Raw genomic sequence first — 144,179 nt, forward strand, 5'->3', positions numbered from 1 at the left:
ATTCCTCAAGGAATTCCAGCGAAAGACCCTTGAGAAGTTTCTTCGGAAATTCCTTCAAAAATGTATTGCGGAACTCCTACGAAAACTTGAGAAACTTCTTCAAACATTCCTTCAGAAACACGTTTGGGGATTATGTGAGAAAATCCTAAGGAAATTTTTTGAGGACAACCGTTAAAAATTTTTGGAGGAATTCATTCCGAAATTTTTGGAGGTATTTCAAGGCAATCCATATGAAATTTCTTTGGAAATTCCGGGAGGGATTTCTTTGGAAATTCGTAGAGGAATTTCTTCGGAAATACAGGAGAAAATCCTTTGAAAATTCCAGGAGAAATTCTTTTGAAAATTCCTGGAGGAGTTCCTACGGAAATTCCTGGACAAACTCCTCCGGAAACTCATGCAGGAATTCTTCGGGAAAATCCTGGAAAATTCCCTCGGAAATTCTTGGAGGAATTTCTTCGAGAATTCGTGAAGGATTTCCTTTGGGAATTCCTGGAGTAATTCCTTCGGAAATACCTGGAGCAATTCCTTCCTGAAATTTCTAGAGGAATTCCTTCGGAAATTCATGGAGGAATTCCTTCAGAAAATCCTTGAGCGATTCCTTCGCAAAAGTCCTGGAGGAATTCCATCTGAAATTTATGGAGGTACTCCTTCGGAAATTCGTGAAGGAATTCCTGGAGAAATTCTTTCGAAAATTCCTGGTGGAATTCCTTCGGACATTCATGAAAGAATTCCTTCGGAAATTCCGGCAGGAAATCCTTTGAAATTACTGCAGGAATTCCCTCGGAAATTCCAGGAGGAATTCCTTCGGAAATTGCTGGAAGATTTCCTTCGGAAATTCCTGAAGGAATTTCTTCGGAAATTTATGAAGGAATTCTTTCGGAAATTCCAGGAGGAATTCCTTCGGAAATCGCAGAAGGAATTTCTTTGAAAATTCCTGGAGGATCTCCTTCGGAAATTCCTGGAGGATTTCCTCCGGAAATTTCTGAAGAAATTCATCCGCAAATTCATGGAGGAATTTCTCAGGAAATTCCCGGAGGAATTCCTTTGAAAATTCGTGGAGGAATTTCTTCAGAAACTCTGGAATGAATTCTTTCGGAAAATTTCTGGAGCAATTCCTTCGGAAATTCATGGAGGAACTCCTTCGGAAAATGCTTTAGGATTTCCTTCGCAATATTCCTGGAGGAATTCCTTCGGAAATTCATGGAGAACTTCCTTCGGTATTTCCGGAAGGAATTCCTCCGGAAATTCCTCGAGGAATTCCTTCGGAAATTCGTGGAGGGATTCCGTCGGAAAATTTCTGGAGGAATTCCTTTGGAAATTCATGTAGGGCTTCCTTCGGAAAATTCTTTAGAAATTCCTTCGCAAAACTCCTGGAGGAATTCATTCGGAAATTCATGGAGGAGATCCTTCGGACATTCATGGTGGACATCCTTTAAAAATTCCAAGAGGAATTCCTTTGAAAATTCCAAGAAGAATTTCTTCGGAAATTCTTGGAGGAATTCCTCCGGAAATTCCTCGAGGAATTTCTTCGGAAATTCGTAGAGGAATTCCGTCGGAAAATTTCTGGAGGAATTTCTTCGGAAATTCATGGAGGCATTCCTTCGGAAAATCCTTTAGAAATTCCTTGGCAATATTCCTGGAGGAATTTGTTCGGCAATTCATGGAGGGATTTCTTCGGACATTCATGAAGGAATTCCTTCGGAAATTACAGGAGGAAATCCTTTGAAAATTCCAAGAGGAATTCCCCAGAATATTCCTGGATGAATTCCTTCGGAAATTCCTGGAGGAATTCCTCCGGAAATTCCTAGAGTAATTCCTCCAGAAATTTGTGGAGGAGTTTTTGCGAAATTTCCTGGAGGAATTTCTCCGGAGGATTTCCCTCGGAAATTCCTGGAGGAATTGCCACGGAAATTCTTGGAGGAGATCTCTCGGAAATACATGAAGGAATTCATTCGGAAAATCCTGAAGGAATTCCTTCGCAAAATTCCTGGTGGAATTACATCGGAAATTCATGGAGAAATTCCTTTGGAAATTTCCAAAGGAATTTCTCCAGGAATTTCCGACAGAATTTCTCCTGGAATTTCTGAAGGAATACTTCCTGGAATTTCCAAAAAAATCCTTCAGGAATTTCCAAAGAGTTTCTCCAGGAATTTCCGAAGGAATTTCCAAAGGAATTCCTCCAGGAATTTCCAATGGAATTCCTCCGGGAATTTTTAAAGAAATTCCTCCAAGAATTTCCGAAGGAATTCCTCCAGGAATTTCCGAAATAATTGCTCCACGAATTTCAGAAGGAATGCATCCAAGAGATTCCGGAGGGATTTCTCCAGGAATTTCCGAAGAAATTCCCCCAAGAATTTCCGAAAGAATTCCTGCAGGAATTTCCAAAGGAATTTCCAAAGGAATTCCTTCAGGAATTTCCGAAGGAATTCTTCCAGGAATTTGTGAAGGATTCCTCCAAGAATTTTGGAAGGAACTCCTTCTGGAATTTTTATGGAATTCCTCCAGGATTTTTTGAAGGAATTGCTTCAGGAATTTCCGAAGCAACTCCTCCCGGAATTTCCGAAAGAATTCCTCCAGAAATCCCTAAAGAAATTCCTTCTGGAATTTCCGAATGAATTCCTCCAGGAATCTCCAAAGGAATTCGTCCAGCAATTTCCGAAGGAATTCCTCCCGGAATTTCTGAAAGAATTCCTCCAGAAATTTCCGAAAGTATTCATCCAAGAGTTTTCGAAGGACCTCGCCAAGGAATTCCTCCGCCGATGGAATTCCTCCAGTAATTTCCGAACGAAGTCCTTCAGGAATTTCCGATGGAATTTCTCCAGAAATTTCTGAAGGAATTCTTCCAGGGTTTTGTGAAGGGATTCCTCCAAGAATTTTGGAAGGAATTCCTCCAGGAATTTCCAAAAGAATTCGTCCAACAATTTCCAAAGGAATTCCTCCAGTAATTGCCGAAGAAATTTTTGCAGGAATTTCCGAAGGAATTCCTCCTGGAATTTCCAAAGGAATTCGTCCAGCAATTTCCAAAAGAATTCCTCCCGAAATTTCTGAAAGAATTCCTCCAAGAATTTCCGAAGGAATTCCTCCTGGAATTTCCGAAGAAATTCCTCCAGAAACTTCCGAAGGAATTCCTGCAAGAATTTCAAAAAAAAAATCCAAAAAGTATTTCCGAAAAAAAATCCTCCACGACTTTCCGAAGGAATTCCTCCAGGAATTTTCAATGACAATTGCCCAGCAATTTCCGAAGGAATGCCTCCAGGAATTTCCAAAAGCATTCCTCCAAGAAGTTTGGAATTATTTTGTCCAGAAATTTCGTAAGGAATTCACCTAAGGATTTCCTCACGAATTTCTTTATGGATTTCTGAAAGAATTCCTCCAGGAATCTCCGGAGGTATTCATCCATGATTTTTCCAAGGAACTGCCCAAGGAATTTCCGAAGGAATTCCTCCAGGAATTTCCGAAGGAATTGCTCCAGGAATTTCCTCCAGGAATCCTTTAGGAATTTCCGAAGGAATTTCTTCAGGAATTTCCAAAGGAATTCCTTCAGGAATTTCCGATAGAATTCTTCCAGGAATTTGCGAAGGGATTCCTCCAGGTATTTCCGAAGAAATACCCTCAGGATTTTTGAAGATATTCCTCTAAGAATTTCCGAAGGAATTCCTGCATACATTAAAAAAATACGAGGATGCAGGAGAATTTTATTTTTACTAGTCAAAAACAGCTCTGATCATCTAAGTTTTTCGGTAAAGTGAGAAAATAGTTGCTCGGTCAGGGGGGGGCCACGCCCCCCCCCCCCTGCCCCCCTCTGGCTACGCCCTTGGTATAGAGAATAATTAATCAGCAGATTTTTGGATAAGCCACACTTGATTGACCGTAATCATTTCACAATAATGAAAAAAAGAAATGACAGAACTCGGCAGAAACATTTTTGTCTTCGTAAATACGACTCTAGACCCATTGTGCACTGAAAAACCCGCATCCAGCAGGTTGCTGTTTGCAAGTGGAAAATTCCATGTAGACAATAGGTCGCGAAGCTCAGCAGCGAAGCGAAAGTTATTTTTAGACGCAATCCGGTTCAACTTCTCGGGTTTGAATGGAGGTGTTTGTGTGTAGTGGTATGCAAGCTATGGAACCGTGTAGCGCATCTTAATACAACGAATGGATTATGATTTATCACATTTTCTGTACGTTTTTAATACATAAATTGGTAGAAAAAGCATATCTCAATTTTTGGTAGCTTTTCTTGTTTTGCGTGCAAAATATATTCGGCGCACAGGTCTAGCGCCACATCGACCATATTGCTGGAGTTGGCGCGAACATGCGTGAAGGTTTGGTGAACCTCCCTAGGGAGGAGGTGTACACTGAACGAGTACCATCTACGATTCCATTTCCTGCTTCGGTAGCAACGGCTACTGAACCGACTGAAGAGGTCACTACTGGTGAACGACCGGTGGTGCACGCTCAACCTACTGCGTCAACTGAGGCTGTTCTTAAACCAGAACCGGGACCATCGGTAACAAGGACGCCGCAATCTGGTAACATGGTATCCGTACAGCCCCTCAGGCGTTCAAATCGAGTGATTAAACCTCCTCAAAAGTTAAATTTGTAATTCTTACCAATATACATCAATCCTGACCCGCGCGTTTGACAGATATAGTAGTTGCTGTTGCTTTCCCACGCGCACTTGTAGATTACTTTGTGAAATAAGGAGAAATAAATAACTAAGTGATAAACCAATAAGCTGTTGTTGGAATTGTTCGGCCAGTTACAACATTTCTGGTGACGAGGATGGCGAACGCGGAAAATCTTGATCGAAGTGCTGCTGTTGGAGGAGGATTTGCCGGTGCAATCGGGCCGGCGGCTGTCGCTGCTGCTGGAGCTCCGACACCGTTATCCGCTGTTGCGCACTTGAGAAATCTGTCAAAACAGAAAGCCTTTTCGATATTCCTAGAAAACTGAACGAACTGAATGAACTGAACAAGTGAACGAATGGTGTAAATTTCAAGCCAAAAATGAAGTAAATTGAATAGCAAGGCAGATTGAATCATCTCAACAACGCGTCTTGTGTATGTTTTTACATCATCCAGCTTCCAGCAGCTCATTGCTCAGCCTCGAGGAACAGGACCTTTCAAGTGTCTTCTCGTCACGGTTCATCCATTGTGCGTATGTTTGTGCCATCAGAAAGCCTGACCGGGATTTCAATTTGCATAAGCCAAGTACTAATCAGAATATTACCGAACAAAGTCAGAATTTGGGCCCCCTCGGCGACTGAAAGTGCGAAGAAGAGCTTTTGTCAAGTAGATGCGCCTTTTGTTCGCTTTACGGAGGAGTGATGCTTGTTAGGCGCCATTACTGTAAACTGAAGTTTTCTCTGGAATGATCTAATAGAGGCAGAAGCGGAATTGATTCTTGAAAAAACATCTCCAAACGGTTCCCTCATTTAGGTGAAATGGTGAAATACAAACAACACTTGAAGTGAAATAAGGACAACGTCAAAGTTAAAGCAGCGATGGTGCTCCAATGTGTTGAATTTATTCAAATTTTCTCGTTGGGAAGCTGCATCACATCGGAGTGACAGCTTCCAACTAAACAATTTCTAAATAAATTACACTGATTGCCACGTGCTAATTGCTGAATAGTGTTGGACGTCAAACGGGTGGCACTATCTGGTCAGATATGTGCTCTGTCAGAGGGAGCATCGTCATGCAGTTTAGACACTCTCACACACAACGCTATTGGTAAATGATGTTTGTCACTCTCTACAATGGATGTGACCACACAGCTGTCGGTTGTATGGACGGTTGTTTGCTGCTAAGCTGCCAAATCGCATTAGATGGGAAAATATTTACATTCCAGTAGGGATAAACTGCTATGTACGTTGCATCTTTAGCAGCGGGTTGGCAAATGGAAGGAAACATTAAAGTGATAAATATGCTTTGTCACTTTAACTTATTATTCAGGGCTACGGGAGTGTTACTGCTATTTCAAAACTTATGTTTAAAATTTGATCGGAGGAATCGTACTAATACACTTCTCTTTATTTTGTTGATTAGTTAAGCGAAGACTGGCTGACCTATACGGACCCCCTTTTACCCACATCCCCACATGCAACATTCAAATTGGAGATAACTACTCAATTTGCATTCTACGAATCCATCATGAACGGCAAGTAGCTACAACATAAAACGAACGGGAAAGGTACTGCCGTTCGTTACGTAATGAACCGAAAATGTTCCGAGAATGAGAGGCAAGGGTAGTTTCCTGTAAGCATAAACTTTTCTTCATACAATCGGAAAACAAACTAATTAGTAGAAATTAAAAAAAGGACAAGTCAGGATTGTCAGGCTAATGCGTGTAAAAGTTTTATTCATCGCTGTAGCGTTGACAAAGGCTATTTGAATTGTAAATTTTATCCCAAATACACTCATCCCGACTCTAGATGGGAGTGCTTTTAATTTGGTGTGTAATTTTCGACGCGCTTAGGTCTGCACCAACAACTTGTTTATATTTCTTCTACGTTACGGGACTATTTTAAAATAAGAAAGATCTCTCCGCCACATTCACAGTTTCAAATAAAAACTTGGCAATGAGCGAAGCATCGTGCAAATTTTCTTGTGTATCGTGAAAACTTTTCCAAACGATGCATTTTGGATAATACAGTAAACAGAGTTTAGGTACTCTAGATTCTTCGATTCCATCTAATGAGGCAAAGATAACCCGGGTGGAGCGAAATGGAAAATTAAGGGCAAATTTTACCACTAAAATAGAATGTTTGAATGGCAAAATTTGCTTATAGTTTGTTAGGAAAAAGAGTTAAAATAACAAAAATATTAACTAAATTACTATGGCATAACAACTAAAGAAAACTGATTTTGCCATTGAAATAACAAAATATGTAATAGCAAAAAAGAATGTCAAAATAATAACATATTTTGATATGGGAAAATTATATTATTGTTCTGTTATTATGGCTGATATTTATATTTGTTATTATTATGTTATTATACTTTCCAATAATAACTCGCCAATTACAAGTTTTACAATGACAGCATGTTTTGTTATCGATGTGTCGTCCTGAGCTATTCTTGAAAAACTAAAGAATTTCACATGAGGATATGTTAAAAAATATGTTATTCTTTAGTTATTGGTTTGTTATTCACCTCTACTCGGGAAGTCAGAATATTTGTAGGGTATCGCGCCACTTGGGCGGTGACTTCTATATTCGTCTGTTTTCCACTATAACTCAGTCAATTTTGAACCAATTGACTTGAAATGTTGTACACGGGTAGATACTATACCTATCTCACCACATTCCAAAAGTTGTGTCAATTGGTTCAAATTTGACTGCGTTATAGTGGAAAACAGACGAATATAGAAGCCGCCGCCCAAGTGGCACGATTCCCTATTTATTTTTCTTCTAATAAGACAAGAATTGGCACACACGAAAAAGTAAATTTTACCCTACAAATTCAAGATTTTTCTAATGATCGGGGTGCATAGTTTTCGTTTTCGTTTAATAAAAACGTGTCTGAATTATATTGTAATTGGGGCAATAAAAAACTTTTTTGAAATTACGCTGCGAATGTTATTGTTTTTCCATCGGCTAAAAGGTAGCGAAATGGTCTACTTTTCCATACTTGAACAAGTGTGCCGAAAAGTACTAATGCAACTCTTTGATTTAGTGAAACAAAGTAGGCCATTACAATACCAAAAAGGCAAATAAAATTAAATATTATAGTGCGGAGTTATGAAAAACATTTTTTGATTTCAATGATATTCACTAGCGTGCACAGGGGGGGGGGGGGGGCACTTGCCACCCCTTCTATAAAAAAATACATCTAAGAAATATGGTGCGAACGTTGAAAGATGCGACTCCTCCAGGGTTGATAGCATCTTATGCACCATGTTGCCATCAAATGCAGTATACTGACACCATGCAGCTTCTTCAAGTTCCATGCACCATCTAAACATCTCATATATCATCTAAGCATTTAATTAACATTTAAATTTTGCAGGCTCCATTTTGGCATATCGTACAGAAAATTGTATTCCATATACCTGATCCATGTTGACTTCCGCATTGCATTAAACTCTGCACATTTTTTTGCAATTCTTGCACCAGGGATCTAATCACGCAATGTTGAGAATCCCTGAATCATGGTGGCTACTAATGCTGTCAGTGGTGCATACAATTTCTTAGGAACTCATGCGCCACCATAATGTTGTCGGAATCATCTAGGCTAATCTCACGCACCATAGTTTCAACTAATTAGTGATGTCAGCACCACATTTGAAAAACATGCACCATTTTGGAATTTCGTATTCCAAAGCTGTACGTGAACCTTGGTGACTTCGGCACCTTGCACCTTCTTCAAAGCGCCCGCAGAATCATTTAGGTATCCACGTATTATGCTGATCACATGAACTATCTTTTAATCAACTAGTAATCTAATTCACCATCATTCAATTTCATGCACCATCAAAGCTTCCAAGCACCATTTCAGAGTTTATTATATCATCTAGGCATCTGATGCACCATTATGTTGTGAGCATCACATAAAATACTTTCATTTTGTATTATATGCATCATTTTTGCAATTTGCGCACCTAACCATGCACCATGTTGATAATGTTTGAATAACGGTGCCAACTAATGCAGCACACTAGCATCATACGCCTTCTTCAAGGCTTTCCATGCACCATTTTGGTTTCACTATATCATCTAGGCATCTTATGCACCATTATGATGTGGTTTGCATGTGAATTTGATGCACCATTTTGGCATTTCGCATACAAAATAGCATTCCACGTATCTGGACCATGTTGATTTCTGTGCCACATTGAATTTCGTGCACCATTGCACGGATTGCAAGTGTATCTTAATATGAAGCATGATGAGTATAACAGGATCATGGTGAAGCTTCTTTGCATTCCATGCACCACGATGATGTTCACAGAATCATCTAGGCACCATCTCACGCGCCATCTTTCAATCAAATATGTGTCTTATTGCGAAAACATGCACCATCGGTAAATTTCATACACTACTAAAGCTTTTCAAGCGTAATCGTGGCGTTCACTTTATCATCTAGGCATCTATTCCACCATTACTATTGTATGAAGTTTCGTACATCAAAATAGCATTTCATGTACCATGTCAACTCTAATGCATCATACTGACATCATGCACCTTCTTTGAATGCCATGCTCCACATCAGCACTCCATGTACCATGATCTCAGTGTTATATAGGGATCCTATACACCACGGTGACATCATGCACCTTTATTGTCGCACGCAATTTGATTTTTATGCATCAACTAATGCTTACACTACTCCAAATTTCATGCATTTTATATATCAAATTGCAATTACTTGCCAGGCATGCACTATATTGACGTTCCCTTGATCATTAAGGTATATAATAATGTACCATGCTCACGTCACACACCTTTTTAATATTCTATGCACCTTCTTGGTGTTCATTGTATCGTCCACACATCTTATACGCCACAATTGAATTAAATATACCATTTTGTAATTCGCGCATCAAAATAGCATTCCGTGAATCATTTTGAGAATGACTTTACCAGTTCGAGAAATTCCTAGAGGAACCCATGGAGGCATTACAGGAGAAATCTCTAAAGGAATTTTAGGAGGCAACCTTGAAGGACCTTCTGGAGGAATCCCTGGAGGCATAGCTAAAGAAGTGCTTAAAAGAATTCTTGATATAAGCTCGCAAAAACTGCTGCAGGAGTCTAGAGAAATTCCTGTAGAATTTCCAGGAGGAACTACTAAAGCGATTGCTAGAAAAAATATAGAAGGAATTTCCTGAAGGAATTTCAGGAGGAATCCCTGGAGACATTCCTAAAGGAATCCTTGAAGAATTTCTTGGAGGAATCCATAGAGACATTCCTGGAAGAATCCGTAGAGGAATTCGTGAATAATTTATGGAGGAATTTCTGGAGAAATATGTTGAGAAATAGATAGGGCCCATATAGCCGAGGCGGTAAACGCACGGGTATTCAGCATGACCATGCTGAGGGTGACGGGTTCGATTCCCGGTCGGTCCAGGATCTTTTCGTAAAGGAAATTTACTTGACTTCCTTGGGCATAGAGTATCTTCGTGCCTGCCACACGATATACACATGCAAAATGGTCATTGGCAGAGGAAGCTCTCAGTTAATAACTGTGGAAGTGCTCATAGAACACTAAGCTGAGAACACATAACATAAGTGGAACTTCATAGTCAGAGCGAAGGAAAAAGTTTTATCCTTTTCCAGCACGCGAAACTGTTATATCTTTCATAAAAGGCGTCGAACTGTCACTTATTTTGGTAAACAAAAAACATCTGATCCAACCAGTATTCCAGTTTTGGCAAAGAATACAGGAACGAAGATTGGCATCTGAGATATGCGCAAAACTAGCTTTTCATTAAAATCTTCAAAATAACACATCCACGTTCCACGTATCGATCCCCTTTTTTATTTAAAGCCATAAAACGTAATTTCGACTTGAGTTTACCAAGTTTTATTACAATTTATGTCCTATTTTATATTTCCACGTGCTGCCAGTCTAGATCTATGAGGTCTTTGTTTTACTTCACAGCAATGAAAAATGGTATACATGCTGGAAAATGGTATGGCAATAATGTTATAATGCATTTGACATTTCGATGCCCTGTATACCAGCGTACGAACTCGGAAAGGCATCAACTTTTTGAGCCAGAGTTCCACTTATGTTATGTGCTGAGAAGCAGGCTTTGTCCCAGTGAGGACGTTACGCCAAGAAGATAGAGAGACTGATGTTGAGAAATTCCTTGACAAATTTCTGGAGGAATTCCAGCAGGGGTTCATTGACGAACTCCTGGAGGATTTCCTGTAGTAAACTCTGGTAGCATTACTGGAAGAAACCCTGGAGAAGTTCCTAGAAGAATCCCTGGCGGAATCCCTGGAAGAATTTCTGGAGGAACTCCTGGAGGCATTCCAGAAGGAATTACTTGGAAGAATGCCTGGAGATTTTCTTGTAGGAATTCCTGGAGGAACTTCTGGAAGATTGTCTGGAGGAATTTCTGCAGGAATCCCTGAGGAAATTTCTGGAGGGACATTTGAAGGAGTTTCTAGAAAAATTCCTGGTGGAAAATTCTTAGAGAAATCCCTGATGTAATGCCTGGAAGAAATTCCTGAAAGAAATCCGTGAAGGAATTACAGGATGAATCCCTGGAGGGATAATAGAAGGAATATGTGGAGGAATCCATGAAATAATTCCCGGAGGAATTCCTGCATGAATTTCTGGAAGAATTACTCGAGGAATTCATTGACGAATTCTTGCAGAAATTCCTGGAAAAATCTCTGGAGGAATCCTTGGAGCAATTTCTGGTGGAATCAGTGGAGGCATTCCTGAAGGAATCTTTGGAAGAATTCAAGGAAAAATTCCTTGAGGAATTTCTGGAGGAATCCCTGGAGGCATTCTTGGAAGAATCATTGGAAGACATTTTGGAGGATTTTCAGGAGGAATACTTGGAGGAATCCCTGGAGACATTCCTAAAGGAAACCTTGGAGGAACTCTTGGAGAAATTGCTGGAAAAAATCCTGAAGATATTCTTGGAGGAATCCGTGGGGGATTTCCTGGACAAATTCCTCGCGAAATTCCTCAAAAAATTCTTGGAAGAATTACGGGAGACATTCCCGGGGAATTCTGGCAGAAATTCCTAGGAGATTTTCTGGAGTAATCCCTGAAGGTTTTTCTGGAGTTTTACCTCGACAAATTTTTGGTGGAGTTTCTGGAGGAGTTTTTGAGGAATTTCTGAAGAAATTCATGGATAAATCCCTGGAAGAATTTCCGAAGAAATTTCGTGAGAATTTCCCGGAGGAATCTTTTGAGGAATTTCTCGAGGAGTTCCTGGAAGAGTTGCGTGAGAAATTCCTTTAGAATTTTATGGAGGAATCGCTGGAGGAATTGGTCGGTGTACAGTGCATTTTCATGCAGAACTTCCAGATTTGCCAGTTCTGATTATTCAACCTGGCAAACGAAAACTTGTTTTTTTTCATTCTTCAACCACTTAACCTAATTTACAGCTCTTTTGTCCACTAGGGCACTGCGTGAGCGATTCCAACTGGCGGCTGCACTTACACTTTGTACATCGCCCTCTATTCTAATTCCATTAATTCTAATTCGAACTGGTAACCTTTTGCGCTGCTGTCACTTTTCTACCTTGTCCATGGTAGAATGATGAGCACGATGCTGCTGTGTGGTTCTTGTTCCATTTCCAGTCCGATTGGGGGTCCATTATGAGTTGCCGTTAGTCGATATCCAAGTTTCCGGGTCCGTTAGACCATATGCTCAGAAGAGGGTCAGGTGTCAGCCGCTCTTGGGGGGAAGAGAAACTGACGAAAAATTGCTAGTGCCGGGGCTGGGATCGAACCCATGACCATCCACTTATAAAGTGAACGTGAAGCCACTACGCTACGGACCCTGGCACGAAAACTTGTTCACATCCGCCATTTTGTTCGCAAACACACACACCCCGCTGCAGCAATCACGCAAAATTCCACACGCGGCGCGAACGAACAAATCACTTTTTCTTCGCGAACCGGAACCCTTCCGTCGGCACTCCTGGGTCCATAACCTATTGGGCAGAGGTGGACACAACCTACGCAGCACAACGAGTCTCTGAAGCGGAACGCGGAACTTCAATTGAAAATTATGTATATATAAAACATCGAATGAAATTCTGAGAGAATCCCAGAATAAATTTCAGGAGGTGTTCCATTGGATTTTACAGAAATTGGAAAAGAAACTTCTGGAGGAATACCGTGAAGGAGTTCCTGGAGGAATTACTTGAGAAATCTCCGTAACAACTTCTCGAGGAATTCCAGAAAGATCTCGTAGAGGAATTCTCAAAATGGGAAATTCTTAAAGAAACTTCCAGAGAAATTCCAGAAGGATTTGTTTCTTGAGGAATCCCAGACTTTCTCCAGAATTTTATTCCGAGATTTTTTCCGGCATTTTCATAGGAATTCGGTCCAAAACACCTCAAGGAAATTCTTGTGGGATTTCTCCAGTTGGAAACTGAGGTCAGAAAAAAAGAAGTATAGGTGTACTATGGCTGTCTTCTACTTAACGTAGACATGCGTCCAAGTTTATTTCACTAATAAAGTAAATCCTTTTAGTCATTGTTAATGGATGCCTACCTTGCAGAAAATAATATCACGTCTTATCATCCCCTCGCACAACATTAGAACTGCTGATGTTGACCTTTTTCGCATTACTACGACCGAACGTTTATCATACTATGACAGCACCTGGTTAATTCCACTATGATGGACATACCATCCATTAAAGCAAGGCTGCAAAAATACACGATTCTCTGTGCCAACGAACAGTAGGAATCATCATCTTGACGAATCCATGTATCCACCAGCAGCAATGGTCAACTACGGACGTAGCACTTTGACCCATTTCAAGTATCATGTCCACCACGAGCGACTTTTCCTGGGAGATTTTGTCCGGTCCAATTATTCACAAAAAAAACTTATTCTCAAAGAAAATTGTAAGCCAAAAGGTACCTTTCCAGTCAAAGTCCCTTCTTCTTAGCGCGTACACGCTGCTGCTGATATCAGCTGGAATGGTCCCATAATGAAGGGCCAATCAGTTTCGAAGATGACAGCAGTGGCTCGACCGCCTTCAATCGGCCAGTCTTGTGTGCTCTTTTTCTGGAGTGTGGGCGGCGATTAACGACTGGCTGGTGGACCGTCGGCCCGGGTTCCTATTTTTTCCTCTCTTCCGCTGCTAGTAGGTATATTCGATGTCGCTAACAAAGAAGTGATTGTAAGAAAATCTGTCACAAAGTATGAAGTGAAAGGAAAAGTTCTTAATTATTTTCATTTGTGTTTTTTACGCTCTTTCTGGTTAGTGTTCTGAGCCGTCAATTATTAAACTATTACGGAAATACTGTTAAGTACTGTAACGGAAAAATATAAAGTGATCAAAGGTGACGATGCGAAAATGAAATACAAAGTGCTATCCTAGATCATCTTCCGTCGTCTGTCATCTAAAACGAATAAGTTCGTGAGAAGTAATCGAGCTATCTTCATCGACAACGAACCAGATCAAATCCACCAGAAATGCCGTGAATACCAGATTTACCCATGCACTAAATACACCATGTACAAAACGCTAATAAGATGGTTCTCTACAGAAACGAGACATGCATCATGTTCGAGGAGGACCTACAAGCACTCGGAGTTTTCGAGCGACGCGTGCTAAGAACGATCCTCGGCGGTGTGCAGGTGAACGGGGTGTGGCGGAGAAGGATGAACCACGAGCTCACTGCACTATACGGCGAACCCAGCACCTAGAAGGTGACCAAAACCGGAAAGATACGGTGGGCAGGACATGTTACGAGAATGTTAGACACTTACTTGATACTTAATAGGCTACAACTCGTAGCGATAAGTCAACGTCGAATGAAGCATTCACCTCCAGTGGTCTCGGTCCTGGGCCAATCGCTTCCAGTCACCCTGAACGTTTAGAGCACTTAGGTCCTCGTCAACTGCAAAAAGCCACCGTGTGCGCGGCCTACCACGAAGCCGACGACCCCTTCCTGGTTCTCTGATCAGCAATCATGTACGTGGTCTTGGTGGTGTTAATCGTTAGTCCAATCCTCACAGTCTCCCTTTTAAAAGGTATGAACGGCTCTGCCATGGCCCGACGGTTGATCCCGATGATGTCGATATCATCCGCGAAGCCCAAGAGCATATGCGACCTCGCGACCGCTCCTTTGCACACCAGCTCACTTTATCGCTCCTTCCAGCGCTATGTTGAACAGTAAGTTCGAAAAAGCATCGTCCTGCTTCAGCCCGTCTAAGGTTACGAATGATGACGAAATTTCAACCGCAACCCGTACACATGATCTCGAACCGTCAAGCGTTGCGCGAATCAGTCTAATCAGCTTCGCCGGAAAACCATGTTCGATCATAATCTGCCATAACTCATTTCTCTTCACAGAATCGTACGCCGCCTTGAAATCAATAAACAGATGATGGGTCTGCAAGTTGTACTCCCGAAATTTATCGAGAATCTGCCGCAGGGTGAACATCTGATCCGTCGTTGATCGGTCCTCACGAATACCCGCCTGGGATTCGCCGACGAAGGACTCCCCAAGCGGCCTCAGTCTGTTAAACAGAACTCCGGACAAAATTGTGTACGCTGAATTGAGAAGTGTTATTCCTCTGTAATTCGCGCAGTCGATGCTCTTTTTTGTATAGATTGCAAATGAGACTATCCAACCAACTAGCAGGCAGTTCTTCCTCTTCCCATATATTCAATATAATACGGTGTAAGAGTTAATACAGCTGCTCACTACCGTGCTCGAGAAGCTCGACCAGGAGTTCGTCCTTCCCAGCAGCCTTATTGTTCTTCAGCCCTCTAATGGCTGTCTTGACCTCGTCTGGCGTTGGAGGTTCCACAGCTTGTCCGTCGTCGTCGATTTGAATTCCCACCGTTCAACAACTCCTCGTAGTGCTCTCTCCACCTGGCAGCCACCATTGTTTTGTCTGTCAGCAAGTTTCCTTCACGGTCGTTGCACATGACGGGAGAATGCGCTGTTTTTCTCCACTCACCATTGAGAGTTTCGTAACACCTCCACATATCATTCTGCTCCATACTTAGTTGCGCCTGAGCAATCACATTTTCCTCATGGCATGTTTTTCTTTCTGCGGTGGATGCGTTTTTCGGCTGCTCTTGCTTCCCTATATCGCTCCCTGCTCTGCCGGATCCCAGACACCAGCATCCGGCTTCTGCCGACATTCTTCTCATCCGTTACCCTCTGACACTCCTCGTCGAACCACCCGTTCCTATATAGTCTTTGAGATGTGCCCATCACCTCCCGCCCTGCCGTACTAATCGCTCCGTGGAAGACTCCTACAGAGTGTTGAGATTATCGCTCTCGTTGATTTCACTTATCCGCTCGTCCAGCTTCTGGTGATAGTCAGCTACCGTACCGTCTGCTGAAATACGCTGGATGTTGAAACGCATCGATCGCCGGTTCTTAGAGTCCGACACGGTTGATAACCGAGCTCGAATCTACGAGGTAGTGATCTGAGTCGATGTTGGGACCCCTAGAAGTTCTAACATCAATGACGTCCGAGAAATGTCGGCTATCTACCAGCACATGGTCGATTTGGTTGCAAACTTCGCCATTTGGGTGTCTCCAGGAGTGCTTGTGGATATTCTCGCGTCGCGTGCAAAGTAGGTGCTGCTAATGGTCATCCCCCTGACAGCAGGAAAGTTCAATAATCTTAGACCGTGTTGGTGACGGGATGCACCGCTCTGAATTTACGTTCACCAAATTTAGGCCACCGCACTTCCTGAATAGCAGCAACACACACACCAGCTTTCTGCAATTTGCGAGCCAAAAGGTTCACTCGTCCAGGTTCATTTAAGGTCCTGACCTTCCAGGTACCAAGATTCCAATCATAGTCCTTATTTCGTTGCCGGATCGTTTTCCGAGAGTATCGTTCGCATTTTCTTCTTTTATCTTCATTTTTCGTGGTGGTGTAAGGCTTCGACAGGCTACCATACCGGGGTCGCGCTGTCTACATCGCGTTAGTGGATCTGTTACCTTAGGTATAGCTGACGTGATATAGCGTTTCATATTCAGCCGCTGGATGCCAGAACAGACGCTGTTTGAGCCGCACCTCCTTGGTAAACAGACGCTCGGGGCGTATCTCCTCAATCTAGCTGAAGTCAGAAGGACAACAGTGCCCAGGCTGCACTACCAGCTAAGCACACAACTCTTAGCTGGCGGTCTTTGTCATCGATTGCCCCGTGGAAGCGTGAGGTAGGAACTCGTGAGGATCAGACCTATGTTGGACGCTCTCCTTATCGACTCACCGTTTTGCAGCCTATAGACAACAACCCTGATTAATGTTTGACAACAACCCTGAAAAGATGGGGTTCACCACTGATCAGGTTGATACAAGAAGGCGTGGAGCGCAGCGAGCACGATGGGCGGACCAGGTGGAGCGTGACCCGGCGAACATTGGGCGTGACCGATGATGGCGCACTGTTGTTGATAATAAATGTATTTATGCATGTATGCTACAAAATTCGTTCTCAACTTGATTTATTCTTTTCTTGTTCATAGAAGTGACTGTCTGTTCAGGTGTCTACCCAGAGTGACAACATGTGAAATCCACCACTTTGCGATTCCCGCCGCATCGCCTTCGACAAAGCGCACTATGTAGGTACATGCTACACCACATCATCGTGGAAAGTAAAACTTTCGACCCCAGCTTTGTCCTTATTTTCTTTTGGGTGAGGACGGATACCGTCGTCGTCGTCGTCGCCATCATCATCATCATCATCATCATCTTCGGTGAGTCCATCCGCATGCTGTTGCGTGTCTGCCATCGAGAGATAAGAAGAGACAAGTTTGTTGGAATTAATTACCGTCACTTATTTTGCTATTTTCCCCTGCTGGGTCAGTCTATACCGAGGGTGAACATTGTGTCGCTGGCAAAAGGATGCTTTTTGCTGCCCTTCGCGTTTTTCTTCGCATGTTCAAGAAAATGATGGTCTCTTGGAGTGGCCCAACGTTCCGCCACTACCTGCTGCGCTCCTCCTCTGGCGATTAAGGTCGAGCATCTGTCGACAGTTCCTAGTAGCTGGAATGCCGCTGCTGTAACTGTTTCACGCTTCGATGGCGGCAATAAGTGGAAAAACCTGGAATGGACACAGCTCGACTGGTCCTTAATTGGGATTCTACGAGCTGTGCCGGGAGAAAGTCGATTTCGGAATGAGTGGATTTTCATTTTCTGCCAAAGTTCAACTGCAATCCTCGAACCAGGTATCTTTATAGGTTATTTACTTCGTCGTTTTCCGGAAGGTGCTGCAATGGAAGATTACGTTGCGAACCTGGACTTAATCGTTCTGCTTCATTAGCCACGAGTTGAACTTGACAGCTGAACGTATTGAGGAGTGTTCAATTATACCTGAAAGAACATTCAAAGTTTGGTTTTATTGTACTGGAGAGCCCATTTATTACATAAGACTATTTTCACGATTTTTTGACACCCCCTCCCTCGTTGTATCTAAGCTGTTTTTTAATAGTACCTAGGTACACATATTTTTATATGGCACGTAAGTTTTCTTATACCTCAACCTCAAACCTAAAACTTATTAATTGCGATTTTTTGGATATCAGAGGGATTTCCAGACGTAACCAAAAAAACGTTATAGTCAGTCAGCAGATATATGGGGGAAAATTGATCAGCATACAATTGAACATGAATTATTAAAATTCAAAATTGCCTTATCCACTTGATTGTGACCTTCTGAACACCAATAACTTATCAAAATCCTTGTGAATTTGGCTGGTGAAAGGCTAAATTAACTTTTGAAATTGACTCTTAAACGACTATAAAGGTAGACAATTAATTTCCTGTGAAATAAGCGAGTTCAGCCACATTAAAATACTTTCTAAACAAAATACCATGACTAAGAGCGTTTATGATTAAAAAAAAAATAATCATGATTATTCATTGATGATTAAAATTCCAATTATTATTTAAATTAGGTGATTATTGATTTTGATTAATGATTAATTTGATTTTTAGGATGATTAATGATTATGATTAATGAATAAAATTGATTTTATCTGTGATTATTGATTATGATTAATGATTAAAAAGGGCTAACTGATTAAAAATCATGATTAATCATGATTAATCAATCACAAAAACTGGAAACGATTAAAATATATTTATTGTTTAAGATGTTTTTGAAGTTTCAAAAATAAAAAGTAACTTTGTCCGGAAGATTTTTGAAAAAAGAATCATAAATTGTATTATTTAGAACAGCATTTGAACCAATTTAAATTGGATCATATATTTTATATGGTGAATCATTTTTGGTGATGAATGATTAATGATTGATTAATATTTTTTCTTATGATTATGATTACTGATTAATGATTAGATTGCAAAAACAGTGTGATTAAGATTAATGATTAATGAATAAATAAGACTTTTTTGTGATTATGATTAGTGATTTTGATTAATCTTAATCATTAATCATTAATCATTATTAAATTTATGATTAATCATTAACGCTAGAAGTTCTATAGCCGAGGCCCATATAGCCGAGGCGGTAAACGCACGGGTATTCAGCATGACCATGCTGAGGGTGACGGGTTCGATTCCCGGTCGGTCCAGGATCTTTTCGTAAAGGAAATTTCCTTGACTTCCTTGGGCATAGAGTATCTTCGTGCCTGCCACACGATATACACATGCAAAATGGTCATTGGCAGAGGAAGCTCTCAGTTAAAAACTGTGGAAGTGCTCATTGAACACTAAGCTGAGAAGCAGGCTTTGTCCCAGTGAGGACGTTACGCCAACAAGAGGAGGAGAGGAGCTAGAAGTTCTAGTGAAATTGATCACTCGGGTGAAGTTGATCGTAGGAGATCCAATTTTATTTGTTACATACAGGGTGTTAGGTTCGCGAGTGCAAACTTTTCAAAGGGTGATAGAGGACCATAAATGGTGAAAAAAAATTGTGCTACGCATATGGTCAAATCTCAACCGTTACGTAGTTATTGAACTTCCCATGTTATTGTTCCCATGACTCTTATTGCCTTAACTGGCTATAACTTCAAAATGGTCGAACTTATCGCAGTTTTTTGCCCTTATTCGAAAGATTATTGATTTTTCTATCAAATGACTTCTTTGAATCAAATGGTTTAGTTAAATCACTAAGTTTTATTAAGGCAAATGGCTCAAAAGTAGTGTGTTTTAATTTGTTTTTGTCAATTATCTTTAAAACTTTTGTAATAAATTAAAATTCTTTCTTCGGCAAAGTTGTGGTCCCTGTCTCACTCTACAATTCGTTCTTTGACACCAAATTTCTAGCTTTTATCGTTTTCTTGCAATTTCGATTTAAATATGAAAAATTCCACGGAGTCATGTCAGTCGATCCTGAGCGACCATTTCAAAAATATCTGAAACTTTGCACAGTTTTTCAATTTCATATAAATCGCCATTTTTTGATATTAAACCTTCATATTCACTCACGACTAACTTTTCAAAAGGGTGTATGCGAAAATAGTTCTAAAATATTCTAAAAGCTGTACAGCAAAAACGGATTGTTCGATTGTTATAAATTTTTCAGCAAAGTTAGATAACTAAATGATGATTCCTTAGAAAATATACACTGTAAAAAATTTCTTTTTCTACTTTGAAAAAATATGATATTTGTCACAAAAACTCAAATATCTCAAAACCCTATCTTTTTACCAACTTCAATTTTTTAGGGGAAATGGCCCATTATATCAGCTATCTACCATAAAATTTTGGTGATGGTAAACTGATAAACAAAAAAGTTATGACATTTCAAACATTTCACAATTTTTACATTTAGTAACAAAAAATTTTTTTTTCTGTGTAAATTATTTCGAGAATTATATTTTGATGCTGATTTTATTGTAAAGGCTACCGCCTGAATTAAACAAGTTGTTTTCATGATACTTTAGTTTGATTATTCGTAATTACTATAGTATCTATTTGAAACTTAGACGCGATCCAGTGTTGTGATCAAAAATATTGAGATTGTCATACTTTTTATTGTACGTGACTGGTGAAAAAATCCCTTGATAGTGTTGAAAAGCTGTTGATTATAAGAAAAATGGAATTGAATTTATTTTCAAGACAAAAGCTGTATAATAAAAGTTTTTTATACGCGTATACGTCTAGTTTATCCGCAAAAAAAATCCCTCTTACACACTTATTTCTGAATTGCCTGTTCGGTACTTTTTTGGCGAGATTATAACAGCAGTACGATCTCGGTAGTTTCGGTAATCGATTTTACTGAGGCTCAGTAAAACAACTGTCAAAATCGTATGGAAAAAGTAAACAATGCATTTTTGCTGAACGAGTTCGGTGCTCAGCAGTTTTAATCTCGTCAAAAAATTACCGAACTCGGTAATCAAAATTAAGTGTGTAGAGAACAGACTTTATGATCGGAAGAATGCGAGTAACTTCAACAACAACAAATGCATAAGAGGTACATACCACAGACAAACAGATGAAACGCCTAGAACAATTTTAGTGAAAATTCATCGCCCAGTTCACACTATCACCACCTGGTGGAAATGTTTCACGAAACACTGCGTTGTGCAATATCGTCATCAGAAGGCGCTAGTGTGAAACGTCAAACGCAAAGAAAAACGATGGGCGCTCTTCTTGTTATGAAAGCCACAACCAAGATTCAAAATGATCGTTGAAGGCGTGGTCAATGAAAATTTCGCCAGTGTTACGTTTGTTTGTCTGTATACATACCTGACAATGCTCACGAAAAAAACAAAAAAATACTACCGCTATGAATATTAAAAATTGTATAGTATTTTTTTTTCTTCAGCCACCAACACCAAACAAGTAAGTTAAAATTAATAAGTGATTTTGTTTATTATAATCTAACGAACAAGATGAACAGTCGCTTTCTCAAAGGTCTTCAACTAAACGCTCTCTTGTAGACCGTTTGATGAAAAAAAATGTTCAAAAGAGTTACGAAATCTCACCGAAAGCACCATAGATAAACTGAAAGAGACTGGTTATGCCCAAATGTCCACATTGTGTACAAAATTACGCATTTGCACGTCCTGCCGTCTAAAATTTGACAAACGAGCCATCTGTATATCATCGGTAAAGCAGGGCGCAGGAAGTTCGAAAACGACAACAACTGAGAAATTGCCATCAGCGACATCTGTTTAAACAATTTAATTACGCCCCTTTTCAAAAATGCCCTGTAATATTCTTCAACATCTATACCCATTTCAATATTTTTAACGTTGCAAAACACGCTTTCAACATTCATCTTGAAGAAGAGGGAAAACACTTGTCCTCAAATGTAACAGCAAATTAATGAATAAACGACTAATGCGCGGAGGGCGTGATAAAATCGGAACATTACGGTACATAGTATATTATATGTATATATAATATATAATAAAAACAACTTGTTTTACTCACGCAAGGCCATTAACAATAAAATCAGCATCAAACTTCAATTTCCGGCCGAAATAATTTACACCAAAAAAAATTATTACTAAATGTGAAAATTGTGAAATGTTTGAATTGTCATAATTTTTTTGTTTATTTTCATGGTAGATTGCTAATACAATGGACCGTTTTCTCTAAAAAATGACGTTGGTAAAAAGATAGGGTTTTGAGATATTTGAGTTTTTGTGACAAAAATGATATTTTTTAATGTTAAAAAAGATTTTTTTCACAGTGTATATTTTCTTAGGAATCGCCATTTAGTAATCTAACTTTGCTGAACAATAAAATCAGCATCAAATCGCGATTCCCGGCCGAAATAATTTACACAGATAATTTTTTTTTACTAAATGTAAAAATTGTGAAATTTTTGAAATGTTATAACTTTTTTGTTTATCAGTTTACCATCACCAAATTTTTATGGTAGATTGCTAATACAATGGACCGTTTTCCCTAAAAAATTCAAGTTGGTAAAAAGATAGGGTTTTGAGATATTTGAGTTTTTGTGACAAAAATGATGTTTTTCAATGATAAAATAGATTTTTTTTCACAGTGTATATTTTCTTAGAAATCACCATTTAGCTATCTTTGCTGAAAAATTCATAACAATCGAACAATCCGTTTTTGCTGTGCATATTTTTGAATATTTTTGAACCATTTTCACATACACCCTTTTGAAAAGTTAGTCGTGGCTCTAAATAAAAATTTGATATCGAAAAATGGCGATTTAGATGGAACTGAAAAACTGTGCAAAGTTTCAGTTCAATAGAAAATCATGAATTAAAAATTTTCCTTAATTTTGATGCTGTTGCTTGGAATCGCTCATATGCGGCACAGTGGGCAAAAAAGTGCTTTACCTTGACAGTTGCAAATTAATGATCTGAAATGTGATGTTTAGAACGAAATTGCAAAAACACGATGAGAGATAGAAGTTTGATGTCAAAGAACGAATTGTAGAGTGAGAAAGGAGCCACAACTTTGCCTTAGAAAAAAAAATATTAGGCATTTTTCAAAGATAATTGACAAAAGCAAATAAAACACACTACTTTTGAGCTATTTGCTCTAGAAAACTTAGTTATCCCTCTAATACCCAACCCCGCCTTTAGACGGGGTATAGTTTGAACATTTTTGTAATTTTTGTTTCGTGGAAAATAAAAATTTTTGTATTTTGGGCTGATATTTAGAACTGTTCTGTATATCTCAAAATGGTTTTTGGTGTATTTAAAAACGTATTAACATTTTTTTTTAATCATTGAAAAATAGATGTTTTATTCACCTTTCAGAAGTCATTGTTTATTCTGTATTGATTCGCTGCAATTAACATATTTTAAATTTTTTTCAAATCAGTCTATCCTAGTTTAATAGTTTAAGGGAGTCGAATACACTCTAAAATTATTTTCCTTAAAATTACACGGAAAACAAAATTTTCCATGAAAAAAAATTAAAATAAAAATAATTCAACAATAATCATAAAATCTCAAAATGTTTCCGTCTCAAAAAATCTGTACCCCAAATGAGCTTCCAGGAAAAATATAAAAGTGTGGGGATGATCAAAAATAAAAATTAGAAAAATCAAAAACCGAAGTTCACGAAATCGAGAATTGAAAAGAATCATCTTCCAAAACATGTTTAAATCGATTTCAGATGACGAAAAATGATATTTAGATCAAAATCAAATTAGAGGGTAATTAGGGTAAGTAGAGGGTATTAGAGGGTTATTTAACTTAACCAATCGATTCAAAGATGCCATTTATTCTATTTATTTCTATTCTATTCTAGTGCTTGCACAGCCAGTATTGAAAAGCATCCTGGAAATATCAAAATTTCTTCTGATATTTTATTGTCATTATTAGTATTTGCAGCATATCAGAGATGTAATGTGATACAAACACTAAAACGGCCAGGCCCACTGTGCAGACTAATGGGTTGGGAGATAATTCAAAAAGATGAGGCAATCAGGTTATCCACTTATGAATAACATAATCAACAAACCTTTTTGAATTTATTGAAGGAAGAAACGGGGACAACCGTACCAACCGTTTCGTTTTAGGGGAATGGGGTTTGAACATAAAATCGTTGGGAGTGGCGCAGCTAAGAAGGTTAATGCACACTCCGTTATAGTTGGCGTCTGTTATTCTGGGATGGGGCACAGGCATTTGTCCATGTGTCCTGGCCTTAAAGCCTAGGCTTAAGCGCCATTACTAGCACTCTGAAACGAAATAGACAAAATGCAGGTTCCTAGACCCTTTGAAATTGCGCGTTACTGATAACATTAAAATAAATCAATATGTGTGAAACTAAAAAGTATTACCAAGAAATTTAAATTACATTTCTCGCACAGGATTATTAGGTACAATAAATATATGATAAAAGGAACATTTTCACCCAGTATCATTGATGAACAGCCACAGCATCCAGAAACAACTGCTCAGTTCTGCATAAGGAATGTCGAGTCGTTCCGAAATAAGATCCCGAGTATCAAGTTTGGGTTTAGTAATTGCAAACCCCACAATTTTACTTCGTTTTAGTGTTGAAAAAGCTAGGTTTGCACAAACATCGTTTCACTGACGAAAGGAGTTGAGGCTTTTCATTTTTCACACGTTATACGTAAAAACACCAAACCCAATTCTCTTGGTGACACAGCGCACACAGAATCACATCTTAATTTGCACCACTTCAGATCTCTTTTCCGTTTGCATCACTCGAAGGAATTACGGCGATGACATAGTGCCGCTTCAAAGTGAGAGTGAAAGTGCGCGTCCATAGGATTTTCGTGAATTTGCTATTGTTGATATTCTTCTTTGCGGCTTCGCACACGCGCACTCCCACTCTCACGCGTAACTATAACGGCACCCTTAGAACACCAGGAATTGATTTGATAAGTCGGGAACATTCGATACAAAAACACTAATACAGCCATCACTTGTGAATTATTGCCTGGAAGGTGTACCGCAACTAAATTAAAATTACGATCGCCGAAATAAAAGATCCGCGAATACACGACAGGAAAAACCTAATTTTCATTTCCTAAACACTTCGGTAAAACTAACTGAATGGCATAATACCAAGCCATTTTACTCCAGCCGAAAATCACACGGAAACGAGAAAACGCGTGACAGAAACTTCGAATGAACCGTTCGCACGCACGGATTGCTGCGATCTCTGAGCCAGCTATTCCACTCATCGATTCAAAGATGCCATTTGATAGAAAACTCAATAATCTTTCGAATAAGGGTCAAAAAGCTGTGATAAGTTTGACCATTTTTAGCCAGTTAAGACAATGAGAGTCAAAAACATGGGAAGTTCAATAACTACGTAACGGTTGAGATTTGACCGTAGAACTTTTTTTTTCACCATTTATGGTCCTCTATCACCCTTTGAAAAGTTTGCACTCAGGAACCTAACACCCTGTATAACGCATTAAACTTAAAACAAGAAGTGAAAAATGACCGTTATCTGACTCAAAAATTATGGAATGATAAGTTAACAAGTTTTATGGCTAATTAGTTACGTATTTCTGTATTAAAGTTGATATTTTCTCAAACTGCGAGATAAGCGATATAGAAAGACACGTTAAAACATTCCTTGCCGTAGCAGTATCGCACATGCAATGAACATTTCAATGAATGTTTCTAGCTGGCAAATATTCGTTAAACCCGATTTCGTCATTAAGGATTCTACAAATATTCAAAGTTATACATGAAAGTGTAATTTTCGTAAGTTATTACCGTAAAATGGGGTATGGCAGATATTACCAAACCATAATAATTAGCGGATACCACAACCACCCATAAATTATTATAGATCTTGAAGCACATTTGAATTCGATTCCCGATCATAGTAGCAATACGGTTATGTGGTATCCCGCAGCAACCAGAATTTTCACTTTGTGACTGAGTTTGTAATTAGCTTTCAAATAAAACATACACTTTGCAAAAGCACGTGTACAAGTGAATTCCAACAAGTATGTGGATGCATTTGATGCATTGGACTATGCCTTGCTTCTGCTTTTCGGATATTTGAAATTTATTTTCATTTTCTTCTCATTTTATACCAGTTTATTTCATTTTTGCGATTGCTGTAATCGCTGTGATCCGGCCCACCATCGCCATTGCGGGAATTGACGATGTAATCCGGCTATGATACGCCACAAACGGCCCTTATGACGGAAGATATCTGTAAGAAAAACAAAATAATTATTTTCATTGAAATCATCAGCAAGGTATAGAGACGTTTCGAAACAGCTGTTTTTCGAATGTTTCCGGTTTTTAAGTTCGGCCCACTGGTTCATTTATTTACATTTTTGTTAGTATCAATATCCGTAGACCATGGGAATGTTTTTCATCTGCAGCTCGAGCGATCGTTACATGCCACATTAGAAACCGAAAATTTCTGCCAGCAAACATCTGATTGGCACTCATCACGGATTAGAATGCAAAGCATGTATAATTAAAGTAATTGGTGATCATGCAAATGTATTCACTAAGTTTCATTCCCTATGCACATTAACCTAACTAACATTTTTAGTACTTTAAGCTTCAGTATTTTGCTTGCTGCTGTGTAACAACCGAATTGAAGCAGTCAACGCTGAATAAAAGGGAAGCTGAAATATGAACAATAATATAATATGTTTTATACAGGGTGTTAGGTTCATGAGTGCAAACTTTTTAAAGGGTGATAGAGGACCATAAATGGTGAAAAAAAATGTTCTACGCATATGGTCAAATCTCAACCGTTACGTAGTTATTGAACTCCCCATGTTTTTGACTCTTATTGCCTTAACTGGCTATAACTTTAAAATGCTCAAACTTAACGCAGTTTTTTTTTACCCTTATTCGAAAGATTATTGAATTTTATATCAAATGGCATCTTTGAATCGATTGGTTTAGTTAAATAACTTAGCTTTCTAAGGCCATATGCGTAGAACAATTTTTTTCACCATTCATGGTCCTCTATCACCCTTTAAAAAGTTTGCACTCAGGAACCTAAAACCCTGTATTTTTCAAACTACCCTATTAGTTCGCAAATGTGTGGCCCGATACGGAAAAATGTGCATTTGTAGGGTTCTGCTAACAGTTGTCCCTATTATGTCACCCAACGTAAGACACGATGCATTTGTAGTTTTCCGCATAATTTCATCTGTTACAAATTTCATCATCCAAAGTTACTCAAATATTAGTTTGAGAGGCTTCAGTTTGAATACTTAGGTGGTACAGTTCATGGATAAATTAGCCTAGAATTGTGCGTGTGCAGAATTGGTCATGACTGGAATGATTGGCATGTGTTAAATGAGAAGTCTCCATTTGACATCCTTTGTACATTTGAGTGTTCCTTCGCAAACTTTGCGTACCTATTTAGGCATCCCTGCTCAATAGACTTGGGAGCCTGTACCGTATTCCGGGGTAACATTGACCACAATTTTCGATCTTTCATGAATAATTCTCTCGTTGAAGCAAACTATACATGTTTTACATTTTTGAAACAAGTACTGGCCCTCAAAGTATGTGTTAAGCTACTCGAAAAAGTATTGAGAAACTTTAACACATGTTTAAATAGGCTTTTTAATCTAATTTTTGATATTGTTGATTTGGGGTAACATTGATCATGTCATTGATCAATGTTCGTTAATGTTGAAAATACCCTTACTTACTAAATTTGGGGTTTCAAATATGTTGTCCAAATTCTTACAAGTTATGAAGGTACCATCAAATTCAAGATAAAACTGAATCAATAATACTTCTCCATAATGCACGGTTCGTGGCTGCCGTTCTCCATCCTCGGTCGCGCCCGATGCTCGCCAAGTCGCGCTAAGCCAGATCCGCCCATCGTGCTTTCTACGCTCCACGCCTTCATTTACCAACCGGATCTGTCGCGAACACCAAGTTTACAGGGCTGTTTTCCGGTATTCTTGCAACATGCCCTGCCTATCGCATCCTTCCGGCTTTGGCCACCTTCTGGATGCTGGGTTCGCCGTAAAGTTCAGCGAGCTCGTGATTTATCCTTCTCTGCCACACACCATTCTCCTGCACACCGCCGAAGATCGTCATTAGCACGCGTCGCTCGAAAACTTCGAGTGCTTGCAGGTCCTCCTCGTGCATGGTCCATGTCTCGTGTCCGTAGAGGACCACCGGTCTTATTTTCGTTTTATACATGGTGCATTTGATGCGTGGGTATATCTATTTAGACCTCAGGTAATTCTGGAGCCCGTAGTAGGCCCGACTTCCGCTGATGATGCGCCTTCGTATTTTACGACTCACGTTGTTGTCAGTCGTCAGTTAGGACCCGAGACGAATTCTTCCACCACCTCGAAGGTACCCCCGTCTATCGTAACGTTACTACCCCGACGGATCCACTCAAATTCGGTTCCACCTACCAGCATGTAGGTACTTTGTTTTTAAGGCATTCACAATCAGTCCGACATTTGCTGCTTTGGGTTTCAAGCGGGTGTACAGCTCTGCCACCATGTCACACAAATTGTCCGGATTTTGTGAAAATCGTTCCCCGGCTGTTGAGCCTGGCTCGTCGCATCACTCCTCCCAGAGCGATGTTGAAGAGAAGTCATGAGAGTCCATCATCTTGTCACAGTCCCATGCGAGATTCGAATGAATTGGATAGTTCACCCGAAATCATTACGCAGTTTTGCGTATCGTCCATCGTTGGTTTAATCAGTCTAGTCAGCTTCCCAGGAAATCCGTTTTCGTCCATAATTCTCCAATCTCCATAGCTCTGCGCGGTCGATACTGTCGTATGCCGCTTTGAAGTCGATGAACAGGTGATGCGTTGGGACACAGTATTCACGGCATTTCTGGAGGATTTGCCGTACGGTGAAAATCTGGTCCGTTGTCGACCGGCCGTCGATCAAGCCGGCTTGATAACTTCCCACGAACTCATTCGTTTTAAGTGACAGACGACGGAAGATGATCTGGGATAGCACTTTGTAGGCAGCATTTAAAATAGTGATCGTTCTAAAGTTCTCACATTCCAAATGATCGCCTTTCTTGAGAATGGGACAGATAACCCCTTCCTTACACTCCTCTGGTAGCTGTTCGGTTTCCCAGATACTGACTATCAGCCGGTGCTAACAGGTGGCCAACTTTTCAGGGCCAGCTGAGATACCATCCTTACCAGCTGCTTTGTTGGTTTTGAGGTGGTGAATGGCATCCTTAACTTCCCTCAGCGTGAGAGTTGGTTCATTTCCGTCCTTCGCTGCACCGGCATTGTCGTTACCTTCGTTACCGTGGTCTCCCGTGCCTACGTTCTCCACGCCATTCAGGTGCTGATCGAAGTGCTGCATCCACTTTTCGATCACCTCGCGTCCATCCGTCAAGAGGTCTCCGTCCTTATCCCTGCATATTTCGGCTCGCGGCACGAAGCCGTTGCGGGATGCGTTGAGCTCCTGGTAGAACTTCTGTGTTTCTTGGGAACGGCACAGCAGTTCCATTTCTTTGCACTACGCTTCGTCCAGGCGGCGTTTTTTCTCCACAAAGAGGCGGGCCTGCTGATTCCGCTTCTGTTTGTAACGTTCCGCGTTCTGTCGGGTCCCTTGCTGCAGCACTATCGCTCACGCTGCGTTCTTCTCCTCCAAAACCGTTCTGCAATCTTCGTCGAACCATTCGTTCTGTCGATCTCGTTCCACGTACACTAAATTCTGTTTTTACGCGATTTTTTGTTCCGCGTAAAAAAATCGTGTAAAAAAAGTTTTCAAAACTTTTTTTATCGGATCATCCTATAATTTTGACAGGGTATCAAGGATGATAAGAGAGATCTTTGGTAGAAATTTGAGCCCCATCGGAAGTAAATTGCGACCAGGAGAGAAGAATCTTTCCAAAAACACATCGCGTAATTTCGAGAAAATCGTGTAAAAAAAAATCGTGTAAAATAAAACCGCATAAAAAAAGATCGTGTAAAAAAAGAATTTAGTGTACCCGATGATGCTCTCGGATACGTCGTTGATAGCTGCTTTCACTGTACGATAGGTCCTAACGTCGATAATGCCGGAGAAGTGCCGTCCGTCAATCAGAACGTGGTCGATTTGATATTCCGTCTGCTGTGGTGATCTCCTTACCTTACCCCTTACCGGTCAGGCTAAGGCCGGGGTGGCCTCTGCTGTACATAGTAGCCGCCTCCATTCCACTCGGTCCATGGCTGTTTGTCTCCAGTTCCGCACTCTGCGTAGGGTCCGCAGATCGTCCTCCACTTGGTCGACCCACCTAGCTCGCTGCGCTCCACGTCGTCTTGTACCGGTCGGATGACTCTCGAGAACCATTTTAGTCGGGTTGCTATCCGACATCCTGATGACGTGACCCGCCCACCGTAGCCTCCCGATTTTCGCGGTATGGACGATGGTTGGTTCTCCCAGCAGCTGATGCAGCTCGTGGTTCATTCGCCTTCTCCAGGTCCCGTCTTCCATCTGCACTCCGCCGTAGATGGTACGCAACACCTTCCGTTCGAAAACTCCAAGGGCGCGTTGGTCCTCTGCACGTATGGTCCATGTTTCGTGCCCATAGAGGTGTGGTGATCTCCAGGTGTAACGATACGGGAGGCTGTGCTGGAAAAAGGTGCTACGAATGGGCATGTTCTTGGAGGCGGCGAAATCGATGAGGCGTAGGCCATTTTCGTTCGTCAGCTGGTGGACGCTGAACTCTCCGTCGGTCTGAATTCCTCCTCCTGGCCTACCTGAGCGTTTTAATCTCCTGATCTTGACGTCGTAGCTTGGGCAGCGGTCGTACGGTACCAAGTTGGCAATCGCAAGTCCTTTTTGTTCGCTGCAGTCGTTGCCGTTTGGTCTCGGTTCGTATTATTCCGTTGCAGATTTTCCGTTACAATGGATTTTTATGGCTGGTTCGTAGGGCCTGACACTAACCCCCTACTTTTCGAAGGACCATAGTGCACAGTTGAGCTTAGAGTGCTTTCCTGGCACTCGAACTTTGATCAGCCGCCCCTAACATGGGAATCAGACGCTGTTGTGAGCCGCTCCTCCAGGAGAACAGACGCTCAGGTTTGCAGAAGCAAACCCCCTCCCCCTTCCCTGTCAGCATACGACCTAAGTTCCCACCGTGGTTGGTTACCCGATCTTCCCTAAGGTTGCTCGTAGTTTCCAGTCGGTACCACGCGGAGGTAGGGATAGGAGTTACTGAACAGAGGCTAGTGGATCACTTTGGGATCTTAACTGCGCAGCATACCCAGCCTTTACCGTGCCTCCTCATCTCACACAGTATGCAAAATGCATTTTGAAAGAAAATCCAGTATCGAAAGGCTGTGAACATGAACCTAGTGTAAATAATTCATTAAATCAAAAACATATCTCAACATTTAAAAACAGCCGTTTACTAAACTGTGAATAAAATTATCGATTATTATTTCCTAAAATTCTATAAAAAAGCAATGACCCGAATAGATTGACAAAGATGCAAATTATAACAATGACAAGTTCAATCAGGCCCGGATTAAGGATTGTGGAGGCCCCATGGAGGTACAAAATGTAATGAGCAATACAGTATTTCTTTGTTTTTTTAGCAGTACTTGAACCAAAACAAGATTTTTGTAGGGGTCCCTAAAATGTGGGGGCCCGGGGGTCCCTAAAATGATCCGGCCCTGAGTTTAATAGACAATTTTTCACATGCAAATGACCAAAATCCATGACCGAAACATTGTGTAGAATAAAATAAATCGTCAATCCATTAAGACTGAGATAGTCGTTTCAACGCAATAACATATCTTCACATTTTATAAATATTTGGTCAGAAAACTGCAAAATATTATCATGGCACAAAGAACCAGTGCCATTCCATGGTAAGACGATCTATTCGTATTAAACTACCATGTTTGCGCACTTCATTGCATCAATCAGTTGGGTTTCCTTCACTCGACGCCTACCACTGACTGCATAGCCAAAGTAAAGCAAAATTAGACAAGTATATCTAACAAAGCGCAAATATCCTTCCCTTCGTGGTTGCACATCTACATGGTTGCGGCGAAGTGAAGACGGTGTTAGGATCTCTAAGCTGCAGCCATCGTTCTTATATCCACGTAGAGTGGAAACCAACGCTGCTGTCTGTAATTGCAAATCAGTCCTATTTGAAATTCCGGTAACGGTCGACACAGGAACTTTTCTTAACGGAAAACGTCTTTCACAAAATGGTCCAATAACAAAAAACGATCTTAGTCTAAATGCGAAAGTGCTTACAGAACACTCAGTTGAGAAACTTGTTCTATCTCAGTGCGGACGTTACGCCGAGAAAAAAGCAGCAACAAAAATGAGACTGCATCATGACTGCACCCTCGGTGGTGCAAATGGACGACATGAAAGATCTTCATCCTGGGAGATTGTCCCTTCACGCTTTAACCTGTTTCTCGCCTTGGCGCGGCCTCTTTCCCGGGCTGCTTAACATGCTAGTGTTCAATGAGCACTTCCACAGTTATTAACTGAGACATTACCTCTCAATACTCTTTGCCCAAGGAAGTCAACGATTTTTTTTATGAAAAGTTTTTGGACCGACCGGGAATCGAACGTGTCACCTTCAGCATGATCATGCTGAGTCCCACGCCTTTACAGCTGTGGTTATATGGTAAAATCAAAATAACTTTGTCTTCTTATAGTTCTTTATAGAGGTTGCGTTGCCATGCGCCTTTGAGCATATCTCCGCTACGATGCCCTGCAAGTTCCTCTCATTTTATTTTCATTTTTATAGCTCAACATTGAATTCATGAAACACTGAATCAAATATTTGCAGCTACAGCTGTCGGATAGACCCGACGCTCGCCAAATCACACTGCACCTGGGCTGTGCTCCACTCATTCTTGTACCAACCGAATCAGTATCGAACACCAACTTTGCAAGGTCGTTTTTCTGCATACTCTGGCACTAAATCTGGCACAGTACTTATGACAGACATGCGATTAACCGGCGGCAAAGATTTCTGCAGAAGCACTGCATGTTGCTTCATTCCTGGCTGCGGCAGCTCCTTAGGCGTGTGTTTGCAAGGGAAACCAAATGCTTGAGCCAACAGCGAGTTAACCATGCGTTACTAACTCTGAGTGTATTTACAATTGAATAAATTACAACGTCTGAGCAAACAAACACGCTGGCATTACAGTTGGAGGTGGGTACTCTCGATGACTGCCTAGCCTACCTACCTACCTATGCAGCTACCAACACTTGCACTTGGAGAATGTCTTGATATTCGCGCAGCTGGAGCTCTGTGCTTCAAAGGGATGCACCAGAAGCGCTTGTTGGCTTGCAGTTCTGTAAACTATGAGGAAATGCTGCAGTAGTGTTGCTCGTTAGGACTAGGTTACTAGCGGTCTATTTGAATTAATATCCAATATGATGAAAATGGGGTTACTCCGCAAAGCTGCGATAACCACGATTATAATTATTTGGTTTAACTATTAATTGTTACATAATGGATTCATTCCATTTAAATTGGATTGATCTTTACCTTAAGGTGATATCATGCACCCCGAACAATAAAAAACATATCTTTCTCTTTTTTCATTTCATTTTAATCAGTGAACGGAACAGAGCCTGCTCATTAATGTAAGGCCCCCTTTAGATTCCCATTATTTTTTTTACGCTAATTTGGAATAAAAATACTAAATAGTGTTCGACATGCTGTAACATTTTATTTATTGTTTTAATTTGTAGAATACTTTACACTTCATTTTTCTTCCGGTCCATCGAACTAGAAATGTTCATTGGCGATCACTTTCACTAATCTAACTACATGACGGCTGACTTCTAGCTGGTTTCCATGATTCCGTTGTAGAAATATCGTCTCCGGAAGGGATAATCCGTACGTTATCCTGATGGTAACCAAGCACCGAACCAGACGGTGTTCTGCAGAGGCAGAGTAAGTTTCTTTGGTTTCACTGTTGTTGCCGAAAGAGCTAGCACGATCCTGAGCTTGCGCTTCGATCTTCTTTCCCAAAAATTGCGTACCGTTCTGCAATGCAATTCGAAATATTTTAGCGAATTTGACACGATTATGAAATTAATATTATTTACCTGTGATGGGGAACGACCACATAGCGTTGGCACTTGATAATAATCAAATGAATATGAAAAAAAAGCACTTATTATAATTGCACTGATTATTTACGAACTATGAGTAGAACTAATGGCGGTTGGTTGTGCCGGAGCAGACAAAAAAAGACATTTGTCTGTTAACAGTAGAGAAGTGGCGCGAGACTGAGAAATTTAACAAACTGATAACTTAGTTCGATTCAAACCGATATTTTAGTTGTTATTTCTACAACCAAAATATTAGTTCAACTCAAACCGTTATGCCGGTTGAATTCAACTAATATTTCGGTTTGTTTTCTACAGACCATGCCCAAAGTGAACAAACTAATGTTTAGTAAAATCAACTAACGGCTTAGTAGAAAACAACTACCATGTTAGTTAAAAATGACCAAAATTTCAGCTGTTTACACCATTGTGCTGATTAGTAGAAATAACTACCATGGGTGGTTATTTCAAACCAAAACTACAGATCCAAAACAACGGATTTACAGTTTGAATCAACTATTTTATTAGATCACCATTCAACAAACATGTTTGTTGTTTCAAACTACAGTGCTTTTTCTCCGTCTAACGTCCAAAAGCTCAGATGCGCCATAATATCCAGGATTTTATGGCATACATATGCATTTGGGCATTGTGTCGCATCCCATCGCCGGGTTTATTGACACATCTGTGAATTCGGATCATATAAATGCGTCATAAGGCCGGACGGGACGGTAGTTGAATCGTCCGCCATTGCTCTGTTGTTGGTAAGATGCAAATCTCAACTTCTACTTCATATTATTTGCTATAAATTTGATCGTTCATTTGCTCACTTATGGTACACAATCGACTAAAGTTTCAGCTACGTCAGTGCAGTGGAATTTGAAATTTGCATCTTCAAAATCGTGAGGCAAATTGTTAGAAAGAGAGGGAAGATAGGATAAAATACACGTCGTCCCGTGCGGCAATGTCTTTCGGAACTTCTGGCCTCGGACGTTATGACACAGCGCCAGCGACGAAGCCCTCATAGATAATAGACAGCAACTCCTGGGCGGGATATTTACCTGTCGTTCATATCTTCGCCATTTTTCCGGACCCATCCGCGACCCAGTTGCTGTTACCGCCGAGTACTTGGTATCATTAGGTCGGCTCCAGAGGCACGTTCTCCTCCATTTGGGAAATTTGTACCAAGAGTGCTTAGTATAGATCCGCTATGATAGCGTTAACTATCCCCCACTCAGCAATTGCCTGATAAATCAGTTGCTGGGTTGTGTCCTGTGGTTCAGGTTTAGCTATGTTATCAGTACTGTGACTTGTCAGATAAGGCTCGCTTGAGAGCCGGGCATCTTGAACTGTTTGTCGGCTGTTTGCAGGTCACCGATTGCCCAGCACAAATCAAGCACTTGCGAAGGTTTGTGCAGTTTTGTGCCTCATGGCCTGAGCTTATACATACATTGTCAACAAAGCTTGCTCTAGTCTGTGCTTACAGTTTCATGACATGTGTCCCAGTTCCAGACACAAGAAGCAAACCTCTGCAGACTTGTGTATGCCCAGACATACCAACCAGCCTGCCTTGAAATCACATATTTCAACGCAGCGTTCGCAACAAGTAGCTGTGCTAAAGCCATCCGTGTCCCTTTCGGGCCTTTCCGCAGCTGCAGTTGCCACCTGTACATCGTACTATTTCCATGACAAGCTCTTCCGTATTTGTGATCACCTTCAGGTTTTATACCTTGTTCATTTCGGCTAGCCCCACGACTATAACCTGTCAGGGTTGGCGGCTGCTAACTCAGGTGGGCTCACTTACCTTTACCGGAACCAACGATACAAGCGACTGACCCAGTACGAGAGAAATCAAGGACGTTTTCGATGAAATGACATGGCACAAAACGGTGAGTTGATAAGGAGAGCGTCCAACATTGCTCAGGTCCTCACAAGTTCCTATCTCATGCTTCGACGGGTCAAGCGATGACAAAGACCGCCAGTTAAGAGTTGTGTGCTTAGCTGGTAGTGCAACCTGGGCACTGTTGTCCTTCTGACTTCAGTTAGATTGAGGAGGTACGACCCGAGCGTCTGTTCACCAAGGAGGTGCGGCTCAAACAGCGTCTGTTCTGGCATCCAGCGGCTGAGTAAGAAACGCTGCACCACGCCCAGCTAGATCCAAGGTGGTAGCCCCATCAGCGTGGTCGTCCCAGTGTTGGTTGGGACGTTAAACAGAACTGGCACGATGGCCCTCCGGCGAGACAGGAGTGTTGGCGTAGGCCCAATAAGCCACCCGTAAAAATCCCCATTGCGAATAACATAGGAGAAAATACGACTCTATACGGCAAAGACCCACGCGACGAAATAAGGACTACGATTGGAAACTTGGAACATGGAATTGCAAGTCACTAGGTTTCGCAGGATGTGACAGGATTATTTACGACGAACTACATCCCTGCAACTTCGACATCGTGGCGTTGCAGGAACTTTGTTGGACTGGGCAGAAAGTTTGGAAAAGCGGGCATCGAGCGGCTACCTTCTACCAAAGCTGTGGCACCACCAATGAACTGGGAACAGGATTTATAGTGTTGGGCAAGATGCGAACACGTGTGATCGGGTGGCAGCCGAAATATACAGACCGATAATCGGGAGAGACAGCCTGCACGCCGTATCGAATGATAACGGCCAGCGATGCGTAAACTTTGCAGCCTCCCGTGGTATGGTAGTCCGAAGCACCTTCTTGCCCCGCAAAGATGTCCACAAAGCCACCTGGAGATCACCCGACCAACAAACAGAAAATCAAATCGACCACGTTCTAATCGACGGTAAATTCTTCTCGGATATAACCAATGTCCGCACATACCGCAGTGCGAATATAGGTTCGGATCACTACTTAGTCGCTGTATATTGCCCGTGTAGCTGCCGGCTTAGAATAGCACTACGGACCACCAGTTCCGGGGGTAAAAGTCCACCAAACAGGTAACCCCAATCCAAGGTGTCAGGCGACCCGTGATGAGGGATGAATGGTTGAGGGGGTTTCAAAGATGCTCGATCTTTAACGGAGCCCGTAGCGTTGGTAGATCGCCTTTTTGGGTTGCGTTGCGGTGTTAGATCTACCAAACCGAAATCTGGTGTCGTCCTATTTTTCAGTTTTTTAATATGTGTTCTGATAATTATAGGCATTATAGTATTTAGTCCTTGCTACTGGTGTTGTGATGACTTCCAGTCTTTGAATAAAACTAAGTTTACCAACTTTACTTTGCATATAGTTAAAAACGTCACCATCTGAGGCTAAACTCAATGCAAAGGAAATTAAATCGGGTTAGGGATCCATGTATGTACTAACTCTTCGAAGACTGGAAAGTGCTAGTACGCAAGGAACATACTAGAATCCTTATTACTGAACACATGTTCCGTTATTGGAATGGTATTGCTGCTAATGTTAAAACCCGGCTCTTTTACTGGGGAGAATTTAGCGGTAAACAAGGGTGATGCTAGGTTTCCGATGCATGGCCAATTATCAGTGCTCTTGTTTCGTTTTCTATAAGAAAGAAATTTCTAAGAAAGCAAAACAAAAACTGTATCAAAATCGATACTTTATTGCCCTTCAATGGCAATTGAGTAATGCGACATGCACTACACTAAGGATACGGGTAATGTCACAATAGATCTAAAAACTGGTCGCAGTGACAGACCCGAACAGGAATAAAAAAAATATACAGTCGCTGTATGCATGCGCTCAAAACTTTCGACAGTTATCATCACGCGTCGAAGTCGAACGCCGCGGCTCAACATCGAGCTGCTGCGTAACGTAGAAGTGGCTCAAGAATACGCGCAGCAGTTAGCAGTGGCCCTACCAACGGAAGAGCAGCTTGGCGCAGCTACACTTGAAGGTGGCTGGAGGGACATCCGATCCGCCATAAGTAGTACCTCGGCTACAGCACTAGGCTTCCGACTCCGAATCACAGAAACGACTGGTACGACGGCGAATGTGAACAGTTGATAAACGAGAAGAATGCAGCATGGGCGAGAATGCTGCAACACTGTACGAGAGCGAATGAGGCACGTTACAAACAGGCGCGGAACAGGCAGAACTCAGTCTTCCGGATGAAGAAGCGTCAGCAGGAAGAACGAGATCGCGAAGCGATGGAAAAGCTGTACCGCGCTAAGGACACACGAAAACTCTATGAGAAGCTGATCCGCTCGCGCAGAGGCTTTGTGCCACAAGCCGACATGCACCGAGATAATCACGGGAATATTCTCACGAGCCAGCGTGAGGTGGTCGAGAGGTGGCGGCAGCATTACGATGAGCACCTCAATGGCGACGTTGCAAGTACCGATGGTGGCGTGGTAACAGATCTAGGAGTATGTGCACAGGACGAAAGACTTCCGGCCCCTGACCACCAAGAGATTGCACAGTGGCGGGCCTCCATACAAAAGTCGGACAAAACCTCAAATGCTAACCGAAATTGCTAAAATTCACAGGTTATGATGATTTTAGTTCCCTAAATCTATTTCTGATATGGAACTTTTCATATATTTTGATTTCACTATATTAGGGTGGTTCAAAATTTTGAAATCTGCTGATTATGGAAAGCATGTAAAAATAATCGATAATAAGCTATCACGATGTGCTTTCTGAACGTAGATTTTGATTAACCTTTTAATTTGGGGGTTCTTAAAACATGTATTGGTATTGAAATAAACTATAATTGTGTACTTGTTGCTGTTAGGGTGGTCCAAAATCTTCAAAACTACATAAATCATTAGAAAAAAATCGTTTACCTACGTTTTCTTTCAATGGATCAATTCAGATATATACCAATGTTGGGTGAAAAGAAGTGGTCTATTCTCAGGGACTGCCCATAGACCACGTGACATTTTACGGTGGGTACACGGAGGTGTGTTATGGGGTCAGATAGTCTTATATAGTGAACTGCATAAAATTTGAAATTTTATCAACCTCGTTTTAACAACTTCGTATATGCTCTTCCTAGTTTAGATTGTAAGGTACATCGATCTCTGCTATCACTTGTCGAAGCAACCGAAACAACCCTATCTATAAAGAATTGGTAATTCATATTCGCAATATTGAAGGGAATTTTTGATAAACGATCATCAGAGATCTGTAATCATATTGAACAGTAGAGTTTCAGCAAATATTTTCAAAATCTTTATCACTCTGCGTGTCGTTCAGTAGAAATGCGTTTAACGAAACCGCATGAATAACATACAATAAAACATCAAGTTTAAAAAACCAAAAAGCACCCACCTTCTTCTGTTTTTGAGATAATATTTGAAAAAAATAATAATAAAAATGTTAAAGCTGTGGCCATTACATTATCAGACCCCCGTCTCCCTATGATCATCTGACTTGGTGAAAGTCTCTTACAAGAATGAAAATTACACTAAATTGTTAGTATTCTGAAGTCAATTTGAACTATGTTCAGATAAAATTTGAACTTCAAACAATATCACTTCCTCCACAACCATGCGGCTCCATTGTGACCTGATAGAAAGAAGAAAAAAAAATTTCGCGCTTAGCGCAAAAATGCGCAAACAGTGACCTATATAGTCAAAAACTAGACAAAATTGCACGTCAGATCCGGGATACGGCGCCGTTTTCTGATGTTTCCTAAACAAGTACTACATCTCTTGAATACGAAGTTTTTCTCCAAAGTATCATAAAAGTCAATATGTTTGCATATTGTAAAAATATTATAATTTTGTGATTGAATTCCAAACAATCCTCGAAATGTAATGGTTATTCATACTCAAAAACACAAAAAATATTGTCACATTATTCAAGTCTTCCTAACTTTTACAACGAACTCATGAAGGAAGCTCGTGAAATAAGGACAATAAATACTAATATTGTAGCACATAAAAATTCAACTTTGAAAAAATCTACAAGACTCAATTTTTGACCAAATGACCTGAAAGTTTGGGGTTTTCTTAGTTGAAGTATCCATCATGGAAGAAAAATATTAGAAAAATAAAATATTGAAGTCGATTTTTGAGGTTTTGTCCGGCTTCCGGCCACTGTGGATTGAGGAGGAGGTTGGCCGGTTGAAAAACAAACAAAGCCGCTGGAGCAGATTAACTACCAAGCGAGCTTCTATAATACGGTGGAGAAGCACTGGTGAGAGCACTACACTGGGTCATTACCAAGATTTGGGAGGAGGAAGTATTACCGGAGGAATGGATGGAAGGTATCGTGTGTCCCATCTACAAAAAGGGCGACAAGTTGGATTGCGGGAACTACCGCGCGATCACACTACTGAGCGCTGCCTACAAGATACTCTCTCAAATTTTATGCCGCCGACTATCACCGATTGCAAGAGAGTTCGTGGGGCAATATCAGGCTGGATTTATGGGTGCACGCGCTACAACAGACCAGATGTTCGCCATCCGCCAGGTGTTGCAGAAATGCCGCGAATACAACGTGCCCACACATCACTTGTTCATCGATTTCAAATCGGCGTATGATACAATCGATCGAGAACAGCTATGGCAGATTATGCACGAATAAGAATTCCCGGATAAAATGACACGGTTGATCAAGGCGACGATGGATCGAGTGATGTGCGTAGTTCGAGTATCAGGGACACTCTCGAGTTCCTTAAAATTTCGCAGAGGGTAACGGCAAGGCGATGGTCTTTCGTGCTTGCTGTTCAACATCGCTTTAGAGGGTGTAATCAGGAGAGCGGGGATAAACACGAGTGGAACGATTTTCACGAAGTCCGTTCAGCTGCTTGGTTTCGCTGATGATATTGATATTATTGCTCGCAAAATTCAAGACGATGGCGGAAACGTACATCCGACTAAAGAGTGAAGCCAGACGAATCGGATTAGTCATTAATGTGTCGAAGACAAAGTAGAGTATTTTAACCAATAGTGGACCCCTTAGTAGCTGAAAATTGCTCTGATCGTTAAAACAGTATGATATTCCAATTAAATTGCCCCTGTCAACGTTTGCCCAGCAATTTCTATGTCTTTCCTGCACATTGCACACAAAAACCTTACCAAACCACCCTATATTTCCCATAAAATAATCACTTCAAATCTGGCTCAAATTATCCTATAGTGGTCCCCCCGGGGTCCACTATAGGATTGTTGGGGTCCACTATAGGATAAATCGTATTCTCTTACCATGTTAAAACGGAGACAATAGTGGACCCCCTTGGATTTAACCAATAGTGGTCCCCCAGATTTGTTTACATTTACAAATTTGTTCCAAAAATCAAATTATTGCTTTCCAGCGTAGCTCCACCACTTGTAACTACTGGCTAGGAACATGATCCATCGTCTCCCGGTGGAAGTTCACCGGTAAAAACAGATTTAAGCAGGAAAATTAGGAAAAATATAAGGGGGTCCACTATAGGTAAGGGGTCCACTATTGGCTAAAATACCCTACATGATAAAAAGGGCTCCATGGAGCAGTGGTTGAAAGCATCATGCGCTTGACGTGTTTTTTGGTTCGTATCAAACACAATCTTTGCTCACGCGCTCGCGAACCCAAAAAGAGAGAACGGTTCACGATTTCCCGGATCGACGAACCAACGCAAATCAAATGTCGAACGAGCAGAATCGCAGTTGGTTCGCCAGAAAGATCACAATGTAGAACACTTGGTTTGTTGCCATTTTTTTGTACACTTAAAGGTGATTAGTTGGGTGTTTTTTGATTATACTGGATAGGTACCATTCCAATAAATGATATCGACGAAAAAGTTTACCAATATTTGATTTCATTACAGAAATATCGGCCGCGAACCTCTAAAATAAAAAAGCATCGCGCTTGCAAAAGATGCGATGCACTCGTTAGCGTTCGTGTCGTACGATCGTGAGCCACAGACGTATGAACACCATCGCACAGCAAAGGTTTGTGATGCGATGGCATTTTTTTTTGTAGCGCATAAGCACACGTTCGCGATCAATTTCCACCACTGCCAGGGAGGAATCAGCGCGCCCGCCACCCCGAATTTATATCGACGGTGATGAAATCGAGGCGGTTGAAGAATTCGTGAACTTGGGCTCATTGGTGACCGCCGACAACGACACCAGCAGAGAAATTCAGAGGCGCATTGTGGCAGGAAATCGTGCTTACTTTGGACTCCGCAGAACTCTACAATCGAATAAAGTTCGACGTAACACGAAGTTAACTCTTCACAAAACGCTGATTAGACCGGTCGTCATCTATGGACACGAAACATGGACCCTACGTGCAGAGGACCAACGCGCCCTTGGAGTTTTCGAACGGTACCATCTACGGCGGAGTGCAGATGGAAGACGGGACTTGGAGAAGGCGAATGAACCACGAGCTGCATCAGCTGCTGAGAGAACCAACCATCGTCCATACCGCGAAAATCGGGAGGCTACGGTGGACGGGTCATGTCATCAGGATGTCGGATAGCAACCCGACTAAAATGGTACTCGAGAGTCATCCGACCGGTACAAGAAGACGTGCAGCGCAGCGAGCTAGGTGGGTCGACCAAGTGGAGGACGATCTACGCAGAGTGCGGAACTGGAGACAAACAGTCATGGGCCGAGTGGAATGGAGACGACTACTATGGCCACCCCGGTCTTAGCCTGATCGGGCCGGGCCGACATGGCACAAAACAATACAAATATGCCTAAACATATTTATAATCTTAACTTTTTACATAAAGAAAAATATGGGGGGGGGGGGGTCGGAGGGTCCTTTGCGATCGATCCGGAAGGTCCTGATAGGGCGTATGAGGTTCATGCGAGAGTTACATGCCATCTGTTTCACCGTCCCGATCTATGCGGATCAGCTGGTATGACCTGGCCTGAACACTGATCGTCTAGCTGGGCTAGGAACGGCTGACTGCGTGTGAAATCAGGTGTCTTGCGCTCCTAACCACGTGGGGCGTTTTTGGGGTGTGAGATGCCCACTTGACCTAACTGCGGATTGATGGGGCTTGATCTGCCGTAGTCCTGAGGTCCTTGCACTACTGAGTGCGTGGTGTGTTTGCGGCTCTTTGTACACGATTCCTGGAAGGCTTGATATTGTTGGCCATTATTGGGGAGTCGGACAATCCTGCGCTTCTGGGAACGTGCAGTTTTGGAGGGGGGGGGGGTTCCTTGGCGTTCGACTTGTCCAGCGACCTTCGAATTTCGGAGGGCTCAATTTCACTGGCCAAGGGGGTCAACGATTCCTGATCAACCGACGTCTGAGAACTCGCGAAAGGGACGGGCAACACCGGTACCCGTGGCGTGTGGCACAACGATGGCTCAGCTCGTTAGTCACCAGTGCACAGCTCGCCGGTCAGTTACCACCAGTCTTCCTGGGCCGGATCGGTGCACCGCGTGTCCCGGAGGTTCATACCCAAGTAACAATTTTAATTTTATCAAAGTTTTTTAGCGATTCAAAAAACCTATACATAAAACCATTGATGCCGACTTGAAAATGCTCTCGAGTTTTTGTATACCTCAATAAGCCCACGTTCTGGCTAGTTGGCCCAGTCTTATTAGGGTCTACAGGACTTCGTATGCAAACCGACTTAGGATTTCGGGTTGTATCATAGTTTTATCAACCTTCTAAATAAAACCATCTTCTGACTTGTCAAATAATTGTTTTGATTATTTTTCACTATCTATGTTCGATCGTCAGAATAAATTATGCTTGGTTGTTTATCCAGCCATCAATTGGAAAGTTGCAGATATAGAATTCAGATTTTTTCCTATTTAATACGTGTCAGGAGACATGCCACGGAAAATTTGTGGTGAATGTGACTGTGATAATGACATAAACTAAGTGCGCCACACAAACTATGCATAATTTGGAAGTTAAATGTATTTAATTTATCCGGTGGAATTGGAAAGGTGGAAGTTGAAAGGTTTTTTCAACACAGTGGAGTTTATGTATTATTATATGTATTATGTATTTTTTCTGACAAAATAAAATGTCGGAAACGTGTTGTATGGTTTAATTTGATCTTAAGCTGTACGTGAAATCATAAAATTGAGAAATGATTTTTCTGTATTGTCATAAATTATTCCGACTTGGCGACATATTTTTCAGATAAAACTCTGTGTTCCTGATGATTCCTCCAATAGGGCTAACCCTCCTGAGGTGGTCATAACTGAGCTCATGATAGAACTAGCGGTTTTATCACAGCATTTTTTTGGTTTATGTTACGGCCACGAAATCTTTTGCTGGTTTTATGCATTGCCTCACAGTTTTGTGTATTTGTTTACAAAAAAAAAAATCTCTCCGACAACAACCGCAAATGCAAGTTTTATTGAAATGGCATATAATTAGTAATAAAACCAATTTATGACCACTTGCAAGTCTTTAAATGACGATGTTTATAGCAGAAGTTATATGATAGTTTTATGGAACGCCAAAGGTTCAAAGTAAAAAACTACCACATAAAACTAATTTAGAACAGCTAGCTTTTTCACATGCTCGTATAAAACCAGGATAAAACATGAATATACCTACAAGGCATGCTGATTGTTACTTGGGTAGTCATAGTCCCGGGAGAAATCTGGTTGATCGGGTCAGCCAGACCGGGTGACTTCTGCGCAACCAAAACCTGCGCTGCCGTGACTCTTTTGTGATATGTGTGTTGCTTGGGATCCCTTCAGAAATCATTGACAACTGCTCAGGTGTACCACGTTCGTTGAATCACAGTATCAGTAGGTGAGAGATGTGAACCGTTCAATTCACCATGGTCGTAGCAAGGGGGTGGATGTTAAAGACAGGGGATCTAAATTTGCGGTTGAACTGTTTTCCCTCTACTTACACAAAATGCCACAAAAAAATGTCCACCTGTAGGAGTGCATCGAATACTAAAACGTCGGCACGAGCTTGGCATCACACCTCATCGGCTTCAAAAGCTGGGTACTTAGATTCGTCCATCTTGAATGAAAGCGTCACATGGTCGCAACCCCCCGCACACATTAATTCGGGACAGACCAGCCTTTCCGACCACCCTTCTTAGCTTTCCGGGACGCCTAGCCGGGGACCGACTTGCTGGCATTACTGACCTTCTCTCTATAGTTAACAACCTCATGATTGACCAATGACCATTTTGTATGGACGAATAAAAAAAATTGTATGGACTAATGACCACGCGGGAAGGGGGGGTTGAAAAGTCCCAAAAAAATGACCACGTGGTTTATGGACAGCCCCTATGTGCGTAGCTGCCTCCACATCCTTCCACTTTCCTTAAAGAGGACTTGCTGTTGTGATCAACACCAGCGTTTCAACTGGTCAATCGGCGATGGTTGCCGTGATACATCGTAGAGGATTCGAATGTCGCTAGTATTTGCGGCTTCCTCACCTTCGTCGGCCAGGGAGTACGACCAATTGCAACCATGCTCTTTTGTATCTTCTGAGAGTTTCGAATAGCACTAACGGGGTCAAGGCAATTTTGTCCGTAAAAAATAGACACCGTAAGTAAAACATACGTCTAAAAACGTTTAAGAGTAAAAGTATCAACGACCGGAAAGAAGTAACTGAGTCTCATGATGAGTAATGCATTGGTGAATTCTTGGATAAAGTTTATCTTGCTTTAGATTTGGTCAGAGTTTTTAAAGAACTTTAAATTAATTCAGTGAATTTAAGTCAGGACCTGAATTCATTCCTTATAAAGAAAATTACTTCAATTTAACACTCCCACTGCCATGCTATAAATCACTTACACCAACTGCCATGCCTCAAAACAGTGGGAACGGTATTTTTCAACTGCTAATATCTCAGCCGTTTTTCATCCGATTTACAAAATTTTTGAAGCTATGAATTTTCCCAGCCTTCTAGATGAATATAAAATTTTCAAACTATGGATTTGACCAAAGTTCTATTTTTGAGTACTCAAAAACTCGGAGCAAGTACCTTAAAAATACTGTTTTTCTGGAGCCATTCCGAATTCAAATTAGTTTCCACGCTTATTTTAATGTTGAATTGCCCATATTAATAAAGCAAAATTATTGCAAAGAAATATATGGAGATACTCATTATTTGAGACTATAAAATCTTCACAAAATTACGTATAATACAGAAAATTGGTATATTCGGTTTGAACTTTGTATTCATCGCGACAACCCCTGTGTTTTATTGCTTGAAACCAATCACGTGCACATGAGAAATCTTTTTCCAAACGATTGTGAAAAGTATGAATCTCAGAAACTACAAAATTTTCATAATATCACGTATAATACAGGAAATTAGTATTTTCAGTTTGAACTTCACGTTCATCGCGACAATCTCCATGTTATATTGCTTGAAAACAATCACGTGTACATAAGAATACATTTACAGATAAATGAGGACAAGTGTGATTCAGAAAAACTACAAAATCTTCACAAAATTACGTGTAATACAGAAAATTTGTATATTCGGTTTGAACTTTACATTCATCGCGACAACCCCTGTGTTTTATTGCTTGAAAACAATCACGTGTAGATGAGAAAACTTTTTCCGAACGATTGTGAAAAGTGTGTATTTTAGGAACTACAACATTTTCACAAAATCACGTATATTACAGGAAATTAGTATTTTCAGTTTGAACTTCACGTCCATCTCGACAACCCTTGGGTTTATTGCTTGAAAACAATCACGTGTACATTAGAAAACTTCTTCCAATCGATTGTGAAAAGTGTGTGTTTTAGTAACTACAAAATTTTCACAAAATCACGTATAATACAGGAAATTTGTCTTTTCAGTTTGAACTTTACGTCCATCTCGACAACCCTTGTGTTTATTGCTTGAAAACAATCACGTGCACATGAGAAAGCTTTTTCCAAACGATTGTGAAAAGTGTGTATTTTAGAAACTACAAAAGTTTCATAAAATCACGTATAATACAGGAAATTTTTATTTTCAGTTTGAACTTTACGTTCATCGCGACAATCCCCATGTTATATTGCTTGAAAATAATCGCATGTACATAAGAATACATCTACAGATAAATGGGGACAAGTGTGAATCATAAAATTACAAACTCTTCACAAAATTACGTATAAGACAGAAAATTTGCATATTCGGTTTGAACTTTACATTCATCGTGACAACCCCTGTGTTTTATTGCTTGAAAACAATCACGTGTAGATGAGAAAACTTTTTCCGAACGATTGTGAAAAGTGTGTATTTTAGGAACTACAACATTTTCACAAAATCACGTATATTACAGGAAATTAGTATTTTCAGTTTGAACTTCACGTCCATCTCGACAACCCTTGGGTTTATTGCTTGAAAACAATCACGTGTACATTAGAAAACTTCTTCCAATCGATTGTGAAAAGTGTGTGTTTTAGTAACTACAAAATTTTCACAAAATCACGTATAATACAGGGAATTCGTATTTTCAGTTCGAACTTTACGTTCATCGCGACAATCCTTTTGTTCTATTGCTTGAAAACAATCACGTGCACATAGGAAAACTTTTTCAAAGCATTTGTGAGAAGTGTGAATCATCAAAACTACAAAATCTTCACAAAATTACGTATAATACAGAAATGTTGTACAGGTACTCTTCGATATAACGTACAAAATAGTTTTCTCTTCGTACGTTATATCGAAGTGTACGTAATATCGAAGCAGAGAAAAAAATAATATTTTTATGCTAATATTGATGATTTTGACGTGAAATTAATTCCAAATAATGATTTCGGTAAAATTCACAAAAGCAATAATGAAAAACATGCGTTTTCACGAAAAAGTTATTTCGTTTTTTGTGCTTCGATATAACGTACATTTTGCTTCGATATAGCGTACACTAAATTTTTCCCCAAATTGCGCTAATTCCAGGTAACAAGGTTAACCTTCCAGGACGCGCGCCATCAAGCAACCGAAACTGCACCGCGCTCGCACTGTACACGAAAAGCGAGGTTTTTTGGCAGTGTTGTACTTTTTACAACAGCGCGCGCGCTGAAGAGTTAATACTGCAAGAAAACATTGGTTGGAGTGGTTTCGTTGCTTATCTGAGGGTTATTCCTGGGAAAAATTAAAATTTTCAATGTTGTACGTTATATCGAAGCAAAATGTACGTTATATCGAATTCGCTATATCGAGGGTACGCTATATCGAAGGTACGTTATATCGAAGAATACCTGTATATTCGGTTCGAACTTTACACTCATCGTGACAATCCTTGTGTTATATTGTTTCAAAGCAATCACGTGTATATAAGAATAAATTTACAGATCACTGGAAACATGGATTCCTACAATTTTTTTTTTATTCTAGGCATTCCTACAGAAATTGTTTCAAGAATTGTTTAGAAAACTTTCCTGGGATTTCCTAAGTAATTCCTCGGACCTGGTGTGATGGTTAGTTAAAGCACAGGCATTTCACCCCGAGGACCTGGGATCAAATCCCACTCCCGAAAAAACACACACAATGTGAGTTCTTCCTTCGGAAGGGAAGTAAAGCGTGGGTCCCGAGATGAACTAGCCAAGGGCTAAAAATCTCGTTAATACAGATAAAAAAAAATAATTCCTCATGGGATTGCTTATGAGATTCCTCATTGAATTTCTTCAGGAATTCATCCTGAGATTATTTCTTCTTTGTTTATTTCAGGAACAACTGCAGGAATAATTTTAAAAATTCCTCCAAGAATTCCCCAGGAACTCTTTTAAGAATTTCTTTAAGACTTCCTCTTGGAATTCTATCAGGAATTCCTCCAGGAATTTATCCAGTACTTTCTCCAGGAACTTTTTATGGATTCCCTTAGGAATGCCTCTTGGAATTGCTTCCAGGATTCATCCTGGGGTTTCTACAGGAACGCCTGCAGGGATTCCTTCAGGAACTGCTTCTGTGATTTATTCAGGAACTTATCATGGGATTTCTCCACGAATTTGTTTAGGAATTCCTCTAAGAATTCTTCCAGTGATTTCTCTGGGAATTGTTTCAGGGATTCCTCTAAAAACTCCTCCAAGGATTCCTACTGAAAAGCCTCTAATTTTTTTTTATCATATTCCTCTAGGAATTCCTTCAGAAATGTTTCCAGAAATTCTTGTAGAGATTCCTCCAGGAGTTTCTCCAGAGGTTCCTCAGGAAATCCCTACACGCTTTCCTCTAGGCTATCTTCCAGAAACTCCTCCAGGAATTTCTCCAAGGCTTCACTCGGGAATTCCTTCTCTGATTCTATCTGGAACAACTTATTTTAAAAATTCCCCCAGAACTTTTCTTAGGATTCCTTCAGGAATTTTTCCTTGAATTCTTTAAGGAACTCCTCCAGGTATAAATTCAGTATTTTCTTCAGGAACTGTTTAGGGATTCTCTTGGGAATTCCTTGGAATTCTTCAGGAATTCCTCTAGAGTTTTCTTCAGGAACTGCTATAGGGATTCCTCCAAGAATTCCATCAGGAATTTCCCTAGGAATTCCTACAGGATTTTTTCCAGTAATTATTCAGGGGATTCCTCCAAGAGTTTTTCCAGATACTCCTACAGGAATTCCTCCAAAGATTTCTCCAGGAATTTACTCAAGGGTTTCTCCAAGAATTCCACTACGAATTCTCCTCGGCATTCTTCCAGGAATTTATTCAGGGATTTTCCAGGGATTCCAACTTGGGTTCATGAAGAAAATTTTCCAGGGTTCTTTTCAGCGATTCCTTCAGGGATCCCTCCTGATATTCCTCCAGGAATTCATGCAGGCATTCCTCAAATATAGGAAAATTCTCCAGAAAATTCAATAGGAATTGATCTAGAAATTCCTCCATAAATTCTGTCATAAATTCATCCAAGAATTTCTCTATGAAATCCTTCAGGGATCCCTTCAAAAATTCTTCAAGGATTATCTCTAGGAAGACCCTTTGAATTTTTTCCAGGGATTCCTTCAGGAATTCTTCCAGATTTTTTCCTCCAGTAATTGCTGCAGCGATTCCTTCAGGAATTCTGCAAAGAGAATTCTTCCAGAAACTTCTTCGGGGATTTCTGCACGAATTTCTCTCAAGGAATTCCTTCAAGGATTCCTCCAACACTTCTCACAGGAATACTTCTAGGAATTCCTCCAGGCATTCCTTCAGGATTTTATCAAGGAATTTCTCCAGGAACTCCTCCGGGAATAACTCCAGGAATTTCTTCAGGAATTCTTCCAGGAAATGCTCCTGAACATCTTTCAGATTTCAGATTTTTCCAGAGATTCTTCCGGGAAATTCTTCGAAAATTCATCCAGGAAATCCTCCAGAAATTCCTTTACGGATTCTTCCAGGAAATCCTTCTGAAATTTCTCAAGGGATTTTTCTAGAAATTTCTCCAGAAATTCCTTCCAGAATTCCTCTGGATATTTCACCAGGAGTTGCTCCAAGAGCTCCATCAGGTATTTATCCAGGAATTGCTACTGGGTCTCATCCAAGAATTCCTCAGGGGGTTACGCCAGGAATTCATTTAAAAGTTGCTCCATGCATTCCTTCAGGATTCTCTCTAGAGATTTTTTCAGGAATTGCTTCAGACATTCCTCCAGGAATTCCTTCACGGACTACTTCAAGAATTTTTTCAGAGGTTCCTTCAGTAATTCCTCCAAGACTTTCTCTAGGAATTCCTTAAGAGATTTCTTCAAAAATTTTTCTAGGGATCCCTCCCATAATTCCTTCAAGATTTTTTTAAGAAATTACTCCAAGGAACCCTCATGAAATTTATATAGGATTTCTTCTAGGAATTCCTCAAGAGATTTCTTCACAAATTTCTCGAAGGACTCCTCCCAGAGTTTATCCAATAATTCCTCTTGATATAGTTTTAGATAATACACCAGGGATTCCTTCGGAAATTCTTACGGCATTTTTCCTGGAAGTCTTCCAGGGATTGCTCGTGGAATTCAACAAGTGATATCTTTAGAAATTCCTCTCAGGTTCTTTTCTAAAATATAGTAAGAAGTTCCTTCAGAAATTTCAGAAATTCTTCAGTCATCTTTTGCAGGGATGTACCCACGAATTTCTCTAGGATTATTTGATATTTTTTTATTATTTCAACAATTTCTGGAGGAATTAATGCAGCGAATAGTATTGGAAGATAATTTAATAAAGATGCATACAAGAACCAGGAAATTATCCAAGGATTCTTTCAGTAACCCCTCCAGCAGTTTCTTCAGAAGTTTACTCAGCGATTCCATTAGTAATTCTTTCAATAAGCGAGACTATTAGTCCTCCAGGGAATCTTCCAAGCAACACACATGCCACAAAAAAGTCACGGCAGGGCAGGTTTTAGATTATGCAGAAGTCACAGTGACTTACTATAAACATCTAGATACTTACATGCTAAAAGTGCTTTCATACATTTCTCCAGGGAATCCTTCAGGAATTCATCCAGGAGAGACTCTTTCGGAATTCTCCCATGAATTCATCCCGAAATTTCTCTCAAAAATGCAGCAGGAATTCCTTCAGGAAATTCTTTTCAAATTCTTCCAAACATTTTTCTTTGAATAAACTCTAAAATTTTTTAAATTATTCTAAGGATCCTTCTGGAAATACGTTCATTGACATTTCTGTAGGATTATGCTCTGACATTAGTGCATGCAGTATATGGGTATATAATACCACGTTTAGAGAGATTCCAGCAAGGATGTACTCGGAACAATTCAACTGAAGGCTATTTCAAAATAATTATACAAAGAGGATGTCGCTACGAACGTTGTGTTTTCACCAAAAATAAAACAAAATCTGTATTTTACGTAATTTTGTGAAGATATTGTAGTTCTAATAGTTCCTCATTCTCACAATCATTCTGAGAATGTATTCTTATGTACTTGATTATTTTCATGCAAAAAAGCAATAAGGTTGTCACGATCAATGCTGAGCTCGAACTTAAAATACATTTATCTTGCATTATACCAGTGGTTTTCAACCAGGGGGGAATTCCCCCATAGGGGGGAATTTCGTTCTTTCATGCGGGGAATTGCCAATTCAAGAATATTATCTTATGATTTTATTTAAAGAACGAAGAAACAATTTTCTACATTGACAATTTTTAGTGTATCGTGAATCATCGTCGTCAAAATGTAAGTGTACACTCTCAGAAAAAATCATGTAAATTTAAGTTCACTTGAATGCACATAAAAAGAATGGCCCGTTTGACACAAATTTACGTCTTCTATCACAAATAAAGTCGAGCTAGCAATCGCTAGAGCTGAAGCGAGAGATAAACATGTGTAAGTAAAACCCTGTATTTCACGTAATTTTTTGAAGATTTTGTAGTTTTCAAGAATCATACTTATCATGCGCATGTAATTGTTTAACACACATGGGTTGTCGCGATGAATGTTGAGTTCCAACCACAAATACAAACTTCATGTATTATACGTAAAATTGTGAAACCTGTGCAGTTTTTATGATTCATACTTCTCCCTATCACTGTGGAAATGTATTCTTATGTATGTATGTGATTGATTTGAAGCAATGAGAGACATGGATTGTTTCGTGGACGGGAAGTGTAAAACTGAAAATACGAATTTCCAGTATTTCACGTAATTTTGTGTTTTTTTTTTAGTTCCTAAGATTTACACATTTTACATTCCTTTTGAAAAAGTATTCTTATGCACATGCGATTGTTCTCAAGCAATAAAACACAGGGGTTGTTACGGCAAATGTGAAGTTCGAACCGAATATACTTATTTTCTGTATTATACGTAATTTTGTGAAGATTTTGTATTTTTTTACGATTCACACTTCTCACTTTCGCGTTGAAAAGTATTCCCATGTACACGTGATTGGTTTCAAGCAATAAAACACTAGGGTTGTCGCGATGAATACAAAGTTCAAATCGAATATACAAATTTCCTGTATTATACGTGATTTTGTGAAAATGTTGCAGTTCCTAAGATACACACTATTCACAATCGTTCGGAAAAAGTTTTCTCATGAACACGTGATTGTTTTCAAGCAATAAAACACAGGGGTTGTCGCGATGAATATAAAGTACAAACCGAATATACACATTTTCTGTATTGTACGTAGTTTTGTGAAGATCTTGTAGTTTTTTTGATTCACACTTGTCCCCATTTATCTGTAAATGTATTCTTATGTACACGTGATTATTTTCAAGCAATATAACATGGGGATTGTCGCGATGGACGTAAAGTTCAAACTGAAAACACGAATTTCCTGTATTATACGTGATTTTATGAAAATGTTGTAGTTTCTTAGATTCACACTTTTCACAATCGTTTGGAAAAAGATTTCTCATGTGCACGTGATTGGTTTCAAGCAATAAAACACAGGGGTTGTCGCGATGAATACAATGTTCAAATCGAATATACAAATTTTCTGTATTATACGTAATTTTGTGAAGATTTTATAGTCTTAAATAATGAGTATCTCCATATATTTCTTTGCAATAATTTTGCTTCATTAATATGGGCAATTCAACATTAAAATATGCGTGGAAACTAAGTTACATTCGGAATGGCTCCAGAAAATCAGCATTTTTAAGGTACTTGCTCCGAGTTTTTGAGTACTCAAAAATAGAACTTTGGTCAAATCCATAATTTGAAAATTTTATACTCATCTAGAAAGCTGGGAAAATTCATAGCTTCAAAAATTTTGCAAATCGGATGAAAAACGGCTGAGTTATATCAAGTTGAAATTACCGTTCCCACTGTTTGGGAGGCACGGCAGTGGGAGTGTTAATCGCGATTTCCTTGAACTAACACACTCAGCACACATCCCCTCCCAGCATTACACCTAGGAAGGCTTCAATTGCAAACCGATAGCTATTGCATCTGTTATTGAATTAGGAAGCGTCGGCATCGTGTATGCGTACGACATGTGCCAGCTTCAGCCCGAAAGGAATCTTCTAGTTTGGCGCCTTCACTACTAAAAGCGATCGACTCTCTGTGCTGCCAGGAGATGAAATGGAACACATTCACTCACGGCCATGCGCTTCAGGCATGTTAAGCAAGACGCTTGGTAAGATGTAAGTTGCAGTTTGAAATTGATATCACACAATACAAATTTCCTAAGCAGTTCCTTGTACTTACGCTTCGTTACCTTCGAGGAAAAACAGGGAAATTTAATCGGTCCGTAAGTTACTCGGAACAGTGGCGTCGGTACGAAACGCAGGTATTTACTCGTGTTAAGCTTTTTACGTTTATTGTTCATGTTTTGTAGTTATTTATCGCTACATATCGCTGGATTTATAAACACGTTGAATTCTCTATTTAATTTAAGAGAATAGTCTGACAAACTGTTAGACAATTTAACTAAATCAATAAAACAAGACACTGAATGCACCACCATTATGACTTTGCCCAACGGCGTTCCACGTGCTTATTCATTCGTTTTCCATTTTATTAACTATTCGTAGGAACCAGCATCCATCAAGAGCACAAGAACACACTCAAAACGGTAGCAATCATCCGGTCAATTATTCTACCCTCAGAGCCACGCACGGCTGCCGCTGTCTGGGAGAGCAAACTTACAACATCAATTTCCGCCAAATTCGATGAATTTCCAGCCGAGTCAACGATCCGTTTCCGCCCCAGTGATGAACGACCTGCAGCGACAAGAGCATATGAACGAGAATGTACGTCCGACGACGACGGCGGCGAAGACTATTAGAGAGACAGGACAGGGCAATGTAGGCCGGGCTCAATATAACCTTCATTTCCCGTTGGTTTACCCGCTGCGGCGCCGTCGTCGTCGTCGCCGTCTTTGTCATGATTATATGGAGAACGTCTTGTCTAGTTCGTGGGGCTGCGCTGAGATCTGGAAGTATATCGAAATAACGAACATTTAATCACGTTTTAATTTATTTAGACACGGATGACGGAAACAAGGCCAGTGAGCGATGAAGAATATATGACTGCTGTAAAAATGGGGGAGTTTTTACATCGCAGCTTTTGCAAAACTGATTAAGAAAAGATGATTAGGAATCATCCATGAATAACGTAGCATTGCAAGGGGAGGGAATGTCTTTGATTTGGCTAAGGCAATGCAATAGATGTTGAGTTAGTGATCTCGATGTTGTAAATGGCCAGCCTGGGCGACGTTGGAAGGACCCTTCCAGTGATGGTCGATAAACAGCAATCGGAGTAGTTGCCGGCTGGTTGAATCCTCGGCCGGAATAATCGACGGTCAATTCGCAGACAGCCCGCCAGAAGATGAATGGCATGATTGTTTCGAGGCGTTGCGAGCGAGGTCCTTGGCCATTGACAAGCTGGACGGGTACTGGATTTGACCAAAGCAGTGGGGAGCAACCAGGAGTGGCCCGCTCAATTCCAGCAGTGTGACGGACGCGTTTCCGGACTTAACGGGGTTGATGGATTGTCAGTAGAATGGCCGAGATGTAGCGCCCGTGAATCCATTCTTGGCAGTCTGAGGATGCCTGGATGTTACGGACAAGAATCCTGGCTTGGTGGGGCCAGCCGAACTACCAGCAGGATGCCGGATCGTACCGGACAAAAATCTGGTCTTGGCGGACTGCCAGCAGGATTCCTAGGCGTATCGGACGAGAATTCGGGCTTGGTGGGGCCTGACGGACTGGCAGCAAGATACAGAATCCTACCAAATGTGAATCCGGGCCTGGCGGGGCCTGCAAAACTGTGCGTCGATAAAGAGAGCAACAAACATAGCTCTGGTCCTCACACGTTGCTACCTCATGCTTCCACGGGACAAGCGGTGACAAAAACCGCCAGCTAAGAGTGGTCTGCTTAGATGGTAGTGAGGAGGTATGATCCGAGCGTCTGTTCACCCTATGAGCAATCGATGAGGCAGTGTTGTTCAATCAGTGAGCCCGGTAGGAACTGCACTGCTGTTGGGAAATCTGTTTGTTTCGTGAACGAATACTAGATTGTAAGTTTGAATGAAATGTAATTTAATATAATCCAATTAAACCCAATAAATTTGCAGTATTGAAGCTGCGTGAAATAATGCTGCTGTCGATATGGTGTTCTGGTTCCGAGCGCGACTGACTTCCTAACAAACTTCAATAAATCTAATTCACCTAGCAGAAGCATCCCGCCATGAAAAGTACGTTCGAAATAGAACTTTCTCTTCTAGAAGAGAAGAGCGAGCTATGGCGGAAGCACAATGAAGAGCAGAGTGAGTTGCGACGAGAGTACTATGAAGAGGAAAAACGTCGAATCGAAGAAGAGTACCAGCGAGAACTGGTGAAAATTGATGAAGAATTTCAAAGGGCTGCACAGAAAATTAAGTCGGATTTCAGCGCCGAGAGGAAAGCAGTACTACGGCAACACAGTGGGTGTAAAGTCAGCGAGGAAGCGGTGGTGGAGCCGGCTCCGGTAAATGACAAAACCCAGCCGAAAAATGACTGCACTAGAGCATCAAATCCGAATGAAGCAGACTCTCCCGAACAACCTTCGCAAACAAAACCTTTGCCGAAGAAATCTACTGTTCCACGAAGCGTCATCAACGGTGAGTCAGAGTCTACGTCATATCAAAGGCGCGGCAAGCTCACCAAAACAACGTCAGCTGATGCTCCTACAGCTGATTTGTTCGTGAGCTCCCTATCTCTGACGTCATCAATCCACAGCAGCAATCAAATGTCTGCAAAAGTAGCAGAGAGTCAATCAGAGTGTGAAACTAATTCCGTAAAAACAATGGCCTTTGTAAAGTGTGACGCTTACGAGACCTGTGCGGAGCAAATTGGTTCGGGAAAGGTAGCCTGTCGTGTGCTATATCATCCGACGATAAAACAATATTTCCAACACAGCCACCGCCGCCGCTGCCACCGTCGTCGCCGCCACCGCAGGAAGCAAGAGAATGGACTACCCGCTTGGCGCACACCCACAGTTGATCAGCAGGAGTAAATCCATTTTATTTTGTACGGTGAAAAGCATCTAAACTTGAATTATTTGAAATAGAAAGCTTTTACTGAAAAAATATTTGGTAGGCTTAATAGTGGTCACCATTGTGCACAACCACTACCAAATATTTTTTCGAATAATGTATTCCACTTCGATAAATTTGCCTTTAGATGCTATTCGCCATACAATATTTTTGCAATTTACTTTTAGCGATTTTTCGCGCATAGAAGCTAGCGCCACATTGGTCGATGCGGAGAGTAGGAAAACACCCGATGTAGTTAATTCATTGTCGTCACATGAAAAAGTTGCTATTCGATCCCGGTGGGCATTGTGTTGTAGCAAAGGAACGAGGCAGCTTGGATTGCATGTACCTATCAATTCGTATCGACTGTAGTACGGTGCTGCCATCTAGGTACTACTTGCTGTGTAGCGAAGCGCTTCGGGAATTCGATGGAACATCGAATGAAAATTGTGCTGCAGTCAAACGTTGGATGTTCACTTTGTTACCTGTTTCACGGGGGGGAATGTTGCGTACAGATGTAGTACGTATGGTGCTTAGTGAAACTGGCAACACTGAGAACTACAAGCACCGGCGCTGCCTATGAGCAATCGATTAGGCAGTGTTGTTCAATCAGTGAGCCCGGTAGGAACTGCACTGCTGTTGGGAAATCTGTTTGTTTCGTGAACGAATACTAGATTGTAAGTTTGAATGAAATGTAATTTAATATAATCCAATTAAACCCAATAAATTTGCAGTATTGAAGCTGCGTGAAATAATGCTGCTGTCGATATGGTGTTCTGGTTCCGAGCGCGACTGACTTCCTAACAGATGGGATTTCTCCTATTTTGTTTCAGAAGTGATTTGATCATTTCAAACATGTTTTGAAACAACTACTTGTTTGCAGTTTTGCTACAGGGTATATTCCCAAATCCTGGCGGGATAATACTGTGAAGTTTATTCCGAAAGTGGGTCGCGCGTCGTATGAAGAAACCTGTGCCATCGCCATGAACACGAGCCTATTCATCATTTACCTGACGGAGAAGGGAAGGAAAAAGGATAGGACAGGGGAAAGAACAGGTAAGGGAATAGGATCGTCATACACGCAAAAGCGTACCACAATGGGTTCTCATAGCGTCCTGAAAAGGACACCGAAATAACGCATAAGCGTACCACAATAGGTTCAAACAACGCCCTGAGAAGGGCACTGTGATAACGCATAAAGCGTAAAGAGAACCTATAGCTCTTTACCACTGCGGGTCAAGAACAACAGAACGTCCTGAAGTTTCAGGTTTCTGAAGTCAGTTTCACTTAATAAGTGTTTTCCGAGTACTCGGAAACGCAGTTGCGCAAAAACTGGACAGTTACATATTAAATGATACGAAGTTCCATAATCGGATTCACAGCTATCACACGCAAATAAAACCGTTCCAGAAAACGTCAAACTCCAGTCACGAACTCGTGAACAAGCTGGAACAACGTTTACAAATATACAACATGAATCAAAATCACGGCACCAAGAACTATCAGGAACTGTGTTCCGCAAAGTATGCGTAACGCCTGCGGAATGAAGCACTCTCGCTAAGCAAAAATCAAGCTAACGTGATTTTTGTTCCTGCAAGCATCAATCTGTTCGTGAAAATGAGAACTGTGCTGACAGAAGTGAGAACTTTGTTCATGGTTATGTTCCGGTAATCGTGATTTTGATCATGGACGTAGGAACTTACATCACGGTCTGGTTTTCGTTGAAGATGTAGTTTGCGGCATTTTTGTGGATCCTGCTGTAGCAATTTTACACCATACTTACATTTGCATATACCACAATCAAATACGTAACGATTGTGAGGACGCTGATCACTAAATTTCATGTATTTAATAATAAACTATCGCCATACGATGATGAGAACGAACAAATAACGATTATCCCGGTCTGTACTTGCTGCTGCAGTTTGAAGAGCGCCGTCCCACCAGAACGCAGCTAAGCAGATCCAAAACATTCACAAAAGCTATATTATTTTGACAACAATTACAATTGCTCACTTGATTGCTGAATGAAGGGGTTTTTATTTATTATATTAATACGTATTTGAATATCCATTATTTGGCAAAGCAAGCGGATTTGGTGTAAGTGAGACGACTATGTGGACGGTGACTATCGGCTGGATGTTTGTTTTGGCGCGTGCGTTACTAATAATGACAGCGAGCACGATTGGAGTTCACGTAAACAGGAACGAAATCACGAATGTTGTTTTTGGATACCTCAATATCGTGAATAAAGTTCTTCCTTTTGAGAAGCGTTACGGAACGGGTAGTGCTGTAGAGCAGACATGATTTGTGTTCTAATATTTAAGATAGTTGATCACGGGAACTGGATGTTCTTATCACGTTAACTAGAAATCAATCACAAATTAGAACAGGCCATTGGTTTCGCTTTTCATGATTATTTGTTCTCGAATATCGGAACGGTTTTATTTGCGTGCACAGACAAATGAATCAGTTGCTGAATATTCGTCATGTGATAGCTGAGTCGGCAGTGGCCAGTCAATGCTTTGATCAGCATGCTGCAATTCTGCTTTGACAGATTTGTTAGATACTTTGCCACCCCTAGAGATGGCTCAGTACAATACAATTTGGTTTGACGACATGACTCCAAACTATTCCAGTATTGTCTGTGTTGAGTAGCAGCCCAGGTGTGAATCTGAAGCTTTACACAACACTTCGATACCGGAATAGCTGGCTCAGGGCCAATGAAGTCATATGGTGCTCCATTGCGAGCTAACTCATCAGCCAATATATTTCCAGCGATGGAAGAATGGCCAGGTACCCATACAAGGTGAACAGCCTTTGCTGAATTCAGCTCCTCGATTTGAGTTCGACAAGCGATAACTATCTTCGACCTGGAGTTGGCCGAAGCAAGTGCTTTAATAGCAGCCTGGCTATCTGAACAGAAGTATATTACTTTGTCCATTACGTGCTACAGAAGTGCTGATTGCTTTCCGCAATAAGAGTAAAGATTTCGGCCTGAAAAACGGTGCAGTGTCTACCAAATGAATAAGATTGATGCAGCCTTAGCTCACGAGAATACACATCAGCACCTGCTCGACCTTCGAGAAGGGAGCCATCAGTGTAACATACGATGCCGTCTGAAATACTTCTCTCCAGATAACCAGATGTCCACTCTTCCCGGGAAAAGAATTTCGTGGAAAATGTGTAACCGTTCGTAGAATAGCGCTCGAGGTGTTAAAAACTTGGCGGCTTAAGCGCCACTCTCATGGGTGAGAGACCACCAATTCAAGTTGAATTTGCCCGACTTTTGTTGACTCTTTCCTCAGGGGACTCTCGAACGGTCGCTGGCTAAAGTTTATCGAAACTATACAAAAAATACTTTCTCTAACTCCGGGATTTCGCTACTACTCTCCCCTTTTAAACGCAAAAAAAAAGAAAACCTTGAGTTCGCTCAAAATCGCTAAACGCTGTACACAGTAGGCGAAAGCTCGAAATTCTAACTGAGTGAGAAGCGGAAAACCAAACTGAACACCGTAATTGGAGTGAATAACTCAGCACCGTCAAACGGAAGCAACTCATTTATTTATTCATTATTACTGTCAACAGGTAAAATATCCACCCCAATGACAAATACTTAATACTTAACTACTTAAAACTAACATAAAATCTTCTTAAATCTACTCTTATTAACTGCACGGGAAACATGAAAATCAAAAACCTCATAACATCTATTGAAAACACTGCACATACTTTGAAACGGTTCGTTAACAGCATAGTTGGTTCTAGAGTAATTCAAACTTAAAAATGAGTGCGACCGTAGACTACGTCTGCGAGTATTTATTTTAATTTTCCCGAGTAACTCAGGACAGTCGATGTTATTCTGCAAGAGATCACCGATGAAACATGATTTGGCAACATTTCTCCTTGCTTGAAGAAGTTCCAGGTTAATGAGCCGACAACGGTCTTCATAGCTGGGCAAGTTAAAAGGATCTCTCCAGTAAAGAAATCGGAGGGCGAATCGAACGAATTTGCGCTGTATTCCTTCAATTCGTTGGATATCAGACATGTAGTACGGTGCCCAAACTACAGAAGAGTATTCTAAAATAGGACGAACCAAAGAGCAATACAATGCTTTCAAGCAATAAACATCCTTGAATTTTTTTGCGAAGCGAAAAATGAACCCTAATTGAGAGGAAGCCTTGGACACAATATACGACACGTGATGTTTGAAGGACAGTTTGCTGTCTAGCATAACTCCCAAATCTTTAACTGTAGTCTCACGCTTTAAGCTAGTATTATCTAAGTGGTAGTTGTGTTGATACGGCAAATGCTTTCGACCAAAAGATATAACCGAACATTTCGAAGCATTCAATAGCATCCGATTACGATGGCACCAATCAGCAAAAGTCTGAAGTTCCTGCTGCAGGAAAGATGCATCATTTGGAGTTTTAATAACCTGGTAAAGCTTCAGATCATCAGCGTACGATAATGTTAAACATTTTAGGATAAAATTGACATCGTTCATATACATCAAAAACAAAAACGGTCCAAGATGGCTTCCTTGTGGGACACCAGAAGTGACCAAAAATGGCAGTGATACATGATCACCAATTTTAACTGACATACTACGACCGGTCAGATAAGAGCGAAGCCAGTTGAGTGAGTTGCCATCCAAACCCAATTTTTCAAATTTGGCAAGGGCAATCGCATGGTTCATTTTGTCGAATGCCGCGGAAAGATCTGTATAAACAGCATCCACTTGATGACCCTTTTCCATCTCACGGAGGATGAATGAAGTGAACGTTACCAGATTGGAAGATGTTGATCGCTTGGGCATGAATCCATGTTGGTTCTTCGAAATATAATGTGCACACTCATGAAACAGCTTGTCGAGGACAATTAGCTCAAACAACTTGGAGATGGCACTCAGCGAGGCAATACCACGGTAATTAGCTACGTTCGTTCTGCAGCCTTTCTTGTATACGGGAAATACGAAGGAGTCTTTCCAGCAGGCCGGAAATTCCCCAGTAGTTAGCGTCTTGTTGAAAATTCCGGCAAGAGGTGTTGCCAAAGAAGTAGCACATCTTTTAAGTAGAAGAGATGGAATACAATCCGGACCATATCCTGTCGATGACTTCAATTTTCTCGAAGCACAGATGACTGTATCGGATGTAATGGAGACCTGGAAACCTGGATTAGGCAGGCACGGGATGGTGGAAGTTGTAGTGTTGATATCCTCGGCAGTAAGTACTTCGTCGGTGAACACGCTTCGAAACTGGGTACGGAACATATCTGCTATTTCTGTCGTAGAACACACATCCACACCTACTCCATTGGACATCGATGCCGGTAGACCTGTTTGATTCCGCTGATCATTCACGTAACGCCAAAAACTCTTAGGGTCTGACTTGAGGCGGCTTTGAATCTGGATTTGTTGTGCGTTGTACAGATAATCATTGAGCCTAGAATACGCTTCATTGGCGTTGTGTCAGAACGGTATTTACTATGCTTTCTGAGCGCTGCCCTCTTAAGTCGCTTAAGGTGTTTTAGTTGCGAGTTCGACCAGGTGGGTTTCATTGGCTCAGTTCGAGTTCGAAGCGGCACATACTGTTGAATAGCATAGAGAAGAATACTAGATAATGACGAAGCAGCATGATTTACATCGTCATCGTGAAGCAACTCGGTCCAATCAACACCTTGAAGAAAGGTGTTCATGCCACCAAAGTCTGCCTTACGAAAATCATAGAAAACGCTCTCTGTGGTGTCGTTGAACTGAAGCAAGGTTTTGTTTTCCACTGTAATAAGCAGAGCTGGGTGATGCCGGCAGTCCTTAACTAAGGCAGACGGCGCTCGTAAGACGGCGCAATGTTGTGACAAATCTTCGCTGATAAAACACAAATCAAGCGTCCTTCCGTTATCGTTTTTGATCGAGTTGAGCTGCTTTAGTCCAGCGGTGCAGTACGCGTCCAGCAGGTTCCGTGAAGTGAGCGACATGGACGAGTGCGCAGGGTTGGGAAAGTAGGTTTCCATTGAATCTTGTTGCCAGATGATCCCACTGAGATTGAAATCACCAAGAATGAGCAGGTCGTCCTTAACGTCCATTTGGGAAACGATCCAATCCAGAGAACCAATATGTTTAGAGATTACGACATCGTTGGTCACCATGTCAGGCGGAATGTATACCACACAAACAAAGATGGTATTGACTTGGGTGGTTATCGCTACCCACAGATGCTCAACCACAGAACACTCAGGAGGCTTTAGGATGCGCGATTTGAAGCGGGAACGAATGGCAAGCAAGACACCGCCGCCGGAGTGCTTGCGACTGTTTAAAGATGATCGATCTTGACGATAGACAGAATAAGTGCTATCAAACAGTTGATTTGATAGAGTATTCTCATTCAGCCACGTTTCGGTGAATACATAAACATCGTAACTTGCGTCACTGCATGCGAGCTTGTAGTCTGTTATACTGGTGTTAATGCCTCCAACATTCTGGTAATAGACCAGAATTGACGATGTGACAGGTGAGGACAGCCTGGTGATCGAAGTCCGTATGGCGTGTTCTGGAAGAGCGGTAGACCTAACAGAAGATATATTGTTCGGATGGTGGAAAAACTTGCCTGCTGGAAGGGTTTGGAAGACCCCTTCTCCTTGCTCATACACAGGACCGGGATGGCTGCAGGTCGCTGGCAGGAATGGCTCGACTGTGATGAGGGGATTGAGGTCTTCCATGGAGCAAGCAGGCGTGCATCCCGGTGCCGAAACATCAGTGGTGCCGGAAACACGATAAGGGCTACGGACAGGAACAGCATCAGAGCATACAGAGGTTTTGTATTGAGGGTACTTGCCTGGCTGCACAGGCTGGAAGACCCCACGGCCGGACCCAAACACAGGACCGGGGCGACTGTAGAACGCAGGCTGGATAAGCTCGACTGTGTTGGGGGGCTTTGGGGCTTCCACTGTGCTTAATCGTTTGCGTCCCGGGTGTTGATTCGTATTGGCGGATGTAGTTATTTCCGTGGATGTTGGAGAAATCAGTTCAGTGGAGCTGTAGTGTGGAACGACTTCAGAGCGGATACATTTCATATTAAGTGGGTACTTGCCTGGTTGCACAGGCTGGAAGACCCCACTGCCGGTCCCAAACACAGGACCGGGACGACTGTAGAACGCAGGCTGGATAGGCTCGACTGTGTTGGGGGGCTCTGGGGCTTCCACTGTGCTTAATTGTTTGCGTCCCGGGTGTTGATACGTATTGGCCGCTTCAGTGACTTCAGTGGATGTTGGAGGAATCAGTTCGGTGGAGCTGTAGTGTGGAACGACTTCAGAGCGGATACATTTCATATTGAGTGGGTACTTGCCTGGTTGCACAGGCTGGAAGACCCCACTGCCGGTCCCAAACACAGGACCGGGACGACTGTAGAACGCAGGCTGGATAAGCTCGACTGTGTTGGGGGGCTTTGGGGCTTCCACTGTGCTTAATCGTTTGCGTCCCGGGTGTTGATTCGTATTGGCGGATGTAGTTATTTCCGTGGATGTTGGAGAAATCATTGGGTATTCGGAAGGCGTGCGGCTGATCCGTTTTTTGGATTAAGCTCGAAAGGGCGAACGGTAATTCCATCTGGCCAATACCAGGCGTCGCCGACGACTCGTGAGTAGGATTTGCACACAGCTAATTTAAATGAAACGAACGAGAGATCGGCCAAGCTTTTTCCTCGAGGAACTAGCTTTGTCACTTTGATCAACGTATGATGGGCATTGGAGATGTCCGCGACAAAATTAATTACTTCCTCTTCGGTTTGATCTGGTGCGAAGGGAGTGACGTAAAAGCAATCCATGTCGTCCGAGTGGTAGTCGCGATTGGCAACTTTCAGTCTATTAAGGTTCGATCTAGTACCCTCCCCACAATGATCTGTTTCAAGCCGGGAATTTGCATTGGAAACACGATTGGAGCGACTGGAACTTTGCGTCGTATCCAAAGTGGTGTTCACCGGTCCATCGGATTTACGAGACGATGTTGCTGGTGTAGAAACATCGTTCCTTAGGACATTGGCAAAATCGGAGGTGATTTTTGACGGATTATCTACTATCTGCACACGCTTATTATTACCGATGACGAACTTCTCCGGCATCTGGGCCAAAGAACTGTTTACTTCGTCCAACACTTCAAAAAATGAGGTATTCTCCGACGAGTCATCCAATGTGAGTTGATCGATTTTCTCGTGAAACGATGTCTGGTGATTTGAATTGTTTGATGGTTTCGGTAACTGATGTCCGTAGAGGGTTTTGTTAATCTTGCGGAGGTTCTCGCCGTAATTACCAAGGCGGGTGTCCATGGAATCAGTTCGGATTAATAATTCACGCAAAGCTTTCAAAATAATTCTCTCTCTGTCATATACAGCTGGCTCAAAATTTAAACGACATGAATCGCAAAACCAAAAAAAGCCTACTTTAGCCCTCCATGCTGTGTAGTATGACTTGGTCAAGCTAACACAGGAGAAATGAAAGCTGGATCCACATGTTCCGCTACAGGTAATAGCTCCTTCCGAACTCAATGATCTCTTGCAAACATGGCATGGGTTCATGGTGATGTCAACAACGGAAAAAAAAAATCTGCACCGAAGCTTCGCAATGTTACGGTAGAAGATGGGAAGTGTAAAACGCCTTTAAATATGCACTGTGCACTACAGGTGATTACAATGCTTCTCGGCTTTACTGGTAGATGGCGCTTCCGATGTTAAACAACGATTGAGGGGTTAGAGACAATAACAATAACAAAGTCCGCAAAATGCACAAGAACGAATCACTAATAACACAATTAAGACGACACTATCTGAGCAAATAACAATGTACTGCGGTGGACGACACAAAACCGAATGGTGTGAACCCACTGTTGATATTAAACGATGCGAAACAAACGAGCCGACAAAGGAAAAATATGCGCGCACGGCGAACGACCGTATTCCGGTATCAGAGGTTCTCAATCCTTCAATTCCTTCAACTAAAACACAAACTCAACTAGATTTCAAACAATTTCGCAAACTTAACTTTATTAGCTCATTCGGGTTAGACTTAAAGTTGTTCGATACGGAATGGAAATGAGCTACTAAATCATGGCCATGAATATAGAAAAAAGCTCACATACCTGCGCAGGATTTTCTTACTCGATGAACTCGTTGACACGATGGCGCGAAATAGTTTGAATTCCAAAAGAAAGTTGTTCTTCGTCGCCGCCTGGAGTCCCCCCCCCCTCCAATCCACACAACAAGGTCCACCCCAGACGAAACATGGTCCTGATTCGGTGGCGATGGCGGCGTTGTAACGATGCCGCTGGCGCTGCTGATTGGCGGCAGCGATGGAGGTCGAACTCGTGCGGTATGGCCGAAACTAAAGCTGCGGGGGTGAGTGGCGGCTGGGCGGAGGCCTTCCGACTTTGTGTAGGACGAGAACGTCCGGATTCGCCTTCCTCTTCAGAGGGAAGCCCCTTTTCCCAATCGACCCGGCTTCGCGTACCTTTCCGCTATGACCGAGCGGAGTCAAGGGAACTTCCAACTGTCGATTCAGGTCTCGATCCTGCGTACACTAATTGGCGGTGTACGGGGATCGCGTTCTCGATCGAAAGATCCAGGGGATTGTAGCTGTCGGATCTTCACCGGCGGTTGATTAGCGACCGCGGTAGGTTTCGCTACTCTTGACGAGCGACTTCACTCACCCTCGTTTGACTGCCTTCGAAAGGCGGGCATTGACGGGTGCACGAGCTCCAAAATGTCCGTACTCCACGGACGGAAATGGCGGGCCCTGGTTTCGCCACAAAAGGTTCCCCGATTCGACTCCGGTCGAATCCACAAAATTCCAGCCCGTACCAAAAAGCGCTTCGCGCTTTTTTGTACGTTTCAACGAATTCACTAATAGAAATTTCGCGAAATTGGTCAGATAAACTGACGTTGGCAACGAAAAACTTTATTTAATCTTCAAACTTCAAATTTAACTCACTATACTTCGAACTCTCGCGATACTTCTAATCACCAGCCGTACTTGAGCGATAATCATTGAGCTTAAGATCTATGGCAAGCATGAAACTTCATCTTGGTCTCAAATCTATTATTTCAAATTTTGCGCCAAGCAATTTTAGGATGGCGACATTGAGTTCACACCATCGGTGAGCCGACAAAAACCGAGTACATAAACCAATATAGTCGGGTTCGTGCCAAGTTCATATTGGATCACAGTTTATAGCACGATCTTAGTCAATGCACAAACCCGCAGTCGACATAAACAAATTCAAATGTTGTCGTACTGATGACGTCATTTTGACCTTACTTAACGTTTCGTCCTAATCGATTTACAATTACATTACTCTAATTCAGTTTATTCATATAAATTCAGTTTATTATTTTACTTAAAAAAGATAAAAACGTCAAAAGCTATAATTACATAAAAAAAATCAAATTAATATTTTGCTTAAAAAGACAAAAAACGCCAAACGTTACAAATGTCCTATATGGAAAATTACAAGCAATTGTAGATCACTTGGAGCAAGGACAACTTTGTCCCAATTCACCAAAACTGGAAACAATGAGGTGTGTATTGAACTGCGGTTCACGGGAGTTTCCTCTAGTAAACCGAGTACCGTAATCCGGGGTCAAATTGATCACTTTAAAACAACTTTTGCGTATAACATCAGTGCCAATTCAAAAATTGCCAAAAGAATTTCTGTAAAACCAGTACCCTGTGGATCTCCATGGAACCATGTGACGGAATTTTGTTCAACAAAAATAAACTATAAGTTAAATAACTCCAAATATCAAAAAAAATGGAAACACCACTTTGGGGCGAAATTGATCAGTACACAATTAACCAACGGTTGGAAAGGAAAATTTCCTTCTCCTCTTAATTTTGCTCTTCTAAAACCGAATAACGCGTTTAAAATCTTACAACTACTGAATTTAATACTTTAAATGCAAAATTAAATTTTGAAATTTCCCCTTAAACGCCTAAAGCTAGGCAATTTAATTTGGAATAATGATTTTTATCGCAATAAATGACTATTTCATCATAAAATGAACGTTTTTATAACTATTTCATGTTCTGATTAGCTTCATAACTTCCTAACCAAGGTTCCACAAAAATGTTAAAACAGTGAATTTACGGGAAGTCCTATTAAAATCGATTGTTTAGTAGCAATGATTTCAGCTAAATGAGAAATACATTTTAAATTCCTTAAAAAAATAAGGCAAAACTAACTTTTTTCTAAAAAATAAAAGTCTACACTCATCTCTAGACAGCTACGAACCAGATGACATAAAAAGTTTAAGATCATTACGACGCTTAAGGGTTCCTAGTATGGAATTACAATGTAGTGCCCGAATGATCAATTTCACCCCACTGATCAATTTGACCCCGGTTTACGGTACCCATAGACGGTAAGTGCAAGAAAGTGCTTCTTGTTTGAGATGAATGTGTAGTGGGGCAACGTCAAAGAGAACTTCGAGCGCTGTCGTGGGAGTTGAAGAGAATGCTCCAGACATCATGGTACATCCCACTATGGGGAAAGTAGTGGCCAAAAATCGAAAAAATACTTGCTTTGAATGACGTGTCTTACATACCATTTGATAGCCAGATAGTTCAAACCTAGATTCCCAAAATTTCAGCCCTCTGTGATGGAAACTCATTGCGCCACAGATAGCAGACTTAGAAAAATAGTGAAACTCGTAGAAAAAAATGCATTTTAAACAAATGTAATTTTCTCAGTGAAAAACCGGTTTAATTTTGGAATTTAATCCACCGTTTAAATGTTATTGTCTCAACTTTAAAATGTGTGTGTTGTTGGCTTTACACGGTTAATTGAAATTAGTAATAAATGGGTAATTATTGACAAAAACAACATTTTTTGCCCAAGTTGGTCTATATCTAACAAGCAGGGTCGAGCAGTCTCAAGAGATCGCCACCACAGTTTAGTTTGTGGTCTATACTATCTGCGGAACGCGAATCTAGCTGCGGATAGGTGCGGATGAGCGTCATTTTGACACAAGATCGAAACATGGATTTTTTTTTACATTTTTTTTGTTAACTTTGATTATTGATTATACGAGCAGCACATGCAAAAAAACGTAGAAATTAAACAGTCCTTCAAAGGTGGAACTGTCGATTGTCAAATTAAGTCTTAAAATGCTACACACTTATTTTTTTATGTTAAAACTGGGTAAAATGATCGTTCGCTCCAGAAACTGTATCAACCCATTTGGACTAAAATGCTTCTTTTGTTCACGTAAATCGTGTTTATATTTTTAATACATATTTACCAACGGTGATGTGATGTATCATCTTATGTATTTATTTTACTAAAAACTACTTACTTGTATTTAAAAGACGAGGACTACATTATCAAATCATAAGCTTGTTTTCAACTTAAACGCTAGCAACGTGACTATCGCACAGTAGTAAATGGAACGGAAACACATCTGAAAATAATTGTTTGTGGTAATATGGAACATAGGAGCATCGCGACACCAACCCTCAATTACCTGAAGAGCGTTTTGCATCAGGTCGGTGCTGATGCATATATCGACTAACAATGTTAGGTAGTCGTCGGCAAAACCATAAGTAGGAAAACCGCTATTATTGAGTTGCCTCAATAGCGTATCTGCTACGAGATTCCACAAAAGTGGTGATAAGACTCCCCCTTGGGAGCATCCACAAACACTCAATTTCCTAATCGCCGCTTGACGCAATGTCTAGAAGAGATGTCGGTTTTTTAACATTTGGTGAATCCATGACTCCGTGCGGCTTCCAATATGGCATCGAAAGGCACGTTGTCAAAGGCACCCTCGATATCTAAGAAAACACCCAAGCAGGATTGCTTTTGGGCGAATGCCTTCTCGATATCGTAAACAACTTTGTGTAAAAGAGTCACAGTGGACTTTACAGATTGGTAAGCATGTTGGTTCACATGAAGAGGCACATTGGCCAGATGAACATCACGGATGTGATGATCGACAATGCGTTCTAATCATTTCAGAAGAAAGAGGTCAAACTGATAGGTCTGAAGCTCTTTGCTTCTTCATACGACGCACGACCCACTTTCGGAATAAACTTTACAGTAATATCCCGCCAGGATTTGGGAATATACCCTGTAGCAAAACTGCAAACAAGTAGTTGTTTCAAAACATGTTTGAAATGATCAAATCCCTTCTGAAGCAAAATAGGATAAATCCCATCTGCCTCAGGAGATTTGAAAGGAGCAAAGCTATTAAGTGCCCATTCAATCGATTCTAAAGTTATGATACTCCGAGCCGAAGCTAAAGAATCAAAACTACAAGAAAAGACATCAGGATCATCCGAAGATGTAATATCCACACATCCGGGGAAGTGTGTAGTGAATAAACATTCCAAAACTTCCTTATCAGAGGAAGCGAAATCACCGTTTGGCAAACAAAGTTCGTTCACTTGAAAATCCTTAGATTATGCAAGGATTTTGTTCAACCGACTGGTTTCACTCAGATTGGAAACATTTGTACAAAGATTTTTCCAGTCGGATCGTTCAGAAGACCGAAGAGCTTTCTGGTAGGCCTTGCGAGCCGACCTGAAAGCCTCCGATCCAGCAGAACGTCGTCTGTTCCAACTCTTCCTACATTGTTTCCTGAGCTTCGCCATATTAGAGTTCCACGAAGGGGTTCCTCTTGTGGTCTTCACAGACCGCAGAGGGCAAGCTCCTTCAAAAGCTTCCATGATGAAGGCCGTTGTAGTATTAACGGCATCATCTAAATCACTTGGATTGTCAATGGATGGTGAGTATCCATGAAATTTGGCTGCAACCAAATCAGTAAAGAGATCTCAGTTGGTTGACCGGGGGTTCCTGAAACGCAAAGTTTGCGAAGTAACATTCACATGTTCAAACAAGATGTAGCGATGGTCAGATAAAGATTCTTCATTTAACACATGCCAATTGGTCAGCTCGTGACTAATTCTGCTAGAGCAAAGCGTTATGTCTAAAACACTTCCTCCCCAACCCGAGTAGAAGTAAAAATCAGAACAATATCATCATTTGATATTCTTCAGTGAAGTACTCAAGATCATAATTAGCTATTGGTTTGTTTGACATAAGAGACAAAAGATCAAAAATAAGATCAAAAATCAGTATGGGGAAGAACATAATAATATCTCATTTTGATGTTATAAGATCAGACTAATATCTGGGGAGGTCTGGGCTGTAGCACATCTAACCAATATCATAAAATGATCTGACAGATGGATTAGAGTAAAAAAAAAAAAGAAAAATTACCGCAACCAGAATCGAACTTATGACCTTGTGATTTATGAGCAGTGACATTACCACTGCACTATGACTCATACCTGAAAACAGGAGGTAACAAGAGCATCAAGTTCTACGTTTTCCAAGGTGTTTGCGAGTCGTGGTAGTTGTGTTGGTTTGGTCCCGCCATGTTGTAGATGAGTGTGTGAAAGAACTAATTATGATCTTGCATTGGCGTAAATAGGGGGTGGCCAGGGGGGGCCTGGCCCCCTCCAGAATAATCCATTTTGGAAAAAAATCACGCAATTCTGGCGAAAAGTATCATTTACACACTAAGATTCGATTACCGGAGTCGGTAAAATTTTACTGGGTTTTTGAACAGCAGAGTTAACTCGGTAATTTTCTTCGTTACCGAAAACTCAGTATAGCGTGAAATTGCTAGCTGTCAAATGAATACTGATTTAGTCAGTAAATTCTGCTGTCAATGTATTACGGACTTTTTCGGTAAATTGATATTTCGTTTTATTACCGACTTTTCAGCAGTTAATACGGTCCCCAGCCCTCCCGTTGATTCCAGATTCCTAACTATTGTTCCAGCTTTGATTTATTTCCGACCATGTCCCGAACCCTCATGCTTCATGGAACTGGAATTATTAGTTTATATATCCATGCCACCTCCCCAAGGCGGATGCTTATTCGGCAAAATAAATATTTGCCGGCGAGAAAGCTATAAGTAAATCTACTAGTAAATTTGCCTTGCAACATTGCCGAACACCTTATATTGCACTCCATCCCCATAATAGATGTCGTTTACTGACAACCAACTCATAACTCAGCGGAGATTTCCAATTACTTACCTTTTGGGATTCTCGTAGCAATAATCAGATATGGGAAAGGGCAATTTTTCCAAAAGAAAATCGTCGTTAAAAGCAGCGCAGTTGCCGCAAAAGTTTCTTGCTTCAATGGCCGCAACCAGCATCATTGCAAAAAGCATTTTCGTTTGACAGTTGCCCGATATGCGCGCGTGGTTTGTTTTCATTGAGTTTTGATGAAAACTCGGTAAACCGTAGTAAATGCTGAAAAGTCGGCACTTGTTTTTGCTGACTTTTCGCTCTTTTCAGTGAATATTCGGTTTTACTGAGCTACCGGTAGTATCAATTACCGTCTTCAGCAAATCAATGAACTGCCGTTCTACGCCCGATTGTCCCATGTTATATGGGATTCCCATATAATATGGGACAATCGGGCGTAGAACGGCAGTTCATTGATTTGCTGAAGACGGTAATTGATACTACCGGTAGCTCAGTAAAACCGAATATTCACTGAAAAGAGCGAAAAGTCAGCAAAAACAAGTGCCGACTTTTCAGCATTTACTACGGTTTACCGAGTTTTCATCAAAACTCAATGAAAACAAACCACGCGCGCATATCGGGCAACTGTCAAACGAAAATGCTTTTTGCAATGATGCTGGTTGCGGCCATTGAAGCAAGAAACTTTTGCGGCAACTGCGCTGCTTTTAACGACGATTTTCTTTTGGAAAAATTGCCCTTTCCCATATCTGATTATTGCTACGAGAATCCCAAAAGGTAAGTAATTGGAAATCTCCGCTGAGTTATGAGTTGGTTGTCAGTAAACGACATCTATTATGGGGATGGAGTGCAATATAAGGTGTTCGGCAATGTTGCAAGGCAAATTTACTAGTAGATTTACTTATAGCTTTCTCGCCGGCAAATATTTATTTTGCCGAATAAGCATCCGCCATGGGGAGGTGGCATGGATATATAAACTAATAATTCCAGTTCCATGAAGCATGAGGGTTCGGGACATGGTCGGAAATAAATCAAAGCTGGAACAATAGTTAGGAATCTGGAATCAACGGGAGGGCTGGGGACCGTATTAACTGCTGAAAAGTCGGTAATAAAACGAAATATCAATTTACCGAAAAAGTCCGTAATACATTGACAGCAGAATTTACTGACTAAATCAGTATTCATTTGACAGCTAGCAATTTCACGCTATACTGGTTTGTTGGGTTGCTTTATTCAACTAATCGCATGCTCCTCTTACCGTACATTAATATTAAAGCGAGTTTGAAGTGTTTTGTTATCATAAGCGGTTGAAAAAATGATTCCAAAAACTGATCAACAAATCAAATAAACGTTAAACAAAAAATTGTTGATGTTTTCGCATTTGACAGTGGGCGCTATTTATTAGCGCCCAGGACATCCTGTCTACCATGATTCCAATGCATTGATACAGGCCGTGTCAGGGGCCTGGGTACGACGGCGAATGTGAACAGTTGAAAAACGAGAAGAATGCAGCGAGCGAGAATGCTGCAACACCGTACGAGAGCGAATGAGGCACGTTACAGGCAGGCGCGGAACAGGCAGAACGAGATCGCGAAGCGATGGAAGAGCTATAACGCGCTAAGGACACACGAAATTTCTACGAGAAGCTGAACCGCTCGCGTAGAGGCTTTGTGCCACAAGCCGACATGTGTCTAGACAAGCACGGAAATCTTCTCGCAAGCGAGCGTGAGGTGGCGGCAGCATTACTATGAGCACTAGTATGGTACACGCTTGTATGGAAAAAATAAATCCTCGCTCCAGTCGACTTTTTAGATCCCATTTAGGTCCCATATGAACTGTACAAAATTTCAGCGCAATCGGTGAAACTATAATTTAGCGCAAGCGGTTCAAAGTTTTCATAGGATTTACTATGGGAAAAGTTACACTTTCAGATAAAAAATCCCAGAGGTTGTCCCTTGTCTCCTTAATTCAAATCGATCAATGTTTCTTGTAGAAAAATCAATTATGAAACTTTCCTTCGAAGACCGCAACACAATTAGATGCTTGTGGAAAAAGTTATTGATTTATTACCGATTAGTGATCCAACGAACGGCTTTTTATTTTGTTTTATCAGCAGCACTGCTGCTGCCGTTGTTGCATGGGGTGGCGGGAGGCATCACCACCCCCAGAAACAGCAGCAGCCAAGGCAGCAGCTACAGTGCTGCTAATAAAATAAAACAAAAAGCCGTTCAGTGGATCACTAATCGGTAATAAATCAATAACTTTTTCCACAAGCATCCAATTGTTTTGCGGTCTTCGAAGGAAAGTTCCATAATTGATTTTTCTACAAGAAACATTGATCGATTTGAATTAAGGAGACAAGGGACGACCTCTGGGATTTTTTATCTGAAAGTGTAACTTTTCCCATAGTAAATCCTATGAAAACTTTGAACCGCTTGCGCTAAATTATAGTTTCACCGATTGCGCTGAAATTTTGCACAGTTCATATGGGACCTAAATGGGATCTAAAAAGTCAACTGGAGCGAGGATTTGATGTTTGTCCCATACTAATGAGCACCTCAATGGCGACGTTGCAAGCACCGAAGATGGCGAGGTAACAGATTTAGAGGGACGTGCGCAGGGCGAAAGATTTCCAGCCCTTAACCTCCAGAGATTGAGGAGGAGGTTAGCCGGTTGAAAAACAGCAAAGCCGCTGGAGCAGATCAACTACCGAGCGAGTTACTAAAATACGGTGCAGAAGCACACGTTGGCTTTTTGCAGATGAGGAGGACTTAACCTTTCAGGACGCGCGCCATCAAGCAAACGAAACTGCACCGCGCTCGCGCTGTATACGAAGAGCGAGGTTTTTTGGTAAGGTTGTACTTTTTACAACAGCGCGCGCGCTGAAGGGTTAAGGACTCTAAACGTTCAGGTCGACTGAAGGCGATTGGCCCAGGACCGAGACCTGATGACGTGAACAAAATTTGAGTGAAAACCCAAAACCCAACTGTCGTGCAACAGGCGGGCTGGCCCATCAGCTCATATAAGTATCGTATGGTATACGAATGCAAGTGCTTTAATTGTACATTATCCCACTGACAAAATAATAAGTCAACTTGAACGAAGAGTCTTTCCATTTGCTGTCCCTCTTAGTGCGGAGCAATGTTTGACATCGTGTGATACAAGATGCCAGTTTCTTCCAGTCAATTGTCCCATTTCATCTCAGTCTCAGTCTCAGACGGCCCCTGCACATTACTCACACTCACATATTTAAGAGGGGAAGAGTGAGCACTGCCATGACGCCTTCGTCAGAATGCCAGTGACTTTAATTGCATTCAATTAGCCAATCTAACCCACATGTCAAGGGCAATAAGTTCGGAGGCGGATTTGTAGGTTAATTTTAAATGCTATCAAAAGATATGTTGGCATCGTTAATGGGTTAGATTTATCAGATGCTTAGGATTTCTGAACCAAGTTGAATGTTCAAGCATTGAACCAAACATTTTCTTATCGGTTAAGCCCAGTCATGTGAGTATCGTATTTGTAGCTTTGCAACATAATCTGTTGGATTTTAAGGAAGTAAAATGGTTTTCTAGCGTTTTAATTGTGTGATTTCCCCAAGCTTACCAAAAAAACATGTCTAAGTTGATTGAAGGCAATTGTGGTGTACATAAAATGAGAGTCAGGTATAAAGCGTCGTTAGTAAAAAAAACGTCACATACAGTGTATCAAACAATTGTCCGTACAGCAAATTTTTTGTCAAAATAATTTTTCATTCAAAAGTTAATAATTTTTTTATGTGTCAATTAGAAGCGCTGAAATTTTGACCAATCATGAACCATATATTAAAGCTCCATTAGTAAAATTTTGAGCGAGATCGAATAAGTTTTCTGAAAATTATAGAACTTTTAGTAAAACTTATAAGATTTTTGACCACATTTTTAAAACATTATATCTCAATATGTACTAGATGAAATTATTTCAATTTATTTTGTGTTACATCTTATACTTAAGGCTTAAATATGCAGCTATGTTTGGGGTTTTATGTTCACTACAAAAAATATGAAAAATGTGCGTATGTAGTTGACGATATTTCAAAATTTACCATATTTTGCACATATAATCTGCCAAACGTTTTCCACCAATAAAAGTGCATTAACTGAACGAAAAATCCATGGGACCTACTCTTCATATGTAGTTTAGTAGGTCCTGTATAAAAATATTACATTAAGAGATTTTAAAAAAGTTGAAAACACTTGGCACTTTTATTGATCAAAATATGATAAATTTCCAAATGACACTCTGAACATATACAATTTTTTCATATTTTTTGTAGTGAATATAAAACCTTAAACATAGCTGCATATGAAAGCCTTAGGTATAAGCTGTAACACAAAAAAAAATGAAAAAGTTTCATCAAGTACATATTAATATATAATGATTTAAAAATGTCTTCAAAAATTTTATTAGTTTTACTAAAAGTTCTATAACTTTCAGAAAACTTATTCGATCTCGCACAAAATTTTACCAATGGAGCTTTAATATATGGCTTATCATTGGTCAAAATTTCAGCGTTTTTGATTGACGTATAAAAAAGTTATTAACATTTAAATGAAAAATTATTATGACCAAAAAATTTCTGTACGGACAATTGTTTGATAGACTGTAAAAATTATCCATTTTTAAACTGTCTTTGGATATTTTAAAGAAATTTAGTGTCAATTGAATTCATTTTCCACATAACAAGCATTCTCAAAATCTATCGTCCAGCAATTTTCACCCATTGTGACGTGTTTATTGCATGAAAAAAGAAACAGTAACGGAGGTACACTCCAATACGATCAGTACCTCGAAACCTCAAACTACAGTTCAATGTTGTGTAGGTCAACACATCCCCTTATTCTCGAAGAAGACGGGTCTTCGCCTGGGCGGACTCAAGTCAGCGAGCATTGATTTTTATTGAATCTGGCAATGTTGTTTTATTATTTATTGTTGTCGTGCACACTGCTCAATAGCACAGAATGGGAGCAGAACTGTGGCAGAATCCAGAAACGGAGCATGTGTGAACACTTGTCAGGTTCAACAGAAGTCAACTGGCTAACTGAATTTAATATTTAATTCGATTGACGGCGGCGGCAGTGCGGTGGTGGCTAGAACGATGAAATATGACCGTCAGTCACCATTCCCTGATGGGATCATGCATCGTATCGACTGGTTTCTCACTAGCGTAGCATTTTTGGCGCTGCTGGACGCTAGATGGTGATGAGGAACAAGGTTTGACATTTCTGGTGACCCTCGCTTAAGTGACGATGACTCCCTTCGTCATTGCTACCACCGTCATATGCAGTATTCTTTGGAAGGGTCATTATAATTGAACTAGGGGACGGATGGCTCTATGATCGAAATGGCCTATATAAGCAATGTATATTGAAAGTATTTTGAATCAATGCCACAAAAATGTATTTAGTACAGAAAAAAATCGCTGAAGATAAAACAAATTATTGAAGCTATAATGCAGCATGCAATTGAATAAGAATATGCGGCGATGTACCGTCGTTGGGGGTGACAACGAGTCAGAGGAGCGAGATTGGGTCAAAACATTATCTGAAATATCTCATCAAATATTGCGAATTTCGAATCAAAAACTTCATGGTGGTATCCTCGTAGTAGCCAGCAGTTCCTGTCAAACAAAAACAGGTTTCTAGAGCAATTATTTATTTTTTGATAAATCGTCGCAAAAAGCTTAAAAATAAGGTCATTTTCAAATGCCACATTTAAGGCTCGATGCAACATCACACTTTTAGGTGAATTGATATTTTTTAGAATCTCAAACTGATATCCATCGTATAATATATTATTAATAAGTAGTATCAAGCCTGACCAGAACTTTATTAACTTACTTTCCGTATTGACACGGAACAGGTTCGGGCTTGACCCATTCTCACCCCTCGAAGGGGTGAAAATGGGTTATTTTTCATACACTTGCAGTACTAAGGAAAATTGACGAACTCCAATTATTTTTTCACCATTTGTGCATGCGTTACCAGGCACGGTAAAGGCTGGGTATGCTGCGCAATTCAGATCTCATTGTGATCCACTACCCAGACAACCAGAAATCGCATAAGGATGTACGCTGTACATCGTATAAAGTTCTATTTTAACTCAACCATCGGTTTTTTGCACTTCCGTAAATCATCGCAATATTTTGTTTATTTCTATGGTGTTATTGCAAATCTTATTCAGTATAATATTCTGTGCTCATATTTTGAAAGAAGGGGTTTTGGATAAGACTGAAAACTGTTAGTAAAAATTGAACTCAAATAAATAATTCCCTTGGAGATTTGTACCAGTTTTGGTGCGTTTCAAGATATAATTTTCTCAATAATGTATGATTGTATTTAATCCCGGAATTCAAGCAATATTTTTTAAATTATATGTTTGTTGCTTACTGTATGACTAGTTGGTTGAATTTTTATCTAAAATAATATCCATTTCTTCGATCTCCATGTTGCCTTTCTCGCAAGAAATTTATCTGAATTTGAGATTTTGAGCATCTTTTTTAATAATTAGGTTTATTGAACAATTACATCCCTTGCATTTCCAACACATTTATTACGTAGTTTTCTCCTTTACAACTTCGCGTAGGTCAAAATTCTTGAATCCTGGTCATAGTAGAAGCTGTCTTCTAACAGTCTGCGATAAGTTTGCGCAACCTTTTTTCATAAACGTGTATTTTAACATTAGCTAATTCTATACTCAGTCACAACCTTTTAGTTACAAAGCATCAATCGGAAATCTTAATATATATTGCGATATTTTATATACTGGTATATGAATATTTTGTTGGAAGCAGATTCTATGCGCTTGAAGTAGACTGCGTATTTGTGAAAGTACATAATGAGCCCACTCTCTTTTTTGGCACTTCATACAACATTTGTTGTATTTTAACATCCAACACTTGCTTTTTCTATAACGAAGAACCTACAATATGGCAGTCCCGCACACCGCCCATTTTAATTGATGAAACTTGGCAGCTCGACTTCAGATTTTTAGATTTTTATCGGTATGATTAAAGTTTGTTTTTACAAAAAAAATATAACTGTAGTGTTTTTATGACATCTGAATTGAGTTAGGTACAGTCAAAGCATCTTTGAAAAATCATAACTACTCAAATCTAATCTTATACAAACGCAGCCAGTACGCGGAATCACCCTGGAAAGCAATCGTGTTACTTTTCTTGTCAATATTGATGCTTGCAGCATATCAGGACACATACATCAAAGCGGCCAGGTCTATTGCGTTGTATTTCCGCGCAAAATGTCCTTCGAAATACTTGGAGTACAGAATATTTTCTTTCGGCAAGGTACTTCTCGAATTTACAGGGGAGGAAGGATGCGTATACCAAACGATCCAGATTACATGTTGATGAATATGTTTTAAATATATAAGAATGTGTATAATAGAGCTATGAATAAAAAATGTGTAATATTGGAAAAATCTCCCCTATTGTTGGGTTGTTTTTATAGATCTAAATAATGTCGAACCTATTCTGTATAATCGGTGTTATTCACATGGGGTTGTCGCAGATTTTTTTTTTCTGCTTTCCCCTATTGTTTCTACAAGGGTGAAGTTACTCATTTCGCACACTTTCTTCCTAATGTCTAGTTTATTTAATTTATATTTTCAAATTTATATTTAATAAACAACCCACTGACGACCACTTTTATTTTAAAAAGCAATCAAACCAAAACTTCTTTGCCTTTTTCGAAATATACACGACAAAACGAAACGCGAGACACAGCTCTTTCAAAACGGGGGATCTCAGCCCGGAAAGTGGAGAAAGAAAACCTTGTGGTCACTTATTACCGTCAAATGGTATCTTTTCGGGTTAGAAAATACGCACATCTTCTTACCGGAATCTGCGACGGATGACGATTATTTTGGAACTTGTCGGAACGAACTTCGCGAGTTATTTATTTGGACATTTTTCTAAATGTGCGAAACCAAACTTTACTTGTAGCGTAGAAACCCCGGCTCAAGCATCCCAGGTAACCACTAAGCATTTGAATAAGCCGTGTATCAGCCCGTATTACGCATTTAAACTGCTTGCTGCCCTACATAAGCAGTTCGAATGCATAACTGCCTTGAGTTAGCATAAGCTGTGCTGCTCAAAAGCTTTCGGCTGTTAATTAGCATTTCAACTGCTTGAAGTGGTTTCTCTTGGGAGCATACAGAATGCTTTTCAACTGCTCTGTAAATGCTAGGAGCAAACAGGTTAGGAGATATGTTACGCATTTGGCAACACATTTTGTCTCTCTCTTACAGAGCCTATGCTTCTGTTTACAAATTTGTGCATCTTATTTGTTTCTTCATTTTCCCCTACTCATCCAAAAGCACCAAAGAAAACATTACTGCAGCTGGATTGGATTGGGAACTTGTTCATCAAAAAATCACCAATTATTTATCATTTCGTTGGAAAATATGTGCCGAATAGGTGGATGCTTTGGTGGATCATAGGATTGTTTGAAAGAGGGAAGAAACAATCATATTCCACAGATATTTAAAAGAAGGGATCGTAATGCTCTCCCTCAATGAAATATCTCAATGAAAACAAGTTTTGGATGTTGAATCTGAAGCTGTTATCGAATCATTCTTTATATTGGCGTTTAAATCAACGCACGCCACCGGGGCGGCTTTAGCATCGTGGATCAGGAGCAACAGAATCCGAAGCAGATATGATTAATCAATCTCCGAATCGTAAGTTCAAACATACATCACTACAAAAATCAGCAAAAAAGTACCACCTAGCAACGGCTGGAATATGGAAGGACGATGAAGCGGGGAAGCATGCTGAGAGAACGAAAAGCAGACGTCAATCAATTTTTGTTTTTTTTTGGTTTTTTTGCTCGACGAGGCGTTACGCTTCTTTGACATTTCGTCACGACGTTACTGAAGGGATAGCACTGAGACAGCCCGTTGTTTTGCCAAAACCTGCTGTGAGGTAGCACTATAGGCGCATATACGGCTAATTAGCATTAAACGCCTTGTCGTAAAGGCTACTATAATGCTGAAGGAATGCTATTTTAAATGCTTACATCCCAAGTAACCGATGTACGTGTTAAAAAAGCAAAACTCACCGAATCACAAATTTCAATTTCAAATATAAGTTTCGAAACGATCGGCCGAATCAAGAACTAAAAGTGCGATTATGAACAATCATAACTATTTTAAGAGAAAATCAATACATTTTCGATATGCATGATCCTAAAATTGGCGAAGAAGGGAAAACTTTATTCAAAACATACTTAAGCAAAGCTTGTCAATTTAAACCTATTATTTTTCTGCGTTTGTATTGTCACTCTATCACAATTGTATGTCAGACAATTTGTTGTGTTATTCGTGTAACGATCTATTATATTATTTGGTTGAAAATTTCAAAGCAAGTAAAAATAAAAATTTTGAATATTTGATGCAAACTAAAATAAATTTCTACCTATACAAAACAAGAAAACCTTTCTCTAGAAACTATATACCGGGCAACAAATCCATACTCATGTTCTTTCGTCTCCTCTTTACGCTACCCAGAGAGCTAAACGCGAGAGAGCGCACGAGCCTACGGATAGAGACCGTACTTTGCGTGTCTCTATATTCTAAGCCCTGCTACGAACCGTACGTAAACTTTTCGCTTTCGAGCCCTACTTAGCAGCGACCGGTGCGGTTCGTTTCTTTGTTCGGGGCTCTACTTACCGTTAAAACGCTTGATTGAGCCCATGAGTGGGCTTGGTCTTACAAAGTCACACTCCTAGAAAAAATCATGTAAATTTAAGTTCTCTTGGATGCACATAAAAGGAGCGGCCACTTTGACACACATTTACGGCTTCTATCACAAATAAAGTCGAGCTAGCAATCGCTAAAACCGAATCGACAGATGCAACATATGAAAGTAAAATAATGATCTGGATTCAAACACTGGTCCGCTGATTGAGAGGCACGGACTATACCTCTCGACCATATCACCGAGTTGTAGGGCAAGCGATAAATATAAAACTGTTTCTACCTACCTGGTTAGATAGGTTTGTTGACTTCTTGTGCAATCAACTCGAACTTACATGATGGATGTAAAATTCAGTCAAATTTGCCATTCAGTCATGAAATGTTTAAGTACGTTGATGGTTTACGTCACGTGTAAATTCCTAATTTTTTAAGAGTGCATCATTTTTGTTTTATTGACCTGATAGATAACAATTGGTAGTGCTAGCAAGGAAGAAAAAGTGATAACTGTGCGGGAAATCACGCTTCGTCATTATGAGTTCCAGATAGCCTGCCGAACACGTACAGCACAGGGGAAACAAGTGCATTCCAACAAACACGGAGGTGAGTTAGAATGTCATGACAATTAATCATTAATCAATTAATCAATTAATGTGTTTCATAAGTGGTGTTTGGTGTTGAGTGTGAAGTGTGGTTCGAAAATCCAAAGGTTCCTAGTTCGATAATGAGGGGACAATAATTGTTTTTTTTTTCGAATATTATTAAGTCGCATAAAATGGTATATAACGTCACAATAGTGCACACCGTGCATCGCATAAGATGTCGCCTGAAGTCATATAGCATTATTATTTATCTGTCAATGCGCGTATAGCGCCTCCACTTTTGCACGCATAGGGCACTTTTACTGCATCTTATGCGATGTAACTTTACCGCATAAAAGTACGTATAACATGAAAATAAACTTCATTATACGTGCAAATTGGTTGTCTGGGTAGCCTCTGCCCAGCAACTCCTATCCCTACCTCCTCGCGGATCGGGATCCCTACCTTAGGGAAGATCGGGTAACCAACCCCGGTGGGAACTTTTTTTTTTTTATTTACCCGCCACTATCCCCCACACCAAAGGACTCGTAGAGTGAGTCCCCTGGTAGTGGACGCAACTATCTCAGCTCTTTTCTGGCAACACTAAAACAAAAACTTAATTTGAAATTGAAACGAGCTGAGAAAAAAAACAACAAAATGCTAAGTATAAAGAACTAAATATAAAGATAACTATTATAAAAGTGTTGGGCGTGACATCCCAGTGAAACATACTGTTCCTTTTAAGGGAGCCACTGTGAGCTTAAACTAATTTAAATAACAATAACAAAAACTTACTTCTGGTAGAGGTTGCAATAAAATATTAGCCTAGAATGTCGGTGAGACGCAATTTGTAGAAGTTCTTTAACTTGGCTTTGAAATTTGAACAATTTGTTATTTGCTTGATTTCTTCTGGTAATTGATTGAACTTGATAGGACCTTGATGGATATTCGTTTTTTACCAAATGTAGTTGTGGCTCTATATTGGTGTAGGTTGTTAGGTCGTCTTAAAGTGTATCTATGAGGAATGGAAGGCATTTGAATATTATGATGAAAATTATTTCTATGAAGTGTATCGTATACAAAGATTACAGTCTGCAGTTCACAAAGGCCATTGATGGGTAGAATGTTATGAGAATTGTCGGAGTAAAGCTGTAAAGAAGGGTACAAAAAAGGTTTCTTAAAAATTATTTTGAGGCATCTGTTTTGGAGAGTTTGGACTTTTTTCAGATGTGACTTACAGGCACGTCCCCATGCAATTATAAGATAGCTTAAAATTGAATGAATATGGGCAAAGTAAAATTTAAGAAGTACGCTACGAGGTAAAAACCCACTAACCCTTCGCAAAATTCCACAAAGCGACGAGACTTTCATCTCTACATGTTTGATGTGTTCAGACCAACTCAAAGTCGTGTCTAGAAATAGACCTAGATACTTAAACGACTGTACTTGTTCAATTGAGCATGAATTAGGAGAAACTATAAAACTATTATCAACGTTTTTTCTAGGAGAACGGAAGACCATATACTTTGTTTTTGAAATATTTAATGAAAGTAAATTTGATGCTAAATACTTGGATAACACCTTCAAATCATCATTCATGTCGTTTGCTACTGCTTGAATGTCAAGACGCGGATAAAACAATGCTGTGTCATCAGCGAACAGACGTGGCACTCCTTTTAGCGGAAGCTTACTAAGGTCGTTGATATATAATAAGAATAATAATGGGCTTTGGTCGTAGGCTGACAGGGAAGGGAGGGGTTTGCTTCGGTAAACCTGAGCGTCTGTTCTCAAGGAGGAGCGGCCCACAACAGCGTCTTATCCCCATGTTAGGGGCGGCTGATCTACGTCCGAGTGCCAGGGAAGGACTCTAAGCTCAACTGTGCACTACGGTCCTCCAGAAAGTAGGGGGTTTGTGTCAGGCCCTACGAGCCAGCCGTAAAACTCGCCGTAAAAAACCATTGTAACGGAAAATCAGCAACAGAATAATACGAACCGAGACCAATGACAACGACCCCAGCGAACAAAAAGGACTTGGGATTGGAAACTCGGTACGTGGAACTGCCGATCTCTCAACTTCATTGGGAGCACCCGCATACTCGCCGATTTACTGAAGGACCGCGGGTTCGGCATCGTAGCGCTGCAGGAGGTGTGTTGGATAGGATCCATGGTGCGAACGTTTAGAGGTAATCATACCATCTACCAGAGCTGCGGCAACACACGCGAGCTGGGAACAGCTTTCATCGTGATGGGTGATATGCAGAGGCGCGTGATCGGTTGGTGGCCGATCGACGAAAGAATGTGCAGATTGAGGATCAAGGGCCGATTCTTCAACTTCAGCATAATAAACGTGCACAGCCCACACTCCGGAAGCACTGATGATGACAAGGACGCATTTTACGCGCAGCTCGAACGCGAGTACGATCGCTGCCCAAGCCACGACGTCAAGATCATCATAGGAGATTTGAACACTCAGGTAGGCCAGGAGGAGGAATTCAGACCGACGATTGGTAAGTTCAGCGCCCACCAGCAAACGAACGAAAATGGCCTACAACTCATTGATTTCGCCGGCTCCAAAAATATAGCCATTCGTAGCACCTTTTTCCAACACAGCCTCCCTTATCGTTACACCTGGAGATCACCACAGCAGACGGAATCTCAAATCGACCACGTTCTGATTGACGGACGGCACTTCTCCGACATTATCGACGTCAGGACCTATCGTGGCGCCAACATCGACTCCGACCACTATCTGGTGATGGTCAAACTGCGCCCAAAACTCTTCGTCATCAACAACGTACGGTACCGACGACCGTCACGGTACAACCTAGAGCGACTGAAACAACCGGATGTCGCCTCAGCATACGCGTGGAATCTCGAGGCCGCATTGCCAGACGAGAGCGAGCTCGATGAGGCCCCTCTAGAGGACTACTGGGGTACAGTGAAAGCAGCCATCAACGACGCAGCTGAGAGCACCATCGGGTACGTGGAACGGAATCGACGGAACGAATGGTTCGACGAAGAGTGCAAAACGGTTTTGGAGGAGAAGAACGCAGCGAGGGCGGTAATGCTGCAGCAAGAGACTCGACAGAACGTGAAACGTTATAAACAGAAGCGGAAACAGCAGACCCGCCTCTTTCGGGAGAAAAAGCGCCGCCTGGAAGAAGCGTAGTGTGAAAAAATGGAACTGCTGTGCTGTTCCCAAGAAACACAGAAGTTCTATCAGAAGCTCAACGCATCCCGCAACGGCTTCGTGCCGCGAGCCGAAATATGCAGGGATAAAGACGGTGGACTCTTGACGGACGGACGTCAGGTGATCGAAAGGTGGAAGCAGCACTTCGATCAGCACCTGAACGGCCTGGAGAACGTACGTACGGAAGCCCACGGCAACGGAGGAGACGACGACGTCAGTGCAGCGGAGGACGGAAATGAACCAACTCCCACTCTGAGGGAAGTTAAGGATGCCATTCACCAGCTCAAAACCAACAAAGCAGCTGGTAAACATGGTATCGCAGCAGAACTCATCAAGATGGGCCCAGAAAAGTTGGCCACCTGTCTGCATCGGCTGATACTCAGGATCTGGGAAACCGAACAGCTACCGGAGGAGTGGAAGGAAGAGGTAATCTGCCCCATTCACAAGAAAGGCGACCATTTGAAATGTGAGAACTTCAGGGCGATCACTATTTTGAATGCTGTCTACAAAGTGCTATCCCAGATCATCTTCCGTCGTCTGTCACCTAAAACGAATGAGTTCGTGGGAAGTTATCAAGCCGGCTTCATCGACGGCCGGTCGACAACGGACCAGATCTTTACCGTACGGCAAATCCTCCAGAAATGCCGTGAATACCAGGTCCCAACGCACCACCTGTTCATCGACTTCAAAGCGGCATACGATAGTATCGACCGCGCAGAGCTATGGAGAATCACGGACGAAAACGGCTTTCCTGGGAAGCTGACTAGACTGATTAAAGCAACGATGGACGGTGTGCAAAACTGCGTAAGGGTTTCGGGTGAACTATCCAGTTCATTCGTATCTCGCCGGGGACTGCGACAAGGTGACGGACTCTCATGTCTACTCTTCAACATCGCTCTGGAAGGTGTGATGCGACGAGCCGGGCTCAACAGCCGGGGAACGATTTTCACAAGGTCCGGTCAATTTGTGTGCTTTGCGGACGACATGGACATTATTGCCAGAACATTTGGAACGGTGGCAGAGCTGTACACCCGCCTGAAACGCGAAGCAGCAAAGGTCGGACTGGTGGTGAATGCCTCAAAAACAAAGTACATGCTGGTAGGCGGAACCGAAGACGACCGGATCCGTCTGGGTAGTAATGTTACGATAGACGGGGATACTTTCGAGGTGGTGGAGGAATTCGTCTACCTCGGATCCTTTCTGATGGCTGACAACAACGTGAGCCGTGAAATTCGGAGGCGCATCATCAGCGGAAGTCGGGCCTACTACGGGCTCCAGAAGAAACTGCGGTCGAAAAAGATTCACCCACGCACCAAATGCACCATGTACAAAACGTTAATAAGACCGGTGGTCCTCTACGGGCACGAGACATGGACCATGCTCGAGGAGGACCTGCAAGCACTCGGAGTTTTTGAGCGACGCGTGCTAAGGACGATCTTCGTCGCGGTGTGCAGGAGAACGGTGTGTGGCGGAGAAGGATGAACCACGAGCTCGCTGCACTTTACGGCGAACCCAGTATTCAGAAGGTGGCCAAAGCCGGAAGGATACGGTGGGCAGGACATGTTGCAAGAATGCCGGACAACAACCCTGCAAAGCTGGTGTTTGTAACTGATCCGGTTGGCACAAGAAGGCGTAGAGCGCAGAGAGCATGATGGGGGGACCAGGTGGAACGTGACCTGGCGAGCATTGGGCGCGACCGAAGATGGAGAGCGGCAGCCACAAACCGAGTATTGTGGTGTACTATTGTTGATTATGTCTTGTCTTAAATGTGATGTTGAACAAATAAATGTATATTTCCGTGTAATTTTAAGGAAAACAATTTTAGAGTGTATTCGATTCCCTTAAACTATAAAACTAGGATAGAATGATTTGGGAAAAATTTAAAATATGTTTATTGCAGCGATTCAATACAAAATAAACACTGACTTCTAAAAGGTGACTAAAACATAAATTTTTCAATTATTTTTAAAAAATGTAAATACGTTTTAAAATACACCAAAAAACATTTTGAGATATACAAAACAGTCCTAAATATCAGCCAAAAATATAAAAAAATGATTTTCCACGAAACAAAAATTATAAAAATGCTCAAACTATACCCCGTCTAAAGGCGGGGTTGGGTATTAGAGGGTTAGTAGAATAAATAAATAGAATACATAAATAGAATTATTATTATTATTATTATTATCTTTATTTAAGAGATTTGCAGCCCTAGGCTGGCTCATCTCTGAAATAAATAGAATAAATAAATAAATAAATAAACATTGGGAGTGACGTAGCTAAGAGATTTTGTCACTCCATGGGCCTTTTTGCTTCAAGGATGGGGCACAGGCATTAACACTTGTCCTGGCTAACAAGCTTAGCTAGGCTTAAGCGCCATTGATCGCTCCCTGAAACGATAAGAAACACCTTATGTTAATGGAACAGGGTTGTAGGGAAGGGATAATACCTATTTATCGAAGTGCCAGCGATTCACCGACGCCCTCGTAAATAGAATGGAGATGGGATTTTGGTACCGTTATGGTCTGGAATTCAGTATGATTGAGTTATGGTAATAGGTTAAAAATAAAGTTTGAATACGTCAACAAATATAATTTACATTAAACCGCTGAAATATAAACTATCTTAATCATGTCATTTTTATGACGCAAGTGCTTATTTGTGAAAAAAGGCCCTTTACCCCCCTACCAAGCTCCCTACTTCCGAAGTGTGCTCTATAGCACCGTTGAGTTTCTTCGAACTCGAAACAAACGGAATTAGATGAATATGATGCAATAGTTTAAAAACATGGTTGTTACCTCATCTGATAAACTTTAATGTTCACTACTCGTTCCAATAGCGGAACTATTGATAAGCAATCAAAAATCTAACTCATTCAATTAAGAATTGAATAAAAAAATCGATTCAATCGATTTTGAGAAGCTTAAACGTCGATTAAAAACATCGATGCTGCGTACATAAAATTAAAAAATTCTCGTTGATAATTCATAGGAAGAAACAACACAATAATAAACACCCCAGACATTGAACAATGGACATTGTAAGGAAAAATTGGAATAATCTCACCATAATTTTGAACATCAAACTAATTTGACCTGGCCACAACCTTTTGCTTATTGTGAAATTTAACCCTCGAGCGATCAAGCTGTTTTATTTTGCACAATACAATGAAAAATCTTGCTCATTGTACTCAGCATAAGTGTGGTGGCCAACCGCGCGAGTACAGATCATTTCTTAAATTTTTGGTAATGTTCACTTCATTTTTCTAGATGACGTTCTCCGGAGGGTCAAGAAACGTGTTCCTGGTGGCTAGGTGTACTGACACCCAAAAAGTTTCGAAACCTCTAGTCAAGAAAGTAACGTTAAGACGAAGATACCTTCGAGGTAGTTGAGAAATTCATCTATGTACCTTCAAACCTTACTGATTTAACTGAATAAATTATTACTTGAATGGGATGCAAATGAAGATTATTTAAATCGAAAAAAGGCAACGAATAGAGTATTCATTCAAATTTTAAATAAGCACAGTGATAACATTTTCATCCTGCACAAAACGAAGAACAAAGGCACCAATTGCTATTTCTGTATATTTAGAAATAACACAAAAAAACGGAAACAACCGGTACTGAATCATTTGCTTTCAAATCTGATATTTATGGAAACGCGAGTGGAAATGTAACTCAATAATGGTACCCTTACCTTATGATGAAAGTGTCTATTACGCTGCGGTGACAATAGATACGAATCACAAGCAGCACATTTTCCACCACCCTTTACAGTTTCTGCTCCGCACTTGGCTCCACACAACTTGCAGTGCGATAATTCATACAGTTTTGTTAAAATTGATTTTCCATCGAAGATAAACTTTTACCCGTTCGTTCAGTGTCCTAGTTTATCATGAGAAATATGTGTAAGGAGATGCTTTTTTTCTACTCCATGGCTGGCGGTTGTTGTCTGCAAATGGGTACTGAAAACTGAGATCAACACCGTTCGGAGTGTGTTCGTACATAGAAAGGGGGTGATGGGGGAATCGACTTCGTGTGGAATTTTGCCGTTGTCGATCAGATATCGGGGGGTTTGAAGCGGGAACTCGGATTCCAGGTTGGGATGGAAGTAATCGGATTTCCCTTGCACCGGATATTGGAAAAGTTTTGATCCTAAGAAGATTATGATAATGAATTTTTCTTCGCAAACGAGTGCATCTCTAGATCACAGCCTGACTTTTGCGAAGGGAGATTGATGGGAGAGCCGGGAGGTTGACTCAGTCACTGAAATGGAAAACAAGTGAAGCGATGAAACTGACACTAAACCCTTCAAGGCAAACGGAATTGCAATGTCAAGCGAGTGGTCAGTAATTTCCTGTCTGGGGACAGTTTTTCGCTCATTGGTTTGGCACCTATCGATGGTTGCGGAAATGAAAAAGTACGAAAAAGCGGTTGGTTCTGCGTTGGTATGTGGAGTTGTTTGTATGTATGGTCGTTTTTTTTAAACTGGGATGAAAATAAACAAATATGTGGTCTGTATGCAGTTCAACTGATATTTGTCAAACGTAAATACAGTTTATTTTATTTGATATCTAAATTAAAGAAATTATTTATTGCATCGCAAATAGTTTATGCAATCATAATTTCTATTTTACATAACTTAGGGCAGGCCGATACAAATTTATTTTTGACTTTTTGTCTCCCCATCCCCCCCCCTTCAAAAATTTCTGGCTGGATTTTGCATTTTGAGGGGACAGATAAAAAAAAATTTATCAAAATATCGGGTCTTGCTAAAAATTCTTTAACAAATCCGATGAGTTTTTAATATTTTTCTGATTAAATGCTTATTATTTTTATCCCCCCCCCCCTCAACCAGCCAAAGAGTGGCGGGACAAAAAGTGAAATAAATATTTGTAACGGCCTTATTTTGGTATCAAAATAGCCAATTTTTCCGAACTGGTTGATTATGCAACTGAAATGAGTTGTATAAAGAAAAATAGTTGCATATTGTTCATAATGCAACTCATTTGCATTATGAACACTATGCAACTAAAATAAGTTGTATTATGAAAAAAGTCATTGCATAAAATTTTGTATGGAACTCGTTGCAAAACTAGTTTTTTTAGCACTCTTCGTATTTACTCAACTCGGCAAGCCTCGTTGGATAAATATACGACTCGTGCTGAAAAAAAATCAATTTTTTGCAACTCGTCACATAAATAACTAGGACTACATCTAGTCAATAGATGTAAAATTTTCCAAATGTCGTTTCGCGACTAGCCAAATTTGGGAAACGATTCCATTTTGTTATAGTTTTTTTTAATGTTTTTTTTTTTATTTAACGAAAGAGCACCTTCTGAACCACTAAGATTTTTTTCTGATTTTTTGAACATTCTCAGAAGCTAAGAAACAGGTTTTGTCCTAGTGGAGACGCTACACCAAAGAGAAGAAGCAGAAGAAATAAATAAATAAGGCTTTGACTAGTTAATGCGGAGACGACAGGTTCGATTCCCATTCCGGTAAGAAAGATTCATTTATATATACTAGACTGGGTCAACAAAGTCGATTTTTCGGAACAAAGCTTTTTCGATTCTTTTTAGTGTCCAAAACAACTGTGCAAAATTTGGGAGCGGTCGGTTGCTTCCCCGTATTTTTCGTCTAAAACAATTTAACTAATGACGTTGAAGTATAGCCTATGATATGCCGACAAACTTTGCCGAAGACTGCAAAGTGATCCGACACTTGTGAAAAAAGTTATAACCTACAGATTGCCCGGTGGTGCTTAACGTTTAACATGTAAAGGAATAACATCAATAATAAAATCTCAATTTTTGGCCTAAGTTACCAGGCGAATAACATTTTCACAAGCGTCGGATCACTTTGCGGTCTTCGGCAAAGCCTTTTAGCATATCCTAGGCTATATTTTAACGTCATTAGTTATATGGTATTAGCAGGGATGCCAGATGATTTTTCCAAAAATCTGTATCAGGATTTTTAGAAAATCTGTATTTGTCTGTATTTTGAAACTGTGACTGAAAGCCAAAAAAACACCAAGTTTCCGTAAATCCTGTCAGACCCCGTTAGAAATCTGTGGGTTCAACATGTAAACAACATGTTTGTGTCCCGAATTTTGCACGAACATTTCTATTTGCAGTAAGTTTTTACTAAACGGTGTAAATAGCAGAATGTTATGGGTTTGAATAGTAAAAGTAATATGTCAATTCTTAGTTATTCTGAACTTTTACGTCGCCGGATTTCTGTGAAAATTTCTCCAGGGATTCTTCCAAGAATTTTCATTGGGACTTTCCTGGGAGTTTCTCTTTACCCTAAAACTGGTTCACGGGTTTCCAAAAACATTCTTTTCGAAAATCCTCATGGGATTCTTTAAAGGATTAAAAAGAAAATTCCTTCAGGGACTGCTACATAAGCTATGCTTGTATTTCTTAATATATGTATTTTTTTGAAATATTTTTGGGGAAATTCCTCCAAATTTTTTTCAGGAGTTTTTCTATAGCATTTCTCCAAAAATTTAACAATGAATTTCTCCAGGGTTTCTCCATGGATTTCTTCTCACGTATGTTGAAAAGATGGAATTCCAGTAGATTTTTTTTCTTTAATAAACATTTAGAGATTCTATCAGAAATTTAGAAACTTTCAGTTTGTATAAGAATTAGTATAAGTTAAAATACACAAAAATAGAGAGATAATGAAAAATAATCTTCAAGAACCATTCCAGAATTATTTGCTTGAGGTTCTACCTAAACGATTACTCCATTTTTTCAGAAATTTTCTCGGGATTTTTTTGGAAATTCCTCTAGAAATTCTAGAAAGATTTTTCTGTAAAGTTCCTCCAGGAGTTTATCCAATAGTTCCTTGAAGTATTCCTCTAGGCATTGCTTTGGATTTGTTCAGACCTTTCTTCAGGGATTTTTTTTTTCATTTTTTTCAAGAGATTTTTTCAACAATTAGTTCTGCAGCAATTGTTAAGAGAATCTTTTGGAACTACTAATAAGCTTTATTCAAAGATTTTTTTTAGAAATGTTTCAAAGTATATTTGTGTCACCAGTTCTTGTGAGCTTCTCAAAGATTGCTTGGAAAATCTCTTTTTTTATTTTTTTTATTGGTTCTCTAAAATATTCTTCCAAGAAATCTCTTCATAAGCTCCACGAGTTTTTTTTTACGATGAATCCTTCAGAAGTACCTCCAGCAGTTCTCCCAAGGATTCCTTCAGAAAATCCTCCAGGGAATCTTTAGAAACTCATTGAAGGATTTCTTAAAAAAAATCCACAAGTATCTTTGTCTGCAATGTCTGCATTTTTTTGAGAGATTTCTTTAGAAATTCCCCCACGGATTTTCCAGGAATCGCTACTGAAATTTCTCAAGGATTCTTGCATTGATAGAGTTACTCCAGAAGTCTATCAAGATTTTTTTTTTCATTTTATCTAAAAAAACTATGAAGGAGTTTCTGCAGGAATCACTGAACGACAAACAATCTTGGAGATCCCTGGGAAGAGTTTCCGAATGAATTCCTTTAGTATTTGTGAATAATTTACTTGAAGAATTTCAGAATTTTTATTTTTTCAGATATATTCCATGAAGGAACTTCTAAATTTTGAAATCTTGATGTAATCTTTGGAGATAAATATGTCTTCACATACGAATTTCTAAAGAAGTATAAGCAGAAAATCTAAACTCTTATGTAAAGAAAAGTTTGTTTCTTTTAACGTAATCGGGTTAAACACTGTGCCTTTAAATTTCGCTAAAAAGTTGCATCCTTTGACAGATACGTATTACGACCTCAACTGTAAGGTCGTCTTCAGTATCTCGTACTTAACTCGACTTCAGTCAAGCCCAGTCGAGTCAAGTGCGAGACACTGAAGACGACCTTACAGTTGAGGTCGAAATAAGTATCTGTCAAGGGATGCAAATTCTCAGTGGAGTTGAAAGAAGCAGTACTTAACCTGAATTTCTTTTTTTACACCATAGAAGAAGTACCTGGAGAAACATTTCGGGATATCTTTGTTGGAACGCATTTCACAACATTTGCAAAGATCCCAGAAATAAATTCTTCAAATATTTCCTAAAGAATTTTCGTGGGAATTCTTTGGAAACATTCCTGAATGAATTTCTCAAAGAATCCGTAGAGATATCAATGGAGTTATCCGTCGACAAACAATTTTCGATAACTTTTTAAACAAATCTCCAGAAGAGTGTGTAAAGTTTTTCTTGCTGGAAGGAATTCATAGAAATCTATTCAAAAGAATTCCTGGAGAAATTAATCAAATAATATCTTAAGAATGCCCTCTAGAAATTTCTCAAAAAATCTCTGCAAAAATTTCTTTAAAAAAACCCTTCCCATTACCGGTGTTCCATACACTAGACGCCCCTTCGCCTTTTACCGAAATTAGAAAAAAAGCCCTCCCATGCCGCTTTCTCTGTGCTTCAACAAGCGAAGATGGGCAAAATGGCTAGGGCGTGATATTCACACCTAAAGGACCTGAGTTCAAATCGCGTTCGCAATTATTTTCTGTTCATCTGCAAGGTAACGTTGAGAATGTTCAAATATTTTCATCACATATGAAGTGGTAATTTTGCTTTATTCGATGCATCATATTTTTGCAGGTTGTATTCGTACTCTGTAGTTTCCAAAAGCTCTATCGATTTCTTATCTTCAACACAATTTTATAGTTGTTTGAAAACGTGTGTACTGGCTATTTCTTCTCAGGTTCGATTCGATATTATTATTTAAAAAAACTGTTATTATTATCAATTTTCAACGAAAACATTATTCGTAAGTTTTCTCATTATTTTCATTCAAAATATAAGAATGAAAAACATAAAGAAAACCAGGTCTTTTGCATAGCAAAGTTTCCAACTTTTATTTCATTTTTCATGTACTAATGCCTAAATTTTCCTTACATCTTCATATTTCACTGGAAATTCGCAACTCTTGCAAATTGTCCAGCAAACAACAATACACATAAAAAAGAATCAGCAAAGATATAGTTTTTTCGATTTTTCCTTATATTAACATAATCTTTAAAAACTTGCTAAAAACTTCATTTTGGGCGAAGGTTAAAAAGTTTTATTTTAAAAGATTAAGATTTCAACGTGATAAAAACATAAAAAAAACACCTTTAACGAATGCTTATTACATATCTAGGACGTTTTATGTTTCGTAATATTTGTTTGATTAAATTCAATTCTAAAGAAAAAATTACCTGTAATTAAATGATTGAAAATTGAGGTCAAATGTGAAAAATATAGATAATTTAATGGGTTTGTACTCTCAATAATTTTGATTACCTTATTTTACATCTTGCATGAATGTATGAGAAAAAAATATGTGGAGGAAAATTCTGTATCAAGATCATGAAATCTGTATTTTTTCTGTACTCTGTATCCTGTCTGTATCAACCTCTAAAAATCTGTATAATACAGAAAAATCTGTATATCTGGCATCTCTGGGTATTAGACAAAAGAATTCAACTTATGAGTAAAATGCAAAAAAGTGTGTTTTCCCATACTAATTTCCATACAAATTTCAATCGCAATGCGGAATACGGGGACGCAACCAATCGCTCCCAAATTTTGCACAGTTGTTTTGGACGCTAATATAGATTGAAAAAGTTTTGTTCCGGGTTGATACGATCAAATTTAAAGTTTCTCCATACAACGTTGACCCACTCTAATATACACAATTATTTTACAGGGTGCGGCAGTTAAAAATGCGAAAAGTTCAAGGCACTATTACACGCTAAATATGGGATATATATGACTATTTTTTCATGACAGTGTATCAGTCAATGTCTATATTCTAGCACTGAAAAATAAAAATGAACATATTTGATGTTTAACATGTGATAATGTAGGCCTAATAAGCGGATATCAAAAAACTGCGCGCCCAATGGTCATTAAACAAAATGACTATAACAGTTACAAAATTAGCTCAAATTCGATGAACAACCAGACCACACTGATCCAGAGCCAGAGTTTCACATACCAGATGAAATAAGTACCGTAATCCGGGGTAACATTGATCAGAATTTTCGATCTTTCTTGAATAATTCTCTTGTTAAAGCAAATGTTACATGTTTTATATTTTTAAAACAAGTACTGACCCTCTGATTATGTGTTAAGCTACTCGAAAAAGTATTGTGAAACTTTTAAACATGTTTAAATATACTTTTTAATCTAATTTTTGATTTTGTTGATTTGGGGTAACATTGATCATGTCAGTGATCAATGTTCATTAGTGTTGAAAATACCCTTACTTACTAAATTCGGGGTCGCTGATTTCGAATATGTCGTTCAAATTCTTACAAGTTATGTACTTTTTGAGTTATTTTAGGAATAAAATCCTCCAAACCGCGAATAACGCCTAAAGGTAGGCAATGGCTTAAGGAATTGATAGCCTACTTTTAATAAATTGTATGTATATTTTATTTAAAAAGAGCATTTTTATAAAAGTTTCGTTCATTGCATCCAACTCTAGGATATCATATTGAAGTAATACAGTGATTTCGAATCTCATATTGCATCTAGTATTCATGCCATGCATGAATGTTTGACAATGTATCTCATTGCGCTACGAAACACAGTTATGGAAAAATCGATTTATTTTATTGTTCATGAAACTCAATTTTCATGAATTTCATGGCATTTTATAGCCAAATGATAGCAGATCACGATATATTATTCGATAACAGAAACTTATCCAATGTAAAATGCTTGTTTGAACATTTCATGAGGTCGGTCAAGCCGATCAATGTTACCCCGCTGATCAATGATACCCCGTTTTACGGTACATATATTTGATGATATTGTAGAGAAAATTAAAAATTTTGTTTTATTAGATGCGAAATTTAGCGACCTGTGTGATTTTCTGCGGTTTGAAAATTCTTGTTGTCTTAATCTTCAGGCGCCGCCCTGTAAAGGTTAGTGACCAAAATGGGAATTTTTTTAATTAACTTTCCAGAAAACTAGCCTATTATAGATCACTAGCTGACCCGACGTGGCTAGCCACGTTTTCACAATCCCGAGAATTTTGACGATGGCTTAAAAATGTTGGTATGCACTTTTTGCTTATCTACAACTTTTTCATTTCATTTCATTTATTTCAAGATAGTATAACACTTGTACTAACATCCAGAGACCCTACTGAAACTAAATTTCTTTAAAAGGGTCTGGGAATTTCCTAGCATAATGGCATCTTAAAGTTTACAAACTTATTCATAACTTATACAACAAATTTAGCTTAAAAATAGGGGAAAAATTCAAATCTCTAACGTATGATGAAATTCATGATATTGTTTTTCACGTGAGTTTTTAGTTTTCGCTTGAAAATTAAAATTGAAGCAACATTTTTCACATCATTGGGTAAACTGTTGAACAAATCAGGCCCTACATTCTGAAAGCGCCTTCTTCCTATTTCACTTCTAAATCCCATTCGTTGAAGTAGATGAGCATAACGTGTCGGGTATTGGTGAGTAGCAGCATTGAATGACCAGTTGTGGTGAAGATTCAGTTGGTTGACGACTTTGAACATGATGGTGCATATTTGGTTGGTAAACAGTCCGCGTATCGGCAAGATGTTATGTTCCGTGGTACTGTACAGATCGTTGGTCGGGTATAGAAAGGGTAGCTTGAATATTGCTTTAAGGCAGCGGTTTTGTTGAACTTGAACTTCCTTGAGGTGAGTGTTGCAAGATGAACCCCAGATAGCGATTCCGTACTGGTAACGAGTGTGTATAAATGCGAAGTAGATTTTGAGAAGTACGTGTTGTGGTACAAATCTTGACAATTTGCGCAGCATTCCACATAACGACGAGCAACTTGACAAAACCTTTCGTATGTGGACATCCCATCGTAGCCGACTATCGATATGAACCCCCAGATGCTTGAAACTTGAAACTTCTTCGATTGAAACTCCATTTACGTTGATAGCAGGTTGGTTAGCATTTTCATGGTCCTTGGTGCCAAAAACCATCACTTTTGTCTTTTGGAGATTCAATGCTAGCAGATTGTTTTCAAGATAAGCGATTATTAGTTTCAAATCATCTGACATATCTTGGATAATCTCAGCGCGACTGCTATTTTGATACGATATTGCTGTGTCGTCGGCGAACAATCTAGACTGTCCCTTTATGTGCAGATTTGCGATGTCATTCACATAGATTAAGAAAAGCAGAGGGCCAATATTGCTCCCTTGTGGAACGCCACAACGGATATTGCGAAGTTCACTTCTAATTCCGGAAACCACCACTTCCTGTTGACGATTTGACAAGTAACTGCGTATAAGGTCATTGGCCACTCCTCGAATACCATACGCATCAAGCTTTTTTAAGAGCATCGAGTGGTTGATTGTATCGAAGGCTTTAGATAAATCAAGGAATAGAATTCCAGCAGCCATTCTTTGATCCACTGAATCTGAGACTTCGTCGACTAATTCTAAGACTGCAGTTTCCGTCGAAGATCCTTGGCGGAACCCAAACTGGTGTTTGTAGAGCGAAGCGGTACACTCGAAAAAGTCATACAAGCGGGCAGATAGGAGTTTCTCGAACACCTTGTTGATAGACGGTAATACGGATATGGGTCTGTAATTAGTGGGGTCAGTCGGGTTACCCCCTTTGAAAACAGGATACACAAGAGCCTTTTTTAGGGAATCTGGGTAGATCCCTGAACTAACACTATCGTTGAAAGATGTACAGATGATTTGCGAGAGCACTATGCCGTGTGTTTTTAGAGCTGCTACTGGGAAGTCGTCGACTCCTGTTGATTTAGAGGTATCTAGTGCTTTAATTACATTTAGTACCTCAGACTGTGAAGCCGGCCTTAGGTAGATGGATCTATCAGAAGTTTTCATAGTATTAAACTTGTTTATATCGCCATCCGAGTTGAGGTTATTTGCAATCCCTTCTCCGACAGTCGAAAAGAAATTATTGAACATATTTCCCACGTGCTTAGGTTCGGTTATCCGGATTCCTCCAATTTCTAGTTCAAGCTGTTTGTCCTCAGCTGTCTTGTTCCCAATGAGATTGTTGATCCGATTCCACAGTTGCTTAGAGTTGCTCGAAGAGAATAATCGTCGATAATAGGCTGCCTTGGCATGACGTTTGGCGTCTGCTAATTTTTTGTTAGCATGCTTCAGGAGATTCTTTAATGGCACATTCTGCCGATCGCTTTTCCATCTTTGGAACAGGTTGCTGGAAATTTTTCCAAGCTTCCATATGTCGAAGTTGTACCATGGACAAGAATTCAACTTCACTTTTACTTTGATGGATACAGTCTTAGAAAAAGTATCCTTTAGTTGTTTGTAACGGCTCGTTATTGCTAAAATTCGCTCGTTGGGTTGGAGATGTTCAAAATCGTACGACTCAAGAAATGTTCGGAAAAGATTGTTCACTTGATACGTATTAACGAAAGTTTTAGTTAGCGTTTTCTCGACTTTACCAACAGCTTTTTTAAACTGCGGCAGAATATAACTGTGGTCACTAAGTTCGCAATCCAACGTGAAGTTAGTTACACATTTGGACTCGTCGACATGGCAGATGACGTGATCAAGCAGATTTTTACTCGCCGGCCGTGTTTCAAAGGTGTTGGTTACAACCAAATTGTAGCATTTCAAGAGTTGCAGATATTTCTGAACACCACGAGATTCTGTGTTATTGACGGCCAAATTCATGTCACCAAGGAGAAAGCAAGGTATCCTTGTATCTAACGATGATGCGATGTCCTCGATAAGCGAAACAAAACGATTCACAGCAAAACCAGGCGGTCTGTAGATCCCATGAACCATGACCTGCGTTTGAGTTCCGACAATCTTAACAGCAATGTGATGGTAACCATTATCCTGCGTTACATCCTTTATTTCGAAATTTATGCCATTCCTGATGAAAACAGCTAGACCACCAGAGGAGTTGTTGCGACACGAATGAATACTTTGGAAGCCTCGAATATTGTAGAATTGTGATCTACCATTCTTAATGCACGTTTCTCCAACCACCAGGACGTCCACCAATATGTTTAAGCTTTGTAGGAAAATCTGGAGCGAGTCGAATTTATCTAGTTGATTCAGACCACGGATATTGATCTGCAGCATATTCAGTCCGACGGAATCGTTGGAACCGACAAAGGAGTTCATGCGGTAATTTTTGGCTAAATTATTCAGTTCCATCTTATTTGTTATCCTAGAACAGTTCTACTATAGCCACTATTGCATGTTTGAGGTCAATTTGTGAAGATCAGCACGGGATCGAACTTTAATCGGTTGGGAGTTTGCAGCATATTTAACGTAAATTATACCATTTCTCCCAGGCCAAACGTATCGGAACTTCAGCTCCGGCTGTTGTAACTTAATTCAGAAACCATATTTATTCCTCTGAAGCGTTCTAGAATTTCCTTCTTAATCTCTTTGCAAAAGGCTTCAAAAACTTTTCCGAATTCTAAACAGAAAGTTTTTAAATATGCTATTATTTGTGAAAAATACTTGAACATGTATGCTATTGGTTTGATTCCTATTTTTTGTATTCTTCGTTCGAGAATGTTCATGAATCTTCGATTTCATCTCCTGATTCTCACAGGAATTAGAAACAGAAAGCTTCTAAATATTCCATTATTTATCAAATATTCCCGAACATTTTTAGTATTTCCTGCATCAGAGAATGTTCTAGAATATTTCAAAAACATGCGTATCTTTATCTTCTTCTCGTTCCTCTTCTCCAACTTCTTCGTCCAGGAAAGTTTCAAAAATTTCTTTTAATTCGAAACAAAAAGTTTACGAATATTTAATTTATTATGGAAAGTTTTGAAATACGCCTGTCCTTCCTTCGAAATATGTCCTAGAATATATTCTTTTCCTTGATTTAATAACCATTTCCAGAAGTTTCCTCAGAATCCATTGTAAATATGCAAAACATTTCATTCAGCAATGGACTCATCAGAAGCGCCAGAAAATATACTATCATGTATTCAGAGATGAAAAACGCCAGAAAGTAAACTTCCAAGTACACACCTTTAACTGTTACAGGGTTCTAATCTCTGAAATGGTAAGAAACTTCTAGAAGCTTCTCAGGAACTGCGATTTTATCATTTCATTTTAGTCACCGTGAATTGATGTTCGTAGCGCATACAGCCGAGCAATGAACACGTGGGTATTCAGCAAAGTTATGCTGAGGGTAAGCGAACTTCCAGAAACTTCTTGAAAGTTCTCGAAAATTAAAGTAGTTTAATAATTCAGAACATTTCAAAACCTTCTTCTTTTTTTCTGAAACTTTCAGTAATTTCCACAAAATTAGCAAGCTGAGAAGCTTGCTTTGTTCCAATTCGGACGTTATGCCAAGAAGAAGACGTTTCATAATATTGCATCTTCTTTCTGGAGCGTCCAGAAACTTCTAGACGGTCTTGAATATTTAAGAAATTCAATACTCCGGAAAATTCCAGAACCTTCCTTTTCTTTTCTTCTGGAGCTTTCAGTAACTTTCAGGAAGTTCTTGGAATTTTCAGAATATTGATGTTCCAGATCATTCCAAAAAAGTTCTTTTTATTATTTCTAAAGTGATACAACTATGGTGAAACTTTTCAATGAAACATTTCAAAGCGTGACGGAAGGACAGACAACTCTGGGCTTTTATATATATGATGGAACGTTGAAACATAGATTGGTTTATGTCAAATGGATGAAAATGAGGTTTGAAGTTGAAAAACACTTTCGCGTTTTTTCCTGCCGCATACTGTATAATTTAGGCCAGAACAAATCTCATTTTCTTCTTTTGTCACTTTCTCACTTTCCTCGTTGACTCGTCAAGGGGTGGCGGGGAATGATAAATAATAGATGTATTTGATGAAAAATTACCCAAACAATTAGGCAAAATCGTCAACCTCATCGGATTTATTAAGAAATTTTCTCGACGACTCTAATTTCACTTAAAATTTTTCAAATTTCCTAAATATAATTTATTTGCGTCCCCCCTCAAAATGTCGAATTCCGACAAAAAATTTCCGAGGGGGGGGGGGGGGGGGTGTGACATTAGAGAAAATCAAAATTTGTGTCAGTCTTATTAATAATAATTATTTTATTTTGCAGTCTGCTTATTAAACACTAAACTGAAGGAAATCAGGGCAAATTTCAGTGGAAAGGTGAAAATTAAAAGAAAAAGAAAAGAAGAAATTTGATTGAAAATCACGATTTTTCAGAATGGATACATCTTCCTCATATCAAATATACACATCTTGCAGGAGTCAAGAGCCTTAAACTTTAAACACAGCCGCCATCTTGATTTTGTTCTGACACAGTATGCGATTTTTTATCCAAAGCAATAGGAAAATACAACAAATAACAAAAAAAACTAACGTAGCGTTTTTTTTTTACCAATTTTCAACCCCCCATCCCCCTTCGTCGCATATTTTCCAGACCTAATCATTAAATACGTCTAGTGTTCGATGCATTAACCGCATGATGAACCATCCCCTACGGATGCTTTCAAACAAGTCATCGCATACTGCACTTCAAATGGCCTTCCGCTAATTGTTGGGAGTGATGCTAATGCTCACCATATCATCTGGGGCAGCTCCAGTTTGATGGAGTACTTAAGTAGTACAGATCTTGCAATACTTAACATAGACAACCGCCCAACCTTCATGGTATCTGTTACAGAGGAAATGCTAGATGTAACGCTCTGCTCAAGTAGAATTAGTCACGAGCTGACCCATTGGCATGTATCAGAAGAACAATCTTTATCTGAACATCACTACATCTTTTTTAAACATTTAAATGTTACTTCGCAAACATTGCGTTTCAGGAATCCTCGGTCAACAAACTGGGATCTTTTTACTGATTTTTTTGCGTTCAAATTTCATGGATTCACAATCCATTGACACTCCAAGTGATTTAAATACTGCCGTTGATACTACAACGACCTTCAACTCGGAATGTCTCTAAGGATTCCTCCAGGAATTTCTCAAGAGGTTTCTTCAGAAATTTCTGCATGAATTCTCCCCAGAATTCCTTTAGAGAGAATCCTCCAGGAATTCATCCAGGATTTCTTCCAGGGTTTGCTCCAGGAATTGTTCCAGAAATTTCTCTTGGAATTTCTCCGGGGTTTCCTCCACGGATTCATCCAGGAATTCCAGCAGGCAGGGATTTACTCGGAACGATACAACTGAAGTTTTATTCTTGGAGGAATAGAGATCCTCGGTATTCCAAGATTGCTTATAAACATTGGCAAAATTAATGATAAATTATTGAAAGGACTTAAGTTAACCATGGAAGGCATTATGTAGACATTTTCAAAAATTCTTCGGACGGGTTTCCATTATGTTCTACTGGAGAAAATTTTGGATGAGTTAGTCCTAAAAATAGTTCGTAATTTCCAAAAGGAATTCATCTATGATTTGTTACGATACCGTCAAACGGGGTTACTTGCAACAGCGGTGTAACTTGCAACACGATGACATTCAATAAATGTGAACTATATTTTCATAATAATGAAAGCTAGTATGCTCCACCATTTCGGTTAACAAAATTATGTGTACCAAAGATCGTTTTAGTGAAAAAAATAGTTTTGTTTCTTTGTTTACTGCTCAGCTACACTGTTAAAACGGTTTGCTCATTTTATGCTATAAAAACAAGTACGAAAATCGTGCTTTACCTCTCTCGTATGGTAAGTGCGATAAGTCTGACGACCTTGTTTGCTGTTAGAGTACCTAATAGTAAGCTTAGTTGAACGATAAAAGATTGTTAAACTTATCGCCTAAGTTATGTAAAAAATCATTATCATATTCGACAACCACTATGGGGTAACTTGCAACAGTTGAAATTAATAAAACTTCATATAATTTATTTTCATAGCATGATATTTTTGATGGAAATAATCGAAATGAATCATTTATTAATTACGTGACGTGCTCATTTCCAATTTTCAACTAAATTTTACCATTTTTTTGCACGCGACTTTTAAACATTGTTGAAGACAAGACTTCATACATATTTCACCTTGATGAATGTTAAATTCAGTTTATGAACGTTCTAAAACAATCACCAACATCTATTCTGAACCTAGATGGAGTAAATTATTTCAATAGAATGCCAAAATTGACGGCTTTTACTTTGTAAATAGTTGAATAAGTGTTTAAATCATGTTATTTCAGCTGAAATATCCAAACCCCATTTCATTCTGAAAATAATCTAAAGGTGACTCACTTTACCTTTCCAACATATTACATTTAGCATTGTTGACATTTTGTTACTAATACTGAGTCATGCAATCCATAAGTATTTCATATTTGAGGGACGTAAGACCTGTCGTGAAACGATATACTCTCGCTTATATATAACTACCAATCTTTTAATCAAAAATCATATTTAAATTGGTTAGTGAACTTCTTTTCAAAGCATTTTTCATGCATTACATCAAAAACTTATAATATGACCAAGACTAGAATGTTAGTACTGTTTAATGGTAGCTAACTTAGCTTCATGTCATGTGTTGCATGTTACCCCATAGATGGGGTAACTTGCAACAAGCATGTATTTCACATCTCCTGTTTAGGTGGCAACGTATTTTGGTAAATGATGTTCTGCATAGTATTCTACTCGTGGTAATTAGTGCACACGATGCTTAACAGTATGTTTGAAATGTTTAGATTTTCAATGATATTGCTTCAAAGTCAAAAAGTGTTGCAAGTTACCCCATTTGACGGTAGTCTAACAGTTATTAAAAAAATGTTATAAGCTGCAAAAGAAACAATGCAAGAGTTAAAAAATACTTAATCTTCTAAAAATTGGTCACCGCTACCAGCATCTCGCTGAGGCGAGGTTTTATCAACGTTATATGTTATTATAATGTTATAACTTATTTCATCGTGTAACGGATAGTTATAAAAAAAAATTTGGTATGTATGAATTTACCAAGGCTGCTTAACACATCGTCTATTTTCTTACTTTTTTGGGGGGAACTTTCAGAAAATCGCCACCTAAAACATTTTTGAAGACATGGTGTAAATAGTGGGACGATCTCAGTGAGAGTTACCCGACAAAGTTTGACGAGGATCAGATAGGAAGAGCATATACTGTTATTCTTTATTACATGATTTAACCATTCTCAGGTCACCATGGATGAATATAACAAAGACGGCCTTGGTTTTTTATCCTTGTTGTCCTCCTGCGTTATCTGTCAAAGTGACCTGAGATCTGTCAAAAATGTCTTCATTCAATGAATAATAGTTTTTTGCCTTTCTCGTGCACCAAGGTGTACCGAAAGGCTATATGTTCACTCCAAAAATGAAAATTTGATAGAGCCTCCGGAGAGGTCAAGTCTTATATACCAATCGACTCAGCTCGACGAATTGAGGTGATGTCTGTGTGTGTGTGTGTATGTGCGTGTGTATGTGTGGGTGTATGTGTGTATGTGTGTGGAAAAAAAAACTCACAACATTTTTTGGCAGTAAACCTCAACCGATTTTAATGAACAACGCGTCATTCGACGCGGAATCTGGTCCCATTGTTTCCTTTTGAAAATGGTTCGGATCGGTCCAGCCGTTCCGGAGTTATGGCCATTTAAGTGTTCCGGACCGGTACCCCTGGAAGGGGCCAGACAAGAAAACGCTACATACCCATTAGGGTGGCCCACACTTATATGAGAAACAAAAATTTTGAAAAATGCCAAGTCTTACCTCCAAAATCAATTGTTTTGGACTCCCAGAAGCTACGTTCAAAAATTGAGCAAAATCAATTAAGCCTAAGGGGGCGCTCAAAACGCTTGAAGTTTGTATGGGAAAACTTGGCCAAATGTATGCAGAAATTTTAAGTTTTCGAATTTTGCCGCTAGGTGGCGCTGTAAGCGTTCAATAAATAAACCCTTTAGTATTATTGTAGGTGACTATATGCCAAACAACTTTGTCGAAGACCGCGAAGTGATCCGACGGCTGTGAAAAAAGTTATACCCTAGGCAACGTGAGGCAAAGTATTGAGATTTCATTATTGATATTATTCCTTTACATGTATTATATCTTTGAGGGGTTTATTGGCATTTCAGTCTAGTTTGGTCAATTAAAAACAACTATATGTTTTCTTAACCCGACGTTTCGGTCCTTATTGGACCTTTTTCAAGGATTCTGTAATGTTTTATTAGTTTAGTATGACAATTTGTTTGTAATGACATAGATTGTTACCGAAAATTGTGTTGTTTTATCGTTAAGGTGTTTGTTTGAACGTCTAATCGTCATTTAGTGTTGGCTGTAATAGAAAACTTTAGTGAATTCCCTCTTGAAAAGATTCTTAACTGTACTCACTTTTCGGTTTTAACTTTCCGGAAAACAAGTTTTAGAATAAAAATCGGAATCCGTTCCACTGTTCTACGCACTGATGTAGTTTTAAAATGACGGTTGGCATTCAGTTGTTTCTATCTGTGTTTTTGCTTGGAATATAATCATTGTGTGTGAGTGGTATTGACTAGTGTGGTGTTTACATTCGTTCTGTTTTGATTTTGTCGTTCTGATTTTCGTGTGTTTTTGATTGTGTGTAGAAGTGCTGCATATACAATACTTAAATTTTCTGTGTCTGTTCGTTTGTTTATTGTGTTTTCTGTGTTTCTGATGTGGCAGCTTTCTAGTATTGGTAAGCTAGATGATCTGCTCGTTCTGTCTATAATGTTTACATCGTCTAGTCTGAAAGTATGTCCCGTTTCTGCTGCATGATTTACTAGTGCCGTTTTCTCCCGAATTTCAGCAACCGCTGCGTCTGCGTTCGTATATCCTGCTTCTCGTAGAGTCTGTAGTCGTTTAACATTTGATCGGTGTCCAGAGATGCGTTGTTATAGTTTCGTGGTCGTCATACCGATGTAGCAGGCTTCACAGTCGCCGCACTGGATTTTGTAGATAACATTGGATTGTTGATCTTTTGCCGTTCTATCTTTGACCAGTGGTAGTAGTGCGCCAACCGTTTTGGTAGTTTTGGTGGCGACTTGAACATTTGGGTATTCCCGTTTCAGTGTTTTTGTTATTCGACTGGTGAGGCCGTCAATATTGGTGAGCGAACGAAACAGGTTTTCCTCCTCTACTGTGTTTTCGTTCGCTGCCATAGCTGTACCAAGTGGTGTTCGTTGTTTGGCTCTGTTTATTACTCGACTGATCAATGTTGTTGGGTAATCATTGATCAGGAGTTGCCGTTTGATTCTGTCTCTAATCTCTTTTTCGGTGCAGTTTGTGGAGAATGTGAACACTCTCTTTGCAAAGTTAAGTGCCACATTCATTTTTTGGTGAAGTGGATGTAAGGAATGGTAATTTAGGAACCGACCGGAAGCAATCGGTTTTATGTACCATTCCGTGGACATAGTTTGATCAGGGTGTCTGATCACAACTAGATCTAAGAACGGTAGGCGGTTCTCTTGTTCTTCTTCTACCGTAAATTGCAAGCTCGGTTCCTGTTGGTTGAAGATATCCCTCACCATCTCTATTTTGTTTTTCGGGAGCATTAGAAAAAGGTCGTCTACATATTTCTTGGGAAACGGCATTTCAAACGGTACTGCAGAAACGGCCCTTTTCAGTAGGTCCTCCATGACTAAATCCGCAATAATCGGGGAGAGCGGATTTCCCATAGCAGTTCCGAACTTCTGCTTGTAAAATTTTCCGTTGAAAGCGAAGAAGCTGCATTCGATACAAAACACAGTCACCTCTAAGAAGAGATCGAGGCATATATTGGTTTGAGTGCTGATCTCATTCCAATGATCGATGATGCTCTTCCGCACGAGCTCAATCGGTATACAAGTGAACAACGAGACTACGTCGAACGAAACCATGACATGGTCCGCTGGTATTGTTGTTGTGTTCGCATATTGGCAGAATGCGAAAGAGTCGCGAATGTTGAACTCGCTGTGGAACGATTTTTGAATGATCATTCCAATGTACTTAGAGAGTTCATATGACGGTGAAGTCATGCATGGGACTACCGGTCTAAGAGGCAAGCCAGGTTTATGCGTTTTTGGTTGCCCGTATATTTTTGGACACACTGCTTTGTATGTGCGTAGTTTCATTGCCGTCGCACGGTCCAGCAGCCCCAATCTCTCCAAACGACGAACAATATCATTGTTTTTTTTTTTTTTACATGTATTGGAAAAATAACAATAAAGTTTATCCTTACTTTACCTAAGGTATAACTTTTTTCACAGACGTTGGATCACTTTGAGGTCTTCGACAATAATACCCAAGGGTTTATATCAAATTGCGGCATTTTCGAGAACTTGATGAATGGTAAGCAGAAAAATAGACTCAGACCATATCTGAACCGGTAGTGTCCCGGAACCGGTTCCGGGTGTCCCGCCGGAAGTGGCCAAACATAAAAGTGAACTGAGCCCATGCATGCGACATATCAAACCGCGGCTTTTTCGATAACGTGATGAACAGTAAGCAGGAAAACATTCTCAGATCATATCGGAACCGGTTGTGTTCCGGAACCAGTTCCAAATGTCCCGCCAGAGGTGGCCAACTATAAAAGTTAACCAAACCCATGCATGCGACATATCAAATAGTGGCTTTTTTTGATATCCTGATGAACAGTAAGCAAGAAAATATTCTCAGAACATACTGTATAGGTAGTGATCCGGAACCGGTTTCGGGTGTCCCGCCGGAAATGGCCAAATATAAAAGTGAACCAAACCCATGCATGCGAGACATCAAATCGCGGATTTTTAGGTATCTTGATTTGGCAAAAAAAGTTTCCGGCCCCCAAGTTGTCCCCAATAACCGGTAGTGTTTAGCAACTGATTACAGTTGCCCCATCGTAAGTGGTTAAATGAAAAGAAAACCAAACCCATAAATTCGACACATTAAATGACTTTTTAGGTATCCTAATGAACGGTTAACGAGAAAAAAAATCATAGACCATACTATGGTTCCAGGCCCCGACGGAAGTGGTCAAATGTAGAACGGAACCAAATGCATACACGTAGCACATTAAATAACGGCTTCTTTGACACCGCGCTGAACGGTCAGCAAGAAAATAGTCTCAGGCCACATTTACTGGTAGTGCCAGTAGTACCAGTTTCGAGTTCCTCGCCAGAACTGGCGAAATGCACAAACGAACCAAACCCAAAAAGTGTCGTATTAAAGAGTGATGAATACGCGGGCTTTGACAGTTCATCAAATAGCAGCTTTTTTGATAACTTCTTCTTCTTCTTTATGGCTCGACGTTCGCATTGGAACTTAGCCTGCCTCTCTTCAACTTAGTGTTCTTTAGAGCACTTTCACAGTTATTAATTGAAGGGTTTGCTTTGCCTGCCATTGCATGAATTTGTGTATTGTGAGGCAAATACAATGTTACACTATGCCCAGGGAGCCAAAATTTTCCCGACCGGAACGGGAATCGAACCCGCCGTTTCCGGATTGGCGATCCATAGCCTTTACCACTAGGCCAACTGGAGACCCTTTTTGATAACACGATGATCGATTCAGAAGAACATAGCCTCAGACCATATTTTAGACAACCGGTAGTGTTCCGAAATCAGTTCTGGGTGTCCCACTGGAAGTGGTCAAATGTAAAAGTGATCTATACCCATGATGTTACTATGTGTAAGAGAACAAAATTTTGACAAATTAAACCCACATACAAACAGACGTCTCACTTTACTCCCCACGTTCTTTTTTCCAACGGTCAATAAAATATAACTCAAAATGTGCAGAAAAAACTTTATCGAAGACCGCAAAATGATCTGTGATTATGTAAAAGTTATATCTTAGCTTGTTAGTATCGTCTTGATATTGATCATCCTCCAGTGTTAGTGAAGGTGCTCAAGCAGTCAACTGAGAAATGATATTATCCAGCTCTGCTTATACGTTGAACGTAACGTCGGACTATGTGCCATCAATAAGTTTTAAGTAAATTCAATGATGGCTTGGATAAAATGCTAACTTATCTTAAAAAAATAACACTTTGACTTACATCGACGGAAAGATCGTGAGAACATATACGACGAGAAAGGCACTATCACCACTAGGTGGATTAATTTGGATTTTTTTTTATAGAGAACAGGTCAAAAATCCCTTGGAGTGCAGAATGTTTCGTCTTGACATAAAGAAACAGCTCTCTCAAGTTGCATCAGAACATTTGAATGTTTTCGTCTGTGTTTTAATTTGAGCGTGCTTGTAGTTGTCATATACGATTACGAACTCATGCATTTTAATTGTTCATTTACACCACTACTATCAAAGCAGATAATTTCAAAAAAAACTTGTTTTCACATTTCTACCCCTACCCCTTCCAATGTCACTGAATGAATGTACAAATATTTTAACTAAAGTATGACTAATATAAGTTTATTTTTTATTCAGGTTATAAAAATTTGAGTTATGAAAGTCTCATTCTTACCTTTTTTTGTTATTTCAATCTCAAATCAGTGTAGTTTTGTTACAATCCTTTGCTAACACCAACGGGTTTTGCAAAACACGTCGAAACATTCCTCCACTGTGTAATAAATTTGCACTGTTGGCAGATTAAAGTACTGGAGCAAGACAGCGAGAAGCGGTTGTGTTGACACGTGGTTTCCAACGATGTACGAGCGGAACTCTTCGATAAGCACTTGGGCAGCAGGGGTTCAAATCTCTCCTGCGGCACTAGTACTTAGTAAAGAATTCTTATCAACCGCCAGACACAGTGAGCTGCTATCCACGCTGCACTCGGACCCGATGTGAATGGAAATCCTTGATATGGTTGGTTACCGCCAAACACGAACATTTCCAGGTGGGCACGGTTCCAATTGCATCACCCTTCGTCGGTTTTCCACACATTGCACTACAAAAGCACCATTGATTATTGACCGCGGCTCTATCCAGTCACGCACTCATCACTAGCCTCCGATCTGACCTTATCTGAACTTCTGAACTCAGTTTATACACACTATGCACGTCATCGCAGCGTAATGTACAGTGAAACGTAGTCAAAACCAACTCGGCGGCAGAATGTTCGCTGCCCTGCAACTGATAACAGGCCTCTACAGCAGCAGTAGCAGCAGCACATCGCACAGAACAGAACAAATCAACTATTACTCTTGTTTCTCTTTTGCTTTCACTTGTGCTGCAAACCGGCACGACTGCAACCGCCGTAACGTTCCGAACTACTGATTAAGACATACTGTTTACTAGATTTCATCTCAATTGGACTTTTATAGTAGACATCAACGTTTTCCGAAAATGATGAGCCTTCCCGCTTGTTCTCGCGCCCGCAACCATCCGCGTGGACACAATACATACAAATAGAACGACAACCGGGACGGCGACGACAACGAGGACCGTCGTCCCGCACTCCGCCCTCATCATACGGGGAGGAAGAACATTCTAGCGGGCGAGACTCGATGAAAATGGCAATTGGTGGCCACTATATATACTTATTCCGAGGACCGACCCGGACAATTGACGACCGCTTTAAATGACTCGATGGACTGAATGACTAGAACTTTTACTGCAGGAACATCCATTATCAGCCTAGTCGGTCGTGGCCGTTGCACGGTGGGATAAAGTTGAGCTAGAATAGGGGAAAAGATTGTAGACCATCGAAATGATTCACGGCCAATCACAAATGAAGGCATTTTGGAAAAGTGCCTTCAGAGTCTTTTCAAAATTTTGTTTATCACGTTGTAAATGTTTTAGGAGTCGTATCAAAAACGTTGCTATTATTATTATTTTTATGCAATTTAGTATCATAATTTTTATTTTATGCTACTCATTTTGGTATCATAATGGCCTACTTTTTCGTACCGGTTCATTATGCAACTGAAATGAGTTGCATAATGAAAAATAGTTGTATAATGTTCATAATGCAACTCATTTGAGTTTCATTATGAACATTATGCAACTCAAATGAGTTGCATTATGAAAAAATCATTGCATAAAATTTGGTATGGAACTCGTTGCAAAACTCGGTTTTTTCAGCACTCTTCGTATTTATCCAACTCGGCAAGCCTCGCTGAATAAATTTACGACTCGTGCTGAAAAAATCAACTTTTTGCAACTCGTTACATAAATAACTATTATCATCCTTATGCGCTATTTCTATTGAGATGCTCGATGGACAATATATTCAAGTTGTGTTCTATTCAAGAATAGGATTATCGTTATAGTGCAATGCCATCAACCATCAAACTGTGGCCCTCGACAATGATTTTGGTCGCCTACGATCACGCCTGAATTAAAATGTGGCCCACAAAACATACCTGTATATTATGTACACTGTGGTGCATAATTGATCGGACAAACGCCGATTTTCATACAAAATGGCCAAGTTTGAGATGCTGTAACTATGGTTTGCTTTGATATATTGAGCACAATTTTTGACACGGAACTACAAATATGCTGAATTTTGTGTATACGAATAAAAAATGTTTTCGTTCACAGGTCTGGGCGTGGAAAGGCGTTGAAAATATTGCAAAAGTGATCGGACAGCGGTACCCCTTTGATTTACACGCGTGCCGCTGGAAAAAGAATCCCTGAAAATTCCCAGGAGATATTCCCTAATTAATATCGGGATGAATTCCATAAATTTGAAGAGCTGTCAATAGAAGAGTTATGAGAGGAGATTCTTATGGAAGCCCAGAAGAAATACCTGAAGAAATCCCAGGAGAAAATTCAGGAAGAAGAGGAATTGCTATAGATAGACTGTTTCAGAAATCAGAAATACACTTTGTTTATTAAATAAAATGAACTCCTACTTCTTTTCAGAATACAGCATATTGTGACCCATATTTTCGCATTTCCTTTCAATTGTCATGATATTCGAGTCGAGTTCTCTATCAATTAATGTTATTCTTCAAATTTGCATGTGCACAAAGGTGTTTTTTTTTTCAATGATGTCAACATTGTTTATCACTAAATACCAAATATTATTCAACTTTTTATCATATTCGCATACTCACAAGTTCTCTAAGAAATCTCTTTATCAAAACCTGGGAAAAATCGATAAAGGCATTCGTACAACATTTTTGCTGACATCAAGTATCATATTTGTTAAGGTTTTCTACGGAACATAAGAACTACCGCACAGTTTCTTAGCTTTTCTTCACACATTTAATTTAAACTAATTTATGTTTTCAGCTCATTCGATCCTTTAGATGGCAAAACTTGTCATACCATAAAAACGAATGCAGTAAGCAGTAATAAGGATATTCGTTTACTTAACGTTTGTTATTGCATGTGTGGTTGAGATTTTTTTTGCTTTGAGAAAACCCGTAATGATGGTACTTGATCAAATATTTCAGCCAAAATTACTTTAGCTAATCGAGAATTATATTTTCTTATCGAAACAGTAACTTTCATTGTGTTTGGAAATTTAATATTTTATTTGTGAGCAATTTTTCTGATCTACTATGCTACATTTTTTGACTACTTTATGCAACTTCAAATTTATATCATCTAGTTTACTGAGCCCTATTTTTTAACTTTTACAAGAAACATCAGCAAAGTTGGTATTATTTGCTTCGTTAGAATGTTTACTCTAATAACTAGAAGAAACTGTTCACGCAGGTTTGTAGTTAAAAACGATAAGTGTAATGCATTCGTAACGTAATTGCACTCAAATGAGTTGCACTCACGATCTCGCCATACTTGTAGCATCTCCCCGCCAAATTGAAGAACATTGTTGAAGTATCATCCAGAAAAATGTGATCGACCTTACCGTAATAGTCTTCAGGAACCAGTAGTAGCCAATAAGTCAATATTCAATGTATGGGTAGGCGGGGCATAATGAGCAGCTCAAGCATTTTGCCACCAAACTAGTAAACTAAGCGCAATCAATGTGTATTTTTACGTATAATCCTCATATGAATCTTGACTGACAAAAACTAATCGTTGAAATTTCGAATAAAGCTACAAATATTGCAAAATTTAATGTTTATAAAAACGTATAAAATCGTGGATTGCGTTTTGGGGGTGATAATTAGCCCCCTAGGTAGGGCAGGATGATCAATCCCTGTTTTGTACACAATCAATTGCTAATTGACTATTATTGTCAATGATGAAGCATACCGGCAACAACCAATGAGAATTTGTGGGGATTATGGGGTTTAATTTGTAGGGAACTGCGGAGTTCCATGGAGTTTACAATTAAGGCATTTTTAATCGGTGAAAATAAACAGATACTGATTTTCTATAGCTAATAAATTGAAAATTAATGACAAAACCTTACAATATGCATCGTAACGGAAAAAACCAAAAGTGAAATTCGTGTGTTCAAGATGTTAATCATTTTCATCATTTTCCCACTCGAAATATAAAGAAACTTGATAGATACCCACTTCGTTCTTATTTCAATTTCAAAACCTTATTTTAGGTCAGCTGATTCTTATAATATTTCCCCAATACATGACCAATCCACGCATTTTCACTATTTTTTTTAAAGCAGCTTTTTTGACAAATGTTTCGTTATCAATTCATTGGATTTGAGATATTTAAGCTACAATAAGCAATTTGTTTTGAAAAATTGGAAATTTGAAATGAAAATACAAGGTGCTCATTATGCCCCGCCTGCTCATTATGCCAAGCCTACCCCTAGTCCTATATAAGACATAATTCAGCTTCAATCAAGATAATAACAGTCTATCAGCTCGACAGTATACAGAAAAAACCCAGTGTTCCGTCCTACAGTCCAATCCAGAAATACAGAACATTAGTGAAACCCAAAAGGCTTAGTGTTCAATACATTCCAGTCATTATACAGAAGAAAAAGTGTATCAATAGTTCGTCCAATAAATGTTGTAGTTATTCAGAAACCTTATACCAACGATTTACTCTGTGTTCAGTATCATCGCGATTATGATCTATTAGTGTCTGACTGATTCCGACTACCACAGACGCTCTTATGTGCGACAACAGAAACTTTTTCAGATATTGTGCTCAAATTGAAATGGCAGTGAATCGTTAGTGTATTTGTAATTTCTGAAACAGTCTATAATTGTTTCTTAGAAAGAATCTTTTTATTCACAGATTCTAGGAGGATTCCCTAAATGAATCCCGTTATCTCAGAAGCAATTTCGGATGAAATCACTAAAACATAACCCGCAAAAAACCCTGAATAAATCTCGGGAGAAATTCCTGAAGAAAACTTGAGATGAAATCCGGGAGAATTTCCTTTAAAAGCCTGGCAAAAACACCTAAATATATGCCTGAACAATCACAGTAGAAATCGGTGATTATATCTCGGAAGCAATCTTAAATGGAATTCCACGAGGAATCGCTGATGCAAACCCAGTGGACATTATAAAAGAATTTCTTAAAGGAATCCCGCAAGAGATCAATGAGAGAATACCAGATGGAATCCCTGGAATATTATTCCTTCACAAGTACTAGAAAAACAACCATAATATCTCACCTCACTTTACCTAGGGCAGAGGTTCCCAAACTTTTTGCTATCGCGGCGCCCTTTGACATTTCCAAAAATGTCGCGGCGCACCAAAGTTTTTAACAAAGTTTTTTTTTTAATTTTGGGCAACTTTCACTTCACAACGTGTAAGACAAAATCGTGAAACACTTCTCTTATATCATGTTTTCAGAATTCAGTATTTGGAAAACTAACTTTTTTTTCAAATTAATTTCTCAAAGATAGTTTAAATATTTAGAAGATTTCAAAAATCATGTTGATTTCATCATAGAAGTTTTATAAATAAGAATAAACTCAGATGTATAGGTCAGCCAAAAATTCTACAGCGTTTGCAATAATTAAGGATTCTTATTGAATAAAAATGACTACACAGGACTTGACCAAAGCTTCAACTTTTTGTGGAAATTGCATTGTTCCGTCACAAAAGCCAAAATCCTGCGGCGCACCAGGGAGAGGTTCGCGGCGCACCAGGGCGCCGCGGCGCACAGTTTGGGAAGCACTGACCTAGGGGATAACTTTATTACCAGGCGTCGGATCACTTTCCGGTCTTCGACAAAGTTGTTTGACATATAGTCACCCATAAAAATACCAAAGGGTATAATTGTTGAACGCTTACAGTGCCATCTAGCGCCAAATCGAAAACTTAAAATATCTGCATACATTTGGTCACGTTTTCGCATACAAATTTCAAGCTTGTTGAGTGCCCCCTTAGGTTTGACCGATTTTGCTCAAATTTTGAACGTAGCTTCTGGGAGTCCAAAACAACTGATTTAGGAGGTTTGACTGGGTATTTTTCGAAATTTGTGTTTTTCATATAAGTGTGGGCCACCCTAATAAGCAGTGTGGAGCAAAAATGATTTTTTGAACCACTTTAATATTCAGGTACCCCAGTAAGAATACCTTGAAAAACAAAAGCAAAATAAACGTTGAGTTGTGTACTGTTTCATGGATAGGGCCAGATTAAGAATGTGAGATTCATTTTCTAGATGATGTATTTTTGCCTTTCTCGTACACCAAGGTGTACCGAAAGGCTATATGTTCACTCCAAAAACGAAAATTTGATAGAGCCTCCGGAGGGGTCAAGTCTTATATACCAATCGACTCAGCTCGACGAATTGAGGTGATGTCTGTGTGTGTGTATGTGTGTGTGTGTATGTGTGTGTGTGTGTATGTGTGTGTACAAAAAAACTCACATCACTTTTTGGCAGTAAACCTCATCCAATTTCAATGACCGACGGTTCATTCGACGCGGAATCTGGTCCCATTGTTTCCTATTGAAAATGGTTCGGATCGGTTCAGCCGTTCAGGAGATATGGCCATTTAGGTGTTCCGGAACGGCACCCCAGGAAGGGACCAGATATGAAAATGCATCAAACCTATGCATGCGACACATCAAACCACGGCATTTTCGCTAACCTGATGAGCGGTAAGCAAAAAAATAGTCTAAGGCCATAAATGAACCGGTAGTGTTCCGGAACCGGTTCCGGGTGTCCCGCCGGAAGTGGCAAATATCAAAGTGAACCAAACCCATGCATGAGACACATCAAACCACGGCATTTTCGATAACCTGATGAGCGGTAAGCAGGAAAATAGTCTCAGACCATATCTGAACCGGTAGTGTTCCCGAATCGGTTCTGGGCGTCCCGCTGTAAGTGGCCAAATATACAATTGTACCAAACCCATGCAAGCGACACATCAAACCACGGTATTTTAGATGACCTGATGGACAATGAGCAGGAAAATCATCTCAGACCATATCTGAACCGATAGTGTTCCGGAACCGGTTCTAGGCGTCCCGCTGGAAGTGGCCAAATATACAATTGAACCAAACCCATGCATGCGGCATATCAAACCACGGCATTTTCGATGACCTGATGAGCGGTAAGCAGGAAAATCATCTCAGACCATACCTGAACCGGTAGTGTTCCGGAACCCGTTCCGGGGTTCCCGCCGAAGTGGTTAAATCTGAAAGAGAAACAAACCCGTACATGCGTCACATCAAATAGCGGCTTTTTAGATTACCTAATGAACGGTCAGCAAGTGTTTCGGAATCGGTTTTGAGTGGCCGGAAGAGGCCAAATGTAAAAGTGAACCAAATCCAGGCATGTGACACATCAAATCGTGGCTTTTGCGATAACCTGATGAACAGTTAGCTAGAAAATAGCCTTACGTCACTGGTGGTGGTCCGGAATTGGTTCAGAGAGTCCCGTCGAAATTGTCAAACCCTGCATGTGACACCTTCAATTTGCAGCGTTTTTGGCTAACCGATGAGCAGTTAACAAGACAATAATGTTTGACCATATTTGGTTCAGTCGGTAGTTACCCGGAATCAGATCAGGGTAGTAAAATGTAAAATTTAACCAAACCCATGGATGCGGTACAACAAATCACGACCAGTCTTGTAAACATTCGACACTTTTTACTACCTTCATTTCGTTGCCGCAGTCGCGTGTCAGTCGGCTTTGTTACATTCGTGCGCTATCGTTACCTCTTACCTACACACAACACGAGCAGTAGAACGAAGACTGATCACGACTTATCGACAACCTAATGGAAAAATAGGGTCTGACCGCATTAGATTCCCGGTAGTGTTGCGGGTTCAGCTGTGGCTTCGAAAGTGGTTAGAACTAAAAGTGAAGCAAACCCATTCATGCGATGTATCAAATCGCGGTGATTAGGTAAAGGTGAATAAATAACAATAAAATATTCTCAGACCATAATTGGGACAACCGGTAGTGTCATGGTCCATGACTCATCGAATCAGATCCGGCTATCCCACCGGAAATTACCAAGTATAAAAATGAACCAAACCCATACATACGACACATCAGATCGCAGATTTTTTGATAATCTAATGAACGGTTAGCAAGAAAATAGCCTTAGATCACATTAGAGACTAGCTGTTGTGTAGCAGAACCCACGTTCATGTGAAAAATTAAATCGTGGCTTTGTTTAATGGCCTGATAAACATTAGGTATGAACAACAGTGACGAATAGGTCCAAGTTCTCATATATGAGAACAAAATATAGACAAAACTAAAGCGATCTCATCAAATCGTACCATTTCAGATTCCTAAGGTGTAAAGTTATAGCAGGACTGATCAACGTTGAATGGAAAAATAAGAATTTGATCGCGTAAACAGAAGATGGTGGCTGTTTTAAGGCATTTTGAGCTCTAAAACTATGTAAAATAAGTGTATTTGGTATGGGAAATTTGTTTGGAGTCCACCAGAGTATCCAAAATAACGGTCCAAAGTCCAAGATAATGGCCCAGTATTCAAGTTAGTGCCTATTTTATAGGATTTTTAATTCTTGCATTATGGGCATATTTTGTATGAAAATATGTCCAGAATTCAAAATTTGTAATCAGAAAACCCAAGCTGTGCGCTGTTTCACAAGGTCTACAATATGACTATAGTTTGAATGGGGAAGAATGCCGGTCTTCGTCCAAAACTGGTAACCAGAAAATCATTAACGACATGCCAAAATTCAATACGGCGACTATTTTATGTAATTTTAGGTGCAGAGTCCAAAAACGAATACCAAAACATCCAAGATGGTGTCTCAATGTTCAAGATGGCGGTTAGTTTAGTTGGGGTAGATATCCGGAGTCATAAAATGATGACCGGAAAATCTAAAATGACGTTTCAAAATTTTGCGGCTTCATGACACTTGTTTGGTTTGAGTTTTGGATCGTTGTCTTATATTTTCTAAATATTGGATGTTATGCTAATATAAAATATATCCATATTGAGTAGATTTAGCAAGCAGTTTTCATTTTGTATTTATGTCAATGTCATCTACATGTCGCTCGAGCTTTGTTGAAAAGATATTTTAAAGCACGAGAAAGGCATCATCACCGCTAGGTGGATTAATTAGGGTTTTTCTAATACATTTCGTAAGAATTGTAGTAGAATTTGAATTTACGACAGTTATCATAGCTGGACATAAGTTTGATACCCATTTTCAACCGATTGATTGAGAGGTCCTTGATAGATTCCTCAGTTCAATTGCTGGTGCAAACACTGAAGGAGTTCCGCGAATCGAACTTGTTCACCTTCCGGATGGCCTTACTTTGCAATTTCCCATAAACTATTTGTACTAGAAATGCTCCTTGACTTTGATATCATCAAGTATTATAATTGTTTTTTTTTTAACCGATATTCCACTGTGCCACATCAACAACTGACCGGCCAGATCGACTAGCACACCGCCACCATGCAATCGCACTCAACAACGGGAACGTCGATGTGTGAAACACTCGTATGATCTGCGGGATGCTGAGCAGGGAGGAAAAGTCCGAATGAAAGCTGCTGGACAGAATTCATGAATGCACGCATGTGTTGGGTAGGGGCAGGCAATCGTGTGTTTGCCGCATTAGGAGTGGATTGATGGTTGTACTGCCGCCGCCACCACGACAACATAATAACACAATAATAGGGAGAACGTTTTGCGGTGGGGTGCGATTCCTTGCACTAGTGACTGGGATGCCCCAGGCTGACTGGGCTCACACTCTGCTGCCGAAGGTAATATTCTCGCTGCTGTGTTTGAGAACATGTGCTGGAATTTCAGACGCAAGGTGGGAATCTGAACGTTTCATGAGAATTATTAATCCTGTTCAGTGAGGTAGGTTGAAGTGGCTCGAACTTGCTACATCCTGGGTAGGCACAGCATATAGCAACTTCAACATACAAGGTGCAATCGAAAAAAAAACATTCGAAAATTCCAAGGCGCTGGCGTTATTGCAGGCTCAATGTGGAGTACTATATGACTTTTTTTATGACAGTGTATCAGACTTGGTAATACGTAACATCATCAACAACTGGGAAAACATCAAGAAATACATTGACATAAGTTGAAAAGTTGGCACGAGCTGAAAAGTACGCAACAATTTCAGCTTCTGTTTTTGTTACCAACAAAAAAACTTCGAGATCATGTCATTATCTGTTATCAGTTGGGATAAAGAGTAATCGCCGCGCCGTATTTGTTGCTTGTTTTGTGCCTCGAGCCATTTCAATCGGATTGGTATCCGATATTCTGATGGCATAACCCGCTCACCGTAGCCTCCCGATTTTCGATGATGGCCGACGGTAAGGCAGGGTAATTTGCGCAATACAGATCCCATTGAGATCACTGATCCCCATGTTAACGTCCGAGTGCCAGGGAATGACTGTAAGCTCAACTGTGCACTATGGTCCTTTGGAAAGTAGGGAGTCGGTGTCAGGCCGTAAAACAAACCATTGTCACGGAAAATCAACAACAGAATAATACGAACCAAGACCAACGGCAACGACCCCAGTAAACAAGAAGTAAGTATCTATAAACTCGGTACGTGGAACTGTCGATATCTAAACTTCATTGGGAGCACTCGCATAGTCGCCGACCTACTGAAAGACCGAGGGTACGGCATCGTAGCGCTACAAGAGGTGTGCTGGACAGGATCTATGGTGTGAACATATAGAGGTAATACCACATACCAGAGCTTCGGCTACACACGCGAGCTAGGAACAGCTTTTATCGTGACATGCAAAGGCACGTGATCGGTGGACAGCCGATCGACGACGAAAGAATATGCAGTTTGTGGATTAAGGGCCGATTCTTCATGAAGTGCACAACGAGCACAGCCCTCACTCCGAAAGCACTGATAATGACAAGGACGCATTTAACGCGCAGCTCGAACGCGAGTATGACCACTGCCCAAGCCATGACGTCAAAATCTTCATAGGAGATCTAAACGTCCAGGTAGGCCAGGAGGAGGAATTCAGACCGACGATTGGTAAGTTCAGCGCCCACCAGCAAACGAACGAAAACGGCCTACGACTCACTTATTTCACCAATTCCAAAAATATGGCCATGTAGCACATTTTTCCAGCACAGCCTCCCGTATCGTTACACCTGGACATCACCACAGCAGATGGAATCGCGAATCGACCACAATCTGATTGATGGATGTCACTTCTTCGGAATTATTGACGTTAGAACCTATCATGGCGCTAACATCGACTTCGACCACTATCTGGTGATGGCCAAACTGCGCCCAAAACTTTGCAGCATTGTACGGTACCGGCGACCACTACAACCTTGAGCGATTTGAGCAACCGGATGTCGTCTCAGCGCATACACGCAGAATCTTGAGGCCGCGTTGCCAGACGATGGCGAATTCGATTTGGCTCTTCTAGAGGACTGCTGGAGAACAGTAAAATCAGTCTTCAACGACGCAGCCGAGAGCTCCATCTGGTTAAGAAAGGAGTCGACGGAACGAATGGTTCGAAGAGGAGTGCAAACCATTATGGAGGAGAAGAACGAAGCACGGGTGGATATGCTGCAGCAATGAACCCGGCAGAATGTGGAATGTTACAAACAGAAGCGGTAACAGCAGACCCGCCTCTTTCAGGGAAAAAACGCATCCTGGAAGAAGCGGAGTGCGAGGAAATGGAACTGCTGTGCCGTTTCCATGAAACACGAAAGTTCTACGAGACGCTCAACGCATCTCGCAACGACTTCGTGCCGTTAGCCGAAATTTGCAGGTATAAAGACGAAGGCCTCTTGACGGACGACGTGAGGTGATCGAAAGGTGGAAGCAACACTTTGACGAGCACCTGAATGGCCTGGAAGACAGAGGAACGGGAGACCACGATAACGGCGGGAACGACTACGCCAATGCAGCAGAGGACGGAAATGAACCCACTCCCAGGCTGAGGGAAGTTAAGGATATCATTCACCAGCTCAAAACCAACGAAGCAGCTGGTAAACATGGTATCGCAGCTGAACTTTTCAAGAATGGTCCAGAAAAGTTGGCCACCTTTTTGCACCAGTTGATAGTCAGGATCTGGGAAACCGAACAGCTACCGGAGGAGTGGAAGGAAGGTGTTCGGAATTGGTTGAGTAAATCAACTATTTTTTTGTAGTAGTTCTTGATGACGTACTCAAACTGTAATTAATTCAAACATTAGTTATCTTATGACTACAATAATAAGTTTATCACTAACAAGAAATAGTTTCTCACTCAATCCTCATACGAATATGCCAAACTGTGTAGTTTAACCTGGGGTAATACGATATACGAACCCCCGGGACAAAACGCCCTCACGCTATTTCACTATATCAGTGCAGTTCCGTCAGATGCAAGCAAACTAGACGTAAAAATAAGCCAAACTAGCCCAAGAATGACAAGAATATTCGAATGAAAAGCTTGGAAAACAATGATTTTCCACATTTGGAAAGATTGTCTAATTTGAAGCGCACGCAATTTAAGCGATTGTGCGCCGATTATATGGAATCAACCTATTAACTACCATCCGCCTCCTACACCTTCCATTTGCTGCCGTAAACAGTAAGATGGAGCCGCCTGGTATTCCACTAGAATTAAAAGCGAGAAATGCCAGAGGTCGTATTGCCCCACCTCAAAGTGCGCTTTGCCCCCAACAGTTTTTAAGCACCCAAAAAGTAACACTTTTTTAAATTGTTAATTTGATTCGGCAAAATTGATATCACGGGGACCAAAAGTTGGCGTCTATAAGTTAAATAAGTAAACTAACTTTCAAAACGCAAGACACCCATAAAATCATCCTAATCGTAGTTATAGGGCCGCGTTTGCTTAGGGGGTGCATATTACCCCACCTTCCCCTACTCCTCAAAACGGCATCCAGCTAAACTGAAATATAAATAAACGATTGAATTGTATTTTCATTGCACTGTCTACCACTCGCAGTAATTAACTAACACAAAACTTCTCTTCTGAATGTATCACTGTTAACTCTGTCCACTACAAACTTAATTTATAAAATTTAGCAAATTTTTCGACTGCTTACTTTGCCAGTTTTTGTTTTTGTTTTGACTATTGCTTCCTTTCACATGCATACCAACTAGACGTGTGCGCCGCCGTCGCCGACGATTTTTTTCACGCCGCCGCCGCCAGTAAAATTGACCCGGCGCCGATGTTCATATTTTTCCACGCCGCCGAACTAAATTTCCCACGCCGATGAGAAAACGACAAAGATTTTTTTCTCGCCAATGTGTTTAAATCTGATACCAAGAACAGTGGTAGATTTTAAACAGATTCTATTTTTTTCCTTGTGCATATTAGCCCATAGGGCCCATAGCCGAGACGGTAAACGCACGGGTATTCAGCATGACCATGCTGTGGGTGACGGGTTCGATTCCCGGTCGGTCCAGGATCTTTTCGTAAAGGAAATTTCCTTGACTTCCTTAGGCATAGAGTATCTTCGTGCCTGCCACACGATATACACATGCAAAATGGTCATTGGCAGAGGAAGCTCTCAGTTAATAACTGTGGAAGTGCTCATAGAACACTAAGCTGAGAAGCAGGCTTTGTCCCAGTGAGGACGTTACGCCAAGAAGAGGAGGAGGAGCATATTAGCCGTATTGTTCTGAAGTTCTTCTTGTGAATCTTTTGTTCTTTTTGCAATTTCAATTAATGATTTCTTACAACAATACAGCAAGATCCTCACTTATTCTTTTTTAAGTACTAAGTGAGTCTTTTTAAAAACTGCATTATCAACAAACTTCTGGGCGATATTCTCATTAGGTCCACAAACACATTCTCCTACATATTCTTTGTATATCTCTTGGAAGATTTTCATGGCAATGTACGAATGACTTTCTTGTAGGCATATGTTCCATCAAATCTTCAGAAATTCCTAAACATGACCCTCCAGAACTTTCATCAAGAATTCATTAGAAAATATCCGAATGTTCCTCTAGAAATATTTTTAGAGTTGCCTTAAGTTCCTCTATAATTTTTTTTTAAAAGAATTTCTATGGAGAACCTTCTGAAATGGCTCCATTTGTTCAGTTCGACAGCAGCCAAACTGAAGAAGCGTCTAGCAGTGGCAACGACAGTTTGCACCACGAGAGCTCCGCCCATCCAACCAACGACGAACGAACGACGACGACGAAGCGAGTGCTGAACAACAAAGCGGCGATAATAAAATTGACGGCCGAACAGCGACCAGCGTCAGTATTCTTTCATCCGTCGTCGAGACAACCACACAGCAATGAGAGCGAAGCCGAAGCGAAAAAGAACGATTAGGTTCCACGTGCGGACCGCATGAGCCCGTCGACAGCAACGAACGTCGTCGATCGGAGCCGACCGACCAGCCAATAGCGTGATCGGCGCGTGGCTCCACCTTCTCGTGCGGGCTATAAATATAGTGCGCATCCCGGCAGCACCATCAGTTTTTTTTCGGACCGCCAACGAGTGAACATCGGATGAAATCAAGCGTTATTAGAAGAGAAATGTTAAATACAGTAGTTTAAGTAAAGTTCTCCAGTGTTTGTTATCCGCTCATCGCACATCCGAAACATCCCCGATTCCACCCAGGGTTGTTCAGAAATAATTTTCCTAAGAGTTATTCGGAGCAACGGAGTTGTTCGGAAATTGTTTTCCTCCACACCCAACAGCCTTTATCAAGGCTCAAAGAGTTATCAGGTTGCTGCTAGCAGGGCTAGTCCAGCTCAACCACCGAGGCTTCATGAGGCGAAGCCAGGCCAACGTCCGGCCATCATTCCGGGAAGGAACGCGAGGGTTCCTGCTCCCACCCGGCTCGGTTCCTGAGCGGAACGCGAGCACCACAACGTAGCCAGCGCAGTACAGTCCACTGCCATCCCGTACACCATTGATTTATTAGAAATTTCATTAACCTTTCAGGACGCGCGCCTGTCTGATACTAAAATTGCACCGTGCTCGCGCTATATACGGTGAGCAAAATTTTACAACGGCGCGCGTTTTGAAGGGTTAAATAGGTCACGCAAAGAAGGTCCATCTTCAACCCCCCTCCCCGCTCAGCCACACGTTGTCTATAGGGCCTCCTCTGAAATAATCACACTTTTCGAAACCCCTCCCTCCTCAAAGCGTGGCGTAACTTATGGACGTTCCCCCTTCAGAAATAACCCCAGGAATTTTACTTACACAGTAATCTCAGAATTCTTTGACATAGGGGAACTTACCTATTTTCCACCGTTTAGTTCTCTTCATTACAGGGTTTTTTTTTAAACCTATTGAACACAAAATTTGCCTCAAAATTTTCTCAATCAAGGTAATTTATTCGACCAAGTTTCAAGCATTTTTGACGACAAAATCCCCTCATGACAAGAAGAAAAAAAAACTGCCGATAATACCCTTGGTCATTTCTTTGGAAATTTCTAGGAACCTTTACTGTTAAAGTATTCCTCCAGACATTCTTTCAAGAAATCTTTCAAAAATATGTCCATGTATTCCTCCTAGAATTCTTTCATAACATCCTCCATGAATTTTAGTAAGAGATTTCTCTTAGAGTTTTTCTAAATATTTATTAGTTAATCCTTGTAGAAATTCAATCAAGGGTTTCTGAGGAAGAGTTTTCAGCAATTACTTTAGCAACTCTTTCTAGAACTATTCCGGGAAATTCCCTGAGATACTTTCATATACTCCTCCAGGAACTCGTTCAAGAATATCTCAAGGGATTTCTTCAAAAATTAGAAAGACAATTTATTCAGAAATTCCGCCAAGAGTTTTTTTTTCGGAAATTCTTCCGTGGACTCCATTTAAATCATACTAAGGAATTCCTTCTGAAACATCATTTGAGACCCCTTCAGTAGTTTAAGGGTTTTTCATAATTGTCAGTAGGAGATTATGATATGCATACCTTAAATAATTTTTTTTGCTTGATTTTTTTTTGTTATTTTCAGAGAATTTTCTGCGGTTTGAGATATTCCTCCACAGATGTTTGCAGAAGTATTCTATGAAATTACGTAAACCATGTTGAAGTTACTCTTCGAGGGTTACCTAAGGAATTTCTTAAGAAATATTTGAAAAAAAAATCATGATGAGATTTAATTTTATTGAAAATATTTCAGAAACAATCGTTTGGAGCTCCTGGAGAAGTCCTTGAGGAATACCTAACGGAACTCCTGAGATTCGCCACAAAAGTTCAGTTAATTGGATGCAGTGGCTTAATTTCCTAAATAGAAAAAAAACTCCTGAGATGGATTTAGAGGATTTTTAATGGGATTTTTGGAGAAATTTTTGAAAAAATCCTGGAGAAGTTTCTGAGATAATTCTTGAAGGCATTTTTGAAGGACATCTTTGAGAAGTTTTTGAATTAAATTATAAAGAAGTTTCTGAAGGAATCCTTGAAAAAAATCTTCGGAAATCCGTAAAGAAATTGCAGGTAAAGATACAAGAAGAATTCTTAAATAAATCTCTTAATGAATTTTTGAAGGATGATTTGGAACAAACCCTGAAAGAACTCATGGACATTCTTCTGGATTCTCAGAAGAATTTCTTGCACAATGTCTGAACGATATTAGTGGATAAAATTTCCTGATACAATTTCCCCTCCGAAGCAACGCGTGGAAATCTGGAGAATGCTGTGCAGTAATTCCAAGAAGAATTTCTTGAGATGTTCCTGGAAAAACGGTACGAAAGAAATCCTGAAGTGATTTCTAATGGAACTCCTGAAAGAAGCTTTTAAGGATCACTGAAAAAAATAATCTGAAGAAATCCCTGTAAATAGGTTTCTGAAAATCTCTAGAGAAATTTACGATCCCACTTGTGGAGGAATATCTAAGGATCTGCTAGGAAGCCCCCTGGAGGAATTCTCCAGAAATGCCGTGAATACTAGCTCCCAACGCATCACCTGTTCATTGACTTCAAAGCGGAAAACCATGGACGAAAACGGCTTTCCTGAGAAGCTGACTAGACTGATTATAGCAACGATGGACGGTGTGCAAAACTGCGTAAGGGTTTCGGGTACACTATCCAGTTCATGTGAATCTCGCCGGGGACTGCGACAAGGTGACGGACTCTCATGCCTACTCTTCAACATCGCTCTGGAAGGTGTAATGCGATGAGTCGGGCTCAAGAGCCAGGGTACGATTTTCACAAAATCCGGTCTATTCATGTGCTTTGCGAACGACATGGACATTATTGTCAGAACATTTGGAACGGTGGTAGAGCTGTACACCCGCCTGAAACGCGAAGCAGCAAAGGTCGAACTGACGGTGAATGCCTCAAAAACAAAGTAGGGGAAGATGGGGTAATATGCACCCCCTAAGCCAACGTGGCCCAATCACTAAGATTAAGATGATTTTATGGGTGTCTTGCGTATTGAAAGTTAGTTTACTTATTAAACTAAGTGACGCAAATTTTTGGTCCGCGTAATATCAATTTTACCGAATCAAATTAACAATTCAAAAAAGTGTTACGTTTTGGGTGCTGACAAACTGTTGGGGGCAAAACGCACCTTGAGGTGGGGCAATACGACCTCTGGCATTTTCCGCTTTGAATTCTAATGAAATACCAGGCTTCTCCATCTTACTATTTGTGGAGCGGACCTGGTGTGATGGCTAGAACACTTGACTATCACGCCGAGGACCTGGGATCGAATCCCACTCCCGACAAACTCGCAAAATGTGAGTTCTTCCTTCGGAAGGGAAGTAAAGCGTGGGTCCCGAGATGAACTATCCTAGGGCTAAAAATCTCGTTAATACAGATAAAAAAAAAAAAAAAATCTTACTATTTACGGCAGCAAATGGAAGGTGTAGGAGGCGGATGGTAGTTAATAGGTTGATTCCATATAATCGGCGCGCAATCGCTTAAATTGCGTGCGCTTAAAATTAGGCATTCTTTCCAAATGTGGAAAATCATCGTTTTCCACGCTTTTCATTCGAATACTCTCGTCATTCTTAGACTTGTTCGGCTCAATGTTACGTCTAGTTTGCTTGCATCTCACGGAACTTCACTTATATAGTAAAATAGCGTGAGGGCGTTTTGCCCCGGGGGTGCGTATTACCCCAAGGTACCCTACATGCTAGTATGTAGGCGGAACCGAACACGAACGGATCCGTCTAGGTTGTAATGTTACGATTGACGGGGATATTTTCGAGGTGGTGGAGGAATTCGTGTTTCTCGGATCATTACTGATGGCTGACAACAACGTGAGTCGTGAAATTCGAAGGCGCATCATCAGCGGAAGTCGGGCCTACTACGGCCTTCAGAGGAAGCTGCGGTCTTAAAAAAACTCACCCACGCACCAAATGTAACATGTACAAAACGCTAATAAAGCTTTCAATACACGCTTTGCCAAGTGTACAAACTTTTCCGCACGCATCAACAGAAAAGCATACGCTAGACATTTCAGATGTTTTGTCAATGTTGAGATCGCTGTTGGCATGTTGGATTATGCGTGCGGAAAAATTTGCACATTTGGCAAAGCGGGTACTGAAAGCTTTATTAGCGTTTTGTACATGTTACATTTGATGTGTGTGAATTTTTTTAGACCGTAGCTTCTTCTGAAGCCCGTAGTAGGCATTGAGGAACTTGTGGGAAGTGGCATAATCACATAGCGTAGGTAAGGTCCAAGGGCTAGATAAAGTTTCAAACCTGGCCTTGAAAGTAGCCATTGCAGAGGCTTCCGTGAGGTTCAGATCTGCTATGCAAAAATATCTGGACGAGGTAGGCTTCTCGAAGATTTGGAAGAGGCAGAGCCAAGTATACATTCCGAAAATATGTAGAAGCACACTGTCACCTGTTCGCTGTGGTACCCTGAGTCCCTGAGACTGAAACTTTTGAGAAGTTAATTTTCTCACACTTGGTTGTCCAAAATATTGAAAACATTGATCAATCATAGAAACCAAGCATACATAATATGAGAATCACAGTCATCTATAGAATTCATCATGGGTCATAGCATCTGAAAACAATTACAGCTTAAATTTGAATGGCCGTAATCAAAACTTAATTCCTTTTCTGAACGATGCAGACATCCTTCAGCCACTCTCAATTGCTGCTGCACTTTCGACGAGTTCCATTATTACTATTATTATTATTATTATTGTTATGATCCATCCACCCATATGCTACCATCACCACCACAATGAGATGTCCCATTCAGTGACCCGCTGTCGCTGTGACTTTCTTTCCGTTAACTTCCAGAATGCGTTCCGTTTCCTCCTCGTGCCATGCCACAGTCGTACCTCACTTCCCCTATCATTATTTCCATTCTTACCTACCGTGTCGTCGACGTCGTTCGGCCCATTATGAATATAGAGTAGCACTTCTGGAACCAACCGTCCAACAAGTGGACCGAGCAAACTTTTATTTTTCCGTCTTTTGTATTCATTCTTCGCCGTTTTGCCCCGCCATTCATAGGAATGATTTTATTAAGCTAAATTGAATAATTACATTCATTGTGCAGTGTTTGTGTCAAGAGAGCGAACTCCGGGTTCAGGCGAGTCCTCCAGCGCAGCGGCCGGCGGGCTGGTTGCCGATCCTCTTAACAGCCGAACACCAACTACTCATGATTGTGACTGACGGTGGGTGAATATTGGGATGGCACTGAAAAGTGAATTATTCTTGAAGCGAGTTCTAATTAGTTTTCATTTATTTTAGAAGCCTAGAAAATGGGCGACAGTTCCAGTTCATTGATGTCAACAAAATTGAAAATGTCGTCCAACAAGTTTCAAGCAAAATATAAAAAAAATTGTAGATTCACAAATATAACAACAAACAAGGAACACAACAAGGGCCAGAGGATCTATAGTTTGAATCGCAGATAGTAGCACCGCCGAAACAAGTAGGTGTGAATGATCACATGCGACTGAGTGTGTCAGTTAAGCCAGTTAGGGCTAATTTTATCAAACTCTCTGAGAATTTATATAAGTGGTGTGATTTGACGAATCACGTAACATACCCTATCGTAGCCTCTTTGCACTGTACATTAAAAAATTATTGTCAACTGCTATTTTGATAAGGTCGGTGCCAGATCTTAAATACATCCATTTTTCGAAACTTTTTCGACCGCAGGTTCTTGTGGACCCCTTGGGCTTCCACCGATGATGAGTCGTCGTATTTCACATAGCGTTATTTTGCGAAATGATGTTTGAAAATACGAGCTGCGACCTCGATGTATATATTCTTGAACAATAGCTGTTAACTGCGAAAACCGGCTTGGTTAGGCGGTGTCTTCATATCATTGTAAGCCGTGCCTCGCAGTCAAATATTGAAAATGTAAAAGTGCGGTTTTCACCAAGCTGTCATCCTTACCTTAATGATTATTTGCTGAAGAAAGGCAATCCTCCACTCTGCCGGAATGGACTAATTATGGTGGAAATCAAATCCCAACCAGTCGGTAGCAGTGCAGTGGATGGATGGTGCAGTGGTGCCCTGATTATTTTTTCCGCACAATCCACTCAATTCCTGCCAACATTCATGGAAGAGTAAAAATAACATGGGCAGATAAGCAGAACACCTAACCGGCTGGAGGCAACTAGAAATTCTGGGGGAATTCGCAGCGCAGCCTTTAGGTTTCATTTTTCCGTGAAAATTATACGATGTTGGATAATGGCTGGACTTTTTTTCATTTGAGTTTAAGGACTGACTTGTTAGAATCCCAAAATGGCCGCCACAATGGCCGCTTTCGAGCGCACAAATTTCGAGCGCACAAATCTCTTCGTAAACAAAACAAGGGCAGCCTATTTAATGCACCCATAGATAACGAAAGTGCACCATAGAAAAACAAAAATGCACCATAAATAATTATGCAATGTACCGACAAAATGCACAGCTTTCTCCATAAATAAATAGAAATGTTCCATAATAAATTAAAAATGTAGCGGTAAACCAAAAGATTTTCTAGTTAAAAATGAAACATTGTATCAATAAAAAATTAAATAAAACACCATAAACAAATAAGTTTGCTCCATAAAAAATAATAAAAATATCCATAAATAATGAACATTTGCTCCATAATTATACCATATTTGCTCCATAAAAAATTGAAATTTCACCATAAATAAAATCAAATTGCACCATAAACAAATTGTAAATTTCACCACAAAGAATGTAAAAGCTTCATAAATTTAATCTTATTGTACCATTGCTGCAGTGTCCAACGACATATAGTTTTAGGATGTGGATGGGATAATGTTAATATGAAAAGTAAGAAGAAAATGAACAGAAACCATGTACCGAAGCACGCATCTATGATAGAACGACTTAAAAGATGGAAACACTATGAATGCAATTTACCGGATAATCGCTTGCTGTTCGAACTCGCTAACGCTCACGGGATAACATCTCTGTTTGCATTATATCGGGCAAATTTATGGATTTGTGGATTACCTATAACCGAATCGACACAGTTACAACGCATCCACAGGCTACGCCGCATGTATTAAAAGAATCCGCATTTTGAAAGAAGGGTTAACCCTTGGAGTTTAGATAATATGTAATGTCAATATATTATATTTATTAATGATTTCAATTTGATCGGAAAAATTATAAAAAAATTAATCCATGTTTTATATAATTATAAAATAAACTAAGTATCCTGATAACAACTGACGTTCTTTTTATTAGATTCTTTTTAGATTATCAGGAGGAGCAGAAAACGGGTTTGGTGGTCTAGTGGCTACCGCTTCTGATTCGTATGCAGAAGGTCATGGGTTCAATCCCTGGCCCGTTCCTTTCATCCTACTTTATATCTTTCTATCCACTTTCTCTCGCTCTCTCTTCTCTACATATACAACTATTGTATATTCATATGTTCATAGTCTTCACTAGAACCAGAAACTAATTGAAAAAAGTCGTTTCCCTCATTTCCAACTTCTTCTCACAGCACAGTATATATAACGCCTACAAGTTATGCAACCAAAGCGTGCTGTGCCGCTTGACCTTATTCACCTTATTCACCACACAATCTATCACGAACACTATAAAAATAACCCTATTCATGGATCGCATCCGTGCTGGTTGTGGGGATGCAGAGGTGATCTCGGTCTTTAGTAGCAACAACCAGCACACTAGAATGTTAGAACATTCCTTTCCCTTCCTAACTGACTATAAGGACGTGGCCGGCGCCGTTATTGATCAAGAATGTATGAGCTGCTTAAATTGCACTTTTAGAATAAGTGGAGTGTCCCAGCCCTTATTCATTTGGATCCCAGTGCAATTGGTACCAGCTCAGATCAATCACGGAGGAGCAACCATTGACATGTATAGTCAGATTTGATTTTTTTTAAATTTAGGCAGAATTTTGCATTCTTTGAGGTAAAATTTATAGTTTGTTAATGGTGCAATTTGATGATATTTATGGTGCAATTTTAATTTTTTATGGAGCAAATATGGTATAGTTATGGAGCAAATGTTCATTATTTATGGATATTTTTATTATTTTTTATGGAGCAAACTTATTTGTTTATGGTGTTTTATTTAATTTTTTATTGATACAATGTTTCATTTTTAACTAGAAAATCTTTTGGTTTACCGCTACATTTTTAATTTATTATGGAACATTTCTATTTATTTATGGAGAAAGCTGTGCATTTTGTCGGTACATTGCATAATTATTTATGGTGCATTTTGATTTTCCTATGGTGCATTTTGTAATTATTATGGCCGCAATAACCTTTTACCCAAAACAAGCGCTCCCAAGCTTCTTATTCTAAGCTTATTACAAGTGAGCAAGAACAGAATAATGAAATTCACTATTGGTTGAAGCTTACTTCTCGAGATTTGTGCGTCTGAAGTTTTGATGCACAGTTGAAGCGGGGTTTCAAGACGTTTGTCCTTAAAACTGCAGAACACAGTCATGTGTCTGCCATGGAATTGACTGCACATGAAAACCATGAAAACATCTATAAAAATCGACATTACTCACTAACATTGAGGAATGCCATATACGGAGGAACAGAAGTACTCAAATGAGAGTTCTTTCCTCCCAAATTCGGGGTTGCGTGCGTCAAGCCAATTTTGGGATTCGATGTTTATGTTGGGTTGTTACCTTTCGCTTCCATGTGAAGAAAATACTGAATGGTATCTTTTCTTCATCCAACTAACTTCATTGATTGTGTTGTATTTTTCATATTTTTTTAGAAAAAATCGGTCGTTTGATTTGAATAGGCCCTATCAGCATAGGAATCACAGCAAACATACGACTTATGTATATAAATCGAACGACAGAAATGCTCTTCGTTGTACGAGAGTGTAATTTATAAGTCTTCTGCTTGAAACATATAATGTGTGTATTGCGCGCCACTACAATGCCGAAGTTGCGCTTAATAAAATATCAGTTCAGAAGAAATAAAAACAAACTGTTCATAAGTTCGTAGAATAAAAACAGTTACACGTTATAGAGAAGTAAATCGCGTTTCCCATTGTACGAAGCCTGTTCAGGTTCTAGGCCCAGGAACGGTTCCCGGTGTGATCGGATTGTGGGTTTTCGATAGTTATTTTACTCTACAGGACTAATTTCCCCGCATGGAAATTTCCTATGTCAAACTTGTTGGAGGAGTTCGACTTGATGAAGTGCATCGAGAGCGAAGTTGTAGATGTGGCGGAGATTAAGATCGAAGGTCCGGACACAGTTAAAGAACAGCTGCAGAAGTGGAAAACTCTTGAGAAACGGCAGAAACAGGAAACAAACTGAAAATTGATTGTCTCGCGGATTCACGATGACCACCTGAAGTACTTTTAGGACGGATTTGTGAAGATATTTGAAAGGTTATTGCGAATCTTTTTTGAAATCCGCATACTGGCCAACAACTTGTGCGCCGACAGCCCATGCGCCGGGTTGTGCGCCATACAAAATGTAAATAAACAAGTGTCAAAAGGGTTCGCGCCAAGAGCTCTATCTCTCCTAGGGTTCGGATCCATTTTTTGTCTAAAACATTGAACTTTATTATGTGATCGTAGTGTGCCGCGCGCGAAGACTGACGCAAAAATGTCACGTGTCGTGTTTTTTTTCGTGGTCCTCATAAATTTGATCTACTTCGGCGGAGCGGAAAAAAGGAAGATTGACCAACGAACGCCGCATTAAGTGGTTCCAATATTTTGAATTGGGAGTGGATTTGAACAGAGGAACGTAAATAAAAACCGTGCATTATCGAGTGCCCGTCGCGAATGAAACGTTTTCCGGTGCAATAAACGCTCCCAACCAGAGTGCATATCGGTTAGTTTGTGCAGAGTTGGAAAGAAGATGAGAAGTTCCGTGGGAAAACTGTGTTGAAAAGATCATGCTGCTATGGCAGCAGAGGCTCAGTGCGCTAGTGTGCTTAGATCATGAAAACACGTTACCGTCTTACCCCTCTAGTTCGACACGTTTTAATACGACACTTTTTAATTCGTACCCCGCTTATACGACACATGTCGAATTAAAAAGTGTTCAAATGTCACAGCGATGTACACTGTAAATGCAAAACAGTTTGATATTGCGCTCATACTCGCACCCGAAGCAACTCCTCTTGCAGCCGCAAATTTCGGAAGTTCTGAGTTGGTGCTATTCAACACCCAAACCGCCTGGAGACCAACCGGAATGAACGAAGGATGGCAACAATCGTAGAAAGAACGAGCTTTTCATTCGCGCCATCGCAATATTTGATGAAATTATGTTTCATAACAAATCCGGAAATCAAAACAAAAACAAAAATAGAGTTGCCAAATTTCAATGAGCATGGTGGTGTAGGGTGACCAGTTTGTCGAATTAAAAGTTTACCCCGGTTATACGACAACAGTCGGTGTCGTATTAGCGGGGTAATACGGTATTTTGTTTGTTTTTGCACGAAAATTGAGCTTGTTGGAAGAGCGTAATTTGAGAAGAAAGTTAATCTTTATATTCATATAAAGCTGTTTAAAGTTAAGTACCTAGTGTACAAAGGAAAAACACATAAGGAAAAAATGTGTGCACCGAATCGTTGCGAAGATGTCGTTGTTAGCGGATCACTGCAACAATTTCTTAGTTTCATATGAAGAAAGCTACCGTCTACCCCCGTTGATTTGAACGACGCCTCATGCAAACCAACGGGGTTCATTTTTTAATTTGAACTTCTAGTAACCCTGTGGGCATCGCAAAACACACTGGTGGTAACCCTTTTCGCTGTTTTGTTTTGATTCTGCGTTCCGTTTCACCCCGTTCTATGAGCTGAATGACATTTGAACCGTTTTTAGTTTGAACGATGTGCAGATTGGAGGGGGTCAAATTAAAAAGTGTTCAGATTAGATGAGGTCAAACCAAGGGGGAGTCGCTGAGCACATCTTTACTTGCGCCAATTATTTTCAGTGTGCCACCGGGTATTGAATTGTGCCTCAGTGTGCCCCGAAGTGCCACCAGCGGTGTCATGGTCGCAATTTTTTCCGCAGTCAAGTTCGCAGATTGTGAACAATCCTCGGTACTCACTTTACGTAATTTATTTTTAGTCCCTTACTGTCAGACCTGTCAGATCAGTGTAACACGCTAAATAAAATTTACACAAAAGGCAATTTACACGGAAAAAAATACACGCTTATGAATATTTATTGGGTACCGGACTGGTAACCGAAAATTTGATCGTTTTCTTCGGTACATCGAGGTCTTGAAATTAGTCTATGGTGCCGCTGCTTGATGATTCAGATTTTGCTTGGCAACTACCAAGACAACCAACTGTTTCTTTTCATTTTGCAGGTCAAATGCACATGGTTGCCTAGTTTTTTCACCCAAACTCAAGTGTCAAAATTGTGCCTCAGAGTGCCTCGGTGTGCCACACAGCGTATAAGACGGTGTGCTTGGCACCTCTTGGCACAATGTTCCAAGCGACTAGCCCCTTGGGTCAAACCAACGGGGGTAGACGGTAGTTGGCTGATCAGACGAGAATGGAATCCGTTTCGGTTATTGGCGTACTCGAAGTGAAGAAGTCGGTGAGTTCGTCCTGATTTGAAATTTTGTAGCTGTACTTATCACAATCACGATTACGATATGAATTCTTTTTGGGATGTTTACTTAATTAAATACAAATTTTGTGTTTTATTCGGGGAAGGGATCACTCTTCTTTTTCTCGTTTCAGAGAGCGAGTAATGGCGATTAAGCCTAGGCTTTGAAGCCAGGACACATGGAGAAATGCCTGTGTCCCATCCCAGGAGAAGAGTCGCCAACGGAGTGTGCATTAACCTTCTTAGCAGCACCACTCCCAACGATTTTATATTCAAACACCATTCCCCTAAAACGAAACGATTGGTACGGTTGTCCCCGTTTCTTCCTTCATTCAATTCAAAAAAGTTTGTCAATCATGTTATTCATAAATGGGTAACCTGATTGCCTCAAGTTTATGAATTACCTTCCAACCCATTAGTCTGCACAGTGGGTCTGGCCGTTTTATTATTTGTGTCACATCATCTCTGTTATGCTGCAAATATTAATGCTGACAAGAAAATATCGGAAGAAATTTTGGTATTTCCCGGATGCTTTTCAATACTGGCTGTGCAAGTACTAGAATAGAATAGAATAGAATAGAAAAACATTGAACTTCCTTATGTCTGGAAATAATGTACAACAAAGATATTATTAACGGTAACAACGCTTTTACTTCATTAAACCAATGATTAATAGTGATTTGGCTAGTGAAAAACTTGGCGCATAGGCAAATTGGGTGCTGGTGTGTGGATTTGAGTTAATCGTCGCTAAGTGCTCAACGCACATTATACCCTGGCGCGCAATTTAGAGGTCGAAGAGAAACTTGTCGAAATGCTAAAAATTCTCGAGAAGCTCAATAAGTATGGCGAAGCGGATGCACCTAATTCAACAGCCAATAAGATATTCTTCGAATGAGTGCAATTAGTTTTGTACCTCTTAATTCCACCCTGTTATGCTTATCCTTTGTCAGATACGCGTATTTGGACTACCACTTGTAATCTTGTAATAAACTAATTCAATGAAAATTTTTTGTATGAACATTTCATGAGGTCGATCAAGCTGATCAATGTTACCCCGCTGATCAGTGACTTGGTTCGCAGGCATGCTGTGGAGAACCTGGTAATATCAAAAAAGATGAGTACCGTGAAGTAGGACACATCGAGTGGCTGGCAGAGGTGTGTAGCATTGGGTGGAAGGAACACGAAGCGAATGTTGTTTTCCAAACAGCCTTTCACTACCTTGTACGATAGATGAGAAGCAACGTTGTCCCCTAGGAATATCGTTCTTCAGCATCTTGAAGTAGGGTAACGCCATGGATAGGAACCAATCTTCAAAAATGGTCTTATCAAACCAACCTGGAATTTGTTTTAATTAATAAACGTGAATGGTTAAAGAAATTATATTGCCACTCATCGGATTTTGAACGATTATACCGGGCACCATTTGGTCCTCCATCGGCCAACGATGCATACAGGTGAATCGATGCATAGACGATGTACGGTGGTAGAACCGAACCATCTGCAGCAGCTGCGAACATGGCTGAAAAGGAGCTTTTGGAGTGATCCAAAATGTTGTCGGCGTGTTTTTGGCCTCTCCTGATCACAACTTTCTTGGATTCCGGATCATCCACAAAATTGGTCTCACCGTAGTTAACGATGTTCTCCGGCGGAACGTTTGCGAGCTCTACACTGAGCTTGTCGAAATATGCATTTATCGTTTCTGGGCTTACCTTAGCTCGGTTTCGTTTTATATTTTGTGCCTGATACAACGACGATTGCCTATTTCTTTCGAGAAATCCATAGACCCAGTCCTTTCCAGGCAAACTGCGTTTGCCTTTGGCGATGTTGTTGGCATTCATGTAGTCCCGCACCAAACCCTTGATATCGCACTTGGTCAACGGATAGCCCCATTCTCCAGCTATTTTTATGATTTCCGTTAAATCTTCCTCTGCTGCCGCACTAAACATCGTTTGACCACCGTTCCTCAGCTTGTGCAAACCATTTTTCTTGTTGAATATGGTTCCATACGGCACGCCAAATGTTGCGGATGCGTGGCATATCGAACATCTTCTGGACTTAACTGCTGCGACTGCTTTATCCACTTTTTCGGATGAGTAATTGCGATACCCTCTTGATCCAACCGGTTTTGCGTGTTTTGCGTGGCATTTTCATGCAAATTTCATTACTAAATAAAGGTTTTTCACGAAAATACAATTGCGACACACGACCCATGAGGCAAAACAAAACAACAACAGCGATGGTTTTGACAGCGTGTGGTGGTAGTTCATCTGGTTTCGGTAGTCTGGGTTTTCTTGCTTATATGTAAAAATAAAACAAGTTTTAAAAAAATGTAATTTTTAGTTGAAATTCTTGCAATTTCAGTAACTTTTTAAGCTTTACTAATAGTCAAGGAGGTATACTTTGTAATCATAAACACTATAAGTTGTAATTCGGTAGACATTTTAATTGAAGTTTTTTTGAGGCATGCAAAACGGCCTATTTTTTTATTATTAAAAATCAAGAAAATTTTTTTTTAGTATAGTCTAGAAAAAATATCTTTGGCAGTTGAATATGCATATTAAATAAATTTGTTTGATAATGCCTGGACGTTTTCGTTTATTTTTGTGTTCTATTTAGGAATAAAAACATCATTTTGTTGCGTAGTCACTCACGATCAATTTCACCTCACTGATCAATTTCAACCGAAATCACGGAATAATATTCTCTAGCGCAAAACAAGCGTAGTAAATATTTATCAACAAACGAAAATTACATTTTTTTTGTTTCCAGATTCAGCTCAGACATATGAACTTGGTTACTATGTTTACTTGGTTACTACGTGTACCCTTCAATGTACACGAAGTACGCAGAATAGCAAGACCGTGGAATTTCAAGTTTCTAGTAACAGTAAATGGCATATTAACCGTTGTGTTCTGTTTGTGCACAATTTATCTTAATCTGTTTCATTCTTACCGTTCCGGAAACTACACACACTTCCTGACTCCTGCATCCCTTCATTTCTTTCAGGAAAACAGCTTAAAAGGATTTGTATGCTTCTAGAGATTTGAAGATTCCATTCATGCTTCCCGTTCGAAACGAAACTTTGTTGCTATAATGTTCGAAAATTCTGTCATAATCGACAGTTAACGGTAACTCATCGATATCAAAATTCATGTTGTAAATAAGGATCAACTCCTCCAACAAGATCCGTCTTTTCTTTGTAACGCTCAAAATCATCATGACGAAATAGTTAATCTTTAGATTAATATGATGATCTGGGAATATTGCTAGTATTAAGGCTAGAACGAAGATGCAGGTTTAAAAAATGTTTTCTTTTTCCAGACATTCAAAGAACTTAAGTGAAGATCAATAAAATCATGTTAACTTACCTTACAAATAATTATTTTAATGGTTAGTAAGGGAAATAATATTCAATTTATATTCTATTTGGCGACAATAACGAAATGTAGAACTTTTGCCTAATTTGTTTTTGCTGACATCAGCACATTTTTCTGTTTATCAAAAATTACTTTGGCCGAAAATAAGGCGTTGCGTTAACCAGAGCGCATATACTATCGCCAAATTGTTTTATGTATAGCATTCGCCTTTATGGCATCCAAAATTTATCGGACATAGGTCCCTCTTTGATCTACACGCGTGTCGCTGTCCGATCACATCTACACATTTTGAACGCTTTGCCACTCCTAAACCTGTAAACGAAAACATTTACACTACCGGTTGTCCCCAATATGGCCGGAAACTTTTTTTTGCCAAATCAAAATACCTAAAAATCCGCGATTTGATGTGTCGCTTGCATGGGTTTCGTAAACTTTTATATTTGGCCATTTCCGGCGGGACACCCGGAACCGGTTCAGATATGTTCTGAAAATATTGCCCTGCTTACTGTTCATCAGGATAACAAAAAAGCCACTATTTGTATGTCGCATCGATGGGCTTGGTTAACTTTTATACTTTGTCACCTCCGGCGGGACATCTGGAACCGTTTGGTCTGAGATTTCTCTCCTGCTTACTGTTTATCAGGTTACTGAAAAAGCTGCGGTTTGACATGTCGCATGCATGGTTTTAGTTCAATTTTATATTGGTCACTGCCATCGAGATACCCGGAACCGGTTCCGGAACACAACCGGTTCAGATATGGTCTGAGAATATTATCCTGCTTACTTGATATCAGGATATCAAAAAAGCCACTATTTGATATGTCGCATGCATGGGTTTGGTTAACTTTTATACTTGGCCACTTCCGGCGGGACATTTGAAACTGGTTATGAAACACTACCGGTTCAGATATGGTCTGAGAAAGTTTTCCTGCTTATTGTTCATCGCGTTATCGAAAAAGCCGCGGTTTGATATGTCGCTTAGTTTAGTTCACTTTTATGTTTGGTCACTTCCGGCAGGACACCTGGAACCGGTTCCGGGACACTACCGGTTCAGATATGGTCTGAGACTATTTTTCTGCTTACCATTCATCAAGTTATGCCGCATGGATGGGTTTGTACCGTTTTCATATCTGGCCTCTTCCTGGGGTACCGGTCCGGAACACCTAAATGGCCATAACTCCAGAACGGCTGGACCGATGTGAACCATTTTCAATAGGAAACAATGGGACCAGATTCCGCGTTGAATGAACCGTCGGTCATTAAAATCGGTTGGGGTTTACTGCCAGAAAGTGATGTGAGTTTTTTTTGTACACATACTCACACACACACATACATACATACATACATACACACACACACACACAGAAATCATCTCAATTTGTCGAGCTGAGTCGATTGGTATATAAGACTTGACCCCTCCGGAGGCTCTATCAAATTTTCGTTTTTGGAGTGAACATATAGCCTTTCGGTACACCTTGGTGCATGAGAAAGGCAAAAAAATCAGTATGATATGCTTTACACGGCTTCCAAAATCGTTTTTGTACTCCATATATTTCAATATGTGAATAATGTGTGGGTTTTAATGTGTTTCTCATGGCACTATCAAAAAACCCCAACACTGTCCGTCTTACCCTCCCTCAACCGCCGACCGTCTTACCACAACACAAAGCAAAATATTCATTCCACCGCCGCACTGTCGCTGATTTCGTCATTTTATCCCGCTTAATTAATTACTTTTTAACTATGACATTTAGCGTTATGGTGTCTTCGAGAAAGTTTTTGACTGGCAAGTTTTTATGTAACGTACTTCATGAATGTTCCAGAATACATCACAAACCTTTCTATACATTCACACACACTTACAATAACAATAAAAATGCAAGCTGACATGAACTGTCAAATAAATATGTGGAAGATATAAATAAATCCCATATAAAAGTAACATAAATGATTGTAAGTTTATATACGAAAACCATCTCACAGTCTCTTACAGTTCGATGATTTTGGCTTTCCAAGAGAGACAATTACTTGTACTTCCACATGCGTTAAAAGAAATTTGCATATAATTGCCTGTATCTAAGTTACATATGCTTGAAATATGGCCCAAAAAACTATAAAAACCGTTTTAACTGTTTTATTTTTGAAATTTGCGGGATGTCATGTTTGGCAAAATTGTGTATTTTATCATTATCCATAACTTTGTAGAACATGGGAAAAATGTAGAATCAATTATTAGAAAGTAATTCCGAAAAAAACCCTTCTCAAGAGGCTGATAATAGAAAACGTAACGTATCTTGAAAAGTAACGGAGTTACAAACTTGGCGTCTTCGACAAAGTTGCTCCAAACAACATTTTCTACAACTTTTGTGACAACACCAACCTTGTACCTTGAAAAATTCAAAAAATAAATTTTATATCTCACTTTTAGGGGGATTGATCAATTTCTACAATAGTTCAAAAGAGGCCCCTTATAATAGTCAAAAACTTTCTCGAAGACACCATAACGCTAAACGTCATAGTTAAAAAGTTATTAATTAAGCGCGCTAAAATGACAAAATCAGCCACTGTGCGCCGTTCTTCATAATCCATGCTTATTTATTGCCGCCCCAAAGTCAGATCCCATCACAAAAGCGTGTAGCCAGGTAAATGATTGTTTATTTTTTGCACTTTTGGCATATGTATTCTCTCATCGAGTGGTTCAATAACACTGCTCGACAAAATTTAACAAAAGTTGGTGTTATGGGATGTGAAAAAAAAAATAACAGGGGTTTAGGACCCCGGGCCTTCACAGTTTAAAACCGAAGTTTGTATGGAAAACTTGGGGTGTTCAATTGATATGTGCATTGGAACGTGCCGTGCATATTTTTAGACGTTTTCGGTATTCGGGTTAGTTTCATTATTGTCTAACGCCTCAATATATGCACAGCGCGTTCTAATGCACATATCAGTTGAACACCCCAAGTTCTCCATACAAACTTCGGTTTTGAACTGTGAAGGCCCGGTCCAATATTTTTCAAAAATTGTTTCTTCTAGGGTCCCAAACCCCTGTTATTTTTTTTTTCTCATCCCATAACAAAATTTAGTGTTGAACGGTGTAATCATCAACTGATATTAACTGTATCAAGAAAGAAATCAAAATAAAGTGGCAGAACTAGTCATCGGTCCGTCTTGCCCCCACCACCCTAACTAAATATATTCCAGAGATAGAACTATCTTATCCAGCGTATTTTGCTATACTTGGGTATGAAATCAAATGGATTAGTCATGAAAAAAATGCATTTCAACCGCTAAGAACCACAGTATGCTAATTGCATCAAATATTTTCTGTATATTTTTTGACAGATTGTGATAGCGGGCAGCAACCCAAGACCGACCATCTCAAACAGCAGAATGACACCCTGGTTTCGGGAAACAAGAAATTGAGATGTTTAAATGAAAAAAAATGACAATCTGACGTCTCACCCTGATGGATACGCTGAATGCAAAAGTGTTGGGCTATAAACCGCACGATGAAAACTTTTCTGAGGTGGACGAATACTCTGACGAAACTAAGCTATGTATAGAAATTTTCCGAAGCTGCCGGTAGTCGCGATTACATTTTTGTTAAGCTATTGTTGTTGGAAATATTCACGGATGGTCTGAAAAAGGGGCGAACGGGTTCAAGTTGTAGAGTCCTCGGAAAAAGTTCGTCTCGATCCTGATAAAGTTAAATACATCGAAGGTAAATGTTAATGTTAATTGTGAACGCTACTGCTGAAAACAAGATAGAAGAATCTGTGTCGAACAATACTTCCTTAGTATTAGAAAACCACAAACAAATGGCAACAAGACCTAAGACTAATCTACACAAAAAATACAGAAGTGAGGTGCTGAAAATCATCATTATAGAAAATTCGCCAGTCCCGCAATGTGAAATAATAGGCTAGGTCAAATACTTCAAATGTGGGAAAAAGCGCCGTCAGGTGGTTTGAATGCTGCATGCATCACGGCGTTTACGTTGTTTACGTTGTACGTTGCTTACGTCGTTAGTTGCTGCTCAAATGAATTCCTGTACATTTGAAAGGTTCTGGTTTTTTGCTCTGTGTTCCATTCCAACGGCTTCAGATTCCCCAAATAATCAAAAACATGAGATTCCTGTAACACAGGGTCAAATATTTGTCCAAAAAGAAACCAATGCTCAAACATCTTGTTTGACTCGATCGATTTTTCATTGGTGTCAAAGAGATGTTGTTTCTTGAGATCTTTGTTTGTCAAATATTTGACCCTGTGTACGAAATCAAAACTCTTTATCAAGAAATGGGTCGCTCTACCTTAGAGCCGCGTAGTTAACCGATTTTCTCTCCACACATATCTGCTCTCGGAATCCTTTTGCTACAGGTTGATTAAGTTTCACCGCCTTGGTATTTTAGTCCATCATCCTACACCATCTGGTAGCCGTGCTGCTGCGGTTGCGCTTCACAATTCGCACCCCCGACCAGCTGAACAACAAATACTCACCAAACTCACGCACTTATCGCCCCTGTCATCTATCACAACGAAATCACTGAATGAACAGAGCCGAACCGATCCAGCAGTCGGACCAAAACGGTCGGCAACCAACTGACCGACCGACCAGTAGTCGACGCGACGAGGGGAGAACGTTATGGTTAGCGCGAACTACATTTCTTGGATAATTTATGACCCGCATTCATTTAACATGACACGGAAATCAAATCCGGGGTGCTTGATTGAAGTGGTCGGTCGATTCCCCACAGTGACGTGTCAGTTGGGCCCTTTTTCCAGACCAAACAAACGAGAAGCCGGGGTCCTATTAGGAGATCGACGGCGTGGTTGCTGTGTGATGGATTTGCCAACACATACATGGTTTATGGGATGAAGGTGTACATTGAATACGCACAATTGAATGAGATACAAAGGACCCCTGTTGAAAACCTGTTGGATATGAAATGTTTTTTTTTTGCTGAAGATAAATTCAAAGTAGGTAACGTAGAAAACACATTTTTGATATAGTGGAAGTGTTGTAAGCGCGAGAATGTTTCATTTACGTCATAATTATGGTGTGATGTGATGTTGATCAATATGTTCGAAGGATACAAACAGTTAAATAAAAATAGGTTTAAAATATAGGTCATCCAAAATATGATCGACCTAATTTCCAGAGACACTGTCGTTAATTTAAATTATTTGTTTCAGAAAATGTTGCAACTTTAGGTTTAGTTTACTAAAATTATTTTTGGAAAAGTTTCTCCTTAATCATGTTAAAAGTTTCTTCGACGCAAACTGCCGGAGATGTAGACTCAAAAAAAAAGACATGTTTTTGAGGGGATGGCCCCACTCTTATGATCGTGAGTGTAATCTGCCTTGTAAGAACTACCGGGCGAGTTAGGAACGGTATTTAAACCACAAAATGTTTCTCAATTTTATGGGACG

General features: G+C 40.1%; 1 protein-coding gene and 1 long non-coding RNA gene across 6 annotated transcripts; both read right to left on the bottom strand.

Annotated features, from left to right (window-relative positions):
* Positions 1 to 19,612: 19,612 nt before the first annotated feature.
* LOC109430201 (uncharacterized) lies at positions 19,613 to 110,868 on the bottom strand. 5 transcript variants are annotated; one of them, XR_009996364.1, is made up of 4 exons: positions 109,692 to 110,868; positions 54,619 to 54,704; positions 54,419 to 54,492; positions 19,613 to 26,224 (listed from the first exon to the last, which is right to left on the bottom strand). XR_009996364.1 is itself a non-coding variant. In XM_062846096.1 (4 exons), exons 1-4 carry the CDS (start codon positions 109,288 to 109,290, stop codon positions 33,849 to 33,851), a joined length of 330 nt encoding a protein of 109 aa, XP_062702080.1. In that variant the 5' UTR covers positions 109,291 to 109,679; the 3' UTR covers positions 32,481 to 33,848. The 5 variants fall into 5 exon arrangements, 2 of the variants coding, with proteins under 2 accessions (XP_062702080.1, XP_062702079.1); XM_062846096.1 differs by lacking the exons at positions 19,613 to 26,224; positions 109,692 to 110,868 and adding exons at positions 32,481 to 33,993; positions 109,266 to 109,679; XR_009996363.1 differs by having other exon boundaries at positions 54,419 to 54,704; positions 109,692 to 110,848.
* A 17,930-nt stretch (positions 110,869 to 128,798) lies between these two features.
* On the bottom strand, positions 128,799 to 143,869 carry LOC134286343 (uncharacterized). Its single transcript, XR_009996884.1, has 2 exons — positions 143,247 to 143,869; positions 128,799 to 129,027 (listed from the first exon to the last, which is right to left on the bottom strand). It is a non-coding gene; the product is annotated as an uncharacterized LOC134286343 (long non-coding RNA).
* Between the last annotated feature and the right edge of the window lie 310 nt (positions 143,870 to 144,179).

This window comes from Aedes albopictus, chromosome 1, assembly GCF_035046485.1.
Source record: "Aedes albopictus strain Foshan chromosome 1, AalbF5, whole genome shotgun sequence".
NCBI lineage: Eukaryota > Metazoa > Arthropoda > Insecta > Diptera > Culicidae > Aedes > Aedes albopictus.

Coding starts and splice junctions, on each gene's coding strand:
- LOC109430201 (XM_062846095.1), bottom strand. CDS start 109,290: ATGTTCTCACGATCTTTCCGTCGAT. Junction 54,705..109,265: donor CTCACGATCTTTCCGTCGAT/GTAAGTCAAAGT, acceptor ATATACTTCCAG/ATCTCAGCGCAGCCCCACGA. Junction 33,994..54,418: donor ATTTGGCGGAAATTGATGTT/GTAAGTTTGCTC, acceptor ATTGCATTGCAG/AACGGTACGCAATTTTTGGG.